General features: G+C 46.6%; 1 protein-coding gene and 2 long non-coding RNA genes across 3 annotated transcripts; 1 reads left to right on the forward strand and 2 right to left on the reverse strand.

The window, feature by feature from the left end:
* Positions 1-47,994: 47,994 nt before the first annotated feature.
* LOC100383459 (UDP-glycosyltransferase 86A2) lies at positions 47,995-53,687 on the forward strand. Its single transcript, NM_001398745.1, has 2 exons — positions 47,995-48,612; positions 52,568-53,687. Exons 1-2 carry the CDS (start codon positions 48,051-48,053, stop codon positions 53,482-53,484), a joined length of 1,479 nt encoding a protein of 492 aa, NP_001385674.1. The 5' UTR covers positions 47,995-48,050; the 3' UTR covers positions 53,485-53,687.
* LOC103643526 (uncharacterized) lies at positions 48,878-52,561 on the reverse strand. The gene is made up of 2 exons (XR_004855513.1): positions 52,101-52,561; positions 48,878-49,238 (listed from the first exon to the last, which is right to left on the reverse strand). It is a non-coding gene; the product is annotated as an uncharacterized lncRNA (long non-coding RNA).
* A 21,157-nt stretch (positions 53,688-74,844) lies between the features above and the next one.
* On the reverse strand, positions 74,845-95,153 carry LOC109943514 (uncharacterized). Its single transcript, XR_002266432.2, has 2 exons — positions 95,066-95,153; positions 74,845-76,594 (listed from the first exon to the last, which is right to left on the reverse strand). It is a non-coding gene; the product is annotated as an uncharacterized lncRNA (long non-coding RNA).
* Between the last annotated feature and the right edge of the window lie 49,026 nt (positions 95,154-144,179).

Here is a 144,179-nt window from a genome sequence, read left to right on the forward strand (position 1 = left end):
ACCCACTGAAATGTTCGGTGTGTACAAGACTGTCCGGTGATGCATATGGCCGAATATGCCGCTCTCGGTGCATTGTCTGGTGCACTGGACGTCATCTCCAACGGATCTCTCCACGGGCGGGAGCCAGCCGCCAACGGCAAGCTGACGTGGCCACTGTCCGGTGGCACACTAGACTGTCTAGTGCCACGTCGGAAAGGAAACCAGAGTCGGATCGTTGGGCGGCTATTGGTAGCCGAATATCCGGTTGTGCATCGGACTGTCTGGTGAGCCCACAAACAGGGAAGTTTTCCATCTTCCTTGTGGAGAAGGCAACATCTCCTAGGCCTCTTGGGGCTATAAAAGGAGCCCCTAGGCGGCCTCTCCTGGTACCCAAGCATCTCAAGTGCACACTACAACTCCGAGACTCTGTGACCACGTTGTTCAGTGATTTGAGAGAGATTTGAGCACATTTCTGAGCTATTACTCTGTTGTTTTGTTGCGCGCTTGTCTTTTCTTTTGTGCATGTTGTTGCTTTGTTGTGTACTTGTGTGTGTGTTCTTACTCCCTCTCTTACTCTGATTTTGGATTGTGATCATTTTGTGTAAGGCATGAGAGACTCCAACCTGTGGAGATTCCTCACAAATGGGATTTTGAGATATAAGGAAGAATCGTGGTACTCAAGTTTGATGTTTGGATCACTTGAGAGGGGTCGAGTGCAACCCTCATCCACTGGGACACCACAACGTGGAGTAGGCAAGCATATTATGCTTGACCGAACCATGGAATAAAAATTGTCATGTCTCTTCTGCCATTTACATTATTGCAATTTTATCTCTTCTTAGTTCCATCTTCTCACTCATGACATTGCTCTAAGTCTAAATCATATCTTGGTAGAGCAATCAAGTGAAAGGAACTTCTATCTCTTTGTCTACTCTCAACCTTGGTTTCAATTTACTCTAACTCTTATTATAGACCAAGTTTTTATTGTTTGGAGTAGGTTTTGCAGGATCACCTATTCACCCCCTCTAGGTGCTGTCAATTGGTATTGAAGTCGTTCTCTTCATTCAGGGGACTAACCGCCCAAAGAGATCCTCTCTAGTGACACACCCAAGCGAGGAGAGATTGTCGACTATGGGTCAGGCATGAAGAAGGATAGGAAGAAGAAGAAGCACATCAAGAGGATAGTCTACTACAACAGTGACACTTCATCTTCACCAAAGGAGGACGACGACTCATCCTCTTCAAAGAAAAAGACAGTCAAACAAAACTACTCTAAGATGTCTTTCAATTATTCTCGCATACCTTATAATGGCAATGCTCATTTATTATCTATTCCTCTTGGTGAACCTCCTTTATTTTTATGAGGAGGAGTATTCTTGGTGGAGTCATAAGAAGCGCCTATCATTTATTTTCTCTTCATCCTAGCATTTGGGACATAGTTGAAAATGGAATGCAATATGTAGATAGTGATGATGAGAATTACAATGTAATTCACATGCAAGAAATGATTCTCAAAAATATCCAAGCCACTATTGTGCTTTTAGCTTATTTGTGTAGGGATGAATACAACAAGGTTAGTGGCTTGGATAATGCTAAGGTGGTATGAGACACCCTCAAGGTCTCTCATGAGAGGAATGACATCATCATGATCACCAAGATGGAGCTAGTGGAACGCAAGCTGGGGAGATTTGCGATGAAGAGGGGTGAAGAGCCAACTGAAATGTACAACATGCTCAAGACCCTAGTGAACAAAAACAAAGCTATGGGAGCACAAGATGGATGGACCATGATGTCGTGCAACTAATGCTAAGGTCATTTATTGTCATTGATCCTAATCTTGTGAACCTTATTCGTGAGAACCCCAGGTACACCAAAATGTCGCCCGAGAAAATTCTTGGCAAATTTGTGAGCGTGCGCATGATGGTAAAGAAGGCTAGGTACGTCGGCGACATCACCAATGGATCTCTTCCTCAACACTATAACCTGCAACCTGTTGCTCTCAAAGCAACGACCAACAGGAAAGTGTTCCCCGACAAGGTGGCACAAATTGAGACGAACGACCTTAATGAGGATGAAATGGCCTTAGATGAACTTACGCAAGCCATTAAGTTTTTTGCGAATGTTTGCGCAAAACAAAAGGCTCAATTAAAAACATCGAAAAATAAGTTGCTTCGCTCTCAAAATAATTATAAATGTCTGCTAGAAAATTGAAATATTTGTAAATTTGAATTTTGAGCTAACAACTAAAATTGAGCAATTAGAGTTTAAATCTCCATCCTCAATTGTTGATGACAGTTTGATTAACGAATGAAAAACCTAAGGCTACGTTAGCTAGCTCTCATGATGCTATTGAAAATTTGCTAGAGAAAATAGAAATTGTTAGTGTACATAATAATGAGCTAACTACTAAGGTAGAAGGCATCGGTAGTACCCGAGGAGAATTTTTAGTCAAAATTCAAGAAATTATTAAAAAAAGGATGCTTCTACTTCTTGCTTAGATTTAGTTGATGATTCTAACTCTTGCAATCAAGTTATTATTGAAAATATTGTTATAGAAACATGTTCGGATGAGATTGCATTAGAAAATGAATTATTAAAGCACGAAGTGGCTCGCCTTGGTAATGCCTTGTATAATAAGAAAGGAACAGCCAAACAAACCCAACCTCCTTAGGATAACACCACTACGGGAGTGAACGAGCCTATGGAGGGTGAAACTTTGGTTTGCTAGTTATGCCATAAGGAAGGACACAAGTCTTACCAATGTAAGGCGAAGATTGAGGAGATAAAAAGAAAAGGTCAATAAACAAAGTCTCCAACACCTACATCAACAAGGTGGATAAGACGGTGATACGCCATACTTAATAAAAAAGAATAAGAATGAAAAGGTGATAGCCATCAAGGCCAACAAGGGAAAGGGGGCCAAACACATCTGGGTGCCAAAGGAGATTATCTCAACCATGAAAAGCACCAAGAAGGTTTGGGTCCCAAGAAGGAAGTGAGAAGTCCAAAGGACTTCGGGAAATTTGGAGACCTGGCAAATTGGGATGTATATCATGTGATGCATCATATTGGATCAAGTCTATTGCCAAGTGGGTTAGTGAAAATTTTGGACCCAAATTCCCCACCCATGACTAAGGTAACTAGTTTTATTTTATTCCCTTGTTTTTAGATATGCGTATTGAAAGGGAAATATGTCCTTGGGCCATTTCTAGTTGTTTTGGTGATTAGATGCTCAACACATTACTATGGACTAACAACTCCACATATGAGCATGTGCACATGTATTTGTAAGGCAAATTGAGAAATATAAAAAATTGCATTTTGGATAATATTGCAAATCCTATTGCATTGAAGGAACAAAGGTATGATTCTAGCACTTAATAAATTGATTTAGTTACTAACTATGTCCATCTAAGTGCTAGGAAACTTCTCAAGTTGAACCAATTTGGAGAAAAGATGTTTGGCTAAGTTTGGCCGAACTTGGGCCAATCTGAGCCACATCGGATTGTTTGGTGTGCACCGGACTCTACTGGTCAGCTGGCCAAACCAGTCACTCTCGGGTTTGGCAAGGACTTTGTCGGCTATAATTCACCGGACAGTCTAGTGTGCACCGGACTGTCCGGTGTGACAGTCACGCGTCTACGACAACGGTCGTCCACGCAATCAGCATCGACCACGTCAGCTCAGCCAACGGTCACCAAGCTGCACCGGACAGTCTGGTGTGCCACTAGATAGTCTGGTGTGCCAAGTGACAAACGATGTACAACGGTCGGCAACGGTCGACTTCGCTAGGGAAGGAAACAAATCGGTGACTTTGCAGTGTCCGGTGTGCACCGGACAGTCCTGTGCACCCACGGACAGAAGGCAACCAGGTCCTTCCAAATGGAGCTCCTAGGTCCCTTGACCCTTGGGGCTATAAATGGACCCCCTAGTCGCCATGGAGAAGTAACCAAGCATCCTTTAGCACACTACAACTTTGAATCTTTGTGACCATGTTGTTGACATGTTAGAGAGAGATTTGGGCGTGTCCTTGAGTTGTACTCTGTTGTTTTGATTCATGTGCTCTCTCTTTTCATTTGTGTGCGAGTTGTTGCTGCGTTGTGCTCTTGTGTGTGTTTCTATTCCCATCCTTACTCCTGTTTTGATTGTAAACTTTAGTGTAAGGCGTGAGAGACTCCAATTTATGGAGATTCCTCACAAAGGGATGTTGATATTAGGAAGACTACTGTGGCACTCAAGTTTGATCTTTGGATCACTTGAAAGGTGTTGACTGAAACCCTTGACCAAAGGAGGTCACCACAACGTGGAGTAGGCATTGGCCAAACCATGGTAAAAATCATTGTGTCTTTTGTCTATTTACTTATTGTGATTACTGTCAGCTTGAGTTCTCTACTCGCTTGCAATATTGCTCATAATCTTAATACTCATCTTAAAAGAGCAGTCAAGTGAAGAGTTCTCCCTTCTCTCTTATCATCCTAACTTGGTTTTAGTTTTCACTAACACATATTATAAACCAAGTTTGTGTTCTTTAGAGCTCATTTTGCAGGATCACCTATTCAGCCCCCTTAGGTGCTCTCAATTGGTATCAGGACCGTTTTCTTCATCAAGGGACTAACCACCCGAAGAGATGGATCCTAAGGGCAAGGGGATTGTGATAGATGACAAGGAGGAGACCGTCAACAACAATGAGGCAAAGGGAGATAAGGCCATCGAATCAGGATTAAACAACAAGAAGGACGAGAAGAAGAGGTGCATCATGAAGATAGTCTACTATGACAGCGACGCCTCCTCATCTTCACCGAAGGAGGACAACAACGATGACTCTTCTTCAAAGAATAAGACGGTTAACCAAAATTATTCTTTTGATTATTCTCGTATTTCGTACAACTCCAATGCTCATTTATTATATATTCCTCTTGGCAAACCCCTCACTTTGATGGAGAAGATTATTCTTTCTGGAGTCATAAAATATGTAGTCATTTATTTTCTCTTCATCCTAGCATTTGGGAGGTAGTAGAAAATTGAATGTATTTTGATAGTAATTATAATGGCATATTTATCAATGAGCAAATTCATAAAAATGCACATGCTACTATTGTTCTTTTAGCATTTCTATGCAGGGATGAATACAACAAGTTTAGTGGTTTGGACAATGCCAAGCAAATATGGGATACCCTCAAAATCTCTCATGTGTGTAATGATGCCACAATGATGACCACGTTGGAGTTGGTGGAAGGAGAGTTGGGGAGGTTCACCATGAAGAGTGGAGAGGAGCCAACTAAAACATACAACAAGATCAAGACCCTGGTGCAGGATCTAAGACACTGGCTAGAGGGGGGAATAGACGGTTTAAATAAAATCAAACACACTAGAGAAATTTAATCAATATGACAAGAGATATAAATTCTCAAGCTATGTTAGGTAAGTAAAGTATGATGAACAATTATGGCAATACTAGTAATGATAGACAATACACAAATTACTAACTACTTGCAAAGTAATAAGGAGTGAAGAGAATGACACCGAGTTTTATCCAATGGTTCCGATGATTTGCCGATCACTCCTAATCCACGTTGAGGTGGACATCAAGCTCTCACTTGCTCCTCTATCAAGATGTGGCTTGATCTTTGAGCCAAGTGAACAAGAAATCACTCAATACCTCAATTCCACTAGCGTCGCCTTTGTCGCTCCTGCAAGGTAGGCACGAACCCCTCACAATCAACACCCGACTCCTCCACAACCTTCACGGAGAGCTCGACAGAGACAACACCCGAGCCGTCTAGGAGGCGACAATCTCCAAGAGTAACAATCCAATGATGCTTGCTTGGTGTACCACCTAGTGCCTCTAAGATCACCACTGGATGCAAATGCACTAGGAGCTCTCAATCACTCACTAGAATGCAATCTCAAACAAAGAGTGTGAGAGAATGTGTTAGGGGATCACAAATGAGCTCAATGTGTGCTAGGAATGGCCAAAAGACTCCTCACACACGAGCTCCACCTCTATTTATAGCCCACCTCAATTTTCCAACCGTTATGTGCAAGTAGCACAACTTATGCATGCACGTGCACGGTCCACGCCCTATGGCCGGACGGTCCGCCAACCCCGGCCAGGCGGTCTAGGACCTGGCAAGTTAAATCGCCAGAGCACTGACCAAGTTGATTTTCATGTTCGGACTGTCTGCCCTACAGGGCCGAACGGTTCGCCCCTGGGAGTTAGTACTGCCCGAGCTAAAGCCCCGGACGGTCCATAGTTCAAATGCCTAGAAACACACAAATGGTTGTTATTAATTACCAAAACACCACTAAGGGGCCTAGATGATTCACAATCTCCTGTTTTTTGGTAATTGATGACAACACTACACATTTCATACGGAGTAGATTCAGTTTTTCAAATCTTCCTCACACACTAGGTATAAGAAAGATTTGAGATGAGTTTCGAGTGACTTAGTTTGATTTGAAGTTCCATATGAAGTATAGATAAGTCAGGACAGAAACTCAAGGTGTAGGAATAACTCCCCTACGCGTGCGCATGATATATTCAGTTGAAGATTTCACACACATAATAGATCGGAGTTTTGGCGGAGATCTCCTACAATCATGGTTATCGAGGTATACAAGTATAATATGATATGTAATAAGCGCAACAAATTTAATCACTCATTGATCAACCATTCACAAGATACTTCAAACTAATAGAACCATAAGAATTTAACAACATAGTTTGAACACAAACATATGTTCATAAGCAATATAGAAAATGCATGAAACATATACTTTAGATAATAAACATGCACATGCAAAGTCTAAATGTCCACATGAGCTCAAAATGACTATAATATCCCTAGCTTCATCTGACTATAATATCCCCAGCTTCATCTTTATCTCTCCCCCTTTGGCATCAATTGCCACAAATGAGGGGTGTCACTGGGTACCTGGCGGAGGACGCGAATACATGGAGGTGAATTGGCTAAAGTCATTTTAGAGCTGCTGCTGCCTCTAATCTAGGGATGGCAACGGGTACATACCCGTCGGGTAGTACCATTCCATACCCGTATCCATCAAAAAAAATCTACACGTCGGGTTACCCATATATGCTCGCGGGTAAAAAATCTTACCCGTACCCGCGCGGGTAGTTTTACCCATCGAGTAACCCGTACCTGCTAGGAAAGTCTTAAATTCCAATATACCAATCACTCAAAAATATAAAAAACTTCAACTTCACATATAACAAATCATATAATCACATAACTTGGTATCTAGATAAATGATAGCTAGAGAAGGGTTTTATTTTAGCTAAGATGGACTCTATTAGATGGTTATAGTGGTATTGATGTGGGTATATTTTACTCATGGGTAGATGGGTATGTGTAGTACCAACCCGTACCCGTCTACCCAACGGGTAGAGGTTTTTACCTATTAACATACCCACGGGTAGAGAAATCATCCCGTACCCGCCTTCATATCGGGTAAAACCCATCGGGTATTCGGGTTTTGGGTATCCATTGCCATCTCTGATCAAGAGAATGGATGCCATCATTGGTAGAAAGAGTCTCAAACTGAATGGACAGAGCACCCATATTATTCTAAAAGCTCTATTGCATGTTGTTCATTCTGCTCATGATCGGAACATGAATAGTATCCTGGATATGAGTGAGAAGATCAACAAATTGAGAGTGCATCCCATCAAGCTGATCATTAATAGCATTGAACCTTGTGTGCAGGGCAGAGTACTAGCCATCAAAGTGAGTTTGCATGGCATCAAATCTGCCATCCACATGTGTCATCATGCCCTGAAACCTTCCATCCATATGTGTCTCGATCCCTTGTTGCATCTGCTAGAAGTGAGGATCAAAGTATCCAGGACCAGGATGCCAGAACTGTCCATGCTGAGGAGGAGGTGGAAGAGGAGGCATCTACTGAGCTGGATTGGCCTCAGGATTAGCAACATAATCATCTCCAGCTGCTTCCTCATCATCAAGGAAGGGAGTGAAAGGCCTGGTGATAAAACCATTCTCATTCTTGAAAGACCGAAACGAAGTGTGAGCTTTCTCACACCGCCCCTCAAATCTGGTCTTAGCCTTGATCAGATCCATTATATAAGGAGTATATGCCAGGTTCTGGTTCTTGTCCATCTTGAGGTCATTGAGCTGCCTCATCATGAACAGAACCACATTCATTTCTTATCCTTTCATCACATGATCAATAATATTCTAGAATTTGTCTTTGATTTTGCTTTTATCCCCACTTTTGGGAAGAATAATTATCTTAGCAATTTTATTAATTAAATGTATAGTGAAGGAAACGGGTGATGCCTAAGAGGGGGGGGTGAATTAGGACTTCTAAAACTTTTACTAAATTGGGCCACAATTAAATCCCTAGAGCAAAACCTATGCAAATAATCAAACTAGAAAGTGCCAACTAGGTTTTGTCTAAGTGTTGCTATCTCTACCGCAATGGCTAAGTTTCAATCTACACTAAATAAGTATGTATACAAGATTGAAACTTAAATGCTTAATATAAATGCGGAAACTTAAAGAGCAAAGTAGAGAAGCAAACTCTCGTGGATGACGCCGGTATTTTTACTGAGGTATCCGGAACCACGCAAGGTCCCAACTAATCCTCGTTGGTGCCCCTACGCAAAGGCAAGCCCACGCGAGGGCCAAGCACCACGGTCGAGTAACTCCGTAGAGAGTCGTGGGCCTTCTCCACACGCAAGTGGGGCTCCCCTTTTGGCTCCTTTCGGACGCACCCCACCGTCTCCACTATCGAGCTTCCGGCCGAAAACGTCGCGGGCCTCGTTCCCTCCGGTACACAGTGGCGGGCGTGACACAAACACGGTTGTCACGGTCTCGCAAGACTCTCGCCCCACTCGGTACAATTACAACGGCTCACGCAAGAGCCGAGGGGTTGTGTGGTTTTACAAAACTCACTCAACTAACTAGGGTTCACCTAGAGCAAGCGCTAAAGTGGTCTAACTAACCTAAGCACTTTGCAAAGCACCTATGCTAATCACCGAGTGATTCTATTAAGCACTTGGGTGTTTGAGCTCTTTGAAATGTGCATTATATGCCTTGGTATGTTGCTTGGGCTCCCACAACTTCAAATGGCCAGTTGGGTGAAGTATATATAGGACCCAACTCCAAAATAGCCGTTGGAGAAAAGCTGTTGTTCTCTGCGGCACACCGGACAGTCCGGTGGTGCACCGGACAGTCTGATGGTACACCGGACAACACACTGTAGCCTGTTCAGTGCGCCTAGCTGTTGCCCTGTCAGAGTAGGTGATCGTTGGCACCGCAGGCTTTTCACACCGGATAGTCTGGTGCTCACACCGGACAGTCCGGTGGTCTTCTCTTCAGGTGCCACCTGGAACTAGCCGTTGGTCTGTAGTTCCCTGGTGCACCGGACAGTCCGGCGTGTGGGCACCGGACAGTCCGGTGTGCCACCGGACAGTCCGGTGCTCCACGCACAGACAGTCCGCAGGCAGTACACTTAGACTTTTCTTGGATCTTTTTAATGTCTTCTTTTGAGGTGTTGCTTTCCCCAATTCCTTAGTCCAAGTAAATCTTGCATCCTGTGAACTACAAACACAAACACTAGAAAACTTATTAGTTCACTGATTGTGTTGATCATCAAACACCAAAACTCAATTAGCCAAATGGCCTGGGGTCCATTTTCCTTACATACAGTATAGTGCCTCAGCCCTGGATTCTCTCCAAACCTCCTAGGGATGCCTAGCCTTGCAGGCCCATAATACTGAACATAATCGTCAAACTGATCCTCAGTATATAAATCAATCCCATCAAAGATCACATCATAATTCAGACTATTTGCAGCAGCAAACTCAACAAAGGTGGTTGTTGGTCACTTGCTTTCGATTACTGTGAATCAAGAACAAGACAACACAATTGTTATACGTTAAAGACCTTCGTCCTTCGAAGCATTATTCCCCTTCGGGTATAACGAGTCTTGGACGAAGGTCATGAAGAACAAGTCTTCATCATTTACGGATATAAAAACATAATCACAAATGTAATATCATGCCATGTATTCATTTCGTATTGAATGTATTAATAACATTAAAACTCATATTACATTGGTACCTTCGACTTGTTTGAAGGCAATGACGTGAATGTAATTACAATCCTGTGTGAACAGTATGGGGGTACTGTTCATCTATTTATAGGCAATCGTATAGCTTCGTACGATATTACATTCATACCCTCAAAAGTTACATGTAAGGTTTACAAATGTCGCAGGGACAGTACTGTCATTTGCACTTAACATCTTGAACAACACCTTCTCCCCACGTCGTCTTCCTGCTTCATCGTGACAAAGCTTACTTCGTCGTACTTCCATTGATCTATGTCGAAGCTCTTCTGATAACGAAGCTTCTATAATACTTAATAATAAACTGAAAACAAATGGTTAACCATGTTTTTGAGGACCTTCAAAAGACGAAGGCCCCCAACAGTTGCCCCTCGCATTACTAGTTTGTTCCTTTGTAACAAATTCAGACTACGAAACGAACAAAGGCCTTTAGCCGAAGGTCCAAAAAAACACCCTCCCTTCGCTAGAATAACGAAACCTTCTGTATCGTGGGGCCCATCGTGCAGTGGTGCTTTGCATACATATAACTCACCCGCGCAATCCCGAACGGAGGACGTAAGGGGGTCGAGAGGTAGGAGGACATTGAACGAGCCAACGAAAGGTTGATCACCTCGGTCGAGGTTTGCCCGCGGAATAAACAGATGCACCCACAACTTCAAGTGAGGCTCCATGCCAAGGTACGCCTCACATAGCATGATGAAGCATGATATGTAGAGGGTGGTGTTCGGGTGAAGGTTCTGTAGTTCCAGCCCTTAGTAGAAGAGCAACCCCCACAAGAAGGGATGCAGAGGAAGCTCGAAGCCTCGCTCGTAAAAGGAGGCCAGCACCACGACCTCTCCATTGCGAGATGTCGAAGCACCGCCTCCCTCCTCTAGACACCAGCTAGAGACTGACTCAGGAGGAAGAAACTCCTTTCTCTCTAGGTCCTCAAGATGCTCTTGGGTGGTGGATGTGGTATCCTAGCCCAGTGGATTGTGTGATATCCTGGCCCGTGGCTTAATAGAATTAATAGAGTATTCATACCAACAAGGTGCATCTTCTTTTTCGAAAGCCTGTCCCAAAAGAACCTCTGGGTTAAACATGCTTGGCCCAGAGCAATCTTGAGATGGGTGACCGACTAGGAAGTATTCTCGGGTGTGCATGAGTGAGGACAAAGTGCGCACAAAAGACTCGTGTCGGTTTATGTGGATGGTTTATGATCCTAGATGGCTACCAGGCGTAAGTATCACCGATCCAAGAGTGGATGGGGGTTTTACAAATGGTATTAGAGCCAACCCTCGCAGTTTCACAGACGTGTGTGGGCTAGGGGTTCAAACATATGGTGCATGTGGGACTGGAGTGGTCACATGGCAAGGCATATGATGACACTAGACACACAGACGTGGTCAAGAGGGGAGGTTACTGGTTTGGGGCTGACCGACTAGGACGACCGTCTTCTAAGGGCTTGTTCGGTTAGCTCTCAATCCATGTGGATTGAGTGGGATTGGATGGGTTTGAATCCTAAACAAGTCAAACTTCTTCTTAATTTTTTCCAATCTCATCCAATCCATGTGTATTGGGAATAACCGAACAAGGCCTAAAGGGGTGGATTGTGGTATCCTGGCCCGGTGGATTGTGTGATATCTTGGCCCTAGGCTTAATAGAATTAATAGAGTATGCACACCAACAAGGTGCATCTTCTTTTTTGAAAGCCTGTCTTTAAAGAACCTCTGGGTTAAGTGTGCTTGGCCCAGAGCAATCTTGGGATGGGTGACCGACCAAGAAGTTTTCTCGAGTGTGCATGAGTGAGGACAAAGTGCGTACAAAAGACTCGTGTTGGTCTGTGGGGATGGTCTATGATCCTAGAGGGCTGCCAGAAGTAAGTATCATCGGTCCAGGAGTGGATGAGGTGTTACAGTGGAGCATAGGGGAAAGGCGTCCATGGAGGCGAAAAGGAGGGGCACGAAAATAAAGCTAACACGATAAACGCTTAAGGCTCTTTGAAGCATGGAGGCAACAACAGATCGGTCGAGAAAGCACGGTAAGCAAAACTGACTCTAAGCACCTCTGTGCCCTATTTATGTGTAGGAATAAGTACGTGAAGCAGCACCTGAAGGGTGGCCCCCACGAACAAGGATCCACCGCATTGATATTCCCCCTTGCCTTGGGTGCTGCGAGGAGACGACACGTTTACTAGGACTCGCATCGTTTTAGGCGGCGCGCCGAGGAACGAGAAAAGGTGCCAACAGTGGTCAAAGCGGTTAACCACATCGCCATGCCGCCCGCATGCGATAAGGTGAGCGAGTTGTTTCACGTCCCATCGAGCCACTCACGCCAGACGAAGCTTTGATGGTTCTGTTTCTACCGCGCCGCCACAACTGCCTCGCACCGGGTAAGAACCAAAATTCACTCCACCTCCCTGCATAGAGCGAGGGGTGGGCTGAGTAAGCTCCCAACGAGTCGTAAGTCAGATGACCGGCCCATAGGTCATTTGCTTGGTCCCATGTCCAAGGTCGTACCTCACATTCTTTCGCGGCAACCCGGTTGACAGGGTGGCCACAGGGGCCCCTCCGTTCGGTCAGACTGACTGAAGGGCTGATATGGGATAGAATAAGGCAGGACTAAATGAGATACCAGTAGTGGGTCGAGCCCCCCCAATAGGACTGCTCACCAAAACCAGACCCTATAAAAGGGTAGTAAGATCTCACTTGGATAACCCTTTTGTAGCTCGACAACCCCTTCCTCACGCCGACTAGGTCGGGGAAGACGACCCTCTGCTCAAAAGGGCCCAAAAGCCCTTCCAAGGGGAGATGCATGCACGACAAAGAACCAACAGGTATCAACGACCAACTTGGAGGGCCGGATCAGGAAAGGTCAACAGAAGGCAAATCCTAATCTTCACCTAGGAAGAAGTAACCCCAAGCAATCCTCACGAATTTCTTGGGGGCTACATCAAACTAATACGTTGCGTGCATTCAAGCCACGCTCTGGCGGGCATCACCTTCAGGCAATTTCGTACGGGTCTGTCCCCAGAGACTACGCTCGCTCTGATGAACGCTGCCCCCGGGAAACTTCGTGCGGGACCAAAGCAACACTCCGCTCTAGCGACCAACCCAAAGGGTAGGATCAAGAGCCATGACACCAAACAGAAGTGTATCCGACACAGCCAGATGGTTGGAAGAGGTTGGCAAAAAGCAGGCCTATGGCTTCGCCATGAACTAAGTAAACCCCCAAGCAATCCTCACAGATTACTCGGGGCTCGGGGGCTACATCATACTGATGCGCTTGCGCGCATTCGGGGCTTTCGACCCTAGCAAGAAAGCCACTGACCAACTCCAAGGAGTTGCACGAAGGCTCGGGGCTGTTGTCGGATACCTAGAAAATGGGTACCTAAGGGAAGGCCCATAAACCTCTCTCTGGCCCATTTACCGACCAAGTCCCCACCGAGCAAGTCTACAAGGCGGGGCAAATGACCAAAGGCCCCACCGAGCAAGTCTGTGAGGAGGGGCGAATGACCAAAGCCCTCGCCGAGCAAGTCTGCAAGATGGGGCGAGCAACCAAGTCCCCGCCGAGCAAGTTTGCGAGGCGGAGTGAACGACCAAACGGACCCACAAGGAGGGAGCCTAGGCCGTCGTTGTTGGTCCATGACGGTCGTAATAGGACACGTCGCCACCAAACCATGTTCACACCATGCGTATAGTACCAAGGGGGTCACGACAACAAAGTCTCCACCCGCGTACCAAAGGGGACAGGAGTACACACTAAGTGCATGCTCGCATATGCTGAAGGGTGACGTAAGGACAATGACAGAACATGAAGCCATACTGTACACGAACCTCAACCTTACCGAGAACACGTTCTGTGGGACTCATCTGGTACGACGGTGCGAGCATAGAGCAAGCTACAGGGACTCGCACGACAAATGGATGAGACAGAATGTTGTGCGAGGAATACGGCGGCACGAGACCTTTTAGAAGGAACCATGTGAGAGCACCTAGAGGGGGGTGAATAGGTGATCCTGTAAAAATCAAATACTAATAGCCATAAAACTTGGTTAAGTGTTAGTACGATAAAACCAAGTGGCTATAGAGCGAGCTCTTGCGAATCACAATAATCACACAGAAAGACAACACAAGAGACACAGTGGTTTATCCCATGGTTCGGCCAAGTATAACACTTGCCTACCTCCACGTTGTGGCGTCCCAATGGACGAGGGTTTCACTCAACCCCTTTCAAGTGATCCAATGATCAACTTGAATACCATGGCTTTTCTTTGCTTATCTCTTTTTCCCGTTTGCGAGGAATCTCCATAAGTTGGAGTCTCTCGCCCTTACAACAAAGATCACAGTGAAAGCACAAGAGTAAGGGTGGGAAGCAACACACACAAATCCGCAGCAATACACACGCACACAAGCCAAGACTTGAGCTCAAATGAAGCACAACGAGTTCACAACTAGAATGGAGCTCAAATCACTAACACAATCGATCAAGTGCGCGGAGACGAAGTGTGGAAGATTTAGAATGGTTAGAGTATGCTTGGGTAACTCCTCCATGCGCCTAGGGGTCCCTTTTATAGCCCCAAGGCAGCTAGGAGCCGTTGGAGGCAATCTTGGAAGGCTAATCTTGTCTTCTATCAGGTGGCACACCGGACAGTCCGGTGCGCCACCGGACAGTCACTGTAGCTGTCCGGTGCGCGATCTCCTTCCTTTTCTGGCGCATCCGACCATTGCAGATTCGTGGCAGTTGGTGCACCGGACACTATCCGGTGCACACCTGACAATCCGGTGCCCCCTGCCGACCATTGGCGTGCCCACGTGTCGCGCGAAGATTGCGCGGCTGACCCTTGGCACAGTCGACCATTGGCTCACCGGACAGTCCGGTGCCCCACTGGACAGTTTGGCGAATTTTAGCCGTACGCCGTTGAACTTTTCCCGAGAGCGACGACTTCGCTGCGGACGACTCACCGGACAGTCCGGTGCACCACCAGACAGTCCGGTGAATTGTAGTCGTACGCCGCCGTCGAGTCCCGAGAGCAGTCTGTTCACCGGGACTGGTCCTGCACCACCGGACAGTCCGGTGCACCCAGACCGAACAGCAGTTGGTTGTACACATCCAACTCTTATCCAAACAATTTTCTCCTCTTTCTAGCACTTAGATACAATATGTTAGTACCCAAATCAATATACTAAGTCTAGAAATATACCTTGTTACATGATTTGCACCTCTTCAATCTTTGGCACAATTTAACACTTAGAGAATATGTGTTGGGCACTTAATCACCAAAACAATTTAGAAATGGCCCAAGGGCACATTTCCCTTTCAATCTCCCCTTTTTGGTGATTTATGCCAACACATCCAAAAGCAACCAAAAGAAGTGCAATATCAATGCAATTGAGAACAAAAATTGTTTTTGATTCAAATTTGGCATATTTGGATCATTCTTTGCCACCACTTGGTTTGTTTTTGCAAATCAAATTCATTTTCCTATCTCTAAGTCAGACTCACTTGTTTGGGCACAAAGAGAGATATTTCAAGAGTGAAATTGATCAAGATTCAAAAACTCCCCCTTTTTCCCATAATCATAGATTCTCCCCACAAGAGATCAAATTTTGCAAATAAGAGTATTTTGACAAATCAAAAGTGCTAACTCTACTATTTTCAAATTTCTCAAGTGGTAGCTGATCCATTTGCTTTGGCCTTTAATTTCTCCCCCTTTGGCATTAAGCACCAAAACGGGATCATTCTTGGCCCTTTAACCCCATTGCCTCACCAAAATTGTCAATTACGAGCAAAAAGGCAATAAGAGCATAGATATGAACTTGGAGTGAATACCAGAGTGCAGTGGAAGTCTTTGCATGGTCCAAGTTCACCTTTCCCTTTCAATTCACTTTTGAGACTAAAACAAGTAAACTCAAACACAAGGTTAGTCTCAAAGGGTCAAGTTGTAGCATGCCTCCCCCTAAATAAGTGCATCACTTGCAAATGGACTTGTGAGGTCCGGGGATCATGTGTACAACTTGAGCACCACAAATGAACAAAATAGATTTAAATGCATAAATTAACATGATCAAAGGCATAAAACACATGTATGCTATAGATCAATTCAAGTTACACGAATCTAAGACATTTAGCTCACTACGCAACCTACAAAACCTTTTCTCATCTAAAGGCTTGGTAAAGATATCAGCTAGCTGGTTCTCGGTGTTAATATGGTACACCTCGATATCCCCCTTTTGCTGGTGGTCTCTCAGGAAGTGATGCCGGATGTCTATGTGCTTAGTGCGACTGTATTCAACAGGATTATCCGCCATGCGAATTGCACTCTCATTGTCACATAGGAGTGGGACTTTGCTCAGATTGTAGCCAAAGTCCCGGAGGGTTTGCCTCATCCAAAGTAGTTGCACAACACTGTCCTACGGCAACATACTCGGCCTCAGCGGTGGATAGGGCAACAGAAGTTTGTTTCTTTGAGTTCCACGACACCAGGGACCTTCCTAGGAATTGGCACGTCCCTGATGTAATCTTCATATCAACCTTGCACCCGGCATAATCGGAGTCTGAATATACAATCAAGTCAAAGGTAGACCCCTTTGGATACCAGATCCCGAAGCAAGGCGTAGCAACTAAATATCTAAGAATCCGCTTAACGGTCACATGGTGACATTCCCTTGGGTCGAATTGATATCTAGCACACATGCATACGCTAAGCATAATATCCGGTCTACTAGCACATAAATAAAGCAAGGAACCTATCATAGACCGGTATGCCTTTTGATCAACGGACTTACCTCCTTTGTTGAGGTCGACATGTCCGTCGGTTCCCATTGGTGTCTTCGCGGGCTTAGCGTCCTTCATCCCGAACTGCTTGAGCAGGCCTTGCGTGTACTTCGTCTGGGAGATGAAGGTGCTGTCCTTGAGTTGCTTCACTTGGAACCTAAGGAAGTAGTTCAACTTGCCCATCATTGACATCTCAAATTTCTGTGTCATCACCCTGCTAAACTCCTCACAAGACTTTTGGTTAGTAGAACCAAATATTATGTCATCAACATAAATTTGGCACACAAATAGGTCACCATCACAAGTCTTAGTGAAAAGAGTTGGATCGGCTTTCCCAACCTTGAAAGCATTAGAAATTAGGAAATCTCTAAGGCATTCAAACCATGTTCTTGGGGCTTGCTTAAGTCCATAGAGCGCCTTAGAGAGCTTACACACATGGTTGGGGTACCGTTCATCCTCAAAGCCAGGGGGTTGCTCTACGTACACCTCCTCCTTGATTGGCCCGTTGAGGAAAGCGCTCTTCACATCCATTTGGAACAACCTGAAAGAGTGGTGAGCGGCATAGTGAAAGGGAAATGTGCCCGTGGGCATTTTTTAAGTATTTTGGTGATCAAGTGCCAACACAAATAGTTTAAGAGTGAAACTATGCCAAATGGTGGAAGAAGTGCAAAGTCAACACAAAGGTATGATTTTAGACTTAGTACATTGGTTTTTGTGTACTAACATATTTGTCTAAGTGCGAGAATCAGAGAAAATTCAATTGGAAAAGACTTGGCTCGAGCAGCCAAATCTCTGCTCAGTCTGGGTACACCGGACTGTCCGGTGCGCCAACGGCTCTAAGTCTCCAACGATCGGTTGCGCCAGAAAAGGAAAGAAATTCGCACTGGACAGTGTTCGGTGGTGCACCGGACTGTCTGGTGCGCCAGTCGACAGAAGGCAAGAATCGCCTTCCTGGATTGCTCTCAACGGCTTCTAGCTGCCTTGGGGCTATAAAAGGGACCCCTAGGCGCATGAAGGAGCACACCAAGCATCCCTTGAGTATTCATAAGCATCAAGACTTCATTTCTGCGCATTCGATTCTTTGTGATAGCAACTAGAGCTCCATTTGAGTAGAGAACTCTTCGAGTTGTGTTGAGAACTCAAGTTGTGACTTGTGCGCGTATTGTTGCTCTGATTTTGTGTCTTGTGTGTGTTGCTCATCCCATTCTTACTTCCGTGCGTCTTTGTGATAATCAAATTGTAAGGGCGAGAGGCTCCAAGTTGTGGAGATTCCTCGCAATCGGGATATAGTGAAACGAAAGCAAAACACCATGGTATTCAAGTGGGTCTTTGGACCGTTTGAAAGGGGTTGAGTGCAACCCTCGTCCGTTGGGACGCCACAACATGGAGTAGGCAAGTGTTGGACTTGGCCGAACCACGGGATAAACCACTGTGCCTCTCTGTGTTGATCTCTTTGTGCTTATTGTGTTTTGCAAGAACTCATCTCTAGCCACTTGGCTTCATTGCTCTAACACTTAATCTAGTTTGTGGCTTTAAGTTTCAAGTTTTTACAGGATCACCTATTCACCCCCCTCTAGGTGCTCTCAATTGGTATGAGAGCCGTTCTCTTCGAGAAAGGGACTAATCGCCCGATGGGATGGATCCTAAGGGAAAGGGGATGGTGATCAATGACAAGGAGAAGGAGTCCTTCATCAATGAGCCGAAAGACGACAAGCCCACTGACTCGGGCTCGAGTCACAAGAAGAAGGATGGGAAGAAGAAGAGGCGCATCAAGAAGATCGTTTACTACGACGACAGCGACGAGTCATCTTCCCAAAAGGACGATGACGACAACGACTACGAGAAAAAGAAGACGGATAACTCGAACTTTTCTTTTGATTACTCTCATATTCCACAAAGTTCCAATGCTCATTTGCTTTCCATTCCCCTTGGTAAGCCTCCTCACTTTGATGGAGAGGACTACGGATTTTGGAGTCACAAAATGCGTAGCCACTTGTTCTCTCTCCATCCAAGTATATGGGAGATAGTAGAAAATGGAATGCAATTTGATAGTACTGATAGTCCCATATTCATCAATGAACAAATTCACAAAAATACACAAGCTACTACTGTTCTTTTAGCCTCATTGTGTAGGGATGAATACCATAAGGTGAGCGGCTTGGACAACGCCAAGCAAATTTGGGACACCCTCAGGATCTCGCATGAGGGGAACGACGTCACCATGCTCACCAAGATGGAGTTAGTGGAAGGCAAACTAGGAAGGTTCGCGATGATCAGGGGGGAGGAGCCAACCCAAACGTACAACAGGCTCAAGACCCTCATCAACAAAATAAGGAGCTATGGAAGCACGCGATCTACGGACCACGACGTCGTCCGCCTAATGCTAAGGTCTTTCACTGTCCTTGATCCACATCTTGTAAACTCTATTCGTGAGAATCCTAGGTACACCAAGATGTCGCCCGAAGAAATACTTGGAAAGTTCGTAAGCGGGCGAATGATGATCAAGGAGGCAAGATACGTCGATGAGGCGTTGAATGGCCCAATCCACGAGCCTCAAACTGTTGCTCTCAAAGCAACAAATAGCAGGGAGGCGCTACCTAGCAAGGTGGCGCAAGTCGAGGCGGCGGGGCTCAACGAGGAAGAAATGGCCACCATCATCAAGCGCTTCAAGACGGCGCTAAAGGGTCGCAAGGAGCATCCCAAAAAGAACAAGACGAAGGGAAAGCACTCCTGCTTCAAGTGCGGTAAGGTTGGTCACTTTATTGCTAATTGTCCCGAAAATGATAGTGACCAGGATCAAGAAAAGAAGAGGGAAAAGAAGAAGACTTACAAGAAGGCTAAAGGCGAGGCACACCTTGGCAAAGAGTGGGACTCGGATTGTTCTTCGTCCGACTCCGACGACGAAGGACTCACCGCCACCGCCTTCAACAAATCATCCCTCTTCCCCAACGAGCATCACACCTGCCTCATGGCAAGGGAAAAGAAGGTAAGCACTCGTAATACTGTTACTTACGCTTCTTCAAGTGATGATGAATCTAGTGATGATGAAGTAGATTATGCTAGTCTATTCAAAGGTTTAGATAGAACCAAAATTGATAGAATCAATTAATTAAATGATGCTTTGAATGAGAAGAATAGATTGTTAGAAAAGCAAGAGGACCTTTTATATGAAGAGCATGATAAATTTGTTAGTGCGCAAAATTCTCTTGCTCTAGAAGTTAAAAGAAATGAAGTGCTTTCATGTGAATTGTCTACATGCCATGAATCTATCTCTAGCTTAAAAAGTATCAATGATGACTTGAGTGCTAAGTTAGAAATAGCTAATAAATCAACCTCTTGTGTAGAACATGTTGTGATTTGCAATCGGTGTAAAGATTTTAATGTTGATGCTTGTAGTGAACACCTAGTTTCCATTTCTAAATTAAATGATGAAGTGGCTAGTCTTAATGCTCAACTTAAGACTAGCAAAAATGAATTTGATAAATTAAAATTTGCAAGGGATGCCTATACTATTGGTAGACATCCCTCAATTAAAGATGGGCTTGGCTTTAAGAGGGAAGCCAAGAACTTAACAAGTCATAAGGCTCCCATTCCCGCTAAGGAGAAAGGGAAGGCTCCTATGACTAGTAGCAATCATTTATAGCGATAGGAAATTCTCTAGAAATGTTTGTAGGAATTATTCTTATGATTCACATGCTATGACTGCTTCTAGTTCTTGTATGCATGGTAGAAATATGGCTATGAAAGATTCTAGAAATGTTCATTATGATAGGAGTTGTAATGCGTTCGACTCTCATACCATGATTGCTTCGAGTTCAAACCTTAATGGTAGATCTAGGAAGAATGTTATGTCTCATGCTCCTAGAAAAGTATATAATGGATCTACCACTGTCTTTCATGCTTGCAATGCAAAGTTTATTCTTTCATGTAAAAATAAAAAGGTGATTGCAAAAAGGGTGGGAGCCAAATGTAAGGGAGATAAAACTTGCATTTGGGTTCCTAAGACTATTGTCACTAACCTTGTAGGACCCAACAAGAGTTGGGTACCTAAGACCCAAGCCTAATTTGCCTTGCAGGTTTATGCATCCGGGGAATCAAGCTGGATTATCGACAGCGGATGCACAAACCACATGACGGGGGAGAAGAAGATGTTCACCTCCTACGTCTAGAACAAAGATTCCCAAGATTCAATCATATTCGGTGACGGGAATCAAGGCAAGGTTAAAGGCTTAGGCAAGAGAGCCATCTCAAATAAACACTCTATCTCCAATGTATTTTTAGTAGAGTCGCTAGGTTATAATCTTCTATCGGTTAGTCAATTATGTAATATGGGATACAATTGCTTATTCACAAATGTAGATGTGTCTGTCTTTAGAAGGAGTGATGGTTCATTAGCTTTTAAGGGTGTACTAGACGACAAACTCTATTGAGTTGATTTTGCAAAGGAGGAGGCCGGTCTAGATGCATGCTTAATTGCTAAGACTAGCATGGGCTGGCTGTGGCATCGCCGTCTAGCACATGTGGGGATGAAGAACCTTCACAAACTTCTAAAGGGAGAACATGTGTTAGGTCTAACAAATGTGCATTTAGAAAAAGATAGACCTTGTGCAGCTTGTCAAGCAGGTAAACAAGTGGGAAGTGCGCATCACAGCAAGAAACAAGTGGGTGTTCCGCAACAAACAGGACGAGCACGGGGTGGTGACAAGGAACAAGGCTCGACTTGTGGCAAAAGGTTATGTCCAAGTCGTAGGTTTGGACTTTGAGGAGACTTTTGCTCCTGTGGCTAGGCTAGCGTCGATTTATATATTGTTAGCCTATGCCGCTCACCATTCTTTCAGGTTGTACCAAATGGATGTGAAGAGCGCTTTCCTCAATGGGCCAATCAAGAAGGAGGTGTACGTGGAGCAACCCCCTGGCTTCGAGGATGAACGATACCCCGACCACGTGTGTAAGCTCTCTAAGGCGCTCTATGGACTTAAGCAAGCTCCAAGAGCATGGTATGAATGCCTTAGAGACTTTTTAATTGCTAATGCTTTCAAGGTTGGGAAAGCCGATCCAACTCTTTTCACTAAGACATGTGATGGTGACTTATTTGTGTGCCAAATTTATGTCGATGACATAATATTTGGTTCTACTAACCAAAAGTCTTGTGAAGAGTTTAGCAGGGTGATGACGCAGAAATTCGAGATGTCGATGATGGGCGAGTTGAACTACTTCCTTGGGTTCCAAGTGAAGCAACTCAAGGACGGCACCTTCATCTCTCAAATGAAGTACACGCAAGACTTGCTCAAGCGGTTTGGGATGAAGGATGCCAAGCCCGCAAAGACTCCAATGGGAACCGACGGGCATGTCGACCTCAACAAAGGAGGTAAGTTCGTCGATCAAAAGGCATACCGGTCTATGATAGGGTCTTTACTTTATTTATGTGCTAGTAGACTGGATATTATGCTTAGCGTTTGCATGTGTGCTAGATTTCAATCCGACCCAAGGGAGTGTCACCTTGTGGCCGTTAAGCGAATTCTTAGATATTTAGTTGCTATGCCTTGCTTTGGGATCTAGTATCCAAAGGGGTCTACCTTTGACTTAATTGGATATTCAGACTCCGATTATGCTGGATGTAAGGTCGATAGGAAGAGTACATCAGGGACGTGCCAATTCCTAGGAAGGTCCCTGGTGTCCTGGAGTTCTAAGAAACAAACCTCCGTTGCCCTATCCACCGCTGAGGCCGAGTATGTTGCCGCAGGACAGTATTGCGCGCAACTACTTTGGATGAGGCAAACCCTCCGGGACTTTGGCTACAATTTGAGCAAAGTCCCACTCCTATGTGACAATGAGAGTGCTAGCCACATGGTGGACAATCCTGTTGAACACAGCCGCACAAAGCACATAGACATCCGGCATCACTTTTTGAGAGACCACCAGCAAAAAGGAGATATCGAAGTGTTTTATGTTAGCACCGAGAACCAGCTAGCTGATATCTTTACCAAGCCTTTAGATGAGAAGACCTTTTGCAGGCTGCGTAGTGAGCTAAATGTCCTAGATTCGCGGAACTTGGATTGATTTATAGCATACATGTGTTTATGCCCTTGATCATGTTCCATTATGCATTTTATTGCTTATTGATGGTGCTCAAGTTGTGCAAAAGATCTCTCGGACCTCACAAGTCCATGTGTAATTGATGCACATATTTAGGGGGACAAATGCTACAACTTGACCCTTTGAGACTAACCGTGTGCTTGAGTTTTCTTAATTTAGTCTCAAAGGTGGATTGAAAGGGAAAGGTGAACTTGGACCATGCAAGACTTCCACTGCACTCCGATGAGAGGGTAACTTACTCCAAGTTCATCTCCGTGTTCTTATTGTCTCTTTACTCTTCATTGAAGATTTTGGTGAGGCAATGGGGTTCAAGGGCCAAGATTGATCCCGTTTTGGTGCTTGATGCCAAAGGGGGAGAAAATAAGGCCAAAGCAAGAAATGGATCAGCTACCACTTGAGAATTTTGAAAATAATAGAATTAGAGCTTTTGGTTTGTCAAAATACTCTTATTGTCTCTTATTGTCAAAAGTTGGTCTCTTGTGGGGAGAATGTTTGATTATGGGAAAAGGGGGGAGTTTTTGAATTCTTGATCAATTTCTCTTGGAATACCTCTCTCTATGCCTCAACAAGTGATTTTGACTTAGAGATAGGAAATTGAGTTTGATTTACAAAACAAACCAAGTGGTGGCAAAGAATGATCCATATATGCCAAATTTGAATCAAATACAAATTTGTGTTCTCATTTGCATTGATGTTGAACTTCTTTTAGTTGTGTTTTGTTGTGTTGGCATAAATCACCAAAAAGGGGGAGATTGAAAGGGAAATGTGCCCTTGGGCAATTTCTAAGTATTTTGGTGATCAAGTGCGAACACAAATGGTTTAAGAGTGAAACTATGCCAAATGGTGGAAGAAGTGCAAAGTCAATACAAAGGTATGATTCTAGACTTAGTACATTGGTTTTTGTGTACTAACATATTTGTCTAAGTGCGAGAATCAGAGAAAATTCAATTGGAAAAGACTTGGCTCGAGCAGCCAAATCTCTGCTCAGTCTGGGTACACCGGACTGTCCGGTGGAGCACCGGACAGTGTCCGGTGCGCCAGGCTAGTGCTGGGAGTATGGGCTGGGCTTTTCAGGCCAGCACGAGCACGGCCCGAAAATAGGAGCCCAAAGCACGGCCCGACACGAAATAGTTTGGGCCGGGCTAGCACGGCCCGAAGGCGGGCTTGGGCCGGGCCTCAATTTCCGGCCCGTCGGGCCCCCAGCACGGCCCGCATAGATGGGCCGGGCTTGGGCCGGCACGACCCAATTAAGCCCAATCGGTTTAATTTCTTTAATTTAGTAAGATATCGACTTTATATTGTTGTTATATTTAGAGTTTATGTGGTCAAATGATGCTAGAAATGTTTAATATCTTTAATTTAGTAAGTTATGAACTTTATATGGTTGTAATATTTTGATTTTATGTGGTCAAATACACGGGCCAGGCTTGGGCCGGCACGGCCCAAAGAAGGCACGACGTGGTTTAGGGCCGGGCTGGGCCACTGTTTTTATACTTCGGGCTGGCACGGCACGGCCCAAAAATCATTTGGGCTTTGCTGGCCCGAACCTGTTTGGCACGAAGCACGATGGGCTTGGGCTGGGCTGGCCCGACCCGGCCCAATTCCCAGCACTACGCCAGGCTGCGTCTGGTCAACTGGCTGCTCTCGGGTCTCGACGGCGGCGTACGACTATAAATCACCGGACTGTCCTGTGGTGCACCGGACAGTGTCTGGTGAGTCGGCTGCGGCGAAGTCGCCGCTCTCGGGAACCAAGTCAACAGCGTACGGCCATAATTCACCGGACTGTTCGATGATTCACCGGACTGTCCGGTGAGCCAACGGTCGGGCGCGCCAACGGTCGGGCGCACAATCCGTGCGTGACGCGTGGCCGAGCCAACGGTTGGATGGGAGCACCGGACTGTCCGGTGTGCACCGGATAGTGTCCGGTGCGCCAACGGCTCCAAGTCTCCAACGGTCGGCTGCGCCAGAAAAGGAAAGAAATCTGCACCGGACAGTGTCCGGTGGTGCACCGGACTGTCCGGTGCGCCAGTCGACAGAAGGCAAGAATTGCCTTCCTGGATTGCTCTCAACGGCTCCTAGCTGCCTTGGGGCTATAAAAGGGACCCCTAGGCGCATGAAGGAGCACACCAAGCATCCCTTGAGTATTCCTAAGCATCAAGACTTCATTTCCGCGCATTCGATTCTTTGTGATAGCAACTAGAGCTCCATTTGAGTAGAGAACTCTTCGAGTTGTGTTGAGAACTCAAGTTGTGACTTGTGTGCGTATTGTTGCTCTGATATTGTGTCTTGTGTATGTTGCTCATCCCATCCTTACTTCCGTGCGTCTTTGTGATAATCAAATTGTAAGGGCGTGTTGGAACTTGCTCTCAGACGCAAGAAGGCCAACAAGGGTGAACAGTGTAGACAGAAGGGTTACGCGTGAGATGGCAAAATAGCTCTGTTAACCAGGCCTCTCACGGGCACTGTGCGGGGGTATTTATAGGTACCTGAACGCCCAGCGCCTTGTGTTAAGGACGCATGTGCCCTCAGCTACCTAGGTTATCCCCAGAATATTCCCATAAAGTAGGGTTACAGACTGTAATTACAGGGATGCCTTTACAAATTAGGCCCGTAACACGCGGCGGCTACGCAGGGCCCGTTACAATGGGCCGGATCGCACGTGGGCCTCTGAGCTGGACGAGGCCGCACTGTAGGATGCCTTCGTCGCCGGTCTTCGTCTGGTGCCGATGAAGCGAAGGGTGTCCATGCCTGCTTTATCTCTGTCAGAGCAGCGGCCAAGCAACGGAGACTTCGAGCGAAGGGTGGCGTCTCTGCCTTCGCTCCAACAGGGCGAGAGGCTCCAAGTTGTGGAGATTCCTTGCAATCAGGATATAGTGAAACGAAAGCAAAACACTGTGGTATTCAAGTGGGTCTTTGGACCGCTTGAAAGGGGTTGAGTGCAACCCTCGTCCGTTGGGACGCCACAACGTGGAGTAGGCAAGTGTTGGACTTGGCCGAACCACGGGATAAACCACTGTGCCTCTCTGTGTTGATCTCTTTGTGGTTATTGTGTTTTGCAAGAACTCATCTCTAGCCACTTGGCTTCATTGCTCTAACACTTAATCTAGTTTGTGGCTTTAAGTTTCAAGTTTTTACAGGATCACTTATTCACCCCCCCTCTAGGTGCTCTCACATAGGCTAATAGAATGCAAATAGACTCTAGCCTAGCCACAGGAGCAAAAGTCTCCTCGAAGTCCAAACCTGCGACTTGGGCATAACCTTTTGCCACAAGTCGAGCCTTGTTTCGTGTCACCACCCCGTGCTCATCTTGCTTGTTGCGGGACACCCACTTAGTTCCCACAATGTTTTGCTTGGGACGTGGCACGAGGCTCCAAACTTCATTCCTCTTGAAGTTGTTGAGCTCTTCCTGCATGGCCAACACCCAGTCCGGATCTTGCAAGGCCTCTTCTATCCTGAAAGGCTCAATAGAAGAGACAAATGAGTAATGCTCACAGAAGTTAGCTAGTCTTGAGCGAGTAGTTACTCCCTTGCTTATATCACCCAAAATCTGGTCGACGGGATGATTCCTTTGAATCGTCGCTCGGACTTGAGTTGGAGGGGCCCGTGGTGCCTCTTCCTCCATAGCTGGGTCTTCTTGTGCTCCCCCTTGATCACACGCCTCCTCTTGAGGAACCTGTTCATCATCATGAGTTGGGGGATGCACCATTGTTGAGGAAGAGGGTTGATCTTGCTCTTGTTGTTCCTGTGGTCGCACATCTCCAATTGCCATGGTGCGAATTGCGGCCGTTGGAACGTCATCTTCATCTACATCATCAAGATCAACTTGCTCTCTTGGAGAGCCATTAGTTTCATCAAATACAACGTCGCTAGAGACTTCAACCAATCCCGATGATTTGTTGAAGACTCTATACGCCTTTGTATTTGAGTCATAACCTAGCAAAAACCCTTCTACAGCTTCGGGAGCAAATTTGGAATTTCTACCTTTCTTTACTAGAATATAACATTTACTCCCAAATACACGAAAGTATGAAACATTGGGTTTGTTACCGGTTAGAAGTTCATACGAGATCTTCTTGAGGAGGCGATGAAGGTAGACCCAGTTTATGGCGTGGCAAGCTGTGTTCACAGCTTCCGACCAAAACCGCTCGGGCGCTTTGAATTCTCCAAGCATCGTCCTCGCCATGTCGATAAGAGTCCTGTTCTTCCTCTCTACCACACCGTTTTGCTGTGGTGTGTAGGGAGCGGAGAACTCGTGCTTGATTCCTTCCTCCTCAAGGTACTCCTCCACTTGTAAGTTCTTGAACTCGGACCCGTTGTCGCTTCTTATCTTTTTCACCTTGAGCTCAAATTCGTTTTGAGCTCTCCTTAGGAAGCACTTTAGGGTCCCTTGGGTTTCTAATTTATCCTGCAAAAAGAATACCTAAGTGAAGCAGGAAAAATCATCAACAATAACAAGACCATACTTACTTCCCCCGATGCTGAGGTAGGCGACGGGTCCGAAGAGGTCCATATGAAGTAGCTCCAGAGGTCTTGATGTGGTCATCACATTCTTGCTGTGATGAGAGCTTCCCACCTGTTTACCTGCTTGACAAGCTGCACAAGGTCTATCTTTTTCGAAAAATACATTGGTTAGACCTAACACATGTTCTCCCTTTAGAAGTTTATGAAGGTTCTTCATCCCAACATGTGCTAGACGGTGATGCCACAGCCAGCCTATGCTAGTCTTAGCAATTAAGCATGCATCTAGATCGGCCTCCTCTTTAGAAAAATCAACCAAGTAGAGTTTGCCGTCTAGTACACCCTTAAAAGCTAATGAACCATCACTCCTTCTAAAGACAGACACATCTACATTGGTAAATAGACAATTATAACCCATATTACATAGTTGACTGACAGATAATAAATTGTATCCGAGCGATTCAACTAAGAACACATTGGATATAGAATGCTCGGATGAAATGGCTATCTTTCCTAGTCCTTTAACCTTGCCTTGGTTCCCATCTCCAAAGATGATCGAGTCCTGGGAATCCTTGTTCTTGACGTAGGAGGTGAACATCTTCTTCTCCCCTATCATGTGGTTTGTGCATCCGCTGTCGATAATCCAGCTTGAGCCCCCGGATGCATAAACCTACAAGGCAATTTACACTTGGGTTTTAGGTACCCAACTTTTGTTGGGTCCTACGAGGTTAGTTACAATAGCCTTTGGGACCCAAATGCAAGTCTTATCTCCCTTGCATTTGGACCCCATCTTTCTAGCAACCACTTTTTCATTTTTACATGAAAGTACATACTTAGTGTTGCAAGCATGAAAGATAGTGGTAGGTTTATTACACATTTTCTTAGGAGCATGAGACACAAAATTTCTCCTAGGCCTACCATTAAAATTAGAACTTGAAGCAATCAAAGCATGTGAATCAAAAGCATTATAACTCCTATTATAATGAGAATTTCTAGAAATTTTCTATCATTATACATGAAAGCATGATTCTTTTGATTACTACTAGCCATAGGAGCCTTCCCTTTCTCCTTGTTGAGAATGAGAGCCCTTTGGCTTATTAAGTTCTTGGCTTCCTTTCGAAAGCCAAGTCCATCCTTAATTGAGGGATGTCTACCAACGGTGTAGGTATCCCTAGCAAATTTTAACTTATCAAAATCTGTCTTGCGAGTCTTAAGTTGAGCATTAAGACTTGCCACCTCATTATTTAATTTAGTAATTGATGTAAGGTGTTCAACACAAGAATCAACATCAAAATCCTTACATCTATTACAAATACTAACATGCTCTACATATGAACTAGACTTATTTGCTTCTTCTAACTTAGCATTTAAATCATCATTAACGCTCTTTAGATTAGACACAGTTCATGACAAGCAGATAATTCAGAAGACAACATTTCATTCCTTTTAATCTCTAAAGCAAGAGATTTTTGTACACTAACAAACTTATCATGATCTTCATACAAAATATCCTCTTGCTTTTCTAAGAGTCTATTCTTTTCATTTAAAGCATCAATCAATTCATTGATTTTATCTACTTTAGTTCTATCTAAACCTTTGAATAAGCTTGTGTAATCTACTTCATCATCACTAGAGTCGTCATCACTTGAAGTAGTATACTTAGGGGTATCTCGAGCGCTTACCTTTTTCTCCTTTGCCATGAGGCACGTATGACGCTCGTTGGGGAAGAGAGACGACTTGTTGAAGGCCGAGGCGGCGAGTCCTTCGTCGTTGGAGTCGGAAGAAGAGCAATCTGAATCCCATTCTTTGCCAAGGTGCGCCTCGCCCTTCGCCTTCTTGTAGGCCTTCTTCTTCTCCCTCTTCCCGCTCTTTTCTTGTTCCTGGTCATTAGCATTATCAGGACAATTTGCTATAAAATGACTAGTCTTACCACATTCAAAATAGGAGCGCTTTCTCTTTGCTTTGCTCTTGTTGGGATGCTCCTTGCGTCCTTTTAACGCGGTCTTGAAGCGCTTGAAGGTGAGGGCCATCTCATCTTCGTTTAGCCTAGCAGCCTCAACTTGTGCCACCTTGCTAGGTAGTGCCTCCTTGCTGCTATTTGTTGCCTTGAGTGCTACGGGCTGGGGCTCATAGATGGGCACTGGGCCATTCAATGCATCATCAACATATCTTGCTTCCTTGACAATCATACGCCCGCTCACAAACTTTCCAAGTATCTCCTCAGGCGTCATCTTTGTGTACCTGGGATTCTCACGGATGAGGTTCACAAGATGAGGGTCAATAACAGTGAAAGACCTGAGCATAAGTCGGACGATGTCGTGGTCCGTCCATCTCGTGCTTCCATAGCTCCTGATCTTGTTGACCAGGGTCTTGAGCCTGTTGTATGTTTGAGTTGGCTCCTCTCCCTTGATCATGGCAAACCTTCCTAGCTCGCCTGCCACCAACTCTATTTTGGTGATCATGGTGGCGTCGTTCCCCTCATGCGATATCTTGAGGGTATCCCATATTTGCTTGGCGTTGTCCAAGCCGCTCACCTTGTTGTATTCATCCCTGCACAACGTTGCTAACAAAACAGTGGTAGCTTGTGCATTCTTTTGAATTTGTTCGTTAATGAAGACAAGATTATCCGTACTATCAAATTGCATTGCATTCTCAACTATCTCCCAAATACTAGGATGGAGAGAGAAAAGGTGACTACGCATTTTGTGACTCCAAAAAGCGTAGTCCTCTCCATCAAAGTGTGGAGGTTTACCAAGAGGAATAGAAAGAAAATGAGCATTGGAATTATAAGGAATACGAGAATAATCAAATGAAAAATTTGAATGAACCAGTTTCTTTTTCTCGTCGTCATCGTCGTCTCTTGGGGAAGAAGACTCATCGCTGTCGTAGTAGACGATCTTCTTGATGCACCTCTTCTTCTTCCCATCCTTCTTCTTGTGACTCGAGCCAGAGTCAGTGGGCTTGTCGTCCCTTGGCTCGTTGAAGATGGACTCCTTCTCCTTATCGTTGACCATCATCCCCTTTCCCTTAGGATCCATCTCTTCGGGCGATTAGTCCCTTACGTGAAGAGAATGACTCTGATACCACTTGAGAGCACCTAGAGGGGGGCTGAATAGGTGATCCTGTAAAAATCAAATACTAATAGCCACAAAACTTGGTTAAGTGTTAGTACGATAAAACCAAGTGGCTATAGAGCGAGCTCTTGCGAATCACAATAATCACACAGAAAGACAACACAAGAGACACAATGGTTTATCCCGTGGTTCGGCCAAGTATAACACTTGCCTACCTCCACGTTGTGGTGTCCCAATGGACAAGGGTTGCACTCAACCCCTTTCAAGTGATCCAATGATCAACTTGAATACCACGACTTTTCTTTGCTTATCTCTTTTTCCCGTTTGCGACGAATCTCCACAAGTTGGAGTCTCTTGCCCTTACAACAAAGATCACAGTGAAAGCACAAGAGTAAGGGTGGGAAGCAACACACACAAATCTGCAGCAATACACACACACACACACAAGCCAAGACTTGAGATCAAAATGAAGCACAACGAGTTCACAACTAGAACAGAGCTCAAATCACTAACACAGTCGATCAAGTGCGTGGAGACGGAGTGTGGAAGACTTAGAATGCTTAGAGTATGCTTGGGTAACTCCTCCATGCGCCTAGGGGTCCCTTTTATAGCCCTAAGGTAGCTAGGAGCCGTTGGTGGCAATCTTGGAAGGCTAATCTTGCCTTCTGTCGGGTGGCGCACGGACAGTCCGGTGCGCCACCGGACAGTCACTGTAGCTATCCGGTGCGCGATCTCCTTCCTTTTCTGGCGCATCTGACCATTGCAGATTCGTGGCAGTTGGCGCATGGGACACTGTCTGGTACGCACCGGACAGTCTGGTGCCCCCTGCCGACCGTCGGCGTGCCCACGCGTCGCACGAAGATTGTGCGGCCGACCGTTGGCGCAGTCGACCGTTGGCTCACCGGACAGTCTGGTGCCCCATCGGACAGTCCGGTGAATTTTAGCCGTACGCCATTGAACTTTTCCCGAGAGCGACGACTTCGCCGCGGATGACTCACCGGACAGTCTGGTGCACCACCGGACAGTCCGGTGAATTGTAGTCGTACGCCGCCGTCGAGTCCCGAGAGCAGCCTGTTCACCGGGACTGGTCCTGGCGCACCAGACACTGTCCGGTGCACCACCGGACAGTCCGGTGCACCCAGACCGAACAGCAGTTGGCTGTACACAACCAACTCTTATCCAAACAATTTTCTCCTGTTTCTAGCACTTAGATACAATATGTTAGTCTAGAAACATACCTTGTTACATGATTTGCACCTCTTCAATCTTTGGCACAATTTAACACTTAGAGAATATGTGTTGGGCACTTAATCACCAAAACACTTTAGAAATGGCCCAAGGGCACATTTCCCTTTCACCATGCCGCACGCAGGCACACCCTAAGATTGACCCTAGAGGGGCCCACTAGGCACTGTAGATGAGGGTATTAGCTGAAGAACTTTCTCTCTCCATCTCTCTCTCATGTAAGGACCATCCCTTGAAGTATAAATGGGAGTCTCTCTCCCCTCGTACGCACACAAGCACACCAGTTATAACATGCCTCAAAGCTATACTACACCTGACTAGGGCAAAAGTTTGAACCAGTATAAACCTCGTGTTTCAGTTTCTTACTCGGATCTCCTTGATCCATCATTCGAAAAGAGACCGCGCTTGCACCCCACCGAACACAAATCTATTATCCCGATTTTCAAAACCACGACACAATTGTTGATGAACAAATGCCCCCATTCTTTAGTAGTGATGGTGTTGGTGCCTTTTCCGGGTGCCAATCACTGCGTGAGAACCGTGGCAGTGCTCTCTGCACAGGGGCAGACGGTCTGCGGCTAGAGGCCGGACGGTCTGTGACCTGGCGCAGGGCTAGGGTTCCCTGCCTGACGGTCGGACGGTCTACGCCTATAGGTCGAACAGTCCATGCATGCACAGGGGCTGCGGAAGTCACCGGCGACGCCTGGATCTCGCTCTCAGGAGGGACCCTGTCGAGGAAGTGAGATCCTAGGGTTGTCTAGGCTCGGCAGGCCGACCTAGACTCCTCTAACCGACGTAGAGTCGAAGAGAAGCGAAGAATTTGGAGATTGGAATACTAAACTAGAGCTACTCCTAATGCATAAGGAAAAAACGAGAAATAGGCTTGATTTGATCGATTGTTGGGGTGTTCAACCAGTCGTAGCCCTTCATCTATATAAAGGGGGAGGTCTGGATCCGCTTCAAACTGCTTCCCAAGTTAATCCCACGGTTTTAGGTAACAAATCCCGCGAGAAACTAGGAACCCTAACTTACTCTACACACGTGCGGATCGTCCGCGAAGCACTTTTTGGTCTCCAACATATGCCCCCTGCCTTTTGGTGAAGGTTGACGAACCAAAAGCATATGAACTAAAGCTGATGTAAGTCATCGACTTTTCAATATGGAGATCATTCAATAAAGCACCAATGTATAAAGGCTGTTTCAGATTGTATCTTTCTTGGCCATGACCATTTGATCAATGGATCAAAAGGAATAGAATTGAGGTGCCCCCCAGTCTGGATAGACAAAGGGACTATACATGTACCATGGATTCATCATCGTACCATTCCATGTTTGAACAGGACAATATACCGACGATGAGTAAACAGGTGGAAAGTACCCTGGTCTCATAGGATGAATAGGCGATGCTTGTTGTGTCGCCTTTCGGGCTGTTTTGTTTAACCGTTTCGTTTTAGCAGGTGACCGGGGTTTCTTCGTTGATCGATCACGTAGAACAGTCTTCTTGCTAGTATTCTTGGAGAGCAACTGATCAAAAGTAGGGTTAGCTTTGATCAGCCAACCATATGAGCTTTGCCATTGCGTCTCTTTCCCTTTTAAAGCTTTGTGTGGAGGCTGACGCCTTTGGCCATAGGCGGACTGTCCGGCAGAGTTAGCCAGACCGTCTGTCTGATCACCGGACCGTCCGCACGTAGGTGCCAGACCATCCACGATGCTCAGGCCAGGCTGTCGTGCTTGACTCATTAATTGTGCATGCCCCCTGGTGCCTCCGGACTTTTTAGCCTTATCATCCGGAGCCTTTCGAGCAATCTCCTTTTGTGATATATTTGACATACGTGGATTGTCAATGATGATGTCTTTGCTTTTGCCTTTATCGGCCATTTCGGGCCGAACTAAGATATTTTTGCATGCGATATCTATTGTATTAACAGGAAATGGTTGTGTGTCCAATTGCATCTCCTAAAAAGCCAACCAGCCCTCATTTATGGCCGATTGCACCTGTCGACGAAAAACATTACAGTCATTGGTGGCATGAGAAAAAAGAATTATGCCACTTACAATAAGCACGTCTCTTTAATTCATCTATAGGAGGGATAGTATGCGTTAATTTAATATTGCCATTTTTAAGTAGTTCGTCAAATATCTTATCGCATTTGGCAACATTAAAGGTAAATTTAATCTCTTCTTGCCGATTCTTTTGAACCGGCTGCAAGGAAGAACATGCCGAAGATTTGGCCTTTGTTGGCCAAATAAACTCAGCGGTATATATATCTGCGGATTCATCATCTCAACTATCACGCTCTATTAGATGTATAGCATGGGCGACCGATTTTGATGTCTCTTTAAATCGGCTTTCACAGGCTAAAGCCCGCTGATGTAGCTGGGCTATCAAAAAGAACTGGGTCCCATCTAATTTGTCTCTTAAGTAGGATAGCAACCCATTAAAAGCTAGCCCTGCTAGCTCTTTGTATGCGACATTGATCCGAAAGCATCAGTTTCTAGTGTCCCGGAACCTCCGGATATAATCATTAACCGATTCTTCGCGTCCTTGTCGTACTGAAGCTAAGTCAGCTAGTCCTAATTCATATTCCCTGGCAAAGAAATGTTCATGAAATTTACTTTCTAACTCATTCTAGGAATTAATGGAATTAGGAGGCAGGGCGGCGTACCATGCAAACTGTTGGAACTTGCTCTCAGCGGCAAGGAGGCCAACAAGGGTGAACGGTGGTGACAACAGGGTTACGTGCTCGGGGGCAAAAGCTCTGTTTATCTAGCCTCTCACGGGCACTGTGCGGGGGTATTTATAGGTATCTGAGTGCCCAGCGCCCTGTGTTAAGGACGCATGTGCCCTCAGACACCTAGTTTATCCCCAGAATATTCCCATAAAGCAGGGTTACAAGCTGTAATTACAAGAATGCCTTTACAAACTAGGCCCGTAACACAAAGGCGGCCACGCGGGGCCCGTTACAATGGGCCAGATCGCACGTGGGCCTCAGAGCGGGACGAGGCCGTGCTACGGGGAGACGTCACCGCAGGCCTTCGTCTGGTGCTGAATGAAGCGAAGGGCGTCCCTGCCCGTTTTGTCTTTGTCAGACCAGCGACTGCAGCGAAAGGCGTCGAGCGAAGGGTGGCGTCTTTGCCTTCGCCCCAACATTTGCCCTCCGAGGGACCAGTTCGACAAAGTCACCTGGTGCCGAAGACTTCGCTAGATGGCGGAGACGCTGCCCTCGCTCGAAGTGGTTCCGCGGGGGTTTTCGATGTGACCGTTGATGGCGGCGTACTGTTGGATTGCGGGTTTTCCGAGGCGCCGCGCCCTGTCGGATTGCGGGTTTCCCGAAGAGCCGCGCCCTGCCTATAAAAGGGGGCGGGGGTCGGTGCTTTTTGAACTTTGCCTTCCGCGCTCCGCGAAAACCCTAGCCGCCCGCCGTCTTGCTGCTCGTTTGCCCGCCGTGCTCTTGCTCGCCGGAGATCTGGCTCGAGTGAAGCAGACCGCCCGCCGCCGCCGACGGTACGTAGCAATGCCATCCTCTTCTTCTTCCGCCGACACCACGCCGCCGGCGGCCGCCTCGTCTGAGGAGACGTTGAGTAGCTTGATGATGGAGGAGTTGCGCGCCGGCGACACTGTTGATTTTGGTGTGTCACGGATGACGTCAGCCCGCATTGAAGATATGCAGCGGTTGGGCTACTTTGGCGGCGGAGTTGCTCGTGCTCCGGGGACGGAGGAAGTCCCCGAGCCGGAGGGTGAGTTGGTCGTTTTCGAGGCGTTCTTCGCCGCCGGTCTCCGCTTGCCTGCGCACCGGTTTGTTGGCGAAGTCCTGCGTAGATTCAATGTTCAAATACATCAGCTGACACCGAATGCCATGGTGGCGCTGGCGAAGTATGTCTAGGCGACGACTTCGTACGGCGGACAGCCGTCGGTTGAAGTTTTTGCGAAGAATTATTGTTTGCATTGGCAGAAGAGGATGGTTGGGGACGGAGTTGCCCAGTTCGGGTCATGCACATTCACGCCGAAGACTGGCAAGACCACAATGCCAGTAGTGGAGTTGGTTCCGTGCGCCCGCAACAAGTGGGGCAATTGGAATGAGTTTTGGTTTTACGTTGCTGAGGGTGCTGTCGAAGGCCATGTGGGACTCCCCGTGTCTGAGATGTGCTCTCATTATTACTCTGCGTATCCGCCCTTTGAAGTGGCAGAAGAGGATGCAGACGAAGGGGCCCTTCGGTGCGCCGCCGGTCAGAGCAGTGGGCGTGATTTAGTTGAAGAGTTCGTGGCGTACGGGGTCTGGCCCTTGGCGCACGGCTGGGCGTTGGGCGAAGTGTGCCCTCGCCAGATGCCTTTTCACGGAGGGAGGGTGGTGCGAAGTCCTGCCTTCGCACTGAATTTGCGAAACCGTGACCCGGCCGCCTTTGTGCGTGATGCGGAGGACTTGGCGGTTCGGCTCGTGGGACGTTACGTGCCGAGGACGGAAGGCCAGCGCAGCTTTGATATCCGCGGGTCAAATGACCGTTTGAACAGGGTCTTCGAATTAAATCAATTGCCATACGACGGCTATCCCGGTCAAGACGAAGCGGACCGCCGTGGGAAGAAACCGGCGGTGGAGACTAGAGACGACCCTGCGCCGGCGGCCGCCCCTTCCTCGAAAAAGAGAAAATTAGGTACTGCGATTGGAGGACTTGGGGTGTCTGACAGTTTTGCTAGAGAGTTGATGAGGACGTGTGCGGCCCCGGGGGAAAGGATGTCTTCGCCCGAGCTCCGGGAGTCTTCAGCTCGGATGCTGAGGGTTACCGGGGGCTGCTGGCCTAGAAATGTTCCTATCCCCTGCGCGGCTGAGGAGGACTGTTTTACATCTCGTATGGTTCATCGGTGGAGAGTTTTTCCTTACGGGCGAAATATCGGTGCTGTTGTGTGGGCAGTGATGGACAAGGATCGCCAAGGTGCGGCGCAAAAACGCCAGGCGACTGTCCGGCTGCATGAAGCTAGGCCGAAGAGGCAGCGGGGGGCTCTGAAGGCTGCGGCCTCCGGCGGAGGCAAGCCGCCGCTGGCGGCGAAGGCGGGCGCCGCTGTGCCTAGCAAGGCGCCGGAGGCGACGGCGGGCGCCGGAGGCTCCAAGTCGACGAGGGTGGTGCCGCCGGCCAGCGAAGTGGCGGAGGCTTCGAAGGCGGCCCAAGCGTTGCCGTTGTCGGGCAAACGTGTTGCCGACTTCGGCACCGATATTACTGTGGACGACTATCTTGGAGGTAAGTCGCTGGCCGATTATTGTTGTTATTATTATTATTATTATTTTTAATTTGTTGACGCGTTGCAGGGCCGGACGAGGGCCAGCTTGCTATAGCGACGCCTCGCGCGGCGATCGCGACGGCCGTCATGGTGCCGAAGGTGAGGGGCGAGGCGCTTGGCGCCGAAGGCGAGGTGTCGGCCCTCGCGTTGGTCAGGGACGAGGCGGGCGTGGCGACCCGCCGGCTGAAGGGAGTGACGGAGGCGCTGAGTCAGGCGACGGAGGCGCTGAGTCAGGTCCGCTGAGCTATAGTCTCTCCCCCCTTTCTTTTTTCTTTTTTTTACGTCAATGGCCTTACGTGTGCTCTGCAGGTGGCTGACTTCGCCAGCCGTACTGCATCGGGGGCCCTCACGGCAGCTGTGTCTGCCGAAGTCGAGAGACTTCGGACACAGCATGCTGACGCTGTCCGTGAGAAGTCGGCCTCCGACAGCAAGTGCCGTAAGCTGACGGACAGGGTGGCCGCCCTGGAGAGGGAGAAGGCCGACCTCCGGCGCCAGCTGGCGGCGGAGAGGAGAGAAGCCAACGAGGCCGTCGCCAAGGGGCAGGCTGCGCAGGCGGAGGCTAAGCTGGCGCGGGCGGAGGGCAATCTTGCCAAGGAGCTCGCCGAACATCTGCAAGAGCGGCTCACCGCCCTGGAGAGCCGTGCGAAGGAGGCCTAGGCCGCGATGCATGCGGAGGCCGAACGGACGCGCACGCAGCTTATGGATACATATCGTGAGCTGGGTGCGCGGACCGGCGACTTCGAGGTGCCGGACCGAGAGCCCGGGCTTCGCTGTCTGCAGTGGGTGCAGGAGGAGCTGCTGGAACTTCCAGCCGTCGCGGGGGGCTTGATGTCGTACGCCTCCCTGGTCACCTGCGAGGGGGCGATGAACGCTCTCTCCCGCGAAGGGTGCCGGCACTTCGAGGCCTTCGACCAGGCGGATGAAGAATTTGATCGGGATATCTATAAGGTCGAAGACCCCGTTGTGAAGGAATCCGCCGAGGCCCTCTATGACCGGATGTGGGGTCTGTACGGTCGTGAGGTGGTCAGGGAGCGGGCCGAGACTGCGAGGGCTCAGATAACGTTGTTGTTTGTTAGGCGGTTGCTGTATGCAGGCTGTGCGTGTGTTTGCTGAATCTGTGTGTCTTGTCTTAGGCGGAGCGCGGCGAGCGAGTGGATGACTTCGGGGCCCTGAACAGCGCGCTGCCAGACCCGGAGCCGACCCTCGCGGAGGCTGTGACTGCGGTCGCCCTGGAGCCAACCCCGGAGACCGCAGCGATCGCGACAGCTGCCCCCACAGCCGCCGTGGCCGGCGAAGACCTGCCCCCGACGGTGGCCGAAGGCGCCCCTGATCCCGCGGCGGTGGCGGTGGCGGCGGAGCCAAGGGCGGAGTCAACGGCGGAGGCATCCGCAGCGTCAGGGCCTTCGCAGGTGTCGTAGTAGGTGTTTAGGGTTGGGGAATTTTTGGATGCTGTGCTGAATTTTGGTTGCTGCGCAGGTTCAAGATTTTGGGCCTGCGCACGCAACCGCTACTACTGAGTTTTTGGCGGCTTCGACCGCGGAAGGTGGGAATGAATATGGTGGGTCTGTATCTGAGTTTTTTGATTTTACTGACTCTGGGAGCTCGGTTGAGTGGACTGAGGAGTCGTCTGAGGAGGACTTGGATTACTTTGCGGCCTTGGACGTGGCTGCGGCGGAGGCTTCGCCACACGCCGCGGACGCGCCAGACGTGCCAGGCCCTAGCACCGGGCGCCGACGACGAAGGGCGGTTGCAAAACGTAGGGTTAGCGCGGAGGAGGGGGCTCGGCTTCGTGTGAGTAGGGCTGGTCGTCAGGAACTGTTGTCTTTGCCGGCCGCTGCGAGTACAGGAGAAAGTGAACTGTGAAGTCTTTTTGCGGGTGAGGAGCTTAGGATAATGTTATTTAATTATAGAGAGATGGGACTTATTCCTAAGGTTGAGCCGATGTAGAGTGTGGTGCCCTCGCTTGTATATGTGTAGGGGTTTGTACGATGAAGTTGTGTGCCCTCGCGTGCCTGTGCCTGCGAGGACGTTGTGTGCCTTTGTCTGGTATGGTTGGTTATGCTGTGCTATTGTGATTATAGTCGTTCTTAGCGCGGATGGTTTGATGCTATCGTTTCTGCTTTTGTTGTACTGGTTCGGCTGCGCCCTTAGGCGGCTTCTGCGCGGAGTCTTTGCGATAGACTTCGGGTTTTTTCGCACTTGTTGTGCTTAGTCCGGCTGCACCCTTAGGCGACTTCTGCGCGGATAGTCTTCGCGATAGACATTGGATTTTCTCGCACTTGTTGTGCTTAGTCCGGCTGCACCCTTAGGCGACTTCGGCGCGGATAGTCTTCGCGATAGACATCGAATTTTTTCGCACTTGTTGTGCTTAGTCCGGTTGCACCCTTAGGCGACTTCTGCGCGGATGGTCTTCGCGATAGACATCGGATTTTTTCGCACTTGTTGTGCTTAGTCCGGCTGCACCCTTAGGCGACTTCTGCGCGGATGGTCTTCGCGATAGACATCGGATTTTTCCGCACTTGTTGTGCTTAGTCCGGCTGCACCCTTATGCGACTTCTGCGCGGATGGTCTTCGCGATAGACATCGGATTTTTTCGCACTTGTTGTGCTTAGTCCGGCTGCACCCTTAGGCGACTTCTGCGCGGATGGTCTTCGCGATAGACATCGGATTTTTTCGCACTTGTTGTGCTTAGTCCGGCTGCACCCTTAGGCGACTTCTGCGCGGATTTGTCGCACGCGAGGGTGGCTAGCGCTTATCCTCGCGGTGACTTCGAATTGGTCGAATGCCGAAGACCGTCGTCGCGGTCTTTTTTCGACACATGCTTTTGCGGGGGATTTTTCTCACATATATTACATGGCTCCGCCTCGTTAAAAACCTCACCCCCCGGGAGGAAAAGAGTGCGGGCCGGTACAAGATTGTTTGCGGCGAATTACAAGGGCGAAATCAGCCCTAAATGGGTCAAACAAAAAATTTGCGAAGGTTGTCGATGTTCCAGGAGTGCTCCAGGTCCTCGCCGCTTGGCGTTGTGAGCCTGTAAGCGCTGGGGGAAGCTTTTGACTTGACTATGAAGGGGCCCTCCCACTTGGGCTCCAACTTGCCCTTGGACTCCGTCCGAGCTGTTCGGACGAGTACGAGGTCCCCCTCGCTGAACTCCCTCGGGATGACTGCGTGGTCGCGCCATGCTTTGGTCTGGGCTTGGTATTTGTTTAGGGCCTGTAGGGCGAAGACCCGGTCTCCGTCAATGAGATCTTTTGAAGTTGGCTCATCCACGTCGGGGACGGCTGACGGAACTGTACGCGGGGACCCATGCTTTATTTCTTGCGGGGTCATTGCCTCCGATCCGTATAGAAGGCGGAAAGGAGTGAACCCGGTCGCCCTGCATTCAGTTGTGTTTAGCGCCCAGACTGCCTCCGGTAATAAATCGGTCCATCTGCCTTTTCTTTCATCGAGGAGCATCTTTTTGACAGCTGTGAATATTTTCCCATTGGCACGCTCCACGACCCCGTTGGACTGCGGATGATAGACTGAAGCGAAGGCAAGCTTGGTGCCGATGGAGAAACAAAAATCCTTGAAATCTTGGCTGTCGAACTGCTTGCCGTTGTCAACTGTTAGTTCGGACGGTACTCCGAAGCGGCAAACGATGTTCTGCCAGAAGAATTTCTAGGCAGTCTTTGATGTGATTGTGGAAACAGCCCTCGCTTCAATCCATTTGGTGAAGTATTCGACGGCTACAAAGGCGAACTTAAGGTTCCCCTGAGCGGTGGGCAGGGGCCCGACGATGTCCAGGCCCCAGCACTGGAGAGGCCATGTATGGGCGATCAGCTTTATATATTGCGAGGGGTGGCCTGACCGAGGAGAGAACTTCTGGCAGGCTTCGCAGGACCTCGTGACCCGATTTGCGGCGCAGATCATTGCGGGACAGTAAAACCCTTGTCGGATCACCTTGGCAGCCAGGGCCCTTGGCCCTGCGTGCGAGCCGCACGTGCCACTGTGGACTTCGCGTAGGATCTGCATGCCTTCGGTTTCGGTGACGCATTTGAGCATTGGCTGACTGACCCCTTTCTTGTATAATTGGCCCTCAATCAGTGCGAAGTCCCGGCTTCGATGTCTAAGGCGCTTTGCCTCACTGACGTCAGTTGGATGATAGTACCCCTGTAGGAACAGGGTTATTGGTGCCCTCCAGTCTTCGGTCATGATTAGGTTGACTATACGGTGGCCCTCGCTATCATTAGTTATTTGGAGCCCTTCGGGGCTCCGGACGGCAGGCGTGCCGATGGTGTGAAAGAACACGTCGGAGGGCAAGGGCTCGCCCCTGGCGGCAGCCTTGGCCAATGCGTCGGCCTCCTCGTTCTTGGCCCTATCCACATGCTGCAAGGTGAATCCCTTGAACTGTCTCTCGAGACTTCGGATCGCCGCGAGGTATTGCATGAGCGCGGGGTCCTTTGCTGCATAGTCTTTCTCGATCTGGCCGGCAACTATCTTGGAGTCTGTCTTGATGATACATGTGGTGACTCCGAGGGCCCTTAGCTTGCGGAGGCCGAGGATAACCGCTTCATACTCTACGATGTTGTTTGTGCATCTGTCGGATTCCAGAGCGAAGCTGAGGCGTGCTGCATATCTGTGTTTGACTCCGGTCGGTGAGGTGACGATTGCAGCAACGCCTGCCCCCGCATGGCACCATGCGCCGTCGCAATGGATGGTCCAGACCTTTTCTGTGGACGGGTCCGGCTGTGCTACTGGCCCAGTCCAGTCGACGACGAAGTCTGCCAGGACTTGCGACTTGATGGCTGTCCTGGGCTCGAAGCTGATGTGGTAGCCGGAGAGTTCGGCTCCCACTTGGCAATCCTCACCGATGCCTCCGGGTTTCTGAATAGTTCGCCGAGCCCCCTGTCAGAGGTGACTCGGACCTTGAATGCTTCAAAGTAATGGCGCAGTTTGCGCGAGGACATAACAACTGCGTAGGCGATCTTCTCCAGCTCTGTCATGTTGCATTTGGACGGTGTCAGGACTTCGGAGACATAGTAAATAGGGCACTGTCTGACTGTGCCTTCAATAGTCTGCTCCTGCACTAGTGCCGCGCTGACCGCGTGCGGCGAAGCCGCGACATAGAGCAATAGGGGGAGCGAGGAGTCGGGGCTTGTGAGTATGGCCAGCTCCGATAAGTACTGTTTTAATGAGGCGAAGGCCGCTGCTTGCTCCGGCCCCCAGGCGAAGTCTTTCGCACCGCGAAGTGTTTTGAGGAAGGGGAGACTTCGCTCGGCGGACCTGGAGATGAATCTGTTGAGAGCGGCCAATCTGCCTGTCAGACGCTGGACGTCCCTGACGGACTGCGGAGGCGACATGTCGACGATGGCCTGGATCTTGGTTGGGTTGGCCTCGATGCCGCGGTGTGACACCAGGTAACCCAATATCTTGCCCTGGCGAACACCGAAGACGCACTTTTCCGGGTTCAGGCGGAGTCGTGCATCTCGCATGTTCGCGAATGTCTCGGCGAGGTCGGCGAGATGGTCCTCCTTGTTCTTGCTGGCGACGACGATGTCGTCCACATATGTAAATATGTTTCTGCCGACCTGCCCTTCAAGTACTGTTTTGGTGAGTCTGGAGAAGGTGGACCCCGCATTCTTGAGTCCCTCCGGCATCCTGATGAAGCAATAAGTGCCGAAGGGTGTTATAAAGCTGGTGCTAGCTTTGTCTTCCTCCTTCATGTATATCTGGTGATAGCCAGAAAAGCAGTCGAGGAGAGACATGACCTCGCATCCGGCCGCGCTATCGACTATTTTGTCGATCCGTGGCAACGGGAAATTGTCCTTCGGGCAGGCCTTATTGAGACTGGTGAAGTCTATGCACATTCGCCATTTCCCGCTTTTTTCTGCACCATTACAACATTGGAGAGCCACGTGGGGTAAGCCACTGGCTCGATGAATTTAGCTTCTAGGAGGCGGTGCACTTCCGCCTTGGCGGCCTCTGTCTTTTCGTCGGACATTTTGCGGAGCCTTTGCTTTTTTGGTCGCACCGAAGGGTCAATTCCCAAGCTGTGCTCAATTATGGATCGGCTGACTCCGACCAGGTCTAGGGCGGACCAGGCGAAGACATCTTTATTTTGGCCAGGCAGCAGAGAAGCCTCTCTTCTTCATGTGACGTAAGGTCTTCGCTGATGGTGACTGTCTGCTTGGGCGTGGCCTGATCAAGGGGAACAGTCCTGGTTCCGTCTTGGCTCTGCAACTGTGCCTTCTCGTGCTGCTTGTCGGTTGGGCTGGCGGGCGCGGGGACCTCGCGCTGGGTCGTGAGACAGTGTACGTTCCTCTGACCAGGCACGAAGTCCCGCTCTATGTTGCGCGCCGTCTGCTGGTTGCCGTAGATCGTGATAGCGCCTAGCGGACCTGGTATCTTCATACATAGGTACAGTCCGTGGATGGCAGCTTCGAACTTATTGATGGAGCCCCGGCCCATGATGGCGTTGTACGGATATACCATGTCGACAATGTCGAAGGTTACTTGCTCACTTCGGGCATTGGGTGCTACACCGAAGGAGAGGGGAAGCTCTATTTTGCCAACGGGAAAGGTGCCTTTGCCGCCGAAGCCATACAACGGATTGTCCGAAGGCTTGAGCAGGCTGTGGCTTATACCCATGCGGTCGAAGGCGTGGAGGAAGATGATGTCCGCCTGACTGCCGTTGTCGACTAGGACTTTGTGCAGGTCCCAGCCTGCCACGCTGCAATTGATGACCATAGCGTCGATGTGGGGGGCGCTGCGCAGGTCGACGTCTCGTGCATCGAAGGTTAGCGGTATGTGGGACCACTTCGTCTGCACGACTGGGCCGGTGACCGCGACATGGTTGATGCTGCGGTAGTGGTCCCGCTTCTGCCGCTTGGTGTCGAAGTCAGTGCTGGACCCCCCTGTTATCATGTGAATGACTCCGCGATATGGTTGATCGGCGAAGTCTTCCTGCTTTGGGGGATGGGGGATGTTTTGGTGTTGCTGGTGTGGTGGTGAGGGTGGAGGAGGTACGATTTGTACTTCCTGATGGTGTTGGTAAGCGTGGTGCGGTGGATGCGGAGCGGGAGCGTGGATATATGGTGGAGGGGGTGGCTGGTAATTATGCGCGACAATTCTGGGATTGTCGGCTGGCTGCGCCCGCGCCATTCTGTCTCTGGTGGCCTTCGTTTCGGGGCAGTCTTTGGTTTGGTGGGCGCAGTCTTCGCCGTGGAAAAGGCAGTAGAACCGGCGCGGCGGCTGCGCGTGCCCTCGGCCCCTGCCACGAGTTCCGTTTTCGCGGCCTTGGGGGGGATATTCCTGGCGACGAGGGGGGTCAGCAGCAGGCTGCTGGTTTGCGATGTTGTGCACTTGCTGTTGACTGCGGCCATCTCGACCGGAGTCTGGTTGCGGAGTCCTCGTCCATGTGCGGCTGGACTGCGGGGCATCTTTGGGCTTCCGCTGTGACTCAACTTTGCGCTGGTGGAGCTCTTCGGATTTGGCATATTTTTCAAAGAGCTGATATAGCTCCTGAAGGTTCTTGGGTGGATCTCTGATACAGTGGCTGTAGAGGACGCCGGCCCGAAGGCCACTGATGGCGTAGTGGATAGCGATCTGATCATCGACGGAGGGCAGCTGTGACTTGAGTGTTAAGAATTTGCGGTAATACTCCCGCAGAGTCTCCTTTTCCAGCTGTTTGCAGAGCGAGAGCTCGGCCAAAGCGTCGGTGTCTGGACGGTACCCTTGGAAGTTGAGGAGGAACTTGTCCCTGAGACTTCTCCACGAATCGATGGACAGCGGAGGCAATTTGGCGCCCACCGTTCGTGCTACGACAAGACCACCCGCGATGGCACCCAAGAGAGCTAACCCGAAGGCTGACGAGGCTGCGAAGGCAGCACTGCTGGCCGCAAGAAAGGGCAAGGCCCTCGCCCTCACCCAATCCACCCACCAAGAGCCCACTGAAGACAATATTCCCCGCACCCGCGAAGACGACACCTTCCGCACCTGCGGGCCCGAAGGACAATCGCAGCCGCCCCCAGGCTTCGCCCCACTGGAGGGCGCGGATCTCACCGACTGCAGCGACTGCAGCGAAAGGCGTCGAGCGAAGGGTGGCGTCTTTGCCTTCGCCCCAACACAAACGCGGTACCGGTAAGGGATAAAGAAAATAAATGAACACGAAATGCTTCTCCATCAGCCAATTCGCCTAGGTGTGCTAGGAACTGGCCTATGTGTTCGTGTGTGCTTCTCCCATTCTCACCAGAAAACTTAGAAAATTCTGGTATCCTTGTCCCTTGTGGATATAGGACAGTGTCAAACCGGTGATTATATGGCTTTTTGTATGATTGCCCACTCTGGCTATACTAACTCCGAACTTATCTCGAAATAGTTCAGTCATCTCTTCCCTAATTTTTTCCATTGCACCCGGTAGCAGACCACCGGATCCTGGGCTGTGGGGCTCATTTGGTCGGCATTAGTATACCGACCTTCTTGTCGTGACCGATCGATAGTGTTGATCGATCTGTGATTGTATAGTGCGTTATGATTTAAATATGTAGAGGGCAAAACATACTGCTGTTGTGGTGTGTAATAATTTGGTGCATGGTGTGCAACAGCAGGTTCTGCATATGCGTATCCGGTTTGTCTGGTGGTAAATCCGAACTGACCGATTGCGTTTGCCATTATCGGGACGCCACGTGGTAGTCCTGGTGTGGCCCCGGACTGTCCGGTAGGGAAAGCCGGATGGTCTGCGTAAGGGCCGGACAGTCTAGGCAGAAGCTCGGATGGTCCGACTGCGTCCAGGGTCGTCGTTCTGGCAATCAGGGACGACAATGGTCCTATGGCGGCCCCAGACTGTCCGGCAAAGCAAGCCAGACGGTCCGCATATGGGTCAGACGGTCCGGGCAGAGGCTCGAACGGTCCGACCGCGTTCAGGGGCGCCGATCTACCAAGCAGGGACAACGGTGGTTGTATTTGCCCTGAATATGAGTTCATCGGCATACTATATAAAGGCTGGGGCTGCAGATCCCCATTTGTTGCCAATGATCGGACATAAATACCCTATTACTAGTTTCATATGATGGAAAACTAGGAGCAACAGACTTTACCAACGCACGTGTTAATTTTCTAATTGACTTTTCCAACCCTACAATCTGTTGTTTCATTTGATCCTGCCACTGATCCACATAATACTTAATAGATTGAATATCGTCGGGTTTACTCACATTGGGGACTTGAAGCGAAGATAGAAGAGATGCGACGTCGGTCTCTTCATGTTTGATAACCTTTTGGTGGCGATCCACCGTGTATTGTGATAGGAATTTCTCCTTCGCTTGACGCATGTAGTCCTCGAATTGTTGTTGCTCATCGGCTGTTAGATTTTCAACAGCCGTCTTCAAGATATTCTCTGGACAGATATCGGTGTGATATTTAAAACCGGCCATTTGAGGGTCCGATTTTAGTAGATCTAGACACCAGAGTCCCCAGCGGAGTCGCCAAAAGTGTGTTGGTGCCTTTTTTGAGCGCCAATCACTGTGTGAGAACCGTGGCTCTCTGCACAGGGACGGATGGTCCGCGGCCAGAGGCCGGACGGTCCGCGACCTGGCGCAGGGCTAGGGTTCCCTGCTTGACGGCCGGACGGTCCACGTGTGGATCTCGCTCCCGAGAGGGACCCCGTCGGGGAGGAGAGATCCTAGGGGTCGTCTAGGCTCAGCAGGCCGACCTAGACTCCTCTAACCGACGTAGAGTCGATGAGAAGCGAAGAATTTGAAGATTAGAATACTAAACTAGAACTAAACTAGAGCTACTCCTAATGCATAAAGTAAAAACGAGAAATAGACTTCATTTGATCGATTGTTGGGGGTTCAATCGGCCGTAGCCCTTCATCTATATAAAGGGGAGGTCTGGATCCGTTTCAAACTGCTTCTCGAGTTAATCCTACGGTTTTAGATAACAAATTCCGCGAGAAACTAGGAACCCTAACTTACTTTGCGCACGTGCGGATCATCCGCGCCACCACCGTGGACTGTCCGGACCGTCCGCGCCACCACCGCCAGTGGCGGACCCAGAAATTAGCCAAGGCCCGGGCCGAAGCTACTATAAACTCTAATAGTAAGCTAGCAACATATAAAAAATGTACTGCAAAACAAGGTTATCATAGATGTTAAAGATGAAATACAACTCTAATTAAAGTCTTAAAAGCTAAAAGGGATTAAACACTTGAGAAGTCTTCTACCTGCGTATAGGCGGAGCTGCGTAGGAGACGGCGCGGCGGACTGGGCTGGGCATCTGCGCGGGCGCCGCCGACTCGCCGAGAGGCGCACAGTCGCCAGGGCGGCGCGGCGGACTGGGCTGCTGGCCACTGCTGGGCGGCGCGGCGAACTGGGTCAGGGTGGCGCGGCGGTCTGCGAGAGCCGCCCAGGCGCCAGAGGCCGAGAGGGCACGAGCTGCGAGCGCGACGGCAGGCGGCACCGCGACAGCCGACAGCAGATGCAGAGGTGGCGGCGCGGCAGCAGAGGCGGCGGCGCGGCGAGTCCACAGCTAGAGTTCACGTTCACGACTTTACGAGCTGGGCTATGTCTGTGCTCTTGTGCCGGCTCACGGCTCTTCTAAGAAAATATTGGGCCTGCGCCCCGGGCCGTGGCCCAGGCGGCCATAGGCCTGGGTCCGCCCCTGACCACCGCGGATTGTCCGGACCGTCCGCGAAGCTCTTTTTGGTCTCCAACATATGGGCCATCACTGCTATTCTTTATAAACAATTCACAATTATTCATTATAATATTATTTTAAAAAACTAAATTCCGGATGGTCTGGAGGGACACACTGACGTCGACAGGTACGTGCGTAACAATCACGTGGCAACACGTTGCTCCAAAGCCTCCAACACCGAGCCCCAGCACCCATTAACGCTTCCAAAAATAACTGCAGCTGGGCCTGCGCTCGCGAAGGTACGCCGAACGCGACCAATCAACCCTCACGTACTTCCTATCCTATATATCGGCCCGCCGATCCCGCTGCCTTAACTTGCATATTTTCTTGACACTTGACAGCCACCACACACTAGAGAGAGAGAAGGAGAACGCGCGTCGTATATGGGTCAAGAAGAGGCCGTGGCAGCGAACGGCACCGGCACCGGCGTCGGCCGCGGCAGGCCGCACGCCGTGGTGATGCCGTACCCGCTGCAGGGCCACGTGATCCCGGCGGTGCACCTGGCGCTGCGGCTGGCCGAGCGCGGGTTCGCGGTCACCTTCATCAACACGGAGTCCGTGCACCACCAGATCGGCGCCGGCGGCGACATCTTCGCCGGCGTGCGCGCGCGGGGGGGAGGGACGACGACGGAGGAGCTGGACGTGCGGTACGAGCTGGTGAGCGACGGCTTCCCGCTGGGCTTCGACCGGTCGCTGAACCACGACCAGTTCATGGAGGGCGTCCTGCACGTGCTCCCGGCCCACGTCGAGGACCTCCTCCGCCGCCGCGTCGTCGTGGACCCGGCCACCACGTGCCTCGTCGTCGACACCTTCTTCGTGTGGCCGGCCACGCTGGCCCGGAAGCTGGGCGTCCCGTACGTGTCCTTCTGGACGGAGCCCGCGCTCATCTTCAACCTCTACTACCACATGGACCTGCTCACCAAGCACGGCCACTTCAAATGCAAAGGTAACTCAGCTAAACTGATGGGATGATGCTAGCTGCTGTCACCTCGTCCATATCTCGATCTCTTATCGCATATATGCATGTCGTCTAAAATTAAGCCCTGTTTAATTTGGTGCCACCTTTTTTCACTAGCTAGTAAATTGGTTTTTTTTGTTCGTTTAGCTCCACGAGCAGCGTTATTAATAAAGCTAAAACTGTTTTGGTAAAAAAAACGTTTGGATACCTTTTTTATTATCATTAATATGGCTAGAACTGGGACACTGGGAGAGAAAAAAAATATCCAAGCTTGCTTTTTCAGCTTGATATGCAACGCAGCTAGTATGAGAACAGAAGCTGGTGAGATTTATCTGTCGAAAAAAAAACATGTGTTGAACTGCTCCACACAACCTGGAGAGAAATCTATCTGTAGCAAACAAGACATGAACTGACACCTATCTATACAAGTTGGACAAGCCAAGCATCTCTGTACAATTCCAGTACTAGCTAGCTAGTAGTTGGTATATCCGGCGTAGAAGAGTCTCCGTGCCATACTACCCTCCAAACCTGGCCAGCATCAGTGTCGGCCAATGCAAAACTCAAGTAGCATACTCCTTCGAGATGTTGTTATACTATACTCCCTCCAGCGACAACTAAAAAGAAACGGAGAGAGTATTAGATTTCGGTTTGTGTAGTTCAAATATACTTATATAACCAATATTACGTGCAACGTACTATATGGATATTTATAAACTTCTACTTTATTGACGCTTTGAAACGGTACAAGGGGAGTATGTTTCAAGGAAGAAAAGACAAACAAAACGATCACTCAAACGGTGTGTACTTTAAAAGTAAGAACCCTTAGAAAATGATGTGTGGAATATGATGCATGTGTCTAACTCTATCTCTATCGGTAGCATTATCTAAGTTTACGTAAATAATAATATGAGTTGAAATGAAATTTAGGGCTGATTTGGAGACCATGGATCACGAGAGAATCCATGAGAGAAAAATCCACTTACTATTTAAAATTAAATAGATTAAATAGAAAGAGAATTTCTCCCTACGTATCCTATCATGATCTCTGTCAAACCAGCTCTTGAAGGACAAAAGTGCCAGCGGACTGAACAGAGGCTGCGGCGCATGACGAGAGCAGCCCCGACCACGAGTCCACGACCAGTGGTACACCAGACACGGGCCGCTGCCTGCCTCCATGTTTGTCTTTCACCCAAACACCTCCAGCCAAAACCCGATTGGACGACCTGCACCGCTTTCTCCTCAACTAAAAAGCCACGCAGACGCAGGTGGAGGGCCAGGAGTGGCAGATCCACCCGGTCGCCGTCTGGGCCACACACGCTAGAGCCTCCATCTGCATGGGTCTGAATTCTTCAGAACCATCCTATCTCACTGTCGGCTCACGTCGGCACGTTGCTAGCCGGTCGCCCAAGGCGCCTTGCATTATTATTACAGCTAGCTATACAGTGCACATCATCGTATTCAAGACAGACCGATCGCTTCTTTCAGTTGCCACTAACATAGTAGTCTACGGTATGCAGTAACGATAAGTAAACGTAAATATGTAGAATTTATAATTATATATATACTTACTTACTAGTTATTCGCCATCCGTCTTACTCTAATCCCTTAACCGTTAAAATTGAGGATCATTTGAGTAAGTGGACTGGGTGAGTATAGCTCACTGTCGCTGGTTTATGGACACAATCATTGCTTGTATGAGAACAAAATGGAAGACAGACACCTTGACAAAGAGCACAATATAGATACTCATATGGCTACGAAGGAGGGCATGGTGAGAAGAGTGTTGTGGTAGAAGTTTCAATGGTAGAAAGAGGATCGTTTTCACTTGGAGAAGGAGGAGCATCCACGGATGATCGAAAGTGATACATGGGAGAGAAGCATATGAACACGGAAACATAAATTCTAGACTCATGCATGGATTGGGGATGGGGCAAAAAACATCACATCGCAACGATGTATGGGAGAAAAAAGGCGTCGAAGAATACCTACTGATCTACAACGACAGTGGTGTTGGGACGTTGTAGAGATTGCTCGTTGAGCAAGTCGATGCAAGTATCGAGGTTCGAACTTCGTCTACAACATTAAGAAAGACGAGCGAATCAGAGAAGTGAGAAGTGTGAATGAACGAACCTAAATATCCCTCCTATATATATAGAGTGGATCCAAGTTTTCTATTATATAGTTTTTTTGGAATCTGTGAACTTGAAACGGCAAAAAACGGAGCAAACCAATCAGAAGGGAGACGTGATAATAGACGACCAGTACCGATCAGTAATCTAATGCAGCTAGCGATCAGTATCGAATTGATCCATATCCAATACTGTCGGTGCCTATAGAAGTGACTGATTGGCTGGCCCAATGACTGAACGACCGAACCCACTAACATTAATTAGTATCGACTACCGACTCAACCACATTAATAGTGTTTGGTTTGAGGAATGAGTTAGTTCATCATCTTGTCACTCCTCAATATTTTTGTTTGGTTTGTGAAATAGAATGAGTTGATCCATCACCACCTCATTCCTCATAGTTAGTTAGTACTAATATGAGGAATGAGGTCATCCCACCAAATTTGAGAAATGAACCCATGATGCACCAACTCAATTTAGATGTAGTGATTCTTTAAACCAAACACCCCCTAAGTGTAGACGTCCATCATCGCTGAAACCAGCCTGAATGGACAGCATGCCGCTCTATTTATTTTGTCTTTTGGGTTGCTATGGATGTAGAACCTTGTAGAGAAAAACAATAGAAAGCAAATTTGGACATGTGTATTTAGTTATATTAAAAAACTAATACGAATACACGGATATCATATTATGTGTTTTGGTAGCCGTGGATTGGAATAATTAAAATTCCTTGACGTCGATTTAATATCCAGCATATATATTAAAAGGAGAACCCCAAAAAAGTACTGCTCACGCACGTATGTGTTTTGTTCATTTGATAATTCACCGCACTCCTGATTCACAGTATCATAGCCGTCGTCACACTGGTAGTCTCTCTGCACGCACGGCTCCTAACATGCCTTTGCTTGCCTTTGAATAATAATAATAGTTGTAATGACACCGTTCTGTAGTGCGAGTCCTTCATCTACAAACGCTGAGGTATACACGTCGTTGATACCATCTTCTTTTTTCCCATCTGTGTCGAAAAGTTTAGCCCATCCATCGTCTAGCTGCTCCTATCACTGTTCACTGGTGGGTTTAGTATCTACTCCCCTATCTTAAGGTAACGAATATTTGTCCTAAGTCAAAATTTTAAACTTTGACCAACAATATCTATACAAAATAATTATTTTTAAATTAAAGAAATTATATATTGTGCTACATGTCTTAATAACAAATGTAATAGTTCTATTTTTATGTAGTCAATGTTAATAAATATTTTGTTATTAATGGTCAAAAATTTAAAACTTTGATTTAGAATAAATCTTTCTAACATTAAGATAGGGAACGGAGGAGTAACTAATTAACCTTGTCTGGTAGTACGTGCATCCGTCATCAATGTATACTCCGTAGTCAATAATGAGGGCGGGCAGTTTCTGCTGCCATACATCATCAAATCTTTGGTGCTGATTGTCTGCTACCCCAATTATTAATCATTATCCTGCCCCGGCCTGAAACGAAATAGGAGCAATGAACATGGAGAAGGCCGCGGGACGCGACAACGACAGTAACGTAGCGGATGTTAGATGATCGATGCCGATGTTGACGACCACCGGACACAAATGAGTCACTGAAATTGAGCATCGCCTGACCACCAGAGTAGTGTGTTCCCTAGGCGTACCCTCTGCAGGGCCACATCAACCTTATATATGCATGCATCTTGATCGATCGTGACAGAAATCACGTACCACGCACTTCCATTATATTCGCGCCAGCCAGCCGGTCCTATATATATTTCACTAAAACATAGGAGTATATGCATGATGGATATGCAGATCCTCGCAAGGACACGATCACCTACATCCCGGGCGTGGCGTCCATCGAGCCGAGCGAGCTCATGTCGTACCTTCAGGATACGGACACCACCTCCGTCGTCCACCGCATCATCTTCAGGGCGTTCGACGAGGCCCGCCGCGCCGACTACGTCCTGTGCAACACCGTGGAGGAGCTGGAGCCGTCGACCATCGCCGCGCTGCGCGCCGACAGGCCCTTCTACGCCGTGGGCCCCATCTTCCCGGCGGGCTTCGCGCGCAGCGCCGTGGCCACGTCCATGTGGCCCGAGTCCGACGACTGCTCGCGGTGGCTGGGCGCGCAGCCGCCCGGCTCCGTGCTCTACATCTCCTTCGGAAGCTACGCGCACGTGACCAAGCAGGAGCTGCGCGAGATCGCGGGCGGCGTGCTGGCCAGCGGCGCCCGGTTCCTGTGGGTCATGCGCCCGGACATCGTCAGCTCCGACGACCCGCGCCCGCTGCCCGAGGGCTTCGCCGAGGCCGCGGCCGCCGCGGGCCGCGGCCTCGTCGTCCAGTGGTGCTGCCAGGTGGAGGTGCTCTCCCACCCCGCCGTCGCCGCCTTCCTCACGCACTGCGGCTGGAACTCCGTCCTGGAGAGCGTCTGGGCGGGGGTGCCCATGCTCTGCTTCCCGCTGCTCACGGACCAGCTCACCAACCGCCGCCTCGTCGTGCGGGAGTGGGGCGCCGGCGTCTCCATCGGGGACCGCGGCGCGGTGCACGCCGACGAGGTCAGGGCGCGGATTCAAGGGATCATGGCCGGGGAACACGGCCTCAAGCTCAGGGACCAGGTCAGGAAGCTGAGGGCCACACTCGAGGCTGCCGTGGCGCCCGGTGGCTCGTCGCGGCGCAACTTCGACGACTTCGTCGACGAGCTCAAGCGAAAGCTCAAGGACGCCAGCTGAGCTGGCCCCAGAATACAGCTGCGATGTAGGCCTTGTATCCTTAGCGACAGCGTGTATTGCGTCACATAAACTTGTCTTGATCGAAGCGTGTATGCAGTGTACGGTAGGACAATATTGTTCTGCAGGCTTGCTCAAGTGATATGTTGTACCTGTGTTACCAATGTAAACATGAATCGTGTCACGAATTTCAAGTTAGCTTGATCAGTCTATAGTTTTACGAAGGGCTCGTTTGGTAAAGCTCCGAGAGTCGATGTATAGTGATTCCGAATGATTAAAAGTGAAATTTATCTGACGAAAAATGTTTGGCAAATAACGTGTGAAGTGATTCTTGATGGGTTTTGGCTAGGAGTACAAATGGAGACTAGATTCACTCCGCTCCCACCATAGGGCACTTCACTTTTTACCGTTTGATTACGTGGGAATGATTTTCGCTGAGAGTGGAGCTGTGGTAGCTCTGCCAAACGCCCCCAAAGCAGCGGTGAAGCTAATCTTATTTTTATGAAACGTTTAATGAAATAGCTCTAGATATACCAGAGTAGAGATGGCAATGAGCCCTGATTCCCGATTTTCCCGGGGAATTCTTCCGTCAAGGGATAGAGGCGGGGAAGTTTTATCTCACGAGGATGTAAATGAGGAAAAAATTCTTTCCCCCACAATAGCATTCCTCATCCCCGTTTCTAGTGGGGATCCGTTAAACATACACGTGACGATTTTTTGTGTAATAATTAATGATAAAAATAAATAGTTACCTTATCAAGATATCTCTCATTGTACAAATGTGTTTATTTTGATGTACATATAATGGTTTCTTACATCTGACAATGTGTATAAGTGACAATGTTTTGCATTAATAATAAAGAAAGTATGTTCTAATTATAATTTAAACGGGGACGGGGATCTTCGTCAGGAATTTATCGCCGCAGGGAACAGAGATGAAGAATAAATGTCCCCTCGTTATTGAAAATGATAGAAAAACACTTTGGAACAGATTAACGTAAATTTACGGTCCACCAGACAATGGGAAAGTGAGAGTGTGGCTTCTTGCGCCCTGTGCCTAGTTCTTTTATAAAAACAGAGGAGCGTGGTGAAGCAAAACTACATTTACTGTCGCCGCACCTATCTACTGGTGGTTTTTTCTTAGACTCCGAAGCTTTCTGCTAATCACCACCTTTAGAGCGAGCTTTAGGGGAAAAAGAGTTAAGATTATTGAGGCAAAGGTCTAGAAAACGGTTGTGCAAGAGCAGGGGAGAGGAAGTGCTTCCACCTTGTCCTTAGGGTGCACTCAGATTCTTGAGGTAATGACTCAATATCTACCTTTTTCCACGTTAAGCCGGCTGGGATCAGAGCTGACCAACATGTTACTGACTACAAAGGGTACGGGCAAAGAAGGTCATGCTTCATCACCTACAATGACAGAAAAATCACCAGCAAGAGAAAAAAGCTCACGGATCGAATCTCTTATTGATGCAATTTTTGGGCCTTCGTCACCAAAGGAGGAAGAAGTTGAAGCAAAAAGTGTCGAAGCTGGTAAATATTCAGGATTTGAAAAGGGGGCTCGAAAAGCTAAGCACTGCTCTAAAGCCAGACAAGGTTGGACATGCTCGCTCTTCTGGCAAAGAATTGGATGAAGAAAATGACTTTTTTGTTAGACATCTTGCCAGTGGTGATCTAAACGAGGAAGATGCTTCGAAGCTAAAAGAGCAAGCTAAAGCTATTGGTTACAACTCCAGGGCTATGATCTTTGGTGGAGGAAAAGATGTCTTGGTGTGCATCCCGAAGCTAGAGAAGCTAAAATTGTTAAGAACGTTGCTCGAAGCTTTGGGTTCCCAGAGATCGAGATGACACTGAGCAAGTTGAGAAAGCGGAAGCTTTCTCAAAGCTTTACCTATACAAACTGAAAGGGAAATAGGCTCACACCTTTTCCTAAATGATTTTGGTGGTTGAATTGCCCAATACAAATAATTGGACTAACTAGTTTGCTCTAGATTTTAAGTTCTACAGGTGACAAAGGTTCAACACAAACCAATAAAAAGTCCAAGAAAGGGTTCAAATAAAAAGAGCAAAAGACAACCGAAGGCTGACCTGGTCTGGCGCACCGGACTATTCGGTGTGCCACCGGACAGTGTCCGGTGCACCAGGGAGATCAACTCCAAACTTGCCACCTTCGGGAATTTGGGAAGCCACTCCGCTATAATTCACCGGACTGTCCGGTGTAGCACCGGACTGTCCGTTGTAGCACCAGACTGTCCGGTGTGCCAAGCGGAGCAACGACTCCCTGCGCCAACGGTCGTCTGCAACGCTACAGGAACAGTGAACAGTGTGCGACTGCGCGCGCAGAGTCAGAGCAGGCGTCAGATGGCGCACCGGACAGTGAACAGGACCTGTCCGGTGCACCACTAGACTGTCCGGTGGCCCACATGTCAGAAGCTCCAACGGTCGAACCCTAATGGTTGGGTGATGTGGCTGGCGCACCGGACAGTGTTCGATGGTGCACCAGACTGTCCGGTGCGCCATACGACAGCAGCCTTCCCCAACGACCTTTTTGGTGGTTGGGGCTATAAATACCCCCCCAACCACCACACTTCAATGCATCCAAGTTTTCAGCCATCAAACCTCATACAAGAGCTCTATACTTCATTCCAAGACACAAACAAAGAGATAAAATCCTCTCCCAAGTTCGGAATCACTCCAAACAAATTAGTGACTAGAGAGAGAGACTTTTATGTTCTTTTGAGCTCTTGCACTTGGATCGCTTTTCTTCTTCCTCTACTCTTGTTTCCAACTCACTTGTAATCAAAACAAGAGACACCAAGTTGTGGTGGTCCTTGTAGTGGACTAAGTGTCCCATTTGATTGAAGAGAAAGGCTCACTCGGTCTAAGTGACCGTTTGAGAGAGGGAAAGGGTTGAAAGAGACCCGGTCTTTGTGACCACCTCAACGGGGAGTAGGTTTGCAAGAACCGAACCTCGGTAAAACAAATCACTGTGTTCATCCGCTTTATTTTTTTATTTTGTTTTCCCTCTCTTTCGGACTCGATTATTTCTAATGTTAACCCCGGCTTGTAGTTGTGCTTAAACTTTATAGATTTCAGATTTGCCTATTCACCCCCCTTTAGACGACTTTCAATTGGTATCAGAGCCCGGTACTTCATTAAGAGCCTAACCGCTCGAAGTGATGTCGGGAGCTCATGCCAAGAAGGAGATGGTGACCAGCGAGAAGCCCACCACAAGCCACGGGAAGGCTCCATCGGGGGAGTCCGGCAACAAGAAGAGGGAGGAATCACCTCCCCACGTCAAGTCGCACCGGAGTGGCGACAAGAAGAAGAAAATGAAGAAAGTGGTCTACTACGAGACAGATTTTTCGTCGCCCTCCACCTCCAGCTCCGACACGCCTTCCGTCACTTCTAAGTGCCATGAGCGCAAGAAGTTTAGTAAGATTCCCTTACACTATCCTCGTATTTCCAAACGCACCCCTTTACTTTCCGTCCCATTAGGCAAACCACCGGTTTTTGATGGTGAAGATTATTGCATGTGGAGTGATAAAATGAGGCACCATCTAACCTCACTCCACGCTAGTATTTGGGACATTGTTGAGTTTGGTGCGTAGGAACCATCCATGGGGGATGAAGGCTATGACTCGGACGAGGTAGCCCAAATCCGGCACTTCAACTCCCAAGCCACGACTATACTCCTCGCCTCTCTAAGTCGAGAGGAGTATAATAAGGTGCAAGGGTTGAAGAGTGCCAAAGAGATTTGGGACGTGCTCAAGACCGCGCACGAAGGAGACGAGGTGACCAAGATCACCAAGAGGGAAACGATAGAGGGGGAGCTCGGTCGCTTCATGCTTCATCAAGGGGAAGAGCCACAAGCGATGTACAACCGGCTCAAGACCTTGGTGAACCAAGTGCGCAACCTCGAGAGCACAAAGTGGGATGACCATGAAATGGTCAAGGTTATTCTTAGATCACTCGTTTTTCTTAACCCCACTCAAGTTCAATTAATTCGTGGTGATCCAAGATATAAACTAATGTCTCCCGAGGAAGTGATAGGAAAATTTGTGAGCTTTGAATTGATGATCAAAGGCTCCAAGAAAATCATCGAGCAAGGCGCCACCTCTACATCCGAGGTGCAACCCGTCGCCTTCAAAGCGACGAAGGAGAAGAAAGAAGAGTCTACATCAAGTAGGCTCCCCATCGACGCCTCCAAGCTCGACAACGAGGAGATGGCGCTCATCATCAAGAGCTTTCGCCAAATCCTCAAGCAAAGGAGGGGGAGGATTACAAACCCCGCTCCAAGAAAGTTTGCTACAAGTGTGGTAAGCCTAGTCATTTCATTGCTAAATGTCCATTATCAAGTGATAGTGATAGGGGCGACGACAAGAAGGGGAGAAGAAAGGAGAAGAAGAAGTATTACAAGAAGAAGGGCGGCGATGCCCATGTATGCCGTGAATGGGACTCGGACGAGAGCTCCACCGACTCCTCCTCTGACGAGGACGCCGCCAACATCACCATCAACAAGGGTCTTCTCTTCCCCAACGTCGGTCACAAGTGCCTCATGGCAAGGGACGACAAAAAGAAGGTAAAAGCTAGAGCCTCCGCTAAATATGCAACATCTAGTGATGAGGCTAGCTCTAGTGATGATGAGGATGATTTGCTCACCCTTTTTGCCAACTTAAACATGCAACAAAAAGAAAAATTGAATGAATTGATTAGTGCTATTCATGAGAAGGATGAACTCTTGGATAGCCAAGAGGACTTCCTTATTAAAGAAAATAAGAAGCATGTTAAAGTTAAAAATGCTTATGCTCAGGAGATAGAAAAATGTGAAAAATTAACTAGTGAGCTAAGCATCTGCCATAACACTATTTCCAACCTTAGATTTGAAAATGATAAATTGATTGCTAAGGTTGAAAAATTAAATGTTAGTGATGATTCTCTTGTCAACCTTAGAAATGATAATGCTAATTTAATTGCTAAGATTGACAAGTTGAATGCATCTCTCTCTAGCCTTAAAATTGAGAATGAAAAATTAATTGCTAAGGCTAAAGATTTAAATGTTTGCAATGTCTCTATTTCCAATCTTAGAGATGAGAATGCTATTTTACATGCTAAGATTGTTGAATTAAATACTTGTAAACCCTCTACATCTACTGTTGAGCATGTTACTATTTGCACTAGATGTAGAGATATTAATGTTGATGCTATTCATGATCACCTAGCTTTAATTAAACAACAAAATGATCACATAGCTCAACTTAGTGCCAAAATCAATGAGCATGACTTAGAAAATGAAAATTTTAAATTTTCTATAAGTATGCTCTATAATGGGAGATGCCCAGGCATTAAGGATGGCATTGGCTTCCAACAGGGAGACAATGTCAAGCTTAGTGCCCCTAAGAAATTATCTAATTTTGTTAAGGGTAAGGCTCCCATGGTTCAGGATAACGAGGGTTACATTTTATACCCTGCCGGTTATTCCAAACACAAAATTAGGAGAATTCATTCTAGGAAGTCTTACTCTGGCTCTCATCATGCTTTTATGTATAAGAGTGAGGCATCTAGTTCTAGGCAATCCACTCATGCTAAATTGCCTAAGAAGAAAACTCCTAAAGAATCAAATGAGCCTAACATTTCATTTAAGACTTTTGGTGCTTCATATGTGCTCACTAACAAATCAGGCAAAGTAGTTGCCAAATATGTTGGGGGAAAACACAAGGGGTCAAAGACTTGTGTTTGGGTACCCAAGGTGCTTGTTTCTAATGTGAAAGGACCCAAGACCGTTTGGGTACCTAAGAACAAGGCCTAAATTTGTTTTGTAGGTTTATGAATCTGGGGGCTCAAGTTGGATAATTGATAGCGGGTGCACAAACCACATGACTGGGGAGAAAAAGATGTTCTCCTCCTATGAGAAAAACCATGATCCCCATTGAGCTATCACATTCGGGGATGGAAATCAAGGTTTGGTCAAAGGACTTGGTAAAATTGCTATATCACCTGACCATTCTATTTCCAATGTTTTTCTTGTAGATTATTTAGATTACAACTTGCTTTCAGTTTCTCAATTATGCAAAATGGGCTACAATTGTCTTTTTATAGATATAGGTGTTATTGTCTTTAGAAGAAGTGATGATTAAGTAGCATTTAAGGGAGTGTTAGAGGGTCAGCTATATTTAGTTGATTTTAATAGAGCTGAACTTGACACTTGCTTAATTGCTAAGACTAACATGGGTTGGCTCTAGCATCGCCGACTAGCCCACGTTGGGATGAAGAATCTTCATAAGCTTCTAAAGGGAGAGCACATTTTGGGACTAACAAATGTTCATTTTGAGAAAGATAGGATTTATAGCACATGTCAAGCAGGGAAGCAAGTTGTTGTTCATCATCCACACAAGAACATCATGACGACTGACAGGCCACTTGAGCTACTCCACATGGATCTATTTGGCTCGATAGCTTACATAAGCATCGGCGGGAGTAAGTACTGTCTAGTTATTGTGGATGATTATTCTCGCTTCACTTGGGTGTTCTTTTTGCAGGAAAAAACACAAACCCAAGAGACCTTAAAGGGATTCTTGAGACGGGCTCAAAATGAGATCGGCTTAAGGATCAAAAAGATTAGAAGCGACAACGGAACGGAGTTCAAGAACTCACAAATAGAAGGCTTTCTTGAGGATGAGGGCATCAAGCATGAGTTCTCTTCTCCCTACATGCCACAACAAAATGGTGTAGTGGAGAAGAAGAATAGAACTCTACTTGACATGGCGAGGACCATGCTTGATGAGTACAAGACTTCAGACCGGTTTTGGGCGGAAGCAATCAACACCGCTTGCTACGCCATCAACCGTCTCTATCTTCACCGAATCCTCAAGAAGACATCATATGAACTCCTCACCAGTAAAAAGGCCAATGTTTCATATTTTAGAGTCTTTGGTAGCAAATGCTTTATTCTTATTAAAAGAGGCAGAAAATCTAAATTTGCTCCTAAGGCTGTAGAAGGTTTTTTACTTGGTTATGATTCAAACACAAGGGCATATAGAGTCTTTAACAAGTCCACTGGACTAGTTGAAGTTTCTTGTGACATTGTGTTTGATGAGACTAACGGCTCTCAAGTAGAGCAAGTTGATCTTGATGAGCTAGATGAGGAGGAGGCTCCTTGCGTCGCGCTAAGGAACATGTCCATTGGGGATGTGTGTCCTAAGGAATCCGAAGAGCCTCCACATGCACAAGATCAACCATCTTCCTCCATGCAAGCATCTCCACCAACCCAAGATGAGGATCAAGCTCAAGATGATGAAAATGAAGATCAAGAAGAGCCACCTCAAGAGGAGGACAATGATCAAGGGGGAGATGTCAATGATCAAGACAAGGAAGATGATGATAGACCATCTCACCCAAGAGTCCACCAAGCAATACAAAGAGATCACCTCGTGAACACCATCCTCGGTGATATTCAAAAAGGGGTAACCACTCGATCTCGTGTTGCTCATTTTTGTGAACATTACTCCTTTGTGTCTTCTATTGAGCCATACAGGGTGGAAGACACATTAAGGGATTCAGATTGGGTGTTAGCAATGCAAGAGGAACTCAACAATTTCACGAGGAATGAAGTATGGCATTTGGTTCCACGTCCTAACCAAAATGTTGTAGGAACCAAGTGGGTCTTCCGCAACAAGCAAGATGAGCATGGTGTGGTGACAAGGAACAAAGCCCGACTTGTGGCCAAGGGTTATTCACAAGTCGAAGGTTTGGATTTCGGTGAAACCTATGCACCCGTAGCTAGGCTTGAGTCAATTCGTATATTACTTTCCTATGCTACTTACCATGGCTTTAAGCTTTACCAAATGGACGTGAAAAGTGCCTTCCTCAATGGACCAATCAAGGAGGTCTATGTTGAGCAACCTCCCGTCTTTGAAGATAGTGAGTACCCTAACCATGTCTATAAACTCTCTAAGGCGCTTTATGGGCTCAAGCAAGCCCCAAGAGCATGGTATGAATGCCTAAGAGATTTTCTTATCGCTAATGCCTTCAAAGTCGGAAAAGCCGATCCTACTCTCTTTACTAAAACAATTGCTAATGATTTTTTTGTATGCCAAATTTATGTTGATGATATTATATTTGGGTCTACTAACAAATCTACTTGTGAAGAATTTAGTAGGATAATGGTTCAAAAATTCGAGATGTCAATGATGGGGGAGTTGAAGTATTTCTTAGGATTTCAAGTCAAGCAACTCCAAGAGGGCACCTTCATTAGACAAACGAAGTACATTCAAGACATACTCACCAAGTTTGGAATGAAGGATGCCAAACCCATCAAGACACCCATAGGAACTAATGGGCATCTCGTCCTCGACATGGGAGGTAAATCCGTAGATCAAAAGGTATACCGGTCGATGATAGGATCTCTACTCTATTTATGTGCATCTCGACCGGATATTATGCTTTCTGTATGCATGTGTGCAAGATTCCAAGCCGATCCTAAGGAAGTTCACCTTAGGGCCGTGAAACGTATCTTGAGATATTTAGTTCATACCCCTAAGTTTGGCCTTTGGTACCCCAAGGGATCCACATTTGCTTTAATTAGTTATTCCGATGCTGACTGGGCAGGGTGTAAGATTGATAGAAAGAGCACATCAGGAACTTGCCAGTTCTTGGGAAGATCTCTGGTGTCTTGGGCTTCTAAGAAACAAAATTCTGTAGCTCTTTCTACCGCCGAAGCCGAGTACATTGTCGCAGGCCATTGTTGCACGCAATTGCTTTGGATGAGGCAAACCCTTAGGGACTATGGTTACAAATTAACCAAAGTTCCTCTCCTATGTGATAATGAGAATGCAATCCGCATGGCGGATAATCCCGTTGAGCACAGCCGCACTAAGCACATAGCCATTCGGTATCACTTTTTGAGGGATCACCAACAAAGGGGGGATATCGAGATTGCATATGTTAGCACCAAAGAACAATTAGCCGATATCTTTACCAAGCCTTTTTATGAGAAAACCTTTACCAAACTTAGGCATGAGCTAAACATTCTTGATTCTAGGAATTTTGATTGATATTTTGCACACCTAGCTCATTTATATACCCTTGATCATATCTCTTTCATGTGCTATGACTAATGTGTTTTTCAAGTGTATTTCATGCTAAGTCATAGATTGAAACAAAAATGGAGTTCTTCGGCGAAGACAAGGCTTCCACTCCACTCCATCGTATTATTTCTCCTTCGCCGACACTCCGCATCGCTCTCCAATTTGGTATAATCTTCACTCTTATATTATTTACCAAAGGGGGAGAAAGTTTGAAAAGGGCTTATATTTCACTCACAAGTATCCGTTTTTGGCGATTCATGCCAAAGGGGGAGAAAGTATTAGCCCAAAGCAAAACGACCGCACCACCACCGATTTCAAAAATTTGTAGTCTTTCAATTTGTATTGAAGAAGTTTTTCAATTGATATCTTATTTTTGATATAATTTCAAATTGGTATGACCTCTTTCAAAATTCATATCTAAAACCCTCTTGAACACTAAGAGGAGAATTTCATTAAGGGGGAGTTTTGTGTAGTCAAAGGAAAAGCATTTGAAACAGGGGAGAAAATTTCAAATCTTAAGAATGCTTCTCGAAATCTTATTCATTTACCTTTGACTATTTGCAAAAATACTTTGAAAAGAATTTCCAAAAGAGTTTGCAAAAAAAACAAGTGGTGCAAAGCGTGGTCCAAAATGTTAAATTAGAAGAAAGCATCCATGCATATCTTATGAGATGTATATTGGTTTAATTCCAAGTAACCTTTGCACATACCTTTTGCAAACTAGTTCAATTACTGCACCTATATATTTGCTTTGGTTTGTGTTGGCATCAATCACCAAAAAGGGGGAGATTGAAAGGGAAATAGGCTCACACCTTTTCCTAAATGATTTTGGTGGTTGAATTGCCCAACACAAATAATTGGACTAACTAGTTTGCTCTAGATTATAAGTTCTACAGGTGCCAAAGGTTCAACACAAACCAATAAAAAGTCCAAGAAAGGGTTCAAATAAAAAGAGCAAAAGACAACCGAAGGATGCCCTGGTCTGGCGCACCAGACAGTGTCCGGTGCACCAGGGAGATCAACTCCAAACTTGCCACCTTCGGGAATTTGGGAAGCCACTCCGCTATAATTCACCGGACTGTCCGGTGTAGCACCGGACTGTTCGGTGTAGCACCGAACTGTCCGGTGTGCCAAGTGGAGCAATAGCTCCCTGCGCCAACGGTCGTCTGCAACGCTACAGGAATAGTGAACAGTGCACGACTGCGCGCGCAGAGTCAGTGTAGGCGTCAGATGGCGCACCGGACAGTGAACAGGACCTGTCCGGTGCACCACCGGACTGTCCGGTGGCCCACATGTCAGAAGCTCCAACGGTCAAACCCTAACGGTTGGGTGACGTGGCTGGCGCACCGGACAGTGTCCATTGGTGCACCAGACTGTCCGGTGCGCCATACGACAACAGCCTTCCCCAACGACCGTTTTGGTGGTTGGGGCTATAAATACCCCCAACCACCACACTTCAATGCATCCAAGTTTTCAGCCATCAAACCTCATACAAGAGCTCTAGACTTCATTCCAAGACACAAACAAAGAGATCAAATCCTCTCCCAAGTCCGGAATCACTCCAGACAAATTAGTGACTAGAGAGAGAGACTTTTGTGTTCTTTTGAGCTCTTGTGCTTGGATCGCTTTTCTTCTTCCTCTATTCTTGTTTCCAACTCACTTGTAATCAAAACAAGAGACACCAAGTTGTGGTGGTCCTTGTAGTGGACTAAGTGTCCCATTTGATTGAAGAGAAAGGCTCACTCGGTCTAAGTGACCGTTTGAGAGAGGAAAAGGGTTGAAAGAGACCCGGTCTTTGTGACCACCTCAACGGGGAGTAGGTTTGCAAGAACCGAACCTCGGTAAAACAAATCACTGTGTTCATCCGCTTTATTTCTTTGTTTTGTTTTCCCTCTTTTTCGGACTCGATTATATTTCAAACGCTAACCCCGGCTTGTAGTGGTGCTTAAACTTTATAAATTTCAGATTTGCCTATTCACCCCCCCTCTAGGCGACTTTCACAAACATTAAGGTAAAAACTTTTCTTTTATCATGCAACTTCGATAAGGATATGAATAATTAACCATTTTCCTTCGTGATTACCTTGCAGGGCTTAATGTTGATCAAAGCTCTAAAACTTCAACAAGACATGGAAGATGCTGAAAACGAAGCAATTATGTCAGAACTTCAGAGTGAAGTGGATAGGCTTGAAGACTCATTCGACAAAAGAATGGCAAGATTGCTTCTTTGAAGCGCGCTTTGACTGAAGCTAAGAAGGAAAATGAAGAAGCAGGAAAGACACATGAACAAGATGAGATAAAGATTAAGGAGCAAGATGAAGCTATCAATGAGCTTCATGCAGATCCTGAAAAGGAAAAGAATAAATTAATGCCAAGAGCGAAGAAAATGTGAAGCTACTAGAGTCCTTAAGACATCTTCGAGGTCACTGCTTCAGCATCGCCTCCCTGTGCTGTGATCGCCTGAGAAAGGTTTTCTTCTCTACCGACGACACTTTAGGCGAGAATTCTTATACTAGCAGGGATGTTGGCGGAGTTCTTGCTTGGGTGGAAAAAGAACTGGGGAACTCGAAGGTGTTATGAATGTCTGAGGCGATTATTACGCAATTGTTGGATCTCGCGGTATGGCCTCTATGCTAGAGAAGACATGCTACGATCACATCAAGGCAATCAGCAAAATAGACTTCAACATGGATGTTGAAGAGATAAATAAGCCTTCGAAGGAGGTGTTCAATGCTATAAAGTGGTCCTATATGAATATTTGGGACAAGGGTGGTCCACAAATAGCTACTTCTGAGGTTGAAGCTTATACAAAGAAGGTTTTTTCTCAGAACTTGTATCTTTGAAATTCTCTTATTTCATCCTTTGTGATAATGAATTGCTTTGGTCTTTTTCTTGCTCAGTAAAGAGGCTAAGAAGAAGGCCAAGAATTGAAGTGGGCTCGAAGCTTAGTCACTTATCTCCTCTAAACTATAGGATCTTTGACGAAGGACTTTTTGTAAATAAGTACATGTATATAAAGAAACTTTTGTGGATGTATGATAACCTTGACTTTTCACTATTTTTATTCGGATGCTTTGTTGTGTGTGAAACCAAACTTGCGGGTTTTTGAGCCGAAGGTGAAAAACAATTTCTCTTCATTTCACGCAAAACAAAGCTGCCAAAGCTGGACTAATTTAGTTATTTCAAAACTTAATATTTGCTTCTTCTAGTCGAAGAACTTTTCTAGAATTGTTGGTATAATGTAGTTTTTTTGCATCTTGCCAAAGTTGTACCACTAGAGATGCATCAACACGACTGAAATTATTCAAAATTTGACTCTGCATTCCCTTGGGAACGACGTATGAGTTTCTTAGCATCATTAGTTCAGTGCTTCTTCTTACGAATCTGCATTCCCTTAGGAACGACTTCTGAGCCTTCTTCAGCACCTTTATTTCACTGCTTCTCTTATGACTCTGCATTCACTTGGGAACAACTTCTGAGCCTTCTTCAGCACCTTTATTTTAGTGCTTTTTCTTACGACTCTGTATTCCCTTAGGAATGACTTCTGAGCCTTATCACCATTACTAGGTGATTTTGATCCTGCCTTCGTGTGAAGGGCTTCAGTATTTGTTTCTTCTTTTCATCGCTGCACTCAAAGGTGCCACCACAGAATACATTCTTGCATCGTGTTTTGGGGATATGTCCTTATAGATTTGGGCCACTTTACAAGATATTGCAAAATTGACCCCATTAAAAAACCATACCCCCTTGTAAGGAAAAAGGGTTCCAATGTTGAAGAAGGAAATTGCGATTAAGCTATGCATAGTATCTCGAAAGCTCATATGCATCCTAAGATCTAGGGATTTCATTTCCTTGCATGTCCCTTAGTCTGAATGATCATGTCCTATTTAAGGCTGAAACTAGATAAGACCGTCCCACTTTGTCTGAAGCTTGCATGTTGTGTCTGGGTTGGCAACCCTTCGAAGCACCAAGTGGCCTGGTGCTATATTCTTAAGCTTCACTTTTCTGTTTCGCCACCTTACTGCCTCAGCTTGATATTTCCTTACTTGTTCAATGACTTCGAGTCTTGATTCTTCCATTGCATCTTTTGAAACCTTTTCATTGTCTTTGTTATCAGTTGATGCTACGACTCTTACTGAACCCAACTTCACTTCTTTTGGATTCATTGCCTCATCTCAAAGAGGAGCTTGAATGACGTAAACCTTGTAGACCTTCATATCAAAGTATTATGATTCCACATTACCTTAATGAGCTCTTCTGGCCACTTCCCCTTCGAGAGTCCGAACAAAGACTTTGTGATTCACGAAATGATTATACCATTTGCCCTTTCAACCAATCCATTGGATTCTGAGTGTCTGATCAAAGCAAAGTGCATGTGGGTTCCCACTTGACTACAAAATGTTCTGAATGCTTTGGAGTTGAATTGGGTGCCATTATCAATAGTTAGAGACTTTGGGACTCCGAAATAGCATATGATATTTTGCCAAAAGAACTTTTGGATCATTGTTGAAGTTATCGTGGCTAAAGCTTTTGTCTCAATCCATTTCGAGAGTATTTGACTGCTACTATAGCATACTTCAAATTTCCTTAGGCTGGGGGCATCGAGCCAATTATGTCCATTACCCATCTTTGTAAGAGCCATGTTGGCTAGATTAGCTGGGTTAGTGACGAAGATTGTTTCTGATCTCATGCACATCTTTGGCAATTGTCACATTTTTGCACAAATTCTGTTGTGTCCGAAGTTGCCTTCGATCAATAAAAACCTTGATAGGATATCTTTCCCAACAAAGCTCTAGGGTCAATGTGCGACCCACAGATACCAAAGTGGATTTATTTTATCAACTCATGGCTTCATCTCTAGAAATGCACTTAAGCAGAGGCGAGCAAACACCCTACTTATAGAGTTCCCCTTCTATTATCTTATATGGTCTTGTTCTGGCTTGCATCATTTTAACATACACTTCGTCGTTTGTTGGGTAATTCCATTGAAGTAAAGTTATAATTTTCATTCTCCAATATTTGCTATATGTAGGGGAAACTGTTAGGATGGTCCTTTCCTTTCACATTACCGAAGGTGCCTTTAGTATTTCAAAGAACACTTCGAGAGGCAAAGGGAGCCCATGTGCCGCAGACTTAGCCAACATGTCAGCATGTTCATTGTCTAGCCTTGTGATGTTCCTCACAGAGAAACCTTTGAACAAACATTCCATCCTTCGAACCATAGCAAGGTACTTCTCCAAAGCTGGGTTCTTTTGCTTTACTTGTTTTATTAGCATGACATGTGATAACTTGAGAATCGGATTTTAAAATTGCTCTCTTTACACCCATTGCCTTAAGCTTCCTCAAGCCTAGTGGCAGAGCTTCATACTCTGCAATGTTGTTTGTGCACTAAAATTGTAACTTGGCTACATATGATGACTTTACTTTTGAGGGTAAGATGATGACAGTAGCAGCACCAGCCTCGAAGGATCCCCATGAGCCATCATAGAAAACTGTCCATATAGCTTCTTCTGAAGTGCTAGCTTCGTCTTGTGGGTCATGAGTCCAACCAGTAATGAAATCTTCTAATGCCTGAGATTAAATAGATGATTTGTGAACAAAATCATTGACAAATTCGTTGAGTTCGGTGGCCCATTTTCCAATTTGGACAGTAGCTTCTTTGTTTCTTATGATGTCTTTCAAAGGTTGCGATGAAGGTATAATGATGTTGTAAGACTAGAAATAATTTTGAAGCTTCCTGGAAGCCATTAAGACTACACACATGACCTTTTCTATCTCTGAATAATTCCTTTTGGATGGACCTAGTACTTCAGAGATGAAGTATACTAGGATTTGCTTTTTTTGGTTCCCTCTTCCACCTTCTCATGAATAAGAGTAGTGTTTGAACTAGACTGCGAGGCAGATACATAAAGCAATAGGGGAGCCCCTAGCGACAATGGGGAGAGGTTGCTAAGTGGATCAAATATTGTTTAAGCTCTTCGAAGGACAGATGTTGAGATGGTCCCCATTGAAATATTTTTGCTGATTTTAATACCTCAAAGAAAGGTAGGCTTCGTTCTACGGACCTTGAAATAAATCTGTTCAAAGAAGCAAGTCTTCTTGCTAGCCTTTGAGATCCTTTCCTTGTCTTTGATGTCTCCAAACGAAGTATGACTTATATCTCGTATGGATTCGCTTCAATCCCTTTCGTTGATACAAGGTAACCAAGAAATTTGCCCTTCTTCACTCTAAATACACATTTCTCACGGTTGAGCTTTAGACCTGTCCTTCGAAAGTTGGCAAAGGTATCTTGAAGATCTGAGATATGACTTTGTTGCTTCGTGCTTCTAACAATGGTGTCATCAATATAGGTTAGAACATTTCTGCCTAACTGTGTGCTTAACACCTTGGTTGTCATTTTGCTAAAGCTTCCACCAGCGTTTTTGAACCCCTCAGGCATTGGAAGATAGCAGTAGGTGCCACTAGGGGGTTATTGTAACATCCCAAAATTTCAACCCGAGGTTTGGAACCCTAATCTTCCCCATATTTATCTCTCCCTAAAACTCCACCCCATAGGTCTTCTCATCATATGCATACACTTTGTTTGATTAGAAGCACCTCACATAGATTATATTTTTTTAGCACCTAAGATTATCTAGTTAATTAATTGTTCAAGAGGAAAGGAGATAAAAGAAATAGAAATAGAAAATGGAAATAAGAAATTAATAAAAAAAGGAGAAACCTTTCCCCCCTGGCTGGGCCGATTCCCGGCCCATACCCGCGGCCTCTCTCTCCCCGCGCTCGTGACCTCCCCTCCCCTCTCGGCCCACCTCCGGCCTGCTCCCTCACGTGCGCCAGCCCACCCCGCGAGCTCTCTCTCTCTCGCTGCTGCCCGACCCCACCCGCCAGCCACACTCACCCTCGCTCTCTCTCGCCCACGCATCGCTGACAAGCCGGCCCCGCTAGTCAGCCACCCTATCTTCCTCGCCGCACACGGCTTCAGCGCGATCGCCGTCGGCCACCGTCCTCCTCCTCCCCACCTGCACTCGCCACATAGAGAAGTTCGACACCGCTTCGTCCTCGCTCGCTGTGGTCGCGTCCTTGCACGGCACCGCCCCGCCGAGCGGTCCCGTCGCCACCGTTGTGCACCATTTACTCCATCGTTGTGCACCTCACCAGCGTCCACCTAACACCGCTGCTTCCCTCCCATCGGGCGCCTATAAAAGGGCCGCCCCGAGCTCCTCCATGACTTGCACTGGCCTCGGCCACTCTTCCCCCCTCCCCGAGCAGCGCCGCACCAGCTCCGCCGCCCCTCCCTCCAGTCCGGTAAGCTCCTTCTCCTCCTCCCCCCTCTTTGGTTGTTCAGCGAGAAATTCACTAGGCTCAACAGCTTCACCACATCACCGCAAACTCGGAACACCGCTCCCCTGCCCCCGATCACCACCCAAACTTCACCGGCGACGACTCCCGCCATGGAGCTCCGCCACCCCACCGTGGTCAGCTCCCTCCCAGTGACCTCTGGCAAAATTGGACCCACCCTTAAGCTCGCCAGCCTCTTCTCGTGCTTTGGCACCTGCCCGATCCCCAGGAATCGGGTCACCGGCGGCGAATCGCCATTGAACCCGCCGTCGGCCGGTTCGCCCCTGCCCCGTCGGCCGCTGACGCCGTCTCCCCTCCCGCTCTCCCTGGCGCGTGGGCCCATGACCACGACGTTGTCTTCTCACGCGCCCGCGCCGTCTCTCGCCCTTGGGCCATGCTGGGCCGGCGCGCTCCTGCCCGCGCACGCACCCGCACCCGGCTGGGCTAGAATTTCCCCCGGCCCACCAGAGCCAAAAATCCTTTTCCTTTTTCCTTTTATTTTTCCCATTTAGTTTTGTACATATATCTTGATATTTTATGTACCAAAAATTATCCAAGCACTATCTAAGCCACATCGAATGATAATGTTAGGAACTTGACACACTCCACTCAGTAAACCACTGTTTGATGTATTGTTTATTGCCTGTTTTGCTAGAAGAAGCGGGGACCATCGATCCGGAACCCGTAGCCCCGGAAGAAGGGCAGGAGCCCGACCCCTCCGAGATAAATCTTTTGTGCCAGGAAAGCTTCGACGAAGGCAAGTCCATCCTTCCCTTGATGCATAATTTACCTATTCTTTCTACCACTACCTAAGCGGGGATTAAGGGATGGAATATTTGCATTGTGAGCAGAGAGATAGCCCGCATTAACAAACATCTTTTGAATACAAAATGTGGGATGGGAAAAAGGGCAGTGTGTTTCACTAAGCAAGGTTTTCAAAAAGTGTGCGATGAAGGGTATTCACCCTCATCACCTTGTGAGTGGGATGATCAGTGACTCCCTAGTTTAGGGGAGGGCCTAAGGTGAAGGCTCAGCTGGTTTAGGCGTGAGCAGAAGGATTGTCCCCTCATATACGGACCGGTTTGTCATCTTTCACTACCTGTACTCATGATAAGTACAACCACTCGAGACTGTGTGGGCAGTCACTCAATCTGAACTCGTACGGTCCAACCCCAGGGTTATGAAGGCTGGGGAGCACCGGGAGGATAAGGAGGGGGAATGTTTTGTCTGGTTTGGACATGGCGGTGGCCTGACTCCTTCCGGTATAACCGTTAAGGTTAGGACGTGCGAGGGAAGAAAGAGATTCAGATTCGGATCTCATTGGCCATGGGATCGCAGAGCCGGACTAGTGGGTAAAGTGTACCCCTCTGCGTAGAGTTCAAACCTATTCAGAAAGTATGTGTCCACTGGAATGGACGAGTCTGGTGTGGTATGACAATTAGTGTCTTACAACCTCTGTGAACAGGGAAATGTGTGTGTGTGAGTGCGTGTTTGGAAAAGAAAACGATGCCGCGGGAGCGAGAAGCTTAGTGGTGGTTGAGTATTGTGTTATTTCTATTTCCATGGGAAAACCCTAAAAGTACTGCCTTTCTCTGAAAAAAAGAGTGACTTCAACTCCACCATATAAAGCATGTATGATATAGGTCCCTTTCTCTTTACGGGAGCGGGATGGGCTTGCAGAATACCTAGTGTTTTCACCCAGATTTATTTATGTTTTTCAGCAGCCGAAGGCTTCTTTTCTGCTATGCTTGATTGAGGGGACTGTGTCTGCACCCAGTTCTGCCTGTGGCTTGGGCCAGTGTATCTTCTACTGCGCTTTGTATTCTGGCTCTCTCGAGCTTGTACCCTGGTATTGTAATAACAGTTATTCGAACTCTGTACTATTTGAAGTAAGGAATGTGGTTACTAGCCTCCTGGGACTAGTAATTGTATCACATTTGAGTCCCAAAGGATCGGGGCGCTTCAGGTGGTATCAGAGCCATAGGACTGGCCGTATGTCGCAGCCCTGACCTTAAAAGTTTGCCTTAAAAGAAAATACCTCTTACCCCAAGAAAAATCTTCTCTCCTTTCCCCCGATATTAACAGACCCTTCTTTTCCTATTCCAGATAGAAGACTCTCTGGTCATTAGGACATCCTACTGCTCAGAGGTGGAAGGGTTCCCACATCTGTTGCGAAGTTGTGCGCTTCGCATGGGGATCCGCAATAAGCCAAAATATGTCTAGAAGGAATATCTCGAGAATGGAATGGAGAAGTGCTCTATGGCAGTCTACCTGGGAGAAAGCTGAAGCTACCCAAACCACCCTCCTTTCCAAGTCACTTTCACCGGACACCGCTTCCCAGACACTTGCCAAAATGTTGCCCGAAAAGCCCTCTGACAGCTATGCCAAAACTACAGCAGAATGGTCTTTGAAACCCCCCTTCGCTACTTTCCACCCAGCAACAAAAATACCCCTGCCTGGAGGAAAAGACTTCAGGCTCTGTCAGGAAGAGATCCTACCGAGGATGACCCCACCATCGTCTACATGGTCGGATACCTCCATACTCTCGATAACCAATATGATGACCTTTCCTCCCGCTGCACTCACCTAAACTCCCGGGTGGAAAGCCTGGAGCAACAAGTCAAGGAACTTAAAAGGGAAAAGGCGTCCCTCCAAGAGAGTCTCGAAATAGCAGAAGGCGAGGAAACCAACACTCGTGAAGCCTACCGAACCCTGAAGATGGATTACGACAAGAAGCTAAAGAAGCTCGCCCCCGCGAAGAAAATCCGAAAGAAGACTGAGCAGAAGGAGGAAGCCCCTCTAGCCCTACCTCCTACCAGGATAGAGAACTCGTCCGACACCGAGGATATGTCCCTAGCTAGCCTTGATGACCTCCTCAAGGAATTTGGGGACACTTTAGAAAAGGAGTTTGGGAGTACCTTAGATAGCACCTGCGTGTAATGCGACTTGTGGTAACTGTATGCTTGTAATGAACTTGTGTAATGAATAAAATAACTTGGTTAAAAAAATTGGCATATGCATAGTAGTAACTCTTTTTCCCTGGTAGATGGCTTCGAATAAAACCACGCCTACCGCCTCCGGGATTGGAGCAGGGTTCCCTTAGGAGCTAAAGGAGAAGCTGGCGGAGAAGGGAGTGAGACCCACCTCCCCACACCTCCGGAGCTGCCATTAGATTTAGCCCAAGTTCTAGCCAACCAAACCCGACTCATTGAAGTCCTCACTAGAAGTCTGGAGAATTAGCGCCCGAATGGTGGAAGACCACAGGACATGATGGGAGATTTTCTAAGGCTCAAGCCTCCCACGTTCGCTGGGTCCAGCAATCCCCTCGATGCCGACGACTGGCTGCGCACGATAAAAAGGAAATTAGAAGCCATCGGACGCCTAGAAAATCAACGTGTTCAATTGGCTGCTCATCAACTTTCTGGGATGGCCCTAGCATGGTGGGATACCTTCAGCACTACCGTCAGAGACGCTACCTGGGCAGAATTTGAAACTGCTTTCCGAGAGCACCATGTACCCCAGGGGATCGTTCAGCTCAAGGAAGATGAATTTCGGGAACTAACTCAAGGAGGAAGATCTGTCAGTGAGTACGTGCACAAATTCACAGAATTGGCTCGCTACGCGCCTGACGATGTCAGCACAGAAGGCAAGAGGATGGCCCGTTTCTGAAAGGGCTAAGACCAGAACTCAAGACCATCCTTGCCAGCCAAGATTTCCTCAGCTTCTCGCACCTCTCCAACAAAGCCATACAAGTGGAAAGGGCAAAGGAAGAAGAAAAAGGTCACCTCAAGAGGAAATTCGAAGTTCTCCGAGCTCAGCAGCAAGACCGACACCAGAGAGCTCGATCCTTCGAGTTTCCACCCAAGGGACCAAGCTTTAATAGACCAGCTGGACCCACTCCGTCACGTTTCAGCCAGCAGAGTCAGAGCTCCTTTCAGCCCCCCTCGGGCGCAAGCAACCAACCACCAGCAAATGCCTGTTGGCACTGCGGAGACCCCAGTCACTTCAAGTATAACTGCCCCCAGTTGAAGGCACCAGGACCTACTTACTCCAATTCGGTGAATGGCCCCAAGAATACCTCGACACCCGCCTCCAAGGCACCCTCCTCCAACAGTCAGCAGAGCAAGACCCAGTATCAGGGCAGAGCACGAGTTAACCACGTCGATTCTCAAGAGGCTCAGCAAGCTCCGGGAGTAGTGCTCGGTGAGTTCCTTGTCGAATTTACTCCAGCTACTGTACTTTTTGATTCAGGAGCATCCCATTCATTTATAGCCACTAGTTTTGTGGAAAAGCATGGCATCCCCTCTACGCACCTAGAAATCCCATTGGTCACCCGAACCCCAGGGTCAGACATTCTATGCAAGCTCAAATGCTCCCAAGTCAGAATTCTTTTAAGTGGGGTAGTGTTCTTGGCAGACTTAACCGTTTTGCCATCCCAAGGGATTGATGTGATCTTAGGAATGGATTGGCTAACTAAGCACAAGGGCATCATAAGTTGCGCAAGCAAGACCGTCCTTCTCACTGACCGCTAAGGAAAATCAGTTTCTTGTCAGGCTCAACCACCCGCCAATGATCCAATGGTGTTTAATCTAGCAACAGAAAGTATATCCGTAATAGAAGAATTCATGGATGTATTCCCAGAAGAGTTGCCAGGAATGCCGCCTGAAAGAGGAGTGGAGTTCTACATAGATCTAATTTGTGACAGCCCTCCCAAATTACCAGGCCCACATGTACCAATCCTTGCCTTAATGACCTCAGATTGCTATGCACGTGTACCGGGTAATTTAACAAGGCTATCGAGTTCATCAACTTGAACTCATCATCCCAAGGATCTCCCACATAACAGGCATATTACAGTAATCACAATTGATACACACATTGGAGATAGAGAGGAAGACTTTTACAAAATACACTTTACATTCTAGAACTCAAGTCTTACAACATAAAAGGGAATGAAATTATTACAAGTCCTGATAGTCTTTAGAGTGCATAACTTAACTACAATACTTGGAAAGGTGAAGCCTTTCCATAAAAGATTCACATAAGTAATCTAAGCTTCAAGACCTCCATAAGGAGCAACTAATAAAGCCAAGGCATCAAAAATCTTTCCTACAACAACATAGGGAATAAAACCCTAAGTAGGCAATTACTCAGCAAGACTTACCCGACTAAGAAAAAGACTCTCAAGGGCATGCTAGCTTTTGGGGAATCAAGGGAAAAGCTCATCAATTATCAATGACTCCTTTTTGCATAAAAGCTTACTAATAATGGATCCTTAAGCCAAGTTTTATTTCACAAGTTAGGTTATTACCTGAATCTACTAACCTGTCTCTAGATTCTCCTAATCTAGATCATTCACTTGGCCTACACTAGATTGCTTTTAACCAAAACTCTGTTATACTTGTTATCTACGATGCAGAGCAGTGATCCAGTCTTCATGACCGAGAAGTAACGGCGATTCGAATCGATTAATACCCAGCTGGGGATCTCCAGCCACACGACATATGTAGCACTTAACCCTTGCATATGTCTACCATTCCCACGGGTCCTCCACTACGTGAACCGGTCCGCGCCACCCGAGAGTACGGTACTCCACCATCCAGCCACATGCCAGGTGGGTACACGCCACTCCCGCCGTCTCTCCACTCCCAGTGCGCGATTGTCTTTTCACATATGGAGTAGCCGGGTTCAGGCTTTCCCATGACGAGGTATGTGGCCAGTTAAAAGGTCCTAGATCAACAGGCCTACAATCGGTACGGTCCTTGATCGACACAGACGGGCGACCTGTCCAGCTCAACGTCTGGTCTTATTTTTAAACAAATTCTCAAAGTTTGATACCTGGCAGAGGTACCCTGCTTGAATGATGAATTCATCCCCGCGGAGGATGCCTCCATCATCCCAAGCCCTTTTTCTTTTTAAAAATCATGAGTCATAGATCAAAAACATTTTTCTTAATCTATAAGCATAACTAAGCATTACTAGTTTTTATAAAACAGGTAACAAGGTATGATAATCAATCTTTCAAGGATGGTAATGCATCAAGTGTTTAATCATTCAACTCCTATTACCTAATGCAGCATATAAGTGATAAAATTTTGTAATACAAGGAAGGTGGCAAATGCACCGGGGCTTGCCTTATTGCAGGAGAAGATCTAAAACCCTTCTACTCCGATAAGCAGTTAGATGGAGTCCATCACTGGATCAACAGCACTGGAGCAGGTTCCTCCTTTACAAAGATCAATTCTTCTTCTTGGTGTTCTACATGAATGTTATGAATATGAATGCTTGCGTATGTTAGGAATATGTAACTTGCAAAGGAGACAACACAGATTACTCCTAGACCAAACCTACAAGCTATAGGTATCAGGGAGCTAAGCACTCTTAGAACTCATCTAACTATCCAAAACTTGCTAACAACTTCCTTCTTTACTAAGACATCAGGCGCTTTAACTACCGAGGGGTAAAACTCTCTCCCTATATTGAGCAATAGCTAATTCGCTAAGCAAATCTTGACCAAACAGCTCTAAATTTTACCCAAGGGTTCATGCTCAACATAAGCTTACACAAATTTTCATACAATTTTTTAGTGCTCTATTTTTAAACACTCCTAGCACACAATCTAAATCCTTTCTTCTCCAATCATCACGCATAAACACTGGATAAGGACGATGGCGCATAAACACTGGATATCACCTAAGAACCAATTCTTTTGGACTTTCTCTTAAATTTACACATATATACGAACCATACCTGCTCTAACACGCGACAAGCCGATGAAGCGAGAGGAACCCGTAAGGCCGCACGGAGAAAACACGCCGAGCACGACGGCTTGTCGGGTGTGAGGAGCGCGAGTGCGACGAGGTCGGAGCAGAGGCTACGGGTTGTCCAAGACGACGACGCGAAGGAGCTGTGGGTCAAGCGCGGCCGGCGAGAAAACGACGATGATGTCACGGCGCGCCAAGAGCTCAGCGACGACGAGAGCACCGGTGCTGCTGCGATGAGGTAGAGGGATACGACGCTGAAACAGCAGGACGACGACGAGGTGGAGCTCGGACAGCTGGAGAAAGGTGTTGAAGTACGCAGGACCGGACAGGCTGAGAGCGAGCGATTGGGGAAGAACTACAGAGAAGCTCGCTGGAGCACAGCTTGGAAACGAGCAAGTACAGGGTGGATGCCGGGGCTAAGAAACATGGAGAGCGAACGCTGGGGCAGGTGACGGCTGGGGGTTTTCCTGGGGGAGTTAAACGTGGTGAAGCCGTGCAGCAGTTCGAGTTGCAGGTGACGTGAGGAATTCTCCAACCAGGAACATCTATCTCTATTCATATGAGAGAAAAGAAATAGAATATGGTAGCTTCTAGCTGTTGGGATAAGAAAAAGAGTAGGCGGTGGAGAGTATTCCAGAGATATGGACGTGTGCGAGAAAGAGGAGGATAGCTGGAGAATTCCCAACCAACCTTATCTTCAAAAAAAACATCTTCAATTTTGGTTACAGAATTCTGGTAGATATCCAGGAAATGAGCTAAAACATCCCCAACAGCTCTCCAACTGAATTAAGCAAACTAAATTAAAATTTCAGCCACCCGAACTGAACTCGCAGCTCAACTGAACCCCCATCCTCGTTCCATTTTCATCACATGATCCCAAATGGTAACAGGTTCCAACAGGGAACCAACCTTAACATAAACTGCTCTCCAAACTATCTTTTATCTCTTTGCTACAAGGACTGCAGCTCCAAACTCCACAGATCAGACTCAAAAGATCACACAAAAAAAATCGGCTAGCTGAATCAAAACTGAACTCAACACCCGCCAGAGAGAGTTTGAGCATAGTTTACTCCAAATTTAGTGCAGCACCAAATCAAACTAATTTAAGAAAACATGTTCGCTATTATATGGTCTTTCACTTTCCTATAGAAAGCATAATCTATAACTCCATAGATCAGCTACAAGAGAGCTCCAAAGTTGAGCGAAACTCACTGAAATTCAGTTTTAGGTAACTAAACCAAGTCTGAAATTAAAATCTGATAGCATGTATTTTGGCACCATTTCCTCCTAGTTCCAAGCAGCTTTAGGGGCGTGACCCTTACTAAAGATTACTCCCCCAACATTGATCTACATGTTTGCCATAGAAATCATAGTCTAAAGACACATAGATTGATCACCAAGGAGCGCCAAACTTGGCATTTTTTTTACTGAAATTCAGATTTCAGTACTGACAAATTCAGCTAGTGCAACTCTGACAATCCATTTTTTGGCAGATTTTACTCTACCCTTTATGTGAGATCAAGCCAACTCTCTTAAAGAAATTTGTTCCCCATCATATGGTCGACAACTCCCCTATAGAAACCATAGTTCAAAACCTTATGGATTATGCACAAGGAAGCTCCAAATTCAGTCACAATACACTGAAATTCAGAAGGGATACTGTTCACAAACCTGAAAATTTAGAAACCTGCCAGACCCATTTTAGATCACCTTTTCTGCCAGTTGCATATGGTTTTAGGGGCATCCCACATAATAAAGTTTGTTCTCCTATAGTCATACTACGAGTTTGCCATAGTGACCACAATCTATAAATTTATGGATAGGACAGTAGAGAGCTCCAAATTTGAGCCAAACACACTGAAATTCATACTTGGATAATAACACTAAGTCTGAAATCCAAACCTGTCAGTCCTTCTTTGGACCATTTTTGCTCCTAATTCCATATGGTTTTTGGGTTAAGTAACTTAAACACGTTTGTACACCTAAGGTAGTACTACAACTTTGCTACAGTGACCAGCACAAAAATGTCTAGAGGCAAAAAGCTATAACAGCCCAAAGTTAGCTAATTGATATTATTTTCAGCAAATCCCAAATTGCACCAAAACTAAATTTTTGCAGTTTACTCCAAGTTTTCCTATAAAACTTGGACATCTCCACACATGGAAGTTGTTCAACTTTCTAAGCTTTACCACTTTGGTATATGGACTTTTGGCAACTTCTTTCTAGATTTTGATTTCCACTTTTTGGGCTAGTTTAGGGTTTCAATTGAAATTTTGGACCTATTAAAATGCATTCTAGGTGTATCAAGCAAGATGATGATAATGCATATGATGAGATGCCAAAATTTTAGTTCTCGTAACACCAGGGGTGTTACATCCTTCCCCCCTAAAAAGGAATCTCGTCCCGAGATTAAAACTCCAGGCTAAGTAATGGAAAAGGAAACACGTCACGATCTTATTCTACCTTTGTTCTTACAAGGCAGGGGTGTGCCCCTGTGGGTTTACATCAAAGACAAAATACACAAGGCTTAATATTTACAGGAATCTAAAAACTGAGGAAAATGCTCCATAAGATAGTCTTCTGATTCCCAGGTAGCCTCATCTTCGGAGTGTTGGTTCCATTGTATTTTGTAAAACTTCATAATCTTTCTTCGTGTGACCCGATCTTTTTGATCCAGGACCCGAATAGGATACTCAAAGTAAGTTAGATCAGGTTCAAGGTTCACATCTGAAACCTCAACTACTTGTTCGGGGACTCGAAGACATTTCTTCAACTGAGATACGTGAAACACGTTATGCACTGTTGAAAGATTCTCTGGCAATTGCACCTTATAAGCCACATGTCCACAACGTTCAAGCACTGGAAATGGACCAACATAGCGAGGTGCAAGTTTCCCTTTGACACCAAATCGAGCCACGCCCTTCATTGGTGACACTTTTAAATACACATGATCACCGACGTGGAAAACCAAAGATCGACGTCTCTTATCGGCATAACGCTTTTGGCGATGTTGAGCTATCTTCAAGTGATGCTGAATCAGTTTGACCTTTTCTTCTGCTTCCTTTACCAAATCTGGCCCAAAGAAACACCTTTCACCTGGTTCGGACCAATTCAGAGGAGTTCTACACCTTCGACCATATAATGCTTCAAAAGGTGCCATCTTTATACTTTCTTGATAACTATTATTATACGAGAACTCAGCCAATGGCAAGCATTCATCCCACTTAGCAGAGTAAGCGAGAACACAAGCTCTTAACATATCTTCTAGGATCTAATTCACCCTCTCAGTTTGACCACTGGTTTGCGGATGATAAGCTGAACTATGAATTAGCTTGGTACCTAAAGATTTGTGCAACTCTGCCCAAAACTTGGCAACAAATTGCGGACCCCGATCTGATACAATGGTCTTGGGTATACCATGCAAACTCAGAATACGAGCGATATACAACTTAGCATATGCAAGTACTGAGTTGCTTTTGTTTACTGGCAGGAAATGAGCCAACTTGGTGAGACGGTCTACAATCACCCAGATAGAGTCATACCCTTTTGATGTTTTGGGTAAACCAACAATGAAGTCCATGCTGATATCTTCCCATTTCCAGGCTGGAATGGGCAAAGGTTGTAACGGCCCGGCATATTTCAAATGAACAGCTTTCACACGTTGACAAATGTCACATTTAGCCACATACCGAGCAATTTCTATCTTCATCTTGGTCCACCAAAACCTTTGCTTCAGATCTTGATACATCTTATTGCTTCCTGGGTGAATGAAATACCGAGACAAATGAGCTTCATCTAGTATTTGTTGTCGTAATTCAGGTACCTTTGGAACTACCAAACGATTTTGGAACCAAAGAACACCATCTTCATCAATTCTAAAACATGTAGCTTTTCCTGCTTCAACTCGTTCCTTGATATGAGCTATACCCTTATTCACCTTTTGAGCATCAATAATTTGGCTTTGGATAGTTGATTCAAGAACAAGATTGGCTACGGTTCCATGCTGAATTATCCCCAAATTCAGCCTTTCCATTTCCTGACACAAGGTGATAGTTAATGGCTTCACCGAAAGACAATTACACTGGGACTTCCGGCTGAGAGCATCTGCCACGACATTAGCCTCGCCAGGATGGTAATGGACTTCTAAATCATAGTCCTTGATCAACTCAAGCCATCTCCTTTGCCTCATATTTAGCTCAGACTGGGTAAAGATGTATTTCAGACTTTTATGATCAGTATATATGTGACATGTATTACCCAGTAGATAATGGCGCCAAATCTTAAGTGCATGAACAACAGCAGCCAATTCGAGATCATGGGTTGGGTAATTGAAAGGGAAATGTGCCCTTGGGCCATTTCTAAGTATTTTGGTGATTGAGTGCCAACACAAGTGCTTAAATGTGAATCTATGCCCATGGATGAATAAAGTGCAAATCAAGAGCAAAGGTATGTTTCTATGTCTTAGTACATTGGTTTTGTGTACTAATATACTTGTCTAAGTATCAGAAACAGGAAGAAGAAGAGAAGAGAAGAATTGGCTTTGTACAGCCAAGAGGCTGTTTCGGTCTGGGGCACCGGACTGTCCGGTGCGCCAGGTTGCCTCGAGCGAAGTGGCCGCTCTCGGGAATTTGCCGACGGCGTACGGCTAAAATTCACCGGACTGTCCGGTGTGCACCGGACTGTCCGGTGAGCCAACGGTCGGCCGGGCCAACGGTCGGCCGCGGAATCTGCGCGCGACACGTGGCCGGGCCAACGGTCAGAAGGGGGCACCGGACTGTCCGGTGTGCACCGGACATGTCCGGTGCGCCAACGGCTCCCAGATCTGCAACGGTCGACTGCGCTGTTTAAGGAAGGAAATCGGGCACCGGACAGTGTCCGGTGTGCACCGGACTGTCCGGTGCGCCCGATGACAGAAGGCAAGATCAGCCTTCCTGGATTGCTCTCAACGGCTCCTAGCTGCCTTGGGGCTATAAAAGGGACCCCTAGGCGCATGGAGGAGGACACCAAGCATTCCTACAACATTCCTAAGCACCAAGACATCGATTCCACGCATTTGGTTCATTGTGATAGCATCTAGAGCTCTTGTTGAGTTGTGAACTCATTGAGTTGTGTTGCGAGCTCTTGTTGCGACTTGTGTGCGTGCTGTTGCTCTGATTTTGAGTCTTGTGTGCGTTGCTAGTTTCTCCCTTACTCCGTATTTCTTTGTGAATCTTAAGTGTAAGGGCGAGAGGCTCCAAGTTGTGGAGATTCCTCGCAAACGGGATATTGAAAGGCAAAGCAAAACACCGTGGTATTCAAGTTGGTCGTTGGACCACTTGAGAGGGGTTGATTGCAACCCTCGTCCGTTGGGACGCCACAACGTGGAGTAGGCAAGCTTTGGTCTTGGCCGAACCACGGGATAAACCACTGTGTCATCTCTGTGTTTGATCTCTTGTGGTATTGTGTTTTGTTGAGACTCCTCTCTAGCCACTTGGCAATTATTGTGCTAACACTTAACAAGTTTTTGTGGCTACAAGTTTAAGTTTTCACAGGATCACCTATTCACCCCCCCTCTAGGTGCTCTCAATTGGTATCAGAGCCGTTCTCTTCAAGAAAGGGACTAACCGCCCGAAGAGATGGATCCTAAAGGCAAGGGGATGGTGATCAACGACAAGGAGAAGGAGTCCTTCGTCAACGAGCCAAGGGATGACAAGTCCAACGACTCGGGCTCGGGCCACAGACGCAAAGATGGGAAGAAGAAAAAGACAAGACGCATCAAGGAGATCGTCTACTACGACAGCGATGAGTCTACTTCCTCCCAAAAGGACGACGACCACAACGAATACGAGAGAAAGAAACCGGTCAATTCGAACTTTTCTTTTGATTACTCTCGTATTCCTCAAAGTACTAATGCTCATTTATTATCTATTCCACTTGGTAAACCTCCTCATTTTGATGGAGAGGACTACGGATTTTGGAGTCACAAAATGCGTAGTCACTTGTTCTCTCTCCATCCTAGCATATGGGAGATTGTAGAAAGTGGAATGCACTTTGATAGTACGGATAGTCCCATGTTTATTAATGAACAAATTCATAAAAATGCACAAGCTACTACTGTGTTGCTAGCCTCTTTGTGCAGGGACGAGTACCATAAGGTGAGCGGCTTGGACAATGCCAAGCAGATCTGGGACACCCTCAAGATCTCTCATGAGGGGAACGATGTCACCTTACTCACCAAGATGGAGTTGGTGGAGGGCGAGCTTGGACGGTTCGCAATGATAAGGGGCGAGGAGCCAACTCAAACATACAACCGGCTCAAGACCCTTATCAACAAAATAAGGAGCTACGGAAGCACGTGATGGACGGATCACGACGTCGTCCGCCTAATGCTAAGGTCCTTTACTGTTCTTGATCCTCATTTGGTGAACAATATTCGTGAAAATCCTAGGTACACCAAGATGTCGCCCGAAGAAGTACTTGGGAAATTCGTTAGCGGGCGAATGATGATCAAGGAGGCAAGATACGTGGACGACGCCTTGAATGGTCCGATCAACGAGCCGCAACCCCTTGCTCTCAAGGCAACGAGGAGCAAGGAGGCGCTACCGAGCAAGGTGGCGCAAGTTGAGGCGGCCGGGCTCAATAATGAGGAGATGGCCCTCATCATTAAGCGCTTCGAGACGGCGCTTAAAGGTCGCAAGGGACAGCCAAGCAAGACCAAGACAAAGGAGAAGCGCTCGTGCTTGAAATGTGGTAAGATTGGTCATTTCATTGCTAACTGTCCCGATAATGAAAGTGACCAGGAAAAGGGGAACAAAAGGGAGAAGAAGAAGCATTACAAGAAGGCCAAGGGCGAGGCACATATAGGAAAGGAGTGGGATTCGGATTGCTCCTCCTCCGACTCCGACAATGAAGGACTCGCCGCCACCGCCTTCAACAAGTCATCTCTCTTCCCCAACGAGCGTCACACTTGCCTCATGGCAAGGGAGAAGAAAGTAAGCACTCATGATACTAGTACTTATGCTTCTTCAAGTGAGGATGAGTCTAGTGATGATGATGAGATAGATTACTCATGCTTATTCAAGGGATTAGATAGATCTAAAATTAATAAGATTAATGAGTTGATTGATGCTTTGAATGATAAGAATAGATTACTAGAAAAACAAGAGGATCTTTTATATGAGGAGCATGATAAATTTGTTAGTGCACAAAATTCTCTTGTTCTAGAAATTAAAAGAAATGAGATGCTTTCTAGTGAATTATCTTCTTGTCATGAAACCATTGCTACTTTAAAAGGTGTTAATAATGATTTAAATGCTAAACTAGAAGTGGCTAGTAAATCTAACTCTTGTGTAGAACATGTTATGGTTTGCACTAGGTGTAAAGACTTTAATGTTGATGCTTGTAGTGAACACCTAGTTTCAATTTCTAAATTGAATGATGAAGTGGCTAGTCTTAATGCCCAACTTAAGACTAGCAAAAGCGAATTTGATAAATTAAAATTTGCAAGGGATGCCTATACGATTGGTAGACATCCCTCAATTAAGGATGGACTTGGCTACAAAAGGGAAGCCAAGAACTTGACAAGCCATAAGGCTCCCATCTCCGCCAAGGAGAAAGGGAAGGCCCCTATGGCTAGTAGTGTGCAAAAGAACCATGCCTTTATGTACTATGATAGAAGACAACCTAGAAATGCTTATAGGAGTTGTAATGCATATAATGTCTTTGATTCTCATGCCATGTTTGCTTCTAGCTCTTCTTATGTGCATGATAGAAATGTTGGTAGGAGAAATGTTGTTCATATCATGCCTAGGAGAAATGTTGTTAATGTTCCTAGGAAAGTAAATGAACCTTCTACAATATATCATGCTTTGAATGCTTCTTTTGCAATTTGTAGAAAGGATAGAAAGGTGATTGCTAGGAAATTAGGGGCAAAATGCAAGGGTGATAAAACTTGCATTTGGATCCCTAAGGAAATTGTGACTAACCTTGTAGGACCCAACAAGAGTTGGGTACCTAAGTCCCAAGCCTAAATTTGCATTGCAGGTTTATGCATCCGGGGGTTCAAGCTGGATCATCGACAGCGGATGCACAAACCATATGACGGGGGAAAAGAAGATGTTCACCTCCTACGTCAAGAATAAGGATTCCCAAGATTCAATTATATTCGGTGACGGGAATCAAGGCAAGGTAAAAGGGCTAGGTAAAATTGCAATCTCAAATGAGCATTCTATCTCTAATGTGTTTCTAGTGGAGAGTCTTGGATATAACTTGCTATCTGTCATATGGGATATAACTGTCTATTTACAAATATAGATGTGTCTGTCTTTAGAAGATGTGATGGTTCACTAGCTTTTAAGGGTGTATTAGACGACAAACTTTACCTAGTTGATTTTGCAAAAGAAGAGGCCGGTCTAGATGCATGCTTAATGGCTAAGACTTGCATGGGCTGGCTGTGGCATCGCCGCTTAGCACATGTGGGGATGAAGAACCTCCACAAGCTTCTAAAGGGAGAACATGTGATAGGTCTAACCAATGTTCATTTCGAAAAAGATAGACCTTGTGCAGCTTGTCAAGCAGGGAAACAGGTGGGAGGAGCGCATCACAGCAAGAATGTGATGACCACTTCAAGACCCCTGGAGCTGCTGCATATGGACCTCTTCGGACCCGTCGCCTATCTGAGCATAGGGGGAAGTAAGTATGGTCTAGTTATTGTCGATGACTTTTCCCGCTTCACTTGGGTGTTCTTTTTGCAGGATAAGTCTGAAACCCAAGGGACCCTCAAGCGCTTTCTCAGGAGAGCTCAAAATGAGTTTGAGCTCAAGGTGAAGAAGATAAGGAGCGACAACGGGTCCGAGTTCAAGAATCTTCAAGTGGAGGAGTTCCTTGAGGAGGAAGGGATCAAGCATGAGTTCTCCGCTCCCTACACACCTCAGCAAAATGGTGTGGTAGAGAGGAAGAACAGGACGCTCATAGATATGGCGAGGACTATGCTTGGAGAATTCAAGACCCCCGAGTGTTTTTGGTCGGAAGCCGTGAACACGGCTTGCCATGCCATCAACAGGGTCTACCTTCATCGCCTCCTCAAGAAGACTTCGTATGAGCTACTAACCGGTAACAACCCCAATGTATCTTACTTTCGTGTATTTGGGAGCAAGTGCTACATTCTAGTGAAGAAGGGTAGAAATTCTAAATTTGCTCCCAAAGCTGTAGAAGGGTTTTTGTTAGGTTATGACTCAAATACAAAGGCGTATAGAGTCTTCAACAAATCATCGGGTTTGGTTGAAGTCTCTAGCGACGTTGTATTTGATGAGACTAATGGCTCTCCAAGAGAGCAAGTTGTTGATTGTGATGATGTAGATGAAGAAGATGTTCCGACGGCCGCTATACGAACCATGGCGATTGGAGAAGTGCGACCACAGGAACAAGATGAACGAGATCAACCTTCTTCCTCAACAACGGTGCATCCCCCACCTCAAGATGATGAACAGGTTCATCAAAAGGAGGCTTGTGATCAAGGGGGAGCACAAGATGTTCACGTGATGGAGGAAGAAGCGCAACCGGCACCTCCAACCCAAGTTCGAGCGATGATTCAAAGGGATCATCCCGTCGACCAAATTCTGGGTGACATTAGCAAGGGAGTAACTACTCGATCTCGATTAGTTAATTTTTGTGAGCATTACTCCTTTGTCTCTTCTATTGAGCCTTTCAGGGTAGAGGAGGCCTTGCTAGATCCGGATTGGGTATTGGCCATGCAGGAGGAACTCAACAACTTCAAGCGCAATGAAGTTTGGACACTGGTGCCTCGTCCCAAGCAAAATGTTGTGGGAACCAAGTGGGTGTTTCGCAACAAACAGGACGAGCACGGGGTGGTGACGAGGAACAAGGCTCGACTTGTGGCAAAAGGTTATGCCCAAGTCGCAGGTTTGGACTTTGAGGAGACATTTGCTCCTGTGGCTAGGCTAGAATCAATTCGCATCTTGCTAGCATATGCCGCTCACCATTCTTTCAGGTTGTTCCAAATGGATGTGAAGAGCGCTTTCCTCAACGGGCCAATCAAGGAGGAGGTGTACGTGGAGCAACCCCCTGGCTTCGAGGATGAACGGTACCCCGACCACGTATGTAAGCTCTCTAAGGCGCTCTATGGACTTAAGCAAGCCCCAAGAGCATGGTATGAATGCCTTAGAGACTTTTTACTTGCTAATGCTTTCAAGGTTGGGAAAGCCGATCCAACTCTGTTCACTAAGACATGTGATGGTGATTTGTTTGTGTGCCAAATTTATGTCGATGACATAATATTTGGTTATACTAACCAAAAGTCTTGTGAAGAGTTTAGCAGGGTGATGACGCAGAAATTCGAGATGTCGATGATGGGCGAGTTGAACTACTTCCTTGGGTTTCAAGTGAAGCAACTCAAGGACGGCACCTTCATCTCACAAACGAAGTACACGCAAGATCTGCTAAAGCGGTTTGGGATGAAGGACGCCAAGCCCGCAAAAACTCCGATGGGGACCGACGGACACACTGACCTCAACAAAGGAGGTAATTCCGTTGATCAAAAAGCATACCGGTCAATGATAGGGTCTTTACTTTATTTATGTGCTAGTAGACCGGATATTATGCTTAGCGTATGCATGTGTGCTAGATTTCAATCCGATCCTAAGGAGTGCCACTTAGTGGCGGTGAAGCGAATTCTTAGATATTTGGTTGCTACGCCTTGCTTCGGGCTCTGATATCCAAAGGGGTCTACCTTTGACTTAGTTGGATACTCAGACTCCGACTATGCTGGATGTAAGGTCGATAGGAAGAGTACATCGGGGACGTGCCAATTCTTAGGAAGGTCCCTGGTGTCATGGAACTCTAAGAAACAAACCTCCGTTGCCCTATCCACCGCTGAGGCCGAGTACGTTGCCGCAGGACAGTGTTGCGCGCAACTACTTTGGATGAGGCAAACCCTCCGGGACTTTGGCTACAATCTGAGCAAAGTCCCACTTCTATGTGATAATGAGAGTGCTATCCGCATGGCGGAGAATCCTGTTGAGCACAGCCGCACAAAGCACATAGACATCCGGCATCACTTTTTGAGAGACCACCAGCAAAAGGGAGATATCGAAGTGTTTCATGTTAGCACCGAGAACCAGCTAGCCGATATCTTTACCAAGCCTCTAGATGAGAAGACCTTTTGCAGGTTGCGTAGTGAGCTAAATGTCTTAGATTCGTGGAACTTGGATTGAATTGTAGCATACATGTGTTTATGCCTTATGATCATGTTCCTTTCTGCATTTTGTTGCTAATTGTGGTGCTCAAGTTGTACAAACACTCCCTGGACCTCACAAGTCCGTTGCAAAGTGATGCACATGTTTAGGGGGAGATGTGTTACAACTTGACCCTTTGAGACTAACCTTGTGTTCGAGTTTGATAAGTCAGTCTCGAAGGAGGATTGAAAGGGAAAAGGTGGACTTGGACCGTGAAAGACTTCCACTGCACTCCGATGAGAGGGTAACTTATTCCAAGTTCATCTTTAAACTCTTATTGCCTATTTGCTCTTAATTGAAGATTTTGGTGAGCCAATGGGGTTAAAGGGCCAAGATTGATCCCGTTTTGGTGCTTGATGCCAAAGGGGGAGAAAATAAAGGCCAAAGCGATAAATGGATCAGCTACCACTTGAGAGATTTTGAAAATAGCAGAATAGAGCTTTTTGTTTTGACAAAACTCTTTTATTGTCTCTCTTGTCAAAAATTGGCTTCTTGTGGGGAGAAGTGTTGATTATGGGAAAAGGGGGAGTTTTTGGAATCTTGAATCAATTTTCTATGGAAAACCTCTCTTTATGTCTCTACAAGTGGATTTGACTTAGAGATAGGATTGTGAGTTTGATTTGCAAAAACAAACCAAGTGGTGGCAAAGGATGATCCATATATGCCAAATTGAATCAAAATAAATTTGAGTTTTTATTTGAGGTGATATTGCACTTGTTCTAGTTGCTTTATGTTGTGTTGGCATAAATCACCAAAAAGGGGGAGATTGAAAGGGAAATGTGCCCTTGGGCCATTTCTAAGTATTTTGGTGATTGAGTGCCAACACAAGTGCTTAAATGTGAATCCATGCCCATGGATGAACAAAGTGCAAATCAAGAGCAAAGGTATGTTTCTATGTCTTAGTACATTGGTTTTGTGTACTAATATACTTGTCTAAGTATCAGAAACAGGAAGAAGAAGAGAAGAGAAGAATTGGCTTTGTACAGCCAAGAGGCTGTTTCGGTCTGGGGCACCGGACTGTCCGGTGGTGCACCGGACAGTGTCCGGTGCGCCAGGTTGCCTCGAGCGAAGTGGCCGCTCTCGGGAATTTGCCGACGGCGTACGGCTAAAATTCACCGGGCTGTCCGGTGTGCACCGGACTGTCCGGTGAGCCAACGGTCGGCCGGGCCAACGGTCGGCCGCGGAATCTGCGCGCGACACGTGGCCGGGCCAACGGTCAGAAGGGGGCACCGGACTGTCCGGTGTGCACCGGACATGTCCGGTGCGCCAACGGCTCCCAGATCTGCAACGGTCGACTGCGCTGTTTAAGGAAGGAAATCGGGCACCGGACTGTGTCCGGTGTGCACCGGACTGTCCGGTGCGCCCGATGACAGAAGGCAAGATCAGCCTTCCTGGATTGCTCTCAACGGCTCCTAGCTGCCTTGGGGCTATAAAAGGGACCCCTAGGCGCATGGAGGAGGACACCAAGCATTCCTACAACATTCCTAAGCACCAAGACATCGATTCCACGCATTTGGTTCATTGTGATAGCATCTAGAGCTCTTGTTGAGTTGTGAACTCATTGAGTTGTGTTGCGAGCTCTTGTTGCGACTTGTGTGCGTGCTGTTGCTCTGATTTTGAGTCTTGTGTGCGTTGCTAGTTTCTCCCTTACTCCGTATTTCTTTGTGAATCTTAAGTGTAAGGGCGAGAGGCTCCAAGTTGTGGAGATTCCTCGCAAACGGGATATTGAAAGGCAAAGCAAAACACCGTGGTATTCAAGTTGGTCGTTGGACCACTTGAGAGGGGTTGATTGCAACCCTCGTCCGTTGGGACGCCACAACGTGGAGTAGGCAAGCTTTGGTCTTGGCCGAACCACGGGATAAACCACTGTGTCATCTCTGTGTTTGATCTCTTGTGGTATTGTGTTTTGTTGAGACTCCTCTCTAGCCACTTGGCAATTATTGTGCTAACACTTAACAAGTTTTTGTGGCTATAAGTTTAAGTTTTCACAGGATCACCTATTCACCCCCCCCTCTAGGTGCTCTCAGTAATGCTCTTCATGACGCTTGAGTTGTCATGATGCATAAGAAATCACACGGCCTTCTTGCATAAGTACACACCCTATGCCAATGCCCGAAGCATCACAATAAACATCAAAGGATTTCTCAATATCAGGCTGCGCCAATACTGGTGCGGTAGTCAACAACTTTTTTAGTTCTTCAAAAGCTTTGTTGCACTCAGATGACCACACAAATTTGATATGATTCTTGAGCAACTCAGTAATAGGCTTAGCTATCTTGGAGAAATCTGGAATAAAACGACGGTAATACCCCGCCATTCCAAGGAAACTTCGGACTTGATGCACTGTGGTGGGTGGCTTCCATTCCAGAATGTCCTTGACTTTACTTGGGTCGACTGCAACACCTTCGGCAGACAAGATATGACCCAAGAACGGAATGGTATCCAACCAAAATTCACACTTGCTGAATTTGGCATAAAGTTGGTGTTCTCGTAATCTTGTTAGAACGATACGCAAGTGCTCTGCATGATCTTCTTTGGTCTTCGAGTATATCAAGATGTCATCAATAAAGACCACCACAAACTTGTCAAGCTCGGGCATGAACACCGAGTTCATTAAGTACATGAAATGAGCTGGAGCATTGGTTAGACCAAAGGACATAACCAAATATTCATAGAGACCATATCGGGTAGTGAAAGCAGTCTTGGGAACATCTTCAGGACGAATTCTTATCTGGTGATAACCCGATCTAAGGTCAATCTTAGAAAACACTTTAGCTCCAGAAAGTTGATCAAACAACAAATCAATACGAGGGAGAGGATATTTGTTTTTAATGGTCACCTCGTTAAGTGGCCGGTAATCAACACATAACCGGAGTGTTTGATCCTTCTTTTTCACAAAGATGGCAGGACAGCCCCAAGGTGATGAACTTGGGCGAATGAACCCTTTGTTGAGCAAGTCCTGCAATTGAGTCTTCAGTTCTGCTAACTCCTTGGGTGCCATTCTGTATGACCTTCTAGATATGGGTGTAGTACCCGGCTGCAATTCAATCACAAATTCCACGTCCCTTTCTGGAGGCAAACCAGGCAAATCTTCAGGAAACACATCTGGAAATTCCTTGACAACAGGTATATCCTTTACTTCTTTAACGGTGATAGCACACACTCTCTCCACTGCTCTCTTAGGTGTCGATAATCAGATCAGCAACTTGTAGTTACCGTTAGGCGAATCCAATTGTATTGTCCGTTGTAGAGCGTTGATTACCGCCCCATGTTGACTAAGCCAATTCATGCCAAGGATAACATCTATATCTTGATTTGGAAGAACTAGCATGTTGGTAGGAAACATGTGACCACCTAGCTTTATGGGTATCTGATATACCATTTCTTTAGTATGCAAGCGTCCTCCAGGAGATTGTATACAATACCCATTCTCTACTACCTCCAAAGACAATTGGTGCTTTAATACAAACATCCGATTTATGAAGGTATGGGAAGCACCGGAATCAAACAGGATACCAGCTAAACGATTGGCGACCGGAAAAGTACCCATCATAACCGGTTCACCCTCAGGAATAGCTTTGATCTTAGTATAATGAACTTGACCCAGTTTAAGAACAACCTTATTCTTCCTCGCTTTTTGCTGGTTACCTCGAGGGAGATTCACGAGCGACAACCGCTCATTCACTAGCTTAGGAAAGTGACAATCTTGTGTAGAGTGCCCTGACTTACCACAATTCTCACATGAATTAACATTGTCTGAAATATCTTTAGAACGAATGTCTGGGGCATCCGGCTCATGTGGAATGAAAGGAATGACAACTTGTTTTTCACATGACTGAGGAGAGCTAGACAGCTGGGGTGGAGAAGAACGAGGATAATAAACAGATTGATAAACAACCCTCCGGCACTGTTTGATTTTACCAGAGGATTCTTCCACAATTTTCTTTCTTTTAGACTCCTGATGAAGTCGAATCTTGTTATCCCCCAAAACAGCCTGACTGACCACCTCATTATATCTTTCAGCCAAACTGGTTGCCATCAAGCCCTGAAGCTTCTTGTTGAGGCCACGTAGGAAGTAGAACCTTTTCTTCTCATTGGTATTTACAAAATCCAAGACGTACTGAGATAGGCGAGTGAACCTCTCAAAATATTCCATTACACTCTCTTCTTCGCCTTGCTTCAAATCTAAGAACTCATTGAATTTGATCTCCATCAGGGCTTTCGGAATATAATGCGTCCGAAATACCTCACGGAACTCAGCCCAAGAAATTTGATGTCCCTCTGGCTGCAGTGCAAAGTATTCAGCCCACCAGGCCCCAGCTTGACCCTGGAGTTGTTGTGCTGCACACTGAGTTTTCTGAACGTCATCACAACAGATGAGTCCCAACTTCTGCTCAATGGTACGAAGCCAATCTTCTGCCTCCAATGGATCTTCCGCTATAGTGAACATTGGTGGTTGCGTGCTGAGAAACTCTTTATAGAGAATAGCAGCATTAGAATCATGACGACCATACTGAGTTGATGTTGTAGGCTGGGCTATTTGCTGAAGAACAGTGCTCACATTCACAAGCTGAGCCACAACATCATCCAAAGCTGATGTCGGAGATGGATTGGGGGCATCGATATTCCTCTGGGAAGCACCAGCACCATGATCCTTTCCAGAACGAGTCCTCATTCTGGCAACAAAATGAAACTTAGCTTCCAGTCTTCCCGAATAGGAAAGGTAGCATGGAAAAGTAAAGGCAGGTAGCATGGACAGGGTGGATGAAACACGCACTAAACGTATACACAGGGGGTTTAACTTAAAGTTGTATGTCATGATGCATGCTCGACCTATTCGTCCTCACACATCTTGCCAAAGTATAGTGGCTATCACGTTCTATGGCGGTGGCATACCTACTCACTCCGTCATTGATCACTAGTCGCACTTTCCTAGTGTTTAGTTAGTGTACCTGCAAAAAAATTCTCCCAAGTTGTGGGTTAGTGGTTAGCATCTTAATCTAAGCCACCTTATAGTCCTTAGTCATAAACACCAACTATTTGCACTGCTACTATCAGGATTTGCTCATCCATTATTAAGTCTTCCAAAATAATTTGGACTCAAAATCATTTTGAAGTTTGTCAAAGGATTACTTTAATATCCATGCTAATGGGGGATCGCTCCGATACCACGCTGTGACAGCCCTCCCAAATTACCAGGCCCACATGCACCAATCCTTGCCTTAATGGCCTCAGATTGCTATGCACGTGTACCGGGTAATTTAACAAGGCTATCGAGTTCATCAACTTGAACTCATCATCCCAAGGATCTCCCACATAACAGGCATATTACAGTAATCACAATTGATACACACATTGGAGATAGAGAGGAAGACTTTTACAAAATACACTTTACATTCTAGAACTCAAGTCTTACAACATAAAAGGGAATGAAATTATTACAAGTCCTGATAGTCTTTAGAGTGCATAACTTAACTACAATACTTGGAAAGGTGAAGCCTTTCCATAAAAGATTCACATAAGTAATCTAAGCTTCAAGACCTCCATAAGGAGCAACTAATAAAGCCAAGGCATCAAAAATCTTTCCTGCAACAACATAGGGAATAAAACCCTGAGTAGGCAATTACTCAGCAAGACTTACCCGACTAAGAAAAAGACTCTCAAGGGCATGCTAGCTTTTGGGGAATCAAGGGAAAAGCTCATCAATTATCAATGACTCCTTTTTGCATAAAAGCTTACTAATAATGGATCCTTAAGCCAAGTTTTATTTCACAAGTTAGGTTATTACCTTAATCTACTAACCTGTCTCTAGATTCTCCTAATCTAGATCATTCACTTGGCCTACACTAGATTGCTTTTAACCAAAACTCTGTTATACTTGTTATCTACGATGCAGAGCAGTGATCCAGTCTTCATGACCGAGAAGTAACGGCGATTCGAATCGATTAATACCCAGCTGGGGATCTCCAGCCACACGACATATGTAGCACTTAACCCTTGCATATGTCTACCATTCCCACGGGTCCTCCACTACGTGAACCGGTCCGCGCCACCCGAGAGTACGGTACTCCACCATCCAGCCACATGCCAGGTGGGTACACGCCACTCCCGCCATCTCTCCACTCCCAGTGCGCGATTGTCTTTTCACATATGGAGTAGCCGGGTTCAGGCTTTCCCATGACGAGGTATGTGGCCAGTTAAAAGGTCCTAGATCAACAGGCCTACAATCGGTACGGTCCTTGATCGACACAGACGGGCGACCTGTCCAGCTCAACGTCTGGTCTTATTTTAAACAAATTCTCAAAGTTTGATACCTGGCAGAGGTACCCTGCTTGAATGATGAATTCATCCCCGCGGAGGATGCCTCCATCATCCCAAGCCCTTTTTCTTTTTAAAAATCATGAGTCATAGATCAAAAACATTTTTCTTAATCTATAAGCATAACTAAGCATTACTAGTTTTTATAAAACAGGTAACAAGGTATGATAATCAATCTTTCAAGGATGGTAATGCATCAAGTGTTTAATCATTCAACTCCTATTACCTAATGCAGCATATAAGTGATAAAATTTTGTAATACAAGGAAGGTGGCAAATGCACCGGGGCTTGCCTTATTGCAGGAGAAGATCTAAAACCCTTCTACTCTGATAAGCAGTTAGATGGAGTCCATCACTGGATCAACAGCACTGGAGCAGGTTCCTCCTTTACAAAGATCAATTCTTCTTGGTGTTCTACATGAATGTTATGAATATGAATGCTTGCGTATGTTAGGAATATGTAACTTGCAAAGGAGACAACACAGATTACTCCTAGACCAAACCTACAAGCTATAGGTATCAGGGAGCTAAGCACCCTTAGAACTCATCTAACTATCCAAAACTTGCTAACAACTTCCTTCTTTACTAAGACATCAGGCGCTTTAACTACCGAGGGGTAAAACTCTCCCTATATTGAGCAATAGCTAATTCGCTAAGCAAATCTTGACCAAACAGCTCTAAATTTTACCCAAGGGTTCATGCTCAACATAAGCTTACACAAATTTTTCTACAATTTTTTAGTGCTCTATTTTTAAACACTCCTAGCACACAATCTAAATACTTTCTTCTCCAATCATCACGCATAAACACTGGATAAGGACGATGGCGCTAACCATAGTCGACCACAATCACCTAAGAACCAATTCTTTTGGACTTTCTCTTAAATTTACACATATATACGAACCATACCTGCTCTAACACGCGACAAGCCGATGAAGCGAGAGGAACCCGTAAGGCCGCACGGAGAAAACACGCCGAGCACGACGGCTTGTCGGGTGTGAGGAGCGCGAGTGCGACGAGGTCGGAGCAGAGGCTACGGGTTGTCCAAGACGACGACGCGAAGGAGCTGTGGGTCAAGCGCGGCCGGCGAGAAAACGACGATGATGTCATGGCGCGCCAAGAGCTCAGCGACGACGAGAGCACCGGTGCTGCTGTGATGAGGTAGAGGGATACGACGCTGAAACAGTAGGACGACGACGAGGTGGAGCTCGGACGGCTGGAGAAAGGTGTTGAAGTACGCAGGACCGGACAGGCTGAGAGCGAGCGATTGGGGAAGAACTACAGAGAAGCTCGCTGGAGCACAGCTTGGAAACGAGCAAGTACAGGGTGGATGCCGGGGCTAAGAAACATGGAGAGCGAACGCTGGGGCAGGTGACGGCTGGGGGTTTTCCTGGGGGAGTTAAACGTGGTGAAGCCGTGCAGCAGTTCGAGTTGCAGGTGACGTGAGGAATTCTCCAACCAGGAACATCTATCTCTATTCATATGAGAGAAAAGAAATAGAATATGGTAGCTTCTAGCTGTTGGGATAAGAAAAAGAGTAGGCGGTGGAGAGTATTCCAGAGATATGGACGTGTGCGAGAAAGAGGAGGATAGCTGGAGAATTCCCAACCAACCTTATCTTCAAAAAAAACATCTTCAATTTTGGTTACAGAATTCTGGTAGATATCCAGGAAATGAGCTAAAACATCCCCAACAGCTCTCCAACTGAATTAAGCAAACTAAATTAAAATTTTAGCCACCCGAACTGAACTCGCAGCTCAACTGAACCCCCATCCTCGTTCCATTTTCATCACATGATCCCAAATGGTAACAGGTTCCAACAGGGAACCAACCTTAACATAAACTGCTCTCCAAACTATCTTTTATCTCTTTGCTACAGGGACTGCAGCTCCAAACTCCACGGATCAGACTCAAAAGATCACACAAAAAAAATCGGCTAGCTGAATCAAAACTGAACTCAACACCCGCCAGAGAGAGTTTGAGCATAGTTTACTCCAAATTTAGTGCAGCACCAAATCAAACTAATTTAAGAAAACATGTTCGCTATTATATGGTCTTTCACTTTCCTATAGAAAGCATAATCTATAACTCCATAGATCAGCTACAAGAGAGCTCCAAAGTTGAGCGAAACTCACTGAAATTCAGTTTTAGGTAACTAAACCAAGTCTGAAATTAAAATCTGATAGCATGTATTTTGGCACCATTTCCTCCTAGTTCCAAGCAGCTTTAGGGGCGTGACCCTTACTAAAGATTACTCCCCCAACATTGATCTACATGTTTGCCATAGAAATCATAGTCTAAAGACACATAGATTGATCACCAAGGAGCGCCAAACTTGGCATTTTTTTTACTGAAATTCAGATTTCAGTACTGACAAATCCAGCTAGTGCAACTCTGACAATCCATTTTTTGGCAGATTTTACTCTACCCTTTATGTGAGATCAAGCCAACTCTCTTAAAGAAATTTGTTCCCCATCATATGGTCGACAACTCCCCTATAGAAACCATAGTTCAAAACCTTATGGATTATGCACAAGGAAGCTCCAAATTTAGTCACAATACACTGAAATTCAGATAGGATACTGTTCACAAACCTGAAAATTTAGAAACCTGCCAGACCCATTTTAGATCACCTTTTCTGCCAGTTGCATATGGTTTTAGGGGCATCCCACATAATAAAGTTTGTTCTCCTATAGTCATACTACGAGTTTGCCATAGTGACCATAATCTATAAATTTATGGATAGGACAGTAGAGAGCTCCAAATTTGAGCCAAACACACTGAAATTCATACTTGGATAATAACACTAAGTCTGAAATCCAAACCTGTCAGTCCTTCTTTGGACCATTTTTGCTCCTAATTCCATATGGTTTTTGGGTTAAGTAACTTAAACACGTTTGTACACCTAAGGTAGTACTACAACTTTGCTACAGTGACCAGCACAAAAATGTCTAGAGGCAAAAAGCTATAACAGCCCAAAGTTAGCTAATTGATATTATTTTCAGCAAATCCCAAATTGCACCAAAACTAAATTTTTGCAGTTTACTCCAAGTTTTCCTATAAAACTTGGACATCTCCACACATGGAAGTTGTTCAACTTTCTAAGCTTTACCACTTTGGTATATGGACTTTTGGCAACTTCTTTCTAGATTTTGATTTCCACTTTTTGGGCTAGTTTAGGGTTTCAATTGAAATTTTGGACCTATTAAAATGCATTCTAGGTGTATCAAGCAAGATGATGATAATGCATATGATGAGATGCCAAAATTTTAGTTCTCGTAACACCAGGGGTGTTACATAATTCCTGGCACTGCACCCATCGCAAAGAGACCATACCACATGGCTCCCACAGAGTTAGCAGAATTAAAACTTTAGATCGCAGAGTTGTAACAAAAAGGGTACGTCCGTCCCAGCTCGTCTCCTTGGGGAGCACCCGTTGTTGGGGACTTGTTCTCAAATGCTATGAATTAAGAACAAGGCAACATAAAATGTTAAATTTCAATGCCCTTCGTCCGCTGAAGCATTATTTCCCCAAGGATGTACTTCAGACGAAGGTTATAATAGCAGAATTACGAAGGCTATACCTTCATAATTAAATTCACAAAGATAATATAAAATAACGTAAGACATAAAGCATTAAAGACAAGTAAATTGGAGACAAATAGCATCATTTATATACTATAAATTTAAGATGTCCAAACATAATATTTAGACACATTTATACCTCTGCCTTGACAAAGGGTAATTTCCGAGTGATGCAATTGCAATTACAGGGAAGCGTGAACAGTAAAGGAATACTGTTCACTATTTATAGACACAGGACACAACCCGTGAGGAATTACAATCGTACCCCTCGTAAAAGTTTACAACAATGACTCAGACTCTTATGGACTAAAAGGTCATTCTATCTTTAAGTCGGTTTGTAATTCCGAAGCTTCACGAAATGGCACCTTTGACATCACGCACGAGCAGCTTCAACCGAAGCTGTTTTTTTCTGCAGGACCTTCGGCGACGAAGCATGGTCCCAACAGTAGCCCCTTCGCGGTGCTAGATCATTTTTCGTAACGAGCTTGATCCGTGAAAAAAGTCTCTTAGGCTTCAGGAAGCCGAAGGTCCGAAAAACACCTTCCCTGAGCTCGTTGTCGAGAAACGATACAGTTTCTGAGCGCAGAGCGGTCCCACAGTGCAGGTTCACTATTTGGTTTTTGCGGCCCACCGCGCAGCGGGTGCGAGCAACTGTTTGCCTGGTGTAAAAATCCTGACGATTCACCTTCTTACCTGCAGCACTATATAAACAGACAGGTAGTTGTGAAGTTACCACATCATTCATTGCTATTGCACTGTTTTGCTGCCAAAAAATTTAACCATAGCCGAAGCTTCACTTTCGCATTCAAACGAAGCTTCTGTTTGGCGTTTGCTTCGGAAGAAAAGGTTATTAATTTCGAAGAAATCTTTCAAGAAGTTCAAAATTAAATGGCCAGAGTGCGCTCTACTGCTAGAGTTGAGCGTGAAGGAGATGAAGCCGAAGGTGTGGAGACTATTCCTATCTCGGAAGCAATGCAGCGATCTGGATTAGTGACATCGGAAGAAGTTCCCGCTGCCGAAGCAGAACAAGGAGATATTGAGGAGGCTGATTTTGACGATGATTACAATATCTTAGTACCGAGCAAGCCTAGCCATCTGGACTTTGGAAAGTCGACTATCTCCAAGGCTGATCTTCCCAAGATGGTGAAATCGGGCTACTTCAGCGAAGATGAGAAAAAGATGATTCGCTTCGGAGGAGAAGAGATTACCCCGAAGCCACAAAAAGATGAAATAGTGATTTTTAAGAGTTTCCTCAAAGCTGGCCTAAGATTTCCTCTGAATAGGATGATTGTCGATGTGTTGAAGAAATTTGGGATCTATTTTCACCAGCTAACTCCTAACGCTATTGTTAGGCTTAGTGTTTATATTTGGGCTCTCCGAAGCCAAGCAGTGGAGCCATTTGCCGAAGGTTTCTGCCGAGTACACGAGCTACACTACCAAACAAAGGCCAGAAAGGATGGGCTACATGAAAATTTTGGTTGTTACAACTTTGCATATCAGAAAACCACAAAATTTCCTGTGATCAGCTATCGAAGCAAGTGGCCGGCAGGCTGGAAATCGGAATGGTTCTACGTCAAGGTTGATGACGACAAGGAGAAGCTTGTGCAGAGTCCGCTTGAACTAATCTTCGGAGAAACCCGACCTCAGTGCAATATGACACCAGAAGGTCCAACCCAAAAGGCGTTGGCTGAATTCAGAATTATTGCAGAGCACATTGGCACTAGGGACTGAGTGCAGGAATTTCTTGCCTTCAGAGTATTTCCAACTATGAAGGAGTGGACTACGCCGAAGCTTAAAGGAGAGAAGAAAGAGGGGGAGCTTGTCCGGTTACCCTATCACTATAAATTCAAGAAATACTTTAAGGCACCCTGCCAAGAATGGCTCGAAACAATCGAAAGAATGAGCACAGAGATTCTTGGAAATTACTCTAAAAAGGAGGACCAATTGATGACAGCAGCCTTCGGCACCCGGCCGAAACGAAGGCTAAACAGAGTACTTGATGCTATAGGCTTCGAATATCCTGACTATGGGCGATTGGGCGGAGATGCTGGCAGCCCGAAGAGAAAAAGAATTGCCAGCGCTGTTGACGAAGAGAGCACCAAAGTGGCCAAAAAGAAAAAGGAGATTTCTAAAAAACTGAGTCCTGAAAAGTTGAGCCCTGAGCCGAAGGTGGCTACTGCAAGAAAGAGAAAAACTGCATCTCCAGAACCAAAAACGTTGGTTCGAGAAGAAACTCCTGCGACACCTTCTGCTGTCGAAGTAGAAGAGATTATGAAGGTAATGACTGAACCCTTGCCTGTCAAGCTAAGTCCACTGGCGCCGGAACTGACGAAGTTTTTTCAGAAGGACAAAGCAGCTTCGGCAGAAGAAGGTCCTGCACTACCGAAAAAACGAAGAATTATTCAGATAGTAGATGTGATTCATCAGACGCCGCCACTGGCGATAGTGTCGAAAGTTGCTTTTGTCGAGACCGCCGAAGCCAAGGGTGCCACAGCCGAAGCCACCAGAGAAGAAACCCCCGAAGCTGAAACCGGCGCAGCCGAAACCGGGGCCAAAGAAGATCCAAACCTGGAAGACACACTTGAAGTTATTGATAATATACTCCTGAAAATGGCTGAAGAAGAAGCTGTTGTGGCTGCAGTGAGCACAACTACTGAAAAGGGGAAAAAGCAAGTTGAAGACATTTTGGAGGAAAGAGATTTTAAGTTTCAAGATTTACTTAGGCAAGAATTGACAGATGCTGAAAAAGAAGAGCTTAAAAAATGTGCCATATCCTGCGGATATAAGCCAGAGGCTACACTGTTTGGTGGGGATAACAAAGGAAAGCTGAGATGCCTTCGAAACCGCAGCGAAGCTAAAATTGTTAGAACCCTCTCCAAAAAAATTGGCCTGTCGAAGCTAGAAGCGAACCTCTGCCGCTACCAACGACACCATATCGCCGGAAGCTTACTTTATGCTAATTTTAAGGTAACAAATATTATTGCTATTTTATTATTATTATTATTATTATTTAGGTCGTTTTTTAACGAAGATTGTTTTGACAGAGCATATTGTTAAGTAAGGTTCTAAAAATGCAACAAGATCTCGAAGACGAGAAGAACAAAACCATCATCCAAGATTTGGCTGAAAAAGTTGAAAATTACGAAGCTGATCTGAAAAAGAAGGACTTCACCATCCAAGACCTTGAAATCATGGTTAAAGAGCACGAAGGTGCATTGGAAAAGAAAGACTTTGTTATCCAGTCTATAGAAGGTTCCTTGGCTGAAGTCCAAGCAGAGAACGACAGCTTAAAGAATGAATTGCTAAAACAATCAGAAAAATTTGAGCAAGAAAAGAAACACCTTGAAGCAAGCCTTAAAACTGAGATGGATAAAAATTCAAATTTGCAAAAATCCTTGAAGGAACTTCAAGGGAAATGCCTAAGCTTTGGCAGCCGATGCGTGCAGCGGCTGAAGGATGTGTTTCATTCTATCGGAGCCAGCTCTGGAAAATTTACACCTTCAGCTAAAAATCTGCCCAGCACATTAGAATATATTGAAGGCGAGGTTGATGCTCTTGACGAAGTCATTGGTGGGCATGCCGACTTCTGCGCCCTGGTAGCTTCTCGGGGCACAGCTACTGCTTTTCTGAAGGCTGGCTACATGCATGGAAATATTGTGAATAGACCAAACTTCAGCTTATCAGCATCAGATCTAATAGATATCCCAAGCCTGGCCCGAAGCATTGGAAATAGATTCATGACCCAAATCTGGGTAAGTGGCGGGCGAAAAATGGCGGGTGACGAAGCTCGAAGTCATCTTAAGCCGGTAAGAAACTTATATTTGTTACTTTTACCTTCTCCTTAAAATTTGCACCTTTCTTATTCTGCTGTTTGATATACGCAGGATGACGAAGCTGAAGAATGATGAAGCTGAAGTTTGACGAAGCTTAGCCTGAAGCTTGATAGTTGCTTTTAATATACTTTCCTGCAAAAATTCTGGAGAAACTTTTGTAATATAGTTATGGAACAATTCATGTAAATTTGTACATACCTTGTAATATATTTTGTTTCTGCTATCTGTGTACAATCTGTTTGCTGTGGACGAAACTTCTCCTTTGAGCCGAAGGCGAAAAACACCTTCCCTTCTTTTCATACACGACGAAGCATAAAAATTTTTTCTTCGAATTTTTTCCTCATTGCTGAAGCATCTGTCTTTTTTGTGTGGTATGATGATGATTCTATATATGTCTAAATGAATGTTTATGAATGCAAATGACATGATGAAATGTATTGTGCAAATGAATATTGGGACACATGTTCAAAAAACCATAATCACAGCCCTTCATCCCCTTAGGAATGATTCAAATCTTTTTGCCGTTTACTTTTCGGCTTCACCGTTTACTTTTCGGTGTATCAGCGTTGACTTTTCGCTGTAAGCCTCCCTTGGGAGCTTCTTCGCCTTTTACTTTCAGCGGAATCAGCGTTTATTTTTCGCTGTAAGCCTCCCTTAGGAGCTTCTTCGCCTTTTACTTTCGGCGGAATCAGCGTTTATTTTTCGCTGTAAGCCTCCCTTAGGAGCTTCTTCGCCTTTTACTTTCGGCGGAATCAGCGTTTATTTTTCGCTGTAAGCTCTGCATTCCCTTAGGAACGACTTTTGAGCTTCTCCCTGTTTCCTTTTCTTTTTCCTTTTGCCTTTACATTTACATTTTTGTGGGATATCACTCTCATAGAATTGAAATAAGGAAAATTACATGTTGTGGCCCCATTAAAAACCTTTCCCCCCCTTTGGAAAGGAAAAGGGTGCCACAAAAAAGAATAGAAAAAATTACATCAAGCTAAACATAATATCGCCGAAGCTCATCCGCATTCCATGATCTAGGAATGTCGTTGCCATCCATATCCTTCAATCTGTAGGAACCGGGTCTTGACGAAGATACTACCAAAAAGGGGCCTTCCCACTTCAGCTGTAATTTGCCTACTGTCTCAGGGTTGGCTACTCTTCGAAGTACCTAGTGTCCTGGTTCAATGTTCTTCAGCTTGACCTTTCTGTCACGCCATTTTATTGTTTCAGCTTGATATTTATTGATGTTTTCCACAGCTTGAAGTCTGATCCCTTCTATAGCATCTTTTTCTACGGAGCAATCAGCTTCGTCTTCGCCTTCTGCCGAAGCTACTGTTCTTATTGATCCTGCTTTGCCCTCCTCCGGGGTTATTGCTTCGTCACCAAACAATAGTTTGAAGGGCGTAAAACCTGTTGATCTTGACATGGTTGTGTTATGGCTCCACACCACTTTGATTAACTCGTCTGGCCACTTTCCCCTGGGCTGATTGAAGATTGACTTCATTATTCCTTTCATTATGATCCCATTAGCTCTTTCGACAAGTCCATTTGACTCTGGATGCCAGACTGATGCAAAATGGATTTTCGTGCCAATTTGATCACAAAATTCTCTGAAGGCTTCAGAATCAAACTGTGTCCCATTGTCCACAGTAATGGCCTTCGGCACTCCGAAGCGACAAACAATATTTTGCCAGAAAAACTTTTGAACAGTGACCGAAGTTATTGTGGCTAGCGGCTTTGCCTCAATCCACTTGGAAAAATATTCTACTGCCACTACAACATATCTTAGGTTTCCCTGTGCTGGTGGTAATGGACCTAGTAAATCAAGGCCCCACCTTTGCAACGGCCAAGTGGGTTGTATTAATTGAGTTAGAGACGAAGGTTGTTTTTGATCTCTTGCACATTTCTGACAACCTTCGCACTTTTGGACTAAATCCGCTGCATCCGAAGCTGCCTTTGGCCAATAAAATCCTTGACGAAAAACTTTCCCAAGCAAAGGCCTAGATCCAATGTGAGATCCACACAGGCCTGCGTGTATTTCCTTCATTAATTCTATACCTTCGGATCTGGATAAACACTTGAGCAATGGGGAACAGACCCCTCGCTTGTACAGCTCCCCTTCTATTATGACATATGGTCGAGCTCTTGCTTCTATTCTTTTGTTGTAAGCTTCGTCGTCTGAAAGAAAATTACCCTGAAGGAAAGAGATGATTTCAGTTCTCCAATCTTCACTATAGACATGGGATATATTGAGGACCGCTCTTTTAAGAAGCTCGACCGAAGGTGCTTTTATTGTTTCAAAAAATACTTCCGAAGGTAAAGGCAGCCCCTGTGCTGCTGACTTGGCCAATAGATCAACATATTCATTTTCTCCACGAGGAATATTTTTAACAGAGAATCCTTCAAAGGAAGCCTCGATCCTTCGGACTGTATCTAGATATTTTTCAAGCTTCGGATCTCTTGCTTTATAGCTCTTGTCAACATGACCAGAAATAACTTGGGAATCAGTTTTAAGAATGGCCCTTCTGATCCCCATTGCCTTTAACTTCCGAAGACCCAAAAGCAGAGCTTCGTATTCAGCAATATTGTTTGTACAACTGAAATCAAGTCTCGCCGTATAACAAGTTTTAACTTTGGAAGGTGAAACCAACACAGCAGCTGCTCCTGCTCCGAAGGTTCCCCAAGACCCATCGCAAAACACTGTCCATGCTTCGGCATCTTTATTCATTTCTTCCTCCTGAGCCCCTGGCGTCCAGTCGGCAATGAAGTCTGCCAACGCTTGGGACTGAATCGAAGATCTGTGGACATAATCAATACAAAATTCATTGAGCTCTGCGGCCCATTTTCCAATCCTTCCAGTAGCTTCTCGGTTTCTCATAATATCCTTCAAAGGTTGTGAAGAAGGAACAATTATGTTGTAAGCTTGAAAATAATGCCGAAGCTTCCTGGAGGCCATCAAAACAGCATACAGTACCTTCTCCAATTCTGTATAATTTTTCTTTGATAAACTAAGAACTTCAGATACGAAATATATTGGGGCCTGCCTCTTAACTTGGCCTTCAAGCTTCTCCTGGACAAGTGCTGCACTTACCGCTGAGTGCGAAGCTGCCACATATAATAACAAAGGAGCCCCTGGCGTTGGTGGAGTTAATGTTGTTAGATCTATCAAATATTGCTTCAGTTCTTCGAAGGCTCTCCGCTGGACTGGTCCCCATTGAAAAACTTCGGCTGACTTCAGCACTTCGAAAAATGGTAAATTTCTCTCTGCTGATCTAGATATGAATCTGTTGAGAGATGCCAGCCTTCCTGTCAATCTTTGAGCCCCCTTCTTTGTACTTGGTGGTTCCATTCGAAGTATAGCTTCGATTTTGCTTGGATTAGCCTCAATTCCCTTTGTTGAAACTAAGCAACCAAGAAATTTCCCCTTCTTTACTCCGAAGACACATTTTTCTGGATTCAGCTTTAAGCCAGCCTGTCTAAAATTAGCGAAGGTCTCCTGCAGATCAGCAATGTGGTTATCTTGCTTCGTGCTTTTTACAATGATATCATCAACATAAGTTAGCACATTCCTGCCTATCTGAGAATGGAGGACCTTCGCTGTCATTCTGCTGAAACTTCCTCCGGCATTCTTGAGCCCCTCAGGCATCCGAAGGTAACAATATGTTCCACTGGGGGTTATGAAGCTGGTTTTCGGTTCATCCTCCTTCTTCATCCAGATTTGGTGATAACCTGAATAGCAATCCAGCAGACTCATAAGCTCTGATGAGGCTGCTGCATCGACTAAGGAATCTATCCTTGGCAATGGAAACTCGTCCTTTGGACAGGCCTTATTGAGATCAGTAAAATCGATGCACATTCTCCATTTACCATTGGCCTTCTTTACCATAACAGTGTTAGCCAACCATTCTAGATATTTTACCTCTCTGATAACTCCAGCACTGAGGAGTCTTTTCACTTCGTTGCGAGCACCTTCGGCTTTGTCATCAGACATCTTCCGAAGCCTTTGCTTTCTTGGTCTGAAGGATGGATCAACATTGAGCGAGTGTTCAATAACATCCCTGTTTACTCCGCAAAGATCATTAGCTGACCAAGCAAAAACATCTTTGTTGTTGAACAAAAACCTTATCAAGGTTTTCTCCTGCTCTTCGGACAGTTGAGATCCCAGTAGCACCTTCTGCTCTGCTATGTCTTCACATAAAAGCATGGGCTTCGGCTGATCAGCCGAAGCAGCTTTTTCCCTTCTGAACTTGTATTGCTCACAAGCTTCAGCTCCATCTATGTTATGGATTGCTTTTGAGTCTGTCCAATTTCCTTCGGCCCTTCTGGCAGCTTCCTGACTTCCATGAATAGCAATGGGCCCTTGGTCCGAAGGTATCTTCATGCAAAGATAGGCTGGATGAAGGATTGCTTCGAAGACATTGAGAGTACCACGACCGATGATTGCATTGTAAGGGTATTCCATATCAACAATATCAAATACAACTTGTTCAGTCCTTGTGTTGTTAATGAATCCAAAGGTTATTGGCATTGTGATTTTTCCATGTGCTACAATTTGCCTTCCTCCGAAGCCACAAAGGGGATGTGTGGCATCATGAATTTTATCCTCGGGCTCTTGCATCTGTCTGAAGGCCTTAGCAAATATGATATCAGCTGCGCTGCCTGTATCAACCAAAACATTATGGACCAGGAATCCTTTGATCACACAAGAGATAACCATAGCATCATTGTGTGGGTAATCCTTGAGTTGGAGATCCTCTTGAGAGAAGGTAATTGGAATGTGAGACCATCTTGACTTGATGAAGGGTCCTTGCACCCCAACGTGTTGTACCCTTCTCTGTGCTTCTTTCTTCTGCTTCTTGTTGGCTGGCTCTGAGCATGAACCGCCTGTTATCGGGAGTACCAGCTTCGGAGCCGAAGCAACTCCGGCTTGATCGTTGAACGAAGCCATCAGCTCAAAAAAGTGGAAGTGAGTTCACCGGAGGTGGGCGCCAATGTTGGGGACTTGTTCTCAAATGCTATGAATTAAGAACAAGGCAACATAAAATGTTAAATTTCAATGCCCTTCGTCCGCTGAAGCATTATTTCCCCAAGGATGTACTTCGGACGAAGGTTATAATGGCAGAATTACGAAGGCTATACCTTCATAATTCAATTCACAAAGATAATATAAAATAACGTAAGACATAAAGCATTAAAGACAAGTAAATTGGAGACAAATAGCATCATTTATATACTATAAATTTAAGATGTCCAAACATAATATTTAGACACATTTATACCTCTGCCTTGACAAAGGGTAATTTCCGAGTGATGCAATTGCAATTACAGGGAAGCGTGAACAGTAAAGGAATACTATTCACTATTTATAGACATAGGACACAACCCGTGAGGAATTACAATCGTACCCCTCGTAAAAGTTTACAACAATGACTCGGACTCTTATGGACTAAAAGGTCATTCTATCTTTAAGTTGGTTTGTAATTCCGAAGCTTCACGAAATGGCACCTTCGGCATCGCGCACGAGCAGCTTCAGCCGAAGCTGTTTTTTTCTGCAGGACCTTCGGCGACGAAGCATGGTCCCAACACCCGTCCTTTTCGTCACCAAAAAGGATGGAAGTATGAGGATGTGTATTGATTACCGATCCTTGAATGAAGTTACAATCAAAAACAAGTATCCACTCCCTCGGATCGACGATCTCTTCGACCAGCTACAAGGAGCCAAATATTTCTCCAAGATAGACCTAAGGTCTGGATATCACCAGCTAAGAATCAAGGAAGCAGATATTCAGAAGACTGCATTCGTCACCCAATATGGACAATCTGAGTTCACAGTAATGCCTTTCGGACTAACGAACGCACCCGCCTTTTTCATGAACCTCATGAATAAGGTATTCATGGAAGAACTGGATAAGTTTGTCATAGTCTTCATTGATGACATCCTTATCTACTCCAAGAATCGCAAAGACCATGAGCGTCACCTCCGGATCGTCCTCAGAAGACTCAGGGCACATCAACTCTATGCTAAGCTCAGCAAATGTGAACTCTAATCAGAAAAGATAGCCTTCCTTGGGCATATCTTGACTGCAGAAGGAATAGAGGTAGACCCGTCCAAGGTAGAAGCAGTATCAAAATGGAAGCAACCATCCAACGTTAGTGAAGTTCGAAGCTTTCTGGGAATGGCAGGATATTACCACCGCTTTATCAAGGGATTCTCCAGCATAGCAAGACCTATGACCGAACTCCTCAAGAAAGACAATAAGTTTGTGTGGACCCCAAAGTGTGAGGAAAGTTTCCAGATCATAAAGGAAAAGCTCACGACCGCGCCCGTTTTGACACTACCGGATATACACCAGGATTTCGTTGTCTTCTGCGATGCTTCAAGGCAAGGCTTAGGGTGTGTCCTAATGCAAAATGAGAAAGTTATTGCTTATGCATCACGCTTACTCAAGCCGCATGAGCAGAATTATCCCACCCACGATTTGGAATTGGCAGCCATAGTGCATGCCCTGAAAATATGGAGGCACTACCTAATTGGGAACAAATGCCACATCTTCACCGATCACAAGAGTCTGAAGTATATCTTCACTCAGCCAGATCTCAACCTCCGTTAGAGAAGATGGCTGGAACTGATCAAAGATTATGACCTTGAGATCCATTACCACCCCGGAAAGGCCAACGTGGTAGCAGACGCCCTTAGCCGAAAACCTTTCGGGATAAAGGGAACCAACTTTTTAGAAGATTGGAAGAAGGAATCAGCTCAGCTGAATGCATGTCTGGGGAACAACGACAGCCTAGAAGTCAAGCCAATGCTAGAAGATCTCATACGCAAAGCTCAACGCCTGGACACGGAGACAGCAAGACTTATGGCAAAAGCTCTCAAAGAACAACTTTCGGACCTCAGGACAGATGAACAAGGAGTCCTTTGGTTCAAGAACCGTCTGTGTGTACCAAAAGGAGAGGCATGGGAAGTCCTGCTCAATGAAGCTCACAACTCAGCCTACTCCATCCACCCAGGAACCACCAAGATGTACCTAGACCTCAAAACTAGATACTGGTGGAGAGGGATGAAGAAAGAGATAGCACTGTATGTGGCCCGGTGTGACACTTGCCAATGAACAAAAGCCGAGCACCAGAAACCTGCAGGCCTATTGCAACCCCTCCCAGTGCCCGGATGGAAGTGGGAGGAAATATGCATGGATTTTGTAACTGGACTGCCCCGGACGCAAAAAGGGAATGACTCTATCTGGGTAATAATAGACCGTCTTACCAAGGTAGCCCACTTCATCCCAGTGAAAACCACCTTTGGAGGAGCCACCCTTGCCCGGATATATCTTAAAGAGATAGTCAGACTCCATGGTATCCCTCGGAAGATAGTGTCAGGCAAGGGGACACAGTTCACTTCAAAATTTTGGAAGGGCCTTCAGCAAGCTATGGGCACCAAGTTAGATTTCAGCACCGCCTATCACCCCTAGTCAGATGGTCAGACGGAAAGGGTCAACAAGGTTCTCGAGGATTTATTAAGAGCCTGTGTGTTGATGTTCGACAGAAACTGGGAGTCCAGTTTGCCGTATGCTGAATTCTTGTATAACAACAGCCATCAGGCCAGTATCAAGATGTCACCGTTCGAAGCATTGTGTGGACGAAAGTGCCAGACCCCCCTAATGTGGTCCAACGTAGGGGAAAAGACACTGGAAGGACCTGCCTTTGTTAAAGAGGCCGAACAGAAAGTTGCCCTGATCCGCAAAAGATTACTTGAAGCTCAGAGTCGGCAGAAAAGTTATGCAGACAACAGCCGGAGAGAACTCAGTTTTGAGGAAGGAGACTTCGTATACCTCAAGATCTCCCCGATGCGTGGTGTCAAAAGGTTCCAAATGAAAGGAAAGCTAGCACCGCGATTCGTCGGCCCCTATCCCATCATTGGCAGAGTGGGACCCGCAGCATACCGCCCTAAATTACCAGAATCCATGTCAGATATCCACAACGTGTTTCATGTATCCCAGCTCCGCAAGTGCCTGCAAGTACCAGAGAACCACATCGAGGCAGAGACAATCCAGATTCAAAAAAATCTCCAGTACCGGGAAAAGCCAATAAAGATTCTTGACTCAGCGGTCCGAAAGACCTGCAACTCAGAAGTGAGACTCTGTAAAGTTCAATGGAGCAGAGAAGGAGAAGAGGAAGCTACCTAGGAAAGCGAGGACTCTTTGAGGAGGGAATACCCTTACCTTTTCTCGAACCCCGTCTGAATCTCGAGGGCGAGATTACTTTAAGTGGGGTAGGTTAGTAACATCCCAAAATTTCAACCCGGGGTTTAGAACCCTAATCTCCCCCTATTTATCTCTCCCTAAAACTCCACCCCATAGGTCTTCTCATCATATGCATACACTTTGTTTGATTAGAAGAACCTCACATAGATTATATTTTTTAGCACCTAAGATTATCTAGTTAATTAATTGTTCAAGAGGAAAGGAGATAAAAGAATAAAAAAGGAGAAACCTTTCCCCTGGCTGGGCCGATTCCCGACCCATACCCATGGCCTCTCTCTCCCCGCGCTCGCGACCTCCCCCTCCCCTCTCGGCCCACCTCCGGCCTGCTCCCTCGCGCACGCCAGCCCGCCTCGCGATCTCTCTCTCTCTCTCTCTCTCTCTCTCTCTCTCTCGCTGCTGCCCGACCCCACCCACCAGCCACACTCACCCTCGCTCTCTCGCGCTCGCGCATCGCTGACAAGCCAGCCCCGCCAGTCAGCCACCCTATCTTCCTCACCGCGCACGGCTTCAGCGCGATCGCTGTCGACCACCGTCCTCTCCTCCTCCCCGCCTGCACTAGCCACACAGATAAGTTCGACACTGCTTCGTCCTCGCTCGCTATGGTCGCGTCCTTGCACGGTACTGCCCCGCTGAGCGATCCCGTCGCCGCTGTTGTGCACCATTTACTCCGTCGCTGTGCACCTCACCAGCGTCCACCTAACGCCGCTGCTTCCCTCCCCTTGGGCGCCTATAAAAGGGCTGCCCCGAGCTCCTCCATGACCTGCACCGGCCTCGGCCACTCTTCTCCCCCTCCCCGAGCTCCGCCGCACCAGCTCCGCCGCACCAGCTCCGCCGCCCCTCCCTCCGCTTCGGTAAGCTCCTTCTCCTCCTCCCCCCTCTCTGGTTGTTCAGCGAGAAATTCACTAGGCTCAGCAGCTTCACCACATCACCGCAAACTCGGAACACCGCTCCCCTGCCCCCGATCACCACCCAAACTTCACCGGCGACGACTCCCGCCGCGGAGCTCCGCTAGCCCACCGTGGTCAGCTCCCTCCCAGTCACCTCTGGCAAAATTGGACCCACCCTTAAGCTCGCCAGCCTCTTCTCGTGCTTTGGCACCTACCCGATCCCCAGGAACCGGGTCACCGGCGGCGAATCACCATTGAACCCGCCGGCGGCCGGGTTTTCCCCGCGGGTCGGCCGGTTCGCCCCTGCCCCGTCGGTCGCTGACACCGTCTCCCCTCCTGCTCTCCCTGGCGTGTGGGCCCATGACCACGACGCCGTCTTCTCGTGCGCCCGCGCCATCTCTCGCCCTTGGGCTGTGCTGGGCTGGCGCGCTTGCGCCCCCGCGCGCACCTGCACCCGGCTGGGCCGGAATTCCCCCCCCCCCCCGGCCCACCAGAGCCGAAAATCCTTTTCCTTTTTCCTTTTCTTTTTCCCATTTAGTTTTGTACATATATCTTGATATTTTATGTACCAAAAATTATCCAAGCACTTTCTAAGCCACATAAAATGATAATGTTAGGAACTTGACACACTCCACTCAGTAAACCACTGTTTGATGTATTGTTTATTGCCTGTTTTGCTAGAAGAAGCGGGGACCGTCGATCCAAAACCCGTAGCCCCGGAAGAAGGGCAGTAAAGCTTCGACGAAGGCAAGTCCATCCTTCCCTTGATGCATAATTTACCTATTCTTTCTACCACTACCTAAGCCGGTATTAAGGGATGGAATATTTGCATTGTGAGCAGAGAGATAGCCCGCATTAACAAACATCTTTTGAATACAAAATGTGGGATGGGAAAAGGGCAGTGTGTTTCACTAAGCAAGGTTTTCAAAAAGTGTGCGATGAAGGGTATTCACCCTCATCACCTTGTGAGTGGGATGATCAGGGACTCCCTGGTTTAGGGGAGGGCCTAAGGTGAAGGCCCAGCTGGTTTAGGCATGAGCAGAAGGATTGTCCCCTCATATAAGGATCAGTTTGTCATCTTTCACTACCTGTACTCTTGATAAGTACAACCACTCGAGACTCTGTGGGCAGTCACTCAATCTGAACTCGTATGGTCCAACCCTAGGGTTATGAAGGCTGGTGAGCACCGAGAGGATACGAAGGGGGAATGTTTTGTCCGGTTTGGACATGGCGGTGGCCTGACTCCTTCTGGTATAACCGTTAAGGTTAGGACGTGCGAGGGAAGAAAGAGATTCGGATTCGGATCTCATTGGCCATGGGATCGCAGAGCCGGACTAGTGGGTAAAGTGTACCCCTCTGCGCAGAGTTCAAACCTATTCGAATAGTCCGTGTCCACTGGAATGGACGAGTCTGGCGTGGTATGACAATTAGTGTCTTACAACCTCTATGAACAGGGAAATGTGTGTGTGTGAGTGCGTTTTTGGAAAAGAAAACGATGCCACGGGAGCGGGAAGCTCAGTGGTGGTTGAGTATTGTGTTATTTCTATTTCCTTGGGAAAAACCCTAAAAGTACTGCCTTTCTTTGAAAAAAAAGAGTGACTTCAACTCCACCATATAAAGCATGTATGATATAGGTCCCTTTCTCTTTACGGGTGCGGGATGGGCTTGCGGAATACCTAGTGTATTCACCCAGATTTATTTATGTTTTTCAGCAGCCAAAGGCTTCTTTTCTGCTATGCTTGATTGAGGGGGCTGTGTCTGCACCCAGTTCTGCATGTGGCTTAGGCTAGTGTATCTTCTACTGCGCTTTGTATTCTGGCTCTCTCGAGCTTGTACCCTGGTATTGTAATAATAGTTATTCGAACTCTGTACTATTTGAAGTAAGGAATGTGGTTACTAGCCTCCTGGGACTAGTAATTGTATCACATTTGAGTCCCAAAGGATCAGGGCGCTTCAGTTATGAAGCTAGTCTTTGGCTCATCTTCCTTCCTCATCCAAATCAGATGATACCCTAAATAACAATCCAGCAAGCTCATGAGTTCTGAAGCAGTCGCTGCTGAGAGCACCTAGAGGGGGGGGGGTGAATAGGTGATCCTGTAAAATTAAACACTAAATGGCCACAAACTTGATTATCAAGGTGTTAGTGAAATCAAGTGGCTAAGGAACGCGCTCGTGCGAACAAAGTAATCACAATAAGCAATACACGAGACACGCGATTTTTATCCCGTGGTTCGGCCAAGTAACACTTGCCTACTTCCATGTTGTGGCATCACAATGGACGAGGGTTGCACTCAACCCCTTTCAAGCGATCCAATGGTCAACTTGAATACCATGGTCTTTTCCTTCATAGTATTTTTCCTGTTTGCGAGGAATCTCCACAATTTGGAGTCTCTCGCCCTTACAATTGAGATCACAAAGAAAGCACAGAGTAAGGTTGGGGAGAGCAACACACACAAGACTCAAATCTGCAGCACAACCATGCACACAAGTGAGATGGTGAGCCCACAAACACAGCGCGAGGAGTTTACAACTCGAACAGTTCTCAAATCTCAAGAACGATGATCCGATTGCGTGAAAGCAGAGTCTAGATGTCTTAGGATGTTTCTTGCAAGCTTGGTATTTTCCTCCATGCGCCTAGGGGTCCCTTTTATAGCCCCAAGGCAGCTAGGAGCCGTTGGAGATCAACATGGAAGGCTATCCTTGCCTTCTATCGAGTGGCACACCGGACAGTCCGGTGCACCACCGGACAGTCACTGTAGCATGTCCGGTGCACGATCTCCTTCCAAATCAGGTGCATCCGACCGTTGCTCCTCCGGGCACGTTGGCGCACCGGACATTGTCCGGTGCACCAGCTGACCGTTGGAGCATTCCACGTGTCACCCGCAGATTGCGCGGCCGACCGTTGGCGCTGGCAACCGTTGGCTCACCGGACAGTCTGGTGCACCACCGGACAGTCCGGTGAATTATAGCCATACGCCTTTGTCGTTTTCCTGAGAGCAGCCGGCTCACCGTCGGCCACCCTGGCGCACCGGACAGTCCGGTGTGCCATGCCCGAGCAGATACTTCGCTGTTCATAGCCAAGTCTTTTCCAATGCTTTCCTTCTTTTGTTGGCCCTGTTTCTAGCACTTAGACAAACACATTAGTATACAAAATAATATACTAAGTCTAGAAACATACCTTACACTTTGATTTGCACTCTTCACACATTTTGCACATAAGTACTCAATTTATGTGTTGGGCATCTAATCACCAAAATACTTATAGAAATTGCCCAAAGGCACGTTTCTCTTTCAATCTCCCCCTTTTTGGTGATTTATGCCAACACATCCAAAAGTAACCAAAAGAAGTGCAACATCAATGCAATTGAAGAACAAATTATTTTTGCTTATGATTTGGCATGTTTGGATCATTCTTTGCCACCACTTGGTTTGTTTTTGCAAATCAAATTTATCTGAAGAGTGAAATTTATCAAGTGCCAAAAACTCCCCTTTTTCCCATAATCAAAATTCTCCCCCATAAGAGACCAAATTTTGCAATAAGAGTATTTTGGACAAATCACAAATTCTAACTCTACTGTTTTCAAAAATTCTCAAGTGGTTGGCTAATCCAGTTGCTTTGGACTTAATTTCTCCCCATTTGGCATTAAGCACCAAAACGAGATCATTCTTGGCCCTATAACCCCATTACCTCACCAAAAATGTCAATTAAGAGCAAAAAGGCAATGAGATTGCAAGTATGAACTTGGAAGTAAGTACACTAATACCGGAGTGCAGTGGAAGTCTTTTCATTGTCCAAGTTCACCTTTCCCTTTCGATGCACCTTTGAGACTACATCAAGTATACTCAAACAAACAGGTTAGTCTCAAAGGGTCAAGTTGTAGCACATCTCCCCCTAAATATGTGCACCATTTGCATATGGAGTTGTGAGGTCCGGGGAGGTCTTGTACAACTTGAGCACCACAAATATACAACGAATAATGTAAATCCTTAAAGTAATATGATCAAAGGCATATAACACATGTATGCTATAGATCAATCCAGGTTACACGAATCTAAGACATTTAGCTCACTACGCAACCTGCAAAATGTTTTCTCATCCAATGACTTGGTGAAGATATCGGCTAGCTGGTTCTCGGTGCTAATATGAAAAATATCGATATCTCCCTTTTGATGGTGATCCCTCAGGAAGTGATGCCGGATGTCTATGTGCTTAGTGCGGCTGTGTTCAACAGGATTATCCTCCAAGCGGATTGCACTCTCATTGTCAAATAGGAGTGGGACTTTGCTCAGGTTGTAGCCAAAGTCTCAGAGGGTTTGCCTCATCCAAAGTAGTTGCGCACAACACTGTCCTGCGGCAACATACTCGGCCTCAGCGGTGGATAGGGCAACAGATGTCTGTTTCTTGGAACTCCAGGACACCAGGGACCTTCCTAGAAATTGGCATGTCCCTGATGTACTCTTCCTATCAACCTTGCACCCGGCATAATCGGAGTCGACTTATCCAATTAAGTCAAAGGTAGACACCTTTGGATACCAGATCTCAAAGCACGGCGTAGCAACTAAATATCGAAGAATTCGCTTAATGGCCACAAGGTGACATTCCTTGGGGTCAGATTGATATCTAGCACACATGCATACACTAAGCATAATGTCCGGTCTACTAGCACAAAGATAAAGTAATGAACCTATCATGGACCGGTATGCCTTTTGATCAACGGACTTACCTCCTTTGTTGAGGTCGACATGCCCATTGGTTCCCATCGGTGTCTTCGCGGGCTTGACGTCCTTCATCCCAAACCTCTTGAGAAGATCTTGAGTGTACTTCGTTTGGGAGATGAAGGTACCGTCCTTGAGTTGCTTCACTTGGAATCCAAGGAAGTAGGTCAACTCGCCCATCATCGACATCTCGAACTTTTGCATCATCACCCTGCTAAACTCCTCACAAGACTTTTGGTTAGTAGAACCAAATATTATGTCATCGACATAAATTTGGCACACAAAAAGATTACCATCACAAGTCTTGGTAAAAAGAGTGGGATCAACTTTCCCAACCTTGAAAGCATTAGCAATTAAGAAGTCTCTAAGGAATTCATACCATGCTCTTGGGGCTTGCTTAAGTCCATAGAGCGCCTTAGAGAGCTTATACACGTGGTCGAGATACCTGTCATCCTCAAAGCCAGGGGTTGTTCCACGTATACCTCCTCCTTGATTGGCCCATTGAGGAAAGCGCTCTTCATGTCCATTTGAAATAGCCTAAAAGTGTGGTGAGCGGCATAGGCTAACAAAATTCGAATTGACTCTAACCTAGCCACAGGAGCAAAAGTCTCCTCGAAATCCAAACCTACGACTTGGGCATAACCTTTTGCCACAAGTCGAGCCTTGTTTCTTGTCACCACTCCGTGCTCGTCTTGCTTGTTGCGGAACACCCACTTGGTTCCCACAACGTTTTGCTTTGGATGTGGCACCAGGCTCCAGACTTCGTTTCTCTTGAAGTTGTTAAGCTCTTCCTGCATGGCCAACACCCAGTTCGGATCCTGCAAGGCCTCTTCTACCCTGAAAGGCTCAATAGAAGAGACAAACGAGTAATGCTCACAAAAATTAGCTAAGCATGAGCGAGTGGTTACTCCTTTGCTGATGTCACCCAGAATTTGATCGACGAGGTGATGTCTTTGTATCGACGCTCGGACATGAGTTGGAGGGACCCGTGGAGCTTCTTCCTCTATCACTTGATCTTCCTGTGCTCCCCCTTGATCCCGCTCCTCTTCTTGAGGTACCTGTCCATCATATTGAGTTGGGGGATGCACCAGCGTCGAGGAAGAAGGTCGATCTTGTTCCTGTTGTTCCTATGGTCGCACATCACCTACCGCCATCGTGCTCATTGCGGCCGTTGGAACTTCATCCTCATCTGTGTCATCAAGATCAACTTGCTCTCTTGGAGAGTCATTAGTCTCATCAAATACAACGTTGCTAGAGACTTCAACTAATCCTGATGATTTGTTGAAGACCCTATAAGCCTTTGTATTTGATTCATACCCTAGTAAAAACCCTTCTACTGCCTTGGGAGCAAATTTAGAATGTCTACCTTTCTTCACCAGAATGTAGCATTTGCTCCCAAATACACGAAAGTAAGAGACATTGGGTTTGTTACCAGTAAGAAGTTCGTAGGAGGTCTTCTTGAGAAGGCGATGCAAATAGAGCCGGTTTATGGCATGGCAGGCTGTGTTCACAACTTCCGACCAAAACCGCTCAGGCGTCTTGTACTCTCCAAGCATTGTTCTTGCCATGTCAATCAGTGTCTTGTTCTTCCTCTCTACCACACCATTTTGCTGTGGTGTGTAGGGAGCAGAGAACTCGTGCTTGATCCCTTCCTCCTCAAGAAACTCTTCGACTTGTAGATTCTTGAACAAGGACCCGCTGTCACTGATAGTCGCCTAGAGGGGGGGTGAATAGGGCGAAACTGAAATTTACAAATATAAACACAACTACAAGCCGGGTTAGCGTTAGAAATAAACACGAGTCCGAGAGAGGGCGTGAAAACAAATCGCAAGCGAATAATGAAGTGAGACACGTGGATTTGTTTTACCGAGGTTCGGTTCTCTCAAACCTACTCCCCGTTGAGGAGGCCACAAAGGCCGGGTCTCTTTCAACCCTTCCCTCTCTCAAACGGTCCCTCGGACCGAGTGAGCTTCTCTTCTCAAATCACTTGGGAATCAAACTTCCCGCAAGGACCACCACAAAATTGGTGTCTCTTGCCTCAATTACAAGTGAGTGTTTGATCACAAGAAAGAATGCCAAAGAAAAGAAGCGATCCAAGCGCAAGAGCTCAAATGATCACTACAAATCACTCTCTCTAGTCACTAAGGCTTTGTGTGGAGTTGGGAGAGGATTTGATCTCTTTTGGTGTGCTTTGCAATGAATGCTAGCTCTTGTATAGTGGTTGGAACCTGGAAAACTTGGATGCAATGAATGGTGGGGTGGTTGGGGTATTTATAGCCCCAACCACCAAAATGACCGTTGGTGGAGGCTGACTGTCGTATGGTGCACCGGACAGTCCGGTGTACACCGGACATGTCCGGTGCGCCAGCCACGTCACCAACGCCGTTGGGATTCGACCGTTGGAGCTTCTGTCTTCTGGGCCCGCCTGGATGTCCGGTGCACACCGGACATGTACTGTTCAATGTCCGGTGTGCCAGCGCGCGCGTGCCTGACTTCTGTGCGCTTCTGGCGCGCATTAAATGCGCTGCAGGTAGCCGTTGGCGCGAAGTAGCCGTTGCTCCGAAGTTGCACCGGACAGTCCGGTGTACACCGGACATGTCCGGTGAATTATAGCGGAGCAGCCGCTCTGGTTTCCCGAAGCTGGCGAGTTCCTGAGGCCGCTCTTCCTTGGAGCACCGGACACTGTCCGGTGTACACCGGACAGTCCGGTGAATTATAGCGGAGTGCCTCTGGAAATTCCCGAAGGTGGCGAGTTTGAGTTGGAGTCCTCTGGTGCACCGGACACTGTCCGGTGCCCCAGATCAGAGGTGCCTTCGGTTCTCCCTTTGCTCCTTTGTTGAATCCAATACTTGATCTTTTTATTGGCTAAGTGTGAACCTTTAACACCTGTATAATTTATACACTAGAGCAAACTAGTTAGTCCAATTATTTGTGTTGGGCAATTCAACCACCAAAATTATTTAGGAACTAGGTGTAAGCCTAATTCCCTTTCAATCTCCCCCTTTTTGGTGATTGATGCCAACACAAACCAAAGCAAATATAGAAATGCATAATTGAACTAGTTTGCATAATGTAAGTGCAAAGGTTGCTTGGAATTGAGCCAATATTAATACTTACAAGATATGCATGGATCGTTTCTTTATTTTTAACATTTTGGACCACGCTTGCACCACATGTTTTGTTTTTGCAAACTCTTTTGTAAATTTTTTCAAAGTTCTTTTGCAAGTAGTCAAAGGTAAAATGAATAGGATTTTGCAAAGCATTTTCAAGATTTGAAATTTTCTCCCCCTATTTCAAATGCTTTTCCTTTGACTAAACAAAAACTCCCCCTAAATGAGATCCTCCTCTTAGTGTTCAAGAGGGTTTTGATATATCATTTTGAAATACTGCTTTCTCCCCCTTTTGAACACAATAAGGTACCAATTGAAAATACTCTTTGAAAAACTAAGTTTTTAAAATTGGTGGTGGTGCGGTCCTTTTGCTTTGGGCTCATACTTTCTCCCCCTTTGGCATGAATCGCCAAAAACGGAATCATTAGAGCCCTAGAAGTACTTTCTTCCTCTTTGGTCATAAATAAATGAGTTAAGATTATACCAAAGACGAAGTCCTTTTGCTCTCTCCCCCAAAGATGGAGAGTGGCATGGAGCGACGGCGAAGGACGAGTTACGGAGTGGAAGCCTTTGTCTTCGCCGAAGACTCCAATTCCCTTTCAATACACCTATGACTTGGTTTGAAATAGACTTGAAAAACACATCAGTCATAGCATATGAAAGAGACATGATCAAAGGTATACAAATGAGCTATGTGAGCAAGTTAGCAAAAGAAATTGCGCGAATCAAGAATATTGAGCTCATGCCTAAGTTTGTTAAAAGTTTGTTCATCAAGAGGCTTGGTAAAGATATCGGCTAATTGATCTTTAGTGTTAATGTAAGAAATCTCGATATCTCCCTTTTGTTGGTGATCCCTAAGAAAAATGATACCGAATAGCTATGTGTTTAGTGAGGCTATGTTCGACGGGATTATCCGCCATCTTGATTGCACTCTCATTATCACACAACAAAGGGACTTTGGTTAATTTGTAACCGTAGTCCCGCAGGGTTTGCCTCATCCAAAGCAATTGCGCGCAACAATGGCCTGCGGCAATATACTCGGCTTCGGCGGTAGAAAGAGCGACCGAATTTTGCTTCTTTGAAGCCCAAGACACCAAGGATCTTCCCAAGAACTGGCAAGTCCCAGATGTGCTCTTCCTATTGATTTTACACCCCGCCCAATCAGCATCCGAATAACCAATCAAATCAAATGTGGATCCCCGAGGGTACCAAAGCCCAAACTTAGGAGTATAAGCCAAATATCTCAAGATTCGTTTTACGGCCGTAAGGTGAGCTTCCTTAGGGTCGGCTTGGAATCTTGCACACATGCATACGGAAAGCATAATATCCGGTCGAGATGCACATAAATAGAGTAAAGAACCTATCATCGACCGGTATACCTTTTGATCCACGGACTTACCTCCCGTGTCGAGGTCGAGATGCCCATTAGTTCCCATGGGTGTCTTGATGGGCTTAGCATCCTTCATCCCAAACTTGTTTAGAATGTCTTGAGTATACTTCGTTTGGCTAATGAAGGTGCCCTCTTGGAGTTGCTTCACTTGAAATCCTAAGAAGTATTTCAACTCCCCCATCATTGACATCTCGAACTTTTGTGTCATGATCCTACTAAATTCTTCACAAGTAGACTCGTTAGTAGACCCAAAGATAATATCATCAACATAAATTTGGCATACAAACAAGTCATTTTCAAGAGTTTTAGTAAATAGAGTAGGATCGGCTTTTCCGACTCTGAAGCCATTAGCGATAAGGAAATCTCTAAGGCATTCATACCATGCTCTTGGGGCTTGCTTGAGCCCATAAAGCGCCTTAGAGAGTTTACAAACATGGTTAGGGTACTCACTATCTTCAAAGCCGGGAGGTTGCTCAACATAGACCTCTTCCTTGATTGGTCCATTGAGGAAGGCACTTTTCACGTCCATTTGATAAAGCTTAAAGCCATGGTAAGTAGCATAGGCTAATAATATGCGAATTGACTCAAGCCTAGCTACGGGTGCATAGGTTTCACCGAAATCCAAACCTTCGACTTGGGAGTATCCCTTGGCCACAAGTCGAGCTTTGTTCCTTGTCACCACACCATGCTCATCTTGCTTGTTGCGGAAGACCCATTTGGTTCCTACAACATTTTGATTAGGACGTGGAACTAAATGCCATACCTCATTCCTAGTGAAGTTGTTGAGCTCCTCTTGCATTGCCACCACCCAATCCGAATCTTGAAGTGCTTCCTCTATCCTGTGTGGCTCAATAGAGGAAACAAAAGAGTAATGTTCACAAAAATGTGCAACACGAGATCTAGTAGTTACCCCCTTATGAATGTCGCCGAGGATGGTGTCGACGGGGTGATCTCGTTGGATTGCTTGGTGGACTCTTGGGTGTGGCGGCCTTTGCTCTTCATCCTCCTTGTCTTGATCATTTGCATCTCCCCCTTGATTTATGTCGTCATCTTGAGGTGGCTCATTTGGTTGATCTTCTTCTTCATCAACTTGAGCCTCATCCTCATTTTGAGTTGGTGGAGATGCTTGCGTGGAGGAGGATGGTTGATCTTGTGCATTTGGAGGCTCTTCGGATTCCTTAGGACACACATTCCCAATGGACATGTTCCTTAGCGCGATGCACGGAGCCTCTTCAATACCTATCTCATCAAGATCAACTTGCTCCACTTGAGAGCCGTTAGTCTCATCAAACACAACGTCACAAGAAACTTCAACTTGTCCAGTGGACTTGTTAAAGACTCTATATGCCCTTGTGTTTGAATCATATCCTAGTAAAAAGCCTTCTACAGTCTTAGGAGCAAATTTAGATTTTCTACCTCTTTTAACAAGAATAAAGCATTTGCTACCAAAGACTCTAAAATATGAAATGTTGGGCTTTTTACCGGTTAGGAGTTCATAGGATGTCTTCTTGAGGATTCGGTGTAGATACAACCGGTTGATGGCGTAGCAAGCGGTGTTGACCGCCTCGGCCCAAAACCGATCCGAAGTCTTGTACTCATCAAGCATGGTTCTTGCCATGTCCAATAGAGTTCTATTCTTCCTCTCCACTACACCATTTTGTTGTGGAGTGTAGGGAGAAGAGAACTCATGCTTGATGCCTTCCTCCTCAAGGAAGCCTTCAATTTGAGAGTTCTTGAACTCCGTTCCGTTGTCGCTTCTAATCTTCTTGATCCTTAAGCCGAACTCATTTTGAGCCCGTCTCAAGAATCCCTTTAAGGTCTCTTGGGTTTGAGATTTTTCCTGTAAAAAGAATACCCAAGTGAAGCGAGAATAATCATCCACTATTACAAGACAATACTTACTCCCGCCGATGCTTATGTAAGCAATCGGGCCAAATAGATCCATGTGGAGTAGCTCAAGCGGCCTGTCGGTCGTCATGATGTTCTTGTGTGGATGATGGGCACCAACTTGCTTTCCTGCTTGGCATGCGCTACAAACCCTGTCTTTCTCAAAATGAACATTTGTTAGTCCTAAAATGTGTTCTCCCTTTTGAAGCTTGTGAAGATTCTTCATCCCAACATGGGCTAGTCGGTGGTGCCAGAGCCAACCCATGTTAGTCTTAGCAATTAAGCATGTGTCGAGTTCAGCTCTATCAAAATCTACTAAGTATAGCTGACCCTCTAACACACCCTTAAATGCTATTGAATCATCACTTCTTCTAAAGATAGTGACACCTATATCAGTGAATAGACAGTTGTAGCCCATTTTGCATAATTGAGATACAGAAAGCAAATTGTAATCTAATGAATCTACAAGAAAAACATTGGAAATAGAATGGTCAGGAGATATAGCAATTTTACCCAAACCCTTGACCAAACCTTGGTTTCCATCCCCAAATGTGATAGCTCGTTGGGGATCTTGGTTTTTCTCGTAGGAGGAGAACATCCTTTTCTCCCCTGTCATATGGTTTGTGCACCCGCTATCGAGTATCCAACTTGAGCCCCCGGATGCATAAACCTACAAAACAATTTTAGTTCTTGACTTTAAGTACCCAAACGGTTTTGGGTCGTTTGGCATTAGAAACAAGAACTTTGGGAACCCAAACACAAGTTTTGGAGCTCTTGTGTTTGCCCCCAACATATTTGGCAACGACCTTGCCGGATTTGTTAGTCAAAACATATGATGCATCAGAAGTTTTGAATGAAATGTCATGATCATTTGATGCATTAGGAGTTCTTTTCTTAGGCAACTTAGCACGGTTTGGTTGCCTAGAACTAGATGTCTGACCCTTATACATAAATGCATGATTAGGGCCAGAGTGAGACTTCCTAGAATGAATTCTCCTAATTTTGCTCTCGGGATAACCGGCAGGGTATAAAATGTAACCCTCGTTATCTTGAGGCATGGGAGCCTTGCCCTTAACAAAGTTAGACAATCTTTTAGGAGGGGCATTAAGTTTGACATTGTCTCCCCTTTGGAAGCCAATGCCATCCTTGATGCCAGGGCGTCTCCCACTATAGAGCATACTTCTAGAAAATTTAAATTTTTCATTCTCTAAGTTATGCTCGGCAATTTTAGCATCTAATTTTGCTATATGGTCATTTTGTTGTTTAATTAAAGACATGTGATCATGAATAGCATTAATATCAACATCTCTACATCTAGTACAAATAGATACATGCTCAACGATAGATGTAGAGGGTTTGCAAGATTTTAATTCTACAACCTTAGCATGTAACATGTCATTCTTAGTTCTAAGGTCGGAAATAGTAGCATTGCAAATATCAAAATCTTTAGCCTTAGCAAGCAATTTTTCATTTTCAATCCTAAGGCTAGCAAGAGAAATGCTCAATTCTTCAATCCTAGCAAGTAAATCATCATCATTATTTCTAGAATTGGTAATTGAGACATTACAAACATGAAAATCAACCTTAGCTAACAAATTAGCATTTTCATTTCTAAGGTTGTCTATTGTCTCATGGCAAGTGCTTAGCTCACTAGATAATTTTTCACATTTCTCAATTTTTAGAGCATAAGCATTTTTAACCTTAACATGTTTCTTGTTTTCCTTAATTAGGAAGTCCTCTTGGGAATCCAAAAGGTCATCCTTTTCATGAATAACACTAATCAATTCATTTAATTTTTCTTTTTGTTCCATGTTAAGGTTGGCAAAAAGGGTACGCAAATTATCTTCCTCATCACTAGCATTATCATCACTAGAGGATTCATATCTAGTGGAGGATTTAGATTTAACCTTCTTCTTTTTGCCGTCCTTTGCCATGAGGCACTTGTGGCCGACATTGGGGAAGAGAAGTCCTTTGGTGACGGCGATGTTGGCGGCGTCCTCGTCGTCGGAGGAGTCGCTAGAGCTCTCGTCGGAGTCCCACTCCCGACAAACATGGGCATCGCCGCCCTTCTTCTTGTAGTACCTCTTCTTCTCCTTTCTTCTCCCCTTCTTGTCGTCGCCCCTATCACTATCACTTGATAATGGACACTTAGCTATAAAGTGACCGGGCTTACCACATTTGTAGCAAACCTTCTTGGAGCGGGACTTATAGTCTTTCCCCCTCCTTTGCTTGAGGATTTGGCGAAAGCTTTTGATGACAAGCGCCATTTCCTCGTTGTCGAGCTTGGAGGCGTCGATGGGTGTTCTACTTGATGTAGACTCCTCCTTCTCCTTCGTCGCCTTGAATGCGACGGGTTGAGCTTCGGACGTGGAGGGATCATCAAGCTCGTTGATCTTCCTCGAGCCTTCGATCATGCACTCAAAACTTACAAAATTCCCGATTACTTCCTCGGGAGTCATTAGTGTATATCTAGGGTTGCCACGAATTAATTGAACTTGAGTAGGGTTAAGAAAAATAAGTGATCTTAAAATAACCTTAACCATTTCGTGGTCATCCCATTTCTTGCTCCCGAGGTTGCGCACTTGATTCACCAAAGTCTTGAGCCGGTTGTACATGTTTTGTGGCTCCTCCCCTTTGCGAAGCCGGAACCGACCGAGCTCCCCCTCGATCGTCTCCCGCTTGGTGATCTTTGTGAGCTCATCTCCTTCGTGTGCGGTTTGAGCACATCCCAAACCTCCTTGGCGCTCTTCAACCCTTGCACTTTGTTATACTCCTCTCTACTTAGAGAAGCGAGGAGTATTGTTGTTGCTTGAGAGTTGAAGTGCTCGATTTGGGCAACCTCGTCCTCATCATAATCTTCATCCCCTATGTATGGTACCTGTGCACCAAACTCAACAACATCCCATATACTTTTGTGGAGTGAGGTTAGATGAAATCGCATTAAATCACTCCACCTAGCATAATCTTCACCATCAAAAGTTGGTGGTTTGCCTAATGGGACGGAAAGTAAAGGTGTATGTTTAGAAATGCGAGGGTAGCGTAGGGGAATCTTACTATACTTCTTACGCTCTTGGCGTTTAGAAGTGACGGACGCCGCGTCGGAGCCGGAGGTGGATGTCGATGAAGAATCGGTCTCGTAGTAGACCACTTTCCTCATCCTCTTTTTCTTGTCCCCACTCTGTTGCGGCTTGTGGGAGGAAGACTTCTCCTTCTTCTCTTTGTGTGAAGAAGATTTCTTCTCCTTCCCTTTGGAGGAGTCCTTCTTCTTCTCCTTCCCTTTGGAGGAGTCTTTCTTCTCCTTCCTCTTAGTGCGGGACTCTTCCGATGAAGTGCTCCCGTGGCTTGTAGTGGGCTTTTCGCCGGTCTCCATCTCCTTCTTGGCGTGATCTCCCGACATCACTTCGAGCGGTTAGGCTCTAATGAAGCACCGGGCTCTGATACCAATTGATAGTCGCCTAGAGGGGGGTGAATAGGGCGAAACTGAAATTTACAAATATAAACACAACTACAAGCCGGGTTAGCGTTAGAAATAAACACGAGTCCGAGACAGGGCGTGAAAACAAATCGCAAGCGAATAATGAAGTGAGACACGTGGATTTGTTTTACCAAGGTTCGGTTCTCTCAAACCTACTCCCCGTTGAGGAGGCCACAAAGGCCGGGTCTCTTTCAACCCTTCCCTCTCTCAAACGGTCCCTCGGACCGAGTGAGCTTCTCTTCTCAAATCACTTGGGAATCAAACTTCCCGCAAGGACCACCACACAATTGGTGTCTCTTGCCTCAATTACAAGTGAGTGTTTGATCACAAGAAAGAATGCCAAAGAAAAGAAGCGATCCAAGCGCAAGAGCTCAAATGATCACTACAAATCACTCTCTCTAGTCACTAAGGCTTTGTGTGGAGTTGGGAGAGGATTTGATCTCTTTTGGTGTGCTTTGCAATGAATGCTAGCTCTTGTATAGTGGTTGGAAGCTGGAAAACTTGGATGCAATGAATGGTGGGGTCGTTGGGGTATTTATAGCCCCAACCACCAAAATGACCGTTGGTGGAGGCTGACTGTCGTATGGTGCACCGGACAGTCCGGTGTACACCGGACATGTCCGGTGCGCCAGCCACGTCACCAACGCCGTTGGGATTCGACCGTTGGAGCTTCTGTCTTCTGGGCCCGCCTGGATGTCCGGTGCACACCGGACATGTACTGTTCAATGTCCGGTGTGCCAGCGCGCGCGTGCCTGACTTTTGCGCGCTTCTGGCGCGCATTAAATGCGCTACAGGTAGCCGTTGGCGCGAAGTAGTCGTTGCTCCGGAGTTGCACCGGACAGTCCGGTGTGTACACCGGACATGTCCGGTGAATTATAGCGGAGCAGCCGTTCTGGTTTCCCGAAGCTGGCGAGTTCCTGAGGCCGCTCTTCCTTGGAGCACCGGACACTGTCCGGTGTACACCAGACAGTCCGGTGAATTATAGCGGAGTGCCTCTGGAAATTCCCGAAGGTGGCGAGTTTGAGTTGGAGTCCTCTAGTGCACCGGACACTGTCCGGTGGTGCACCGGACAGTATGGTGCCCCAGATCAGAGGTGCCTTCGGTTCTCCCTTTGCTCCTTTGTTGAATCCAATACTTGATCTTTTTATTGGCTAAGTGTGAACCTTTAACACCTGTATAATTTATACACTAGAGCAAACTAGTTAGTCCAATTATTTGTGTTGGGCAATTCAACCACCAAAATTATTTAGGAACTAGGTGTAAGCCTAATTCCCTTTCAGTCACTTCTTATCTTTTTCACCTTTTGCTCAAATTCATTTTGAGCCCTCCTTAGAAAGCGCTTTAGGGTCCCTTGGGTTTCTGATTTGTCCTGCAAAAAGAACACCCAAGTGAAGCGAGAAAAGTCATCAACAATTACGAGACCATACTTACTTCCTCCGATGCTAAGGTAGGCAACGAGTCCAAAGAGGTCCATGTGAAGAAGCTCCAGTGGTCTTGATGTTGTCATCACATTCTTGCTGTGATGAGTGCTTCCCACCTATTTCCCTGCCTGACATGCTGCACAAGGTCTGTCTTTCTCAAAGCAGACATCAGTTAGTCCTAACACATGATCTCCCTTTAGAAGTTTATGAAGGTTCTTCATACCAACATGTGCTAGACATCGATGCCAAAGCCAGCCCATATTAGTCTTAGCCATTAAGCATGCATCTAGATCGACATTCTCTTTCAAAAAATCTACTAAATAGAGTTTGTCGTCTAATACACCCTTAAACGCTAATGAACCATCACTCCTTCTAAAGACATATACATCTATATTTGTGAATAAACAATTATAGCCCATGTTACATAATTAACTCATAGACAATAAGTTGTACCCGAGCGATTCAACTAAAAACACATTGGAGATAGAATGCTCGGATGTAATGGCTATCTTTCCCAATCCTTTAACCTTGCCTTGGTTCCCATCTCCAAAGATAATCGTATCCTAGGAATCCTTGTTCTTGATGTAGGAGGTGAACATCTTCTTCTCCCATGTCATGTGCTTTGTGCATCCGCTGTCGATTATCCAGCTAGAGCCCCCGGATGCATAAACCTGCAAGAAATTTAAGCTTGGGTTTTAGGTACCCAACTCTTGTTGGGTCCTACAAGGTTAGCCAAAATAGTTTTTGGAACCCATATGCAAGTTTTGTCTCTCTTGCATTTAGATCCCAACTTCCTAGCAACTACTTTTGCATTCTTACATGAAAGAACAAAAGAAGTGTTGCAAGCATGGTAAATGGTAGAAGGTTCATTGCACATTTTCCTAGGTGCATGATGCATAGCATAATTTCTCCTAGGCCTACTTCTACCATGAACAAAAGTGGAACTAGATGCAAACATAGCATGTGAATCACAATAAGCAGCATGATCATAACATCCATCATTATAAGTATTCCTAGAATATTTCCTATCATAAATATAGGCATGATTCTTTTGGGAACTACTAGCCATAGGGGCTTTCCCTTTCTCCTTGTTGAGAACGGGAGCCTTTTGGCTTGTTAAGTTCTTGGTTTCCTTTCGAAAACCAAGTCCATCCTTAATCGAGGGGTGTCTACCAATAGTGTAGGCATCCCTAGCAAACTTTAATTTATCAAAATCAACTTTGCAAGTCTTAGGTTGAGCATTAAGACTTGCCACCTCATTGTTTAATTTAGTAATAGAAATAAGAAGTTCATCACAAGCATTAACATCAAAGTCCTTACATCTATTGCAAATAACTACATGTTCTACACATGATCTAGTTGCATTTGCTTCCTCTAGCTTAGCATTTAATTCATCATTTAAATTCTTTAAACTATAGACAGATTCATGGCAAGTAGATAACTCAGAAGATAGCATTTCATTTCTTTTAATTTCAAGAGCAAGAGATTTTTGAACGCTAACAAATTTATCATGTTCTTCATACAAAATGTCCTCTTGCTTTTCTAAAAGTCTATCCTTTTCATTTAGAGCATCAATCAATGTGACACCCCAGGTGTCTGTTTCGTGTTGTGACGGGAGATTTATCCTAATCTCGGATGCTTAGTAAAAATTTCTATTTCTCGATCGTGTCTATCTCTGTTTATCCAGATTTCTCATTCACATTTCATCGAATTCAGAGTTACTCAGTCTCACAGAAGGCCAATTTTGGAGCCTATTAAAACTTTTAATTCTTGGCACGAATATGAACTCGATAATCCATCTCGAATTATAAATCTCATCTGAAGCCATTTAATCAAACTCTCGACGGCTGTTATTTGATCTGAGCCCGAGTCTAATTCCTCGAACCCCGATCGATGTCCGACTATTTTAATCTGAGTCTGTACTCTCAAACGGAAAACTCAGTATGTCGTCCTCTAATTAATTCTTATCCGACTCGGCTTAACACCTCTGTGTGAAATCCGATTTCAAAATTCAACATCGGCGACGATTTTAAATGTCACGATTTGTCTCTTTTAATCATAAATCCGAAAGCCGGTCGTATCCCAAGACAATTTACTTTCAAATCACACGTAGGGAATTATTTTCGAGCGAAATCCAATCAGACTCTCGGCCGAGTTAATCGCTCGATCGTCCGTTCGTCCGAACTCTATTCGCTTTGTTCTCCATAGAAACAAATTCCGCAGGAGCAGTTTTATTCCGGGAAATAATTTAGCGCGACCCGTTTGAGTGTTTTGGGCCGAATCCAGTCCAGCCCGTTTGGCCCATTTAAAACCCTAGCCCTAGAGCTCTTCTATAAATAGAAGGACCCCTCACTTGCACTTGGTTTTTATTCATCTACCCCCTAGCCGCCACTTTGTTTTTCTCCCTGTCTTCTTCTCCCACACGGCAGCAGCCCACACCTTCTTCCTCCCTGTGCCCAGCCTTCCCCAAGCTCCAGCGCGCAGGGCAGCAGCGCCCCTTCTGCTCCATGGCCGCCTGCAGTCCCCATGGCCGACGCCTCTGCTCGGCCAGCAGCCATGGATGCCCAGTCCAAGAGCGCCTTGAGCTCGCCCCTGCTGCTCCGGTTGCTCATCTTCCCCGACGTCGTCGGCCTCCTCCAACGCCGGCCCCTTTCCAGCTCGGCGCCTCCAGCAGCCATGGCCGGACCTTTGCCCTTCTCTGGCTCGCGCCCTCTGTTGCAGACCGATGCCTCTGCTCGGTCAGCCGTCAGGGCGTCCGAAGTTCCCTGTGCTCGGCGCCCCTTCCTGCGTAGCTCCCTCCTCCCTCTGTCACAGCAGCGCCCCTGCTCCATTTTTTCCCCTCTGCTCTCAGCCGCTAGCAGCCATGGTGCTGGCCTCTGCTCCCTGTGCGGCATGCTCTGTTCGCCGGCGAGCTCATGTGCTCATGGCACCTCTCCCTGCCTTCTCTCTGTCCCCTGCGATCAGCAGCAAGGACAGCCCCCTTCCCTCTCTCCTTTCCGATGTGCGTCAGGTGTTCGACACAATGCCTGCGAGGAAGATATATTGTCACAGCACCATCGACGCTCGCCGGGTATTTGCTGTTTTTGCGCAGCCCCAAACATCGACGTCGTTCACCCTGATGAGACCGCGACGCTCCTTGTTTGATTCCGCATCGGCGTTATTTTCATATGATTAATTGTATATGTGTGCTGTTTTGTTTTTGTTTTGTGGAGGAGAGGCACCCCGTGTTTTGCGTGGAGAAGAAGGCAAGCCGCTCGACGCTCGTCGATGTTCGTAGCGATGCACAAATCAGAATCGCCATCATCCTCACAAACACCGATTGGGTTTGTTTATGGTGAGCTGATGCATGTCGCTCTCGATCGACTCGTTTAATTAATTTGAATGGATGTGTGTAAAATGTTTCGGTTATGCGCATTGGTAGGATTACGTTTGCGATTGGAGAACAAAAGGTTATGTGATGTATGCGATTTATAGTTGTCTAATTATGTTTTGGTTGATGTGGTGCATGTTTGAAAATTGTATTAGTATGGATTGAATTTTGTGGCGAAAGAAAAAGAACTAGAAAAGAACTCGGATGTTTTTAGATTTCGATAGGAATATATGTGATGTGTTGTTTGATGCGAAGACTAAGTTTAAATAAATAAATGCGGATCATGTTTTAGGGAATACATAGATAGATGTTTATGTGAGAAGTGTATTGGTTTTATGCATGTGATCGGTGATGGTGATAGTCGATGCAAATAAGGGTATGATTAGTCATGTTGGAGTCACTATGCTGTTGATGTCTTGTGCGTAATATGGGGACACGTATGTGTGTGTTCTGTGATGTATTATAGTGGTGGTGGCGTAAGATAATTGATTGAGGTGTGCGAGTATATGTCGTAATATAGTTATACTCGCAACGAAGGAAGATGTATGTCTTGTGTAACACAACGTTAGATTGATGTCGTATAACCGTGTGAAGGATGCTTCCGATGGTCATGAGACTAAAGGGTGTTGTAGTGGCAAAGCGAGAAGTAAGTCTAATATTTTTAAACGATTAGTTAATAGCACCTATCGGCTTCGTCATGATTTTTGTTGTATGGCGGATCGATGTCTTGTCGTCGTAGTCTTGGGGAATTTTCGGAAATGTGCTGGTGCTTTACTGATGGGGTTGTATGTACTTGTGATGTATTACAATAGCTGTGTGTCGTGCAAGTATCCACAAATGGTGAAAGGTGGTGTATGTTGGTAATTAGAAAATGGTCACTTCGTTAGCCAATAGCCAAGCTTATGCCGAGATTTAAAATATGGACAAGTTGAATTGAAATCATGCTTATCTAGGCGTGTGGTTAAATAATAATAATTTTGGCTTGTGTAGTGAGGTGGTGACATGTCGAAGTAGTCATCGCTTCCTCTATGTTTTAAGTCGAGTCAAAATGCGGGTACTAGTAGTACGCTAGGCAGACGGTGTTCCAAATAGATAAATCGGGTGATGTGGTAGTTGTCAAGCGTGATAGAGGTTGAGTCACTTAGGTTATAAATTGATGCTCGACATGTGAGGTCTCCTAAAATATGGTGTTTTAAGTGACTTGTGTATTGTCCAGTTTAAGTTGAGAAAATGGTTAAGAAAAACTAATTAACCTGCTCCCACCTATGTTTTTGAGTTGCGAAGTCTAAAATACTTTGCTAAGTTTTATACTGGTTAACCAACTTGTTAGATGACTTTAGTTAAGCTCGTGGTCATGATGAATTGCTTGTTGTAGTCTAAATATGTATGGTTATTGGTCGCGGATGAAAAGTATTAGTGCTCATGGGAGGTCTAAGTTAAAATGCAAATTATTGTGTGAATAGCACTTCAATATCGATTATCGGGGAGAATGTGTTGTTAATTGAATATGGTACTTCTAGTGCTCGTAATGACACGGATAAAAAATAGTAAGTCCACTTGTTAGTTCTCACTTGGTTATTTTAACTCTAACAAATGTCAAAGTGTTAGAATAATTCAAGTCTCTAGAACGCGGCGATTCTGGAATTATATAGAAGCTAAATTTATTGATTGCTGTTTTAGACTGCACGCAGTGATTTTCTCGTGTTATATGTTTGATGACCCAAATCATGCTTTCTGTAGAAAAGCCATATAGAAAAGTTGTAGATAACTTTATTATCTAACTTGTGTTAAAATTTGACAGCCATAGGTCTGATCGCTTAGGAGTTATGCTTTTTACAAATTCAGTAACTGAATCTGCCCAAATTCTGTACAGATTTCAGAAACTGCATTGTTTGCTTAATTTAATGTTGCAATCTTGTAGCATCCCAAAAATCCTAATCCAGGTTTGAAGCCCTAATCCACCCCTTTCCCCTCCCTTCATCCTTTAATTCCAATACCTCCACTAGTTTTCTTCATCATATGCATACATTTTGTTTGATCACAAAGCACCTCACTTAGATTCTATTTTCTAAAACACTTAGAGTATCCACAAAATATTTTATTCAAAAGAAATAGGGGCAAAATGGGAAATAGAAATTAGAAAGTAAAAAGAAAAAGGGAAAAGCTCTCTCCTCCCCCTGCTGGACCGAATCCCGGCCCAAGCCCGCGACCTCCCCCTTTCCCACGCGCCCGCACCCTCCGCATTCGGCCCAATTCCGGCCTGCCTCCGCGCGCGCGCCAGCCGCTCCGCACCCCGCCCTCCCCCTCGCTGACAAGACGTCCCCACCCGTCAGCCACCCGCTCTCTCGCGCGCTCGCTCCCACTGACCAAGCGGCCCCGCGAGTCAGCTGCTTCGTCGTCCGTCCGCCGTCCCCTCGCCGAAGTCACCTCCGGCCGTCGCCTCCGTCCTCCCCTCTGCCATCCAGCCGCACAGGGAAGTTTGGCACCGCTTCGTCCTCCTCCCCTTGACCAGCGTCCTCGCCGGTACCGCCCCGCCGTAGCGTCCCCTCGGCGGCACTGTGCGCCATTCATGGCGGCACTGGGAAGCTCGCCGGAGTCAGGGAGCTCTACCCCCCCCCTTCCCCCGCGCGCCTATAAAAAGCTCGCCCCGAGCTCCTTCTTCCTCGCACCAGCTTCAGCCATCCCTCTCCTCCCCTCCCCCGAGCTCAATTCGCAAGGCGCCGGCGTCGTCCTCCTCTCCGGTGAGTCCTTTCCTCCTCCTCCCTCTCCTTCTCTGTTGGTCCGGCACGGAATTGAATGAGCCGAGTAGCTCCCTCGCGTAGCCACAGACCCGAAGCCCCGCCTTCCAGCCCCCCCCCGTCCCCCACCCAGCGCCACCGGCGGCGATCCCCGCCGCGGAACTCCACCCCTCCCCGCGGGCAGCCCCCTCCCAACCTCCTCTGGCCAAATTGAGCCTGCCGTTAGAGTCGCCAACTGCCGCCCGTGCTAAACCCCCCCCTCGGACCAGGAACCGGGCCACCGGCGGCAAGCCGCCGTCAAGCTTCCCCGGCGGCCGATTTTTTCCCAGCGCTCGGCCGGTTCGCCCGCCGTCAGCCGCAACGCCGTTTCTTTCCGTCCCCCCTCTCGCTGGCAAGTGGGCCCTCAGGCGACGCCGTTACCCTCGCGGCCGCGCCGTCCCCCCCCCTCGCTCGTGGGCCGCCGCTGGGCCGAAAGCGCCTCAGCGCGCGCTCGTGCCCGGGGTGGGCCAAAAACCGTGTCCCCGGCCCAGCAGAGAGGAATCCCCTTTTCTTTTTCTTTTTCCACCCCTTTTCCCATTTAAATAGTTTTCTCAATATTTTATGCACCAAAAATTATCAAAAAGGATTTCCAAGGCCACATAAAATAATGTTGTTAAAAGATGGCACACTATGATTGATGACCCATTATTGATGTATTGTTTTACTGTATGTTTCCTAGAAGAAGTGGGAACCGCAGATCCGGATCCCGTAGCTCCGGAAGAAGGGTCGGAACCCGAACTTCCGGAAGTAGACCTTCTGTGCCAAGAGAGCTTCAACGAAGGCAAGTCCATCCTTCCCTTGATGCATAAATTACCTATTCTCTCTACCACTGCCTAGGCCGGGAATCATGGGGGAATATTGCATTGTGAGTGAGAGATGGCCCGCATTAACATAATATTTCCGGTTACGAAATGTGGATCTGGAAGTAGGGCAAAGTGTTTCTCCAAATAAAACCTCTTTTTGAAAAGTTATGCGATGAAGGGTACTCACCCTCATCACCTTGAGAGTGGGATGATCAGGGACTCCCTGGTTTAGGGGAGGGCCTAAGGTGTTGGCTCAGCTGGTTTAGGCGTGAGCAGAAGGATTGTCCCCTCATATAAGGACCGGCTTGTCATTTTCACTACCTGTACTCCTTTATCGTACAACCACTCGAGACTGTGTGGGCAGTCACTCGATCCGAACTCGTGCGGTCCAACCCCAGGGTTAAGAAGGCTGGGGAGCACCGGAGGATAAGGAGGGGGAAAGTTTTGTCCGGTTTGGGCATGGTGGTGGCCTGACTCCTTCCGGATAACCGTTAAGGTTAGGACGTACGGGTAAGGAAAGAGATCCGGCATTCGGGTCTCACGACGGTGAGATCGCAAAAACCGGACTAGTGGGTAAAGTGTACCCCTCTGCGCAGAGTTGAAACCTATTCGAATAGTCCGTGTCCACTGGTATGGACGAGTCTGGTATGGTAGGGCAATTAGAGCTTTTTCACTAAGTTTCTTGACAAGGGAAAGGTGTGACTAAATGGGTATTGAAAAAGAAAATAAGGCCACGGGAGCGGGAAGCTCAGTGGTGGTTGAGTTTTTGGTTACTTTTAAGACTATGGGAAAACCCTCAAGCAACTGCCTTTCTCTAAGAAAATGATGAGTGACATCAACTCCACCAAATTGAGCATGTACATCATAGGTCTCTTTCTCTCTACGGGAGCGGGGTGGGCTTGCAGAATACCTAGTGTATTCACCCAGATTTATTTATGTTTTTCAGCAGCCGAGGACTTCTTTTCTGCTATGCTTGATTAAGAGGGCTGTGTCTGCACCCAGTTCTGCCTGTGGCTTGGGCTAGTGTATTTTCCTTCTGCGCTTCTCTATTTGGCTCTCTCGAGCTTGTACCCCGGTATTGTAATAAATTTATCTAAACTCTGTACTATTTGAAGTAAGGAATGTGTTTACTAGCCTCCTGGGACTAGTAATTGTTTCACATTTGAGCCCCAAAGGATTGGGACGCTTCAGGTGGTATCGGAGCCATAGGACTGGCCGTAGGTCGCAGCCTTGACCCTAAAACTTACCTTAAAAAGAAAATACCTCTTACCTCAAGAAAAGTTTTCTCTTCCCTTCCCCGGTTTTAACAAGACCCTTCTTTTCCTATTCCAGATGGAAGACTCTCTGGCCATTAAGTCGTCCAACTGCTCAGAAGTGGAAGGGTTCCCACGCCTCTTGCGAAGCTGTGCGCTCCGCATGGGAATCCACAAAAAGCCGGAATACGTCTGGACGGAGCATATCGAAGGCGGAATGATGAGATGCTCTATGGCGGTCTACCTGGGGGAAAGCCAAAGCTATCCAAACCAACGTTCCTTCCAAGTCACTTTTACCGGAGACCATTTCCTAGATGCTTGCCAAAATGTCGCCCGAAAAGCCCTCCGACAACTGTGTTAGAACTACAACAAAGTAATCATTGAAACCCCCCTCCGCTATTTTCCACCCAGCAACAAGAATACCCCCACCTGGAGGAAAAGACTTCAGGCCCTATCAGGAGGAGATCCTATTGAGAATGATCCCACCATTGTCTACATGGCTGGATACCTTCATACCCTTGATAACCAATATGATGACCTCGCCCTCCACTGCACCTCCCTAACCTCCCGGGTGGAAAGCCTGGAGCAAAAAGTCAGGGAACTTTCAGAAGAAAAAGCGTCCCTTCAAGAGAGCCTCTCGATAGCTGAAGGCGAAGAGACCAATACCCGTGAAGCTTACCGCACCCTCAAAATGGACTACGACAAGAAACTGAAGAAACTCGCCCCCGCAAGAAAGATCCGCAAGAAGACCAAAAGCCAAGGATGTCAGACTGAGCAGAAGGAAGAGAACCCTCCTAGGAACCAGTCCGACACCGAGGACATGTCCCTGGCCAGCCTTGATGACCTTCTCAAGGAGTTTGGGGACACTTTAGAGAAAGAGTTCGGGGGTACCCTAGGTAGCACTCGTGTGTGATGAGCTAGTGGTAGCAGTGTGTTGTGTTATGTAATGGCTTGATGTAATGAATAAAATAACTAGTTAAAAAAAATGGCATGTGCATATTAGTGACTCTCTTCCCATGGCAGATGGCTTCGGATAGAACCACGCCTACCGCCTCCGGGATTGGAGCAAGACTTCCTCTAGGAGCTGAAGGAGAGGCTGGCGGAGAAGGGGGTGAGACCCACCTCCCCGCACCTCCAGAACTACCACTAGATCTAGCCCAAGTTCTGGCCAATCAAACCAGACTCATTGAAGTCCTCACTCGAAGTCTGGAAAACCAGCGCCCAGGCGGTGGAAGACCGCAGGACAGAATGGGAGAATTCCTAAGACTCAAGCCTCCCACGTTCGCGGGGTCCAGCAATCCCCTCGATGCAGATGACTGGCTTCGCACGATCAAGAGGAAGTTGGAAGCCATCGCCTGTCCTGAGAATCAGCATGTTCAGCTGGCAGCTCATCAACTTTCAGGAATGGCTTTAGCATGGTGGGACACTTTCAGTGAAGCTGTCAGAGATGCTACATGGGCAGAATTCGAAGCAGCCTTCCGTGAGCACCACGTACCCCAGGGGATAGTTCAACTCAAGGAGGATGAGTTCCGGGAGCTAACTCAAGGTGGGAGAACAGTCAGTGAGTATGTGCACAAGTTCACAGATCTGGCCCGCTACGCGCCTGAGGATGTCAGCACCGAGTCCAGAAAGATGGCCCGTTTCCTGAGAGGATTAAGACCCGAGCTTAAGACCATCCTCGCCAGCCAAGACTTCCACAGCTTCTCTCACCTCTCCAACAAGGCTATCCAGGTGGAAAGGGCAAAAGAGGAAGAGAAGGGGCACCTCAAGAGGAAATTCCAAGTTCTCCGGGCTCAACAGCAAGAGCGTCACCAGAGAGCTCGACCCTTTGGGCTTCCACCCAGGGGTCCAAGCTTCAACAAGCAATCTGGACCCTCTCCATCGCGCTACAGTCAGCAGAGTCAGAGCTCCCATCAGGCACCCTCCGTTGCAAGCAACCAGCCGCCAGCAAACGCCTGTTGGCACTGTGGGGACCCCAGCCATTTCAAAAAACAACTGCCCTTAGTTGAAGGCACCGGGACCAACCTACTCCAACTCGGTGAATGGCCCCAAGATTCCATCGGCACCTACCTCCAAGGTGCTTCCTTCCAACAGCCAGCAGAGCAGGACTCAGTACCAGGGCAGAGCTCGGGTCAACCACGTCGACGCTCAAGAAGCCCAGCAAGCCCCGGGAGTAGTGCTCGGTGAGTTCCTTGTTGAGTTTACCCCCGCTACTGTGCTTTTTGATTTAGGAGCATCCCATTCTTTCATAGCTGCTAAGTTTGTGGAAAAGCATGGCATCCCCTCTACACCCCTAGCTATCCCTTTGGTCACCCGAACCCCGGGATCAGACCTCCTGTGCAAACTCAGGTGTTCCCAAGTCAGAATCCTTCTAGGTGGGATAGTGTTCCTGGCAGACTTAACCATCTTACCATCCCAAGGAATTGATGTAATCCTAGGAATGGATTGGCTAGCTAAGCACAAGGGTGTTATCAGCTGCGCAAGCAAGACTGTTCTTCTCATAGATCACCAAGGAAAGGCAGTTTCCTGTCAAGTCCAACCGCCCGCAAATGATCCAATGATATTTAATCTGGCAGTAGAAAGCATGTCTGTAATCAAGGAGTTTGAAGATGTATTTCCAGAAGAGTTGCCCGGGATGCCACCAGAAAGAGGAGTAGAGTTCTATATAGATCTCATTCCCGGCACTGCACCCATCGCAAAGAGACCATACCGCATGGCCCCCACTGAGTTGGCAGAATTGAAACTCCAGATTTCAGAACTACAACAAAAAGGATACATCCGTCCCAGTTCGTCTCCCTGGGGAGCACCCGTTCTTTTCGTTACTAAAAAGGATGGGAGTATGAGGATGTGTATTGATTATCGATCCTTGAACGAAGTTACAATCAAGAATAAGTACCCTCTTCCTCGAATCGATGACCTCTTCGACCAACTACAAGGAGCCAAATACTTCTCCAAGATAGACCTCAGGTCAGGGTATCACCAACTGAGAATCAAAGAGGCAGACATTCAGAAAACTGCATTCGTCACCAGATATGGGCAATATGAATTCACAGTGATGCCATTTGGGCTGACAAACGCACCCGCCTTTTTCATGAACCTCATGAATAAGGTATTTATGGAAGAATTGGATAAGTTTGTCGTGGTCTTCATCGACGACATCCTTATTTATTCCAAGAATCGCAAGGACCATGAGCATCACCTTCGAATCGTCCTCGGAAGACTCAGAGCACATCAACTCTATGCTAAGCTCAGCAAGTGTGAGTTCTGGTTAGAGAAGATAGCTTTCCTGGGGCATATCTTGACTGCAGAAGGGATAGAAGTAGACCCATCCAAGGTAGAAGCGGTTTCAAATTGGAAGCAACCATCCAATGTCAGTGAAGTACGAAGCATTCTGGGAATGGCAGGGTATTATCGCCGCTTTATCAAGGGATTCTCCAGCATAGCAAAGCCCTTGACCGAACTTCTCAAAAAGGACAATAAGTTTGTGTGGACTCCCAAGCGTGAAGAAAGTTTCCAAATCATCAAAGAGAAACTTACAACCGCACCGGTCTTGACTCTACCAGACATACACCAGGATTTTGTCATCTTCTGTGATGCTTCCAAGCAAGGCTTAGGGTGTGTCTTAATGCAAAATGAGAAAGTCATTGCTTATGCATCCCGATTACTCAAGCCGCACGAACAGAACTACCCTACCCACGATCTGGAATTGGCAGCCATAGTGCACGCCCTAAAAATATGGAGGCATTATCTGATTGGGAACAAATGCCACATCTTCACTGATCACAAGAGTCTAAAGTACATCTTCACGCAGCCGGACCTCAACCTCCATCAAAGAAGGTGGCTCGAATTGATCAAGGATTACGACCTCGAAATCTACTACCACCCCGGGAAGGCCAACGTAGTAGCAGACGCCCTCAGCCGGAAACCTTTCGGGGTTAAGGGAACAAACTTTCTGGAAGATTGGAATGAAGAATCAGCTCAGCTAAATGCATGTCTGGGAGACAACGGTGGCCTGGAAGTCAAGCCAAATCTAGAAGATCTCATATGCAAGGCTCAACGCCTGGACGCAGAAACCACCAAGATTATGGAAAGAGCACGAAAGGAGCAACTTCCGGACCTCAGGACAGATGAGCAAGGAGCCCTCTGGTTCAAGGACCGCCTGTGCGTGCCAGTGGGAGAAGCACGAGAAACCCTGCTCGATGAAGCCCACAACTCAGCTTACTCTATCCACCCAGGGACCACCAAGATGTACCTAGACCTCAAGGCCAGATATTGGTGGAAAGGGATGAAGAGGGAAATAGCATAGTATGTGGCCCGATGTGACACCTGTCAGCGAACAAAGGCCGAACATCAGAAACCTGCAGGCCTACTTCAACCCCTCCCAATACCCGAATGGAAGTGGGAAGAAATAGGCATGGATTTCGTAACAGGACTGCCCAGATCACAGAGAGGAAATGATTCCGTTTGGGTGATAATCGATCGTCTCACCAAGGTAGCCCACTTCATTCCAGTGAAGACCACTTTTGGAGGAGCAGCCCTTGCCCGATTATACCTTAAAGAGATAGTCAGGCTACATGGCATTCCACGGAAGATAGTATCAGATAGAGGAACGCAGTTCACTTCAAAATTTTGGAAGGGCCTTCAGCAAGCATTGGGCACCAAGCTAGATTTCAGCACTGCTTATCATCCCCAGTCAGATGGTCAAACTGAAAGAGTCAACAAGGTCCTTGAAGATTTACTCAGAGCCTGCGTGTTAGCCTTCGACAGAGATTGGGAGTCTAGTTTGCCGTACGCCGAATTCTCGTACAACAACAGCTATCAGGCCAGCATCAAAATGTCGCCATTCGAAGCACTGTATGGAAGAAAATGCCAGACTCCCCTAATGTGGTCCAATGTGGGGGAAAGGACACTAGAAGGACCCGACTTTGTTAAAGAAGCTGAAGAAAAAGTTGCTTTGATCCGCAGGAGGTTACTTGAAGCTCAGAGTCGACAGAAGAGCTACGCAGACAATAGGCGAAGGGAACTCAGATTTGAGGAAGGAGATTTTGTTTATCTCAAGGTCTCCCCAATGCGTGGTGTCAAAAGGTTCCAGATGAGAGGGAAGCTAGCACCCCGATTCGTCGGTCCTTACCCTGTCATTTCCCGAATAGGACCCGTGGCATACCGTCTTGAGCTACCAGAGTCCATGTCAGATATCCACAATGTGTTCCATGTGTCTCAACTCCGCAAATGCCTAAAAGTACCAGAAACCCGCATCGAGGCAGAGGAAATTTAGATTCAAAAGGATCTCCAGTACTGGGAAAAGCCAGTGAAGATTCTCGACTCGGCAGTCAGAAGAACCCGCAATTCAGAAGTGAAACTCTGTAAGGTCCAGTGGAGCAGAGATGGAGAAGAGGAAGCCACCTGGGAAAGTGAGGACTCTCTGAGGAAGGAATACCCTTACCTTTTCTCGAGCCCTGTCTGAATCTCGAGGGCGAGATTCCTTTAAGTGGGGTAGGTTTGTAGCATCCCAAAAATCCTAATCCAGGTTTGAAGCCCTAATCCACCCCTTTCCCCTCCCTTCATCCTTTAATTCCAATACCTCCACTAGTTTTCTTCATCATATGCATACATTTTGTTTGATCACAAAGCACCTCACTTAGATTCTATTTTCTAAAACACTTAGAGTATCCACAAAATATTTTATTCAAAAGAAATAGGGGCAAAATGGGAAATAGAAATTAGAAAGTAAAAAGAAAAAGGTAAAAGCTCTCTCCTCCCCCTGCTGGACCGAATCCCGGCCCAAGCCCGCGACCTCCCCCTTTCCCACGCGCCCGCACCCTCCGCATTCGGCCCAATTCCGGCCTGCCTCCGCGCGCGCGCCAGCCGCTCTGCACCCCGCCCTCCCCCTCGCTGACAAGACGTCCCCACCCGTCAGCCACCCGCTCTCTCGCGCGCTCGCTCCCACTGACCAAGCGGCCCCGCGAGTCAGCTGCTTCGTCGTCCGTCCGCCGTCCCCTCGCCGAAGTCACCTCCGGCCGTCGCCTCCGTCCTCCCCTCTGCCATCTAGCCGCACAGGGAAGTTTGGCACCGCTTCGTCCTCCTCCCCTTGACCAGCGTCCTCGCCGGTACCGCCCCGCCGTAGCGTCCCCTCGGCGGCACTGTGCGCCATTCATGGCGGCACTGGGAAGCTCGCCGGAGTCAGGGAGCTCTACCGCCCCCCCTTCCCCCGTGGGCCTATAAAAAGCTCGCCCCGAGCTCCTTCTTCCTCGCACCAGCTTCGGCCATCCCTCTCCTCCCCTCCCCCGAGCTCAATTCGCAAGGCGCCGGCGTCGTCCTCCTCTCCGGTGAGTCCTTTCCTCCTCCTCCCTCTCCTTCTCTGTTGGTCCGACAAGGAATTGAATGAGCCGAGCAGCTCCCTCGCGTAGCCACGGACCCGAAGCCCCGCCTTCCAGCCCCCCCCCGTCCCCCACCCAGCGCCACCGGCGGCGATCCCCGCCGCGGAACTCCACCCCTCCCCGCGGGCAGCCCCCTCCCAACCTCCTCTGGCCAAATTGAGCCTGCCGTTAGAGTCGCCAACTGCCGCCCGTGCTAAACCCCCCCCTCAGACCAGGAACCGGGCCACCGGCGGCAAGCCGCCGTCAAGCTTCCCCGGCGGCCGGTTTTTCCCAGCGCTCGGCCGGTTCGCCCGCCGTCAGCCGCAACGCCGTTTCTTTCCGTCCCCCCCTCTCGCTGGCAAGTGGGCCCTCAGGCGACGCCGTTACCCTCGCGGCCGCGCCGTTCCCCCCCCCCCTCGCTCGTGGGCCGCCGCTGGGCCGAAAGCGCCTCAGCGCGCGCTCGCGCCCGGGGTGGGCCAAAAACCGTGTCCCCGGCCCAGCAGAGAGGAATCCCCTTTTCTTTTTCTTTTTCCACCCCTTTTCCCATTTAAATAGTTTTCTCAATATTTTATGCACCAAAAATTATCAAAAAGGATTTCCAAGGCCACATAAAATAATGTTGTTAAAAGATGGCACACTATGATTGATGACCCATTATTGATGTATTGTTTTACTGTATGTTTCCTAGAAGAAGCGGGAACCGCAGATCCGGATCCCGTAGCTCCGGAAGAAGGGTCGGAACCCGAACTTCCGGAAGTAGACCTTCTGTGCCAAGAGAGCTTCAACGAAGGCAAGTCCATCCTTCCCTTGATGCATAAATTACCTATTCTCTCTACCACTGCCTAGGCCGGGAATCATGGGGGAATATTGCATTGTGAGTGAGAGATGGCCCGCATTAACATAATATTTCCGGTTACAAAATGTGGATCTGGAAGTAGGGCAAAGTGTTTCTCCAAATAAAACCTCTTTTTGAAAAGTTATGCAATGAAGGGTACTCACCCTCATCACCTTGAGAGTGGGATGATCAGGGACTCCCTGGTTTAGGGGAGGGCCTAAGGTGTTGGCTCAGCTGGTTTAGGCGTGAGCAGAAGGATTGTCCCCTCATATAAGGACCGGCTTGTCATTTTCACTACCTGTACTCCTTTATCGTACAACCACTCGAGACTGTGTGGGCAGTCACTCGATCCGAACTCGTGCGGTCCAACCCCAGGGTTAAGAAGGCTGGGGAGCACCGGAGGATAAGGAGGGGGAAAGTTTTGTCCGGTTTGGGCATGGTGGTGGCCTGACTCCTTCCGGATAACCGTTAAGGTTAGGACGTACGGGTAAGGAAAGAGATCCGGCATTCGGGTCTCACGACGGTGAGATCGCAGAAACCGGACTAGTGGGTAAAGTGTACCCCTCTGCGCAGAGTTGAAACCTATTCGAATAGTCCGTGTCCACTGGTATGGACGAGTCTGGTATGGTAGGGCAATTAGAGCTTTTTCACTAAGTTTCTTGACAAGGGAAAGGTGTGACTAAATGGGTATTGAAAAAGAAAATAAGGCCACGGGAGCGGGAAGCTCAGTGGTGGTTGAGTTTTTGGTTACTTTTAAGACTATGGGAAAACCCTCAAGCAACTGCCTTTCTCTAAGAAAATGATGAGTGACATCAACTCCACCAAATTGAGCATGTACATCATAGGTCTCTTTCTCTCTACGGGAGCGGGGTGGGCTTGCGGAATACCTAGTGTATTCACCCAGATTTATTTATGTTTTTCAGCAGCCGAGGACTTCTTTTCTGCTATGCTTGATTAAGAGGGCTGTGTCTGCACCCAGTTCTGCCTGTGGCTTGGGCTAGTGTATTTTCCTTCTCCGCTTCTCTATTTGGCTCTCTCGAGCTTGTACCCCGGTATTGTAATAAATTTATCTAAACTCTGTACTATTTGAAGTAAGGAATGTGTTTACTAGCCTCCTGGGACTAGTAATTGTTTCACATTTGAGTCCCAAAGGATTGAGACGCTTCAAATCTGTTCATGGTCTTTATAATAAAGTTGTAGATGCTTTTCTGATCTTGCTTGTGTTAAAATTTCATAACCATAGGCCTGATAGTTTAAGAGTTATGAATTTTACAAACTGGTTGCTGTGTTCTGTCCTCTGTCAGAACAGATTTCGAAAACTGTAAGGTTTGATTTGATTAAATCTGGAATCAATTCTTGATGATTATAAAAGTTATGTAGTGCTTTTGCCAAGATTTCCAAAAAGTCTTGGATCACTCTTTTTGGTGATCTGAAGATTAAGTTATGGATGTTTAAAGTCTGAAGACTGAATCTGTCCAATTCTGGACAGCACAGCCTTCTAGTATCTTTTATCCTTAGTTAAATATTCAATCACCTTGAGATGTTTATAAATGATATATAGACAATTTAATTATCTTTCCAGAAAGTCTAGGATCAATTTGTTTGGATGTCTGAATCTTTAGTTGTGAATTTTTGAAGTTGCAAGTCTGAATCTGTCCCAATCTGGACAGAGCTGCTGTGATTGCACGTTTTGACCTTGCTAAGTGTTGAATCATGTTGTAATGACAATACCAAAGTTGTAGAGCCCTTTCTATGCTTTCCAGAAAGTCCTAGTTTGCTATTTTTGGATTCATATTTGAAAAGTTATGATTAAAACAAGTGACTGTTGTACTGCTGTCCAAAAATCTGCAAGTGCCCATTTGATGATTGAGTTCACCCTTTGGCTAAAAATGCTTAGTTAGCACTTAGCGGACATAGACTCGTAATGGCTAAACATAGGTTAACATGTGTTCCATGATTAAGGTGCTTGCTTGCTGTAGTTGATTGTGATAGAGGAGTCCATCGACATTGACGCAT

The sequence above is a fragment of the Zea mays genome, chromosome 1 (genome assembly GCF_902167145.1).
Source record: "Zea mays cultivar B73 chromosome 1, Zm-B73-REFERENCE-NAM-5.0, whole genome shotgun sequence".
In the NCBI taxonomy this organism is placed as follows: domain Eukaryota; kingdom Viridiplantae; phylum Streptophyta; class Magnoliopsida; order Poales; family Poaceae; genus Zea; species Zea mays.

Excerpts from the sequence above, each read along its gene's own strand:
- LOC100383459 (NM_001398745.1), top strand. The coding sequence starts at position 48,051 with ATGGGTCAAGAAGAGGCCGTGGCAGCGAACGGCACCGGCACCGGCGTC. Across the intron at positions 48,613-52,567 it reads CGGCCACTTCAAATGCAAAG|ATCCTCGCAAGGACACGATC; the intron begins GTAACTCAGCTA and ends ATGGATATGCAG.